We start from the raw sequence: 144,179 nt of genomic DNA on the forward strand, positions 1-144,179 counted from the left end.
GTCTGTTCAGACTTGCTGTTTCTCCCTGGTTCAGTTCGGTAGGTTGTATGATTCTAGGAAGTTAACCATTTCTTTTAGGTTATTAAATTTGTTGCTGTATAATTATTCATAATAATCTTCTACGATCCTATGTAATTCTGTAGTGTCAGTTATTATTTCTCTTCTTTCATTGAGTTTTCTCACATTTTTTCTTAGTCTAGCTAAAGGTTTTTCAATTTTGCTATCTCAGAAAACTCAGCTCTTAGTTTCATTATCTTTTCTATTGTTATTCTGAACTCTATTTTATTTATTTCTGCTCTTGATCTTATGTCCTTCCATCTGCTACTTTGGTTTAACTTGATTTTCTTTTCTAAACATGCAACTTTGGTTGTTTATTTGCAATCTTTCTAACTTCTTAGTATATGCATTTATTACTATAAGCTTCCCTCGCAGAACTGCTATAGCAGCTCTCAGGGGTTTGGTAAGTTGTGTTCTATTTTTTATTTCAAATATCCTTTGGTTTTTCATTTGATATTTTATTTGACACACTGGTTATTCAGGAGTGTGGTGTTTAATTTTTACAATTTTCCAGCTTTCCTCAAGTTGTTGATTTCTAATTTTATACCACTGTATAAAAAAAAGTCACTTGGTATTGTTACCAAAACAAACTTGGGTCCACTTGCATAATGCACTGTAAAACCAATCTACTAACACTGAGAGTGTAGTGAAGGAAAGTACACTGTTTATCACACCCAGTGTGGAGCCAAGCAAGGAGAATGGGCCGCTCAAGCTCAAAAGAGATTCAACTCTACCAGGCCTGGAATGAGCCTGAGTTGCTTTGCTAATATATTTGCATGAGAGTGAACTCTGAACAAGGAGGGAAACACACTAATTAAGAGTTTTGCTTTGGGTCTATAGAATTTAAGAGTGTATTGTACCAACCATAAACACTGTGTATTGAAAACAGGAGCATAGACAATTGCACATGGTATTAGAGAGACTCCTGAAAGCCTCTACCATTGAGGCTCAACATGTAGCAGTAATATGCCTCAATGATTAGCAAAATTTTAAAATAATACACCTCAACCAACATTCCATTTGAGGCTCGCTGATTTCAAGGGGTCATTGCATATGTTGGTGGCTTCTGGTCTAATACGAAGTATATTCCGTCACAGCACTTACAGAAGTAAGATAATTAGAGCCCAGATTTGGCCTCTGTAGACCCCTTGCTATGACACAGTTTTCAATGTGGTTCATATCATCAATTAGATGTGTAACTATGTTGTATACTTTTCGTTCACTAAACTGTAGATTTCTAAGTATAGTCATTGTGGGTCCTGTGAATCTTCTTTAGCAATTGAACCCCTGTTATCTGACATATTTCATGCCATTATGTTTCAAAGAAGAAAAAAAAAACAACAGAGTGAGAGAAGGAAAAGAGGGAGCAGTATTTTATACATAGTGGTAAACTTACCTTTTCTGGTGCTCTTCAATTTCTTCCCATAGATACAAGTTTGCATCTGATATGAATTCACTACAGCCTGAACAATTTATCATTTCTTCCAGGGCATATCCGCTGTAACAAAACATCTCAGTTGTCATTTTTCTGAAAATGTCTTTGTCAACCTCAGTTTTGAAATACAATTCCCTTGATATAGAATACTGGGTTACCTTTTTCTGATGAGAAGGATGTCATTCACAAGGTTGTTTCAAATGTGTAATATGTCTTTACATTCCCTCCAGAAGCTTTCTTACATTAAAAAATAATCTCTGTTGTAATATGCTGTATTGACTCAGCCTACTGATACCTTTGTTCTCTGCCAGGAATGCCTGGGCAAGTACATTTACTATATTGACTCAAAGTGAACCCCACAGACATTTCCCACCATCACCACTAGGAAAAATGTTATGACTAGGCCAGCCCTTGTGATTCTCATGATTACAGGATGCAGCTCAGCAAGAAAGCATCAGGGAAATTTGAAGAATAAGATTTATTACTCACAGGTCCTTGAGAGTACATGGCATACATGGGGCCACTCAGTGAAGTTGTGGGGAGAGAGGGAGGGAGGGACAGAGGGAGAAAGTATACACCTGGGGCTCTCTGTTTATTAGGATTAGATGGGTGGGGTGTCTATGGTTTCATGGGTTCACAATTTTGGGGTGAATTTAAAGCATAGGTGTGAGAATTAGGGTATGGGAAAGAAGAAGTGACCCAAGGGGTCGGTTATAAGGTTACCCAGAACTTTCTAGAAGGGAAATTTTATGAGTGAGGCAGTCTGGTTCCTTCTTTAGTACTTTTGCTAACAGCTGTGTCACACAGTTGGCAATACCTTTATTTGAGATGTATGTCTTTGAAATTGATGCCAGGGCAATCAAAAGCTTAATGTCAGGCACTTATACTACAAGGCATCAGATTTAACGGTGAGGACACTAATAGCCAGGGTAGCAGATACGTTAAAAGTCAGGGGTAGGTACCAAGAAAATATGCATCTGATTTCAGTTACGATAACAAATCCTATAATAATTATACAAACAATGGTTGGATATTCAGTCAGTAGCCTTTGTCCCAAACTTGAAAGGTCCAGCCATGAAAATACATCAGTGATCTTGGAGGCCCAGGGAATATGTTCAAAGATTTGGACAGTATTACTGAATGTTTTAACATCTTGGGCCATCTTATATCAGTAGGTTTTAACTTGTCCTGAGTTAGTGATGAACATGCAGCAAGTGGTCCCAGGGAGCGCATAAACTGCTCTTTCCTTGGCAAGAAGATAAACTAAGGCCAGGTGGTTTTCTGAAACCACTGGAGCAAGTGACTCATGACTGTTCACAAGGGACAGGGTGTCATGGAGGCTTTGTATATGTTGGGTTAAGATTGCCAATAATTATTTCTTGGCACTGAATACCCAATTTTGTGTGGCAAGGGCCAGTGCACTGGTGCCCAGTCTAGTAAGTCCTAGTAGAACTGAAATGCCCAGGACTAAAGCAATGAAAATGGCTTTTTGTCAGTAGAAGCCAAGCAGAGTAAGAAACTCAGTGATTTTTGTGTCCCGTGGTTTATACCTCCACAGGCAGGATGAGAGAAACAATGATGCACTTAGTATGTAGCCCAGGGAAAGTCAATCAGAGGGCTGGGAAAGAAAGTAATGTACTGGGTATCTTACACTGTCACATAGAGTAGAATCCAAAGTTGGCCGTTTTTACTGTAAAATATTCATTGGGATTGTCGGTGAGAAAAGCAGGAATTTGAGCCCATTCATGGTTGGTTATCTGTGCTATAGGAGTGGTGTGATTAACACGGTACGTGGACCAAGATTTGTTTGCTTCTGGGCACAAAATCACCAAGGTGGCTTGAAGGCTACCTCAAAATGACCCTTGGAGGAGCTGTTCGAGTAGAAAATGCATGAGGAATCTAATTGAAGGGAAGCCCAGGGCAAAGACATTATTGTTAAGCGGAGTCGACTGAAATTGAATATGTCAGCAGGGTAAGCACTTAAGGTAGAGTACAAGTGATTGGAGGCCAAACGATAGGCCTAGCAATTTCTGACTTCAAAGTATGGGCAGCCCTCTCAGCATATTGGCCAAAAAAATTGCTGGTGTTTGTGAAGCATCTTGCCAGTATAGGAGGAAGTGTAGTGGACGTGGTTATGGAAGTGTCAGGGGTAGTCCTGGTAGGGGATGGTGGCGGCCCGCAGAAGTCATGGCTGGGAATTCCTATGTAAGCACAGAAAATTGGAAGATCAAGGAGAGCAGGTAGGGCCAAGAGTCTATATGAGTAATATTTCTAGGCAGGGAAGCTATATGATGCTGAATGCATAGTTTTGACTGCCACAATAGGGAAGACAGGAGGCAAGGCTGCCGTGCACTTGACAGAGGATGTACTCACAGTCTGACAAGCCTGTTGGTATTAGGAAGGGTCAGCAGGCAAACACCAGGCAAATTCAGGAAAATAATATTCCAGTGTGTCCCCTGATTCTATTAAGGCAATATATTTAAACCAGTCTTCTCACAAACGCTTAGACCCTGTTGCAGTATTTCAGAGACGTCACAGTAAACTGGGGAGCAGAGCAATCTGGGCAAGTGTCAAGGTCTCTGATACAGTGATATGCCCCTGGTGTGTCCTCTCTACTGTATGGGGCATAGTCATCTCCAGCAGTGACCTCTTGGGCTGGGGCAAATCATCTGAGATGATGTCCTCTCCAATTCTGAGTTCACCTCACTCAGGGGTAAGGTCCTCTAGAATGGTGCCACCCAGGGGGCAAGTGACCCTCCAATGGGGCTATCCGGTTGGGATATCGGTCATGGGCTGGGACAGACTAGCCTGATACAGCTTGGAAGATTTCCTGAAGACTGACTTTCATATTTGGTGCCTCCAGCTACTGGAACAAATTATTAACACCTCCCTGGCGTCATCAGGGACACATTCCCCAGAGGAACAGGTGGCTGCCCTTTCATTCCATGTGCAGTGCATCCAAGGCACATAAAGATTCTGAGCACATTTACAACCCAGGCTAAAGAAGATCTTCTGGATACTATTTAGGCGTTCTTGGGACTGACCCACGAGGGTGATGGACAAATCATGGGAGCACAGTCCCTGTAACCAGATGGGTTTTGTGTATGGTCACTCACAGGGCCAATTAGTTTGTAACAATATTTGATATAAAGAATTGGTGGGTAAGTATCATTTGGACATCACCTCCAGAGAACCCATTTCCTGTGAACGGATTCAATCCCTCTGCTGCTCAGATTCGGTGTCATGCTAGCCTAAACCCTTCCAACACAGCTCTCCAACACCCTGTGGTGCAGTTGTGGACAGGAGAAGTATTATTCTAATATTGTCCCTGAGTGATGGTTAGGCCCCAGGGGATCTACCAGTAACTCAATTATCCAGACTGCATAGTACAGTAAGAATGGCTATAGTCATACAGAGCACGAATATTTGATGGGCTTCGATGGGATTCCTTCTGGATGAGCTACTTGAATATCGCTTAACAGCTGACTGCAGTTGCTTTTGACAAGAAAGCCATGGGATACCTCTTGCAGTGTGGGAAAGGTACATTCTCCTGCAATATGGAAAGGTTTTTGAGGTCAAGTTTAGCCCTTCCTGTAGGCCCAAAACCCAAAAGAAACTCAATAGACTCAGGTTTGGTGCAGAGACTCCAGGAAGCATAGTCAGGCGTGCCACAGACTATACTCAGAATGTGGAGTAGGTGGCACTGAAGGTAAGGTTTGTTGGACTTCCTGTTGGGCAGTTTCCAAAGCACACTGTTGGGCCTCACCCTAACAGAAGGTGGCAAATTTGCATGTGGTTGCATAGATGGGGCAAATAACCAGTGAGAGATAAGGAATGTGTTGCCTCCAGAACCTGAAAAGGCCTGAAGCCTGAATGTGTTGTGCCTGTCTGAGTGTAGTGGGTGATTTAATAGTGAGCAGTGGATATTTGGCAGTTGGGGGAATTTCTCAGCCCTTAAAGTCCCAGGTGATGCTCAGGAACGTAAAGATAACACTGGGCATTAGATGTCCTGAGGGGCATTTTCCCAGTCACACTGGTATAGGTGGTGTGTAAGGGTGTGCAACTCTGCCCATATCATTTCCTCAGACGGACAATTCAGCATAATGCCATCAAAATAATGCCTCAAAAATGCAATTTTCCGGGCTTCCCTGGTGGCACAGTGGTTGGGGGTACGCCTGCCGATGCAGGGGACGTGGGTTCTGTCCGGGAGGATCCCACGTGCCGTGGAGCGGCTGGGCTCATGAGCCACGGCCGCTGAGCCTGTGCGTCCGGAGCCTGTGCTCTTCAACGGGAGAGGCCACAGCAGTGAGAGGCCTGGGCACCGCAAAAAAAAAAAAAAAAAAAAAAGCAATTTTCCAATTGCAATTTATCTAAATCCCAGGAGCAGAGATCCGTGCAATTGCAGTATTGTTTAAATATGCCATTGGGAGCCATAGCAATGTGTTTAATCCATTCAAAAGTGAAAGCAAATTGGATCTGGGATTCCTTTGAGATGGGAACAGATATATTAGCTAGGTCAATGACGGCAAAGGACACTCCTTGGGTCGCTTGTATCTCCCCAATCTTTCTATAATACTAGAAATTGGTGTCTTAATTGGGAAACCCTGAGAACTGAGGCTTAGCTAGTCCATGGTGAGGCACCATTCATCAGTGGCTAGCTTAAGTACCAGATAAACACTGCTATTGAAAGGGGAGGTTGGGGGCTTAATGACTCCCATTTCTGTAATAACAGGGCACAGGACTTCAGTGCCCTGTTTAAGTCAGTATTGGCGGTGCTCACCATCTTGACCTGAGGAAGAAGAGTCATTGGCAGCCAGCTGGCCACTCCCAGCAGGAAGGCCAGCAAACTGCGCTTCCTCCATGTGGCATAGATTCATATAAGTGTATCCATGCCAAGAAATAAAGAACCAAGGGGGCCACCATAAGAGGAAGCCATTTGATGTGAGTGGTCCCAACAGTTACATCCGAATGGCTCTGACGGTTTTACCAGCAATTCCCTGTAAGTAGTAGGGCTCCCACACTGGGAATTTAGAAGGACTACCTGGAATAATAGTGACATTGTTTCCAATAGGGCCAAAAAAACCCTGCATATTTTTATTGTCCAAATTGTCCATCAGAATGGTAACAGGAGCGACTGTCCCCAGCGGATGGGAAAAGCCCTCAGGCGCCACCAATTTTCCAGGATAGGGGCTTAGGTGGCTGGAAGTCCTGGAGGTTAGGGAAGAACACAGAGGAAGCATTAAGGACTGAGGGGGTTTTGTGGCAAGAGGATGGATGGTAGAAAGGGGCTACAGTGTGAGAATGCTAGTTCTACAGACTGAAATTTTGAGACTGGCTGTTCAGAGATCAAGTGGCCATGACTCCCAGCAGAGGTCTGTTGTGTATTCCCTTGAGGAGCAAAATTAGGATGGGAATTCATCGGGGAGGAAATGGGGAGCCTTTTCAATTGAGGGAAATTTGCTTTAGGGCTGTCTCTCTAGGGCAGTGGGGCAGAGGGGCATAAGCCTCAAGTATTTGGGTGTCTGTCTGGGTGCAAATCTCTCCTCCATGTCTAACAACTGGGTTCATGTCCTTCGGTGTCTTTTGAATGGTTTCAAAAGTCTCAATAAAATGGAATAGTGCCACTGTGTATTTAGGGGGAGTGCCTTATAAAATTCCTCTGGACTCAGGGTCAAATGGGCCATCTTCAGGGTTAGAAACAGAGAGGCGTTCATTTGAGTCACTATAGTCATAGAAATGGTACACCCATTGGATCATGCCAATTTTGTGCAGCACAAGATGGGCCTCATCTAATGTTTTCTATTCACTGAGCTTAGCAGTAATCACCATGATGAAAGGTGGGCATGGTGCCAGGCAATAAACACCCAGGTGAGGAGAGGGAGGGCTGGTGCGGTATCAGTGGTTCTTGCCTTCTCTTGTCCTCCCCTCCCCGTCACTAGAGGCCTTAATAACCTTATCAGCTTTTTCCTTGGTGGCAGGGGTATCCCATGAGGTGTGTTTTTTGGTTCTGCCCTCATTCGGGGAAAGCCAAGAGGGCTTAGGTTGTGGTATCTCAGAGGAAATGAGCACACAGTCCAGATGGATCTTTAAGGTCTTTAAGAGGTACTGGCTAGTTGGTACATTTCAGCAGCTGAGAGTAACAATCCAGAGCCCATTCCAAAAACCCGCCACAGTCAATCAGCTCCCTTCTCTCCCCTCTGCTGCACCAAATTTTTAAGTTTTCAATTTAAGATATAATTTCAGATCTCAGTTTGACTTTGAGTTTTTCTCCTGTTACCTGAACCTTATGTGTTGGTATTGGAAATTTTGTGGAGGACTTCTTGTAAGCCCTCTTAGTAAGTGGCTGACTCCCCTTCCTGGGTGTCCCAGTGAAGCACCCAAGAATTAGGGTCTGCCTCCACTAGTGTCTTACACACAGGGTCTTTGGAAAAAGCCCCGAGGCCTCTGGAGAGTAATAACAAAGCCCTGGCCTGCTGGCCTGCTGTGCTCCCAAGCCACACCCAGGAAGTTCCTATAGGGATTTTACATTTATGGAGGAGTTACTGAATCTCCTCCGGAGTTTCAGAAGGCACTGGCACAAGATGTTCAGAACACTTGCAGTTGTCCATTAAGTTTTTCTGCAACACTGTGTTAGGGACTGGACCCACTGTTTTGTCACAGGGCCCAGCAGTAAGGCGAGGTAAGAATCATGGGATTGGAGATACATGAAACAAGTCGCTTGGTTTATTGCACACATCACAGATTAGTCAAAATAGTTAACGTTCAAAGGGGATAACGAACCACACCAAGGAGAAGTCTAAGAAAGAAATGTCCCAGCACCAGCAGCAATCTCTCTGGTCCAGCAACGGGTCTTGAGACAAGCAAGAGTGGGAAGTTGCCTTCTGCTCCCACAGAGGCTCCAGCAGCATCAGTCGGGAACAGCTCTCAGCAGGGTGGAGTCGGTCCTCCAGCAAAGTGCCTTCAAGTTGCTTAGTTCAGTGGTCTCATTTGAAGGAGTCTGCTGGTAGGCTATAGTGGTTACACCCCAGGGGGACTCCTCTCTCATTAGTCGCTCCTTCTGTTCTGGTGAAGTCTTTCCTTGGATGTCATCAAATACCTTATCTACACTTTTTTTAAAAATTCAAGTATAGTTGACTTACAGTGTTGTGTTTGTTTCTGGTGTACATCAGAGTGATTCAGTTGTACATATATACACATATTCCTTTCCATTATGGTTCGTTATAGGACAATGAATATAGTTCCCTGTGCTATACAGTAGGTCCTTGTTGTTTATCTATTCTATAGATAATAGTTTGCATCTGCTAATCCCAAACTCCCAATCCATCCCTACCCTTGGCAACCATGTCTGTTCTCTTTATCTATGAGTCTGCTTCTTTTGCTTATATGTCATATTTGTGTCATATTTTACATTCCATATGTAAGTAATATCATATGGTATTTGTCTTTCTCTTTTTGACTTACTTCACTTAGTATGATAATCTCCAGGTCCATCCATGTGGTTGTAAATGGCATTATTTCATTCTTTTTTTATGGCTGGGTAGTATCTGTTGTATATATGTACAACATCTTCTTTATCTATTCATCTATAGATGGACATTTATATAGGTTTTTTCCATGTCTTGGCTATTGTAAATAGTGCTGCTATGAACATAGGGGTGCATGTATCTTGTAGAATTAGTATTTTGTCTGGGTATATGTCCAGGAGTAGGACTGCTAGATGATACAGCAATTCTATTTTTAGCTTTTTTCCATACTGTCTTCCATTGTGGCTACACTAACGTACATGTCCACCAACAGTGTAGGAGGGTTACGTTTTCTCCATACTCCCTCCAACATTTGTTATTTGCAAACTTTTAATGATGGCCATTCTGACCAGTGTGAGGTGGTACCTCATTTTACTTTTGATTTGCATTTCTCTGATAATTAGGGATGATGAGCATCTTTTCGTGTGCTATTGGCCATCTGTATGTCTTCTTTGGAGAAGTTTCTATTTAGGTCTTCTGCCCACTTTTTGACTGGGTTGTTCGTGTTTTTGCTATTGAGTTGTATGAGCTGTTTGTATATTTTGGAAATTAAGCCCCTGTCAGTTGCATCATTTGCAAATATTTCCTCCCAGTCCATAGGTTGTCTTTTTGTTCTGTTTATGGTTTCCTTTGCTGTGCAAAAGCTTGTAAGTTTGATTAGGCCCCATTTGTTTGTTTTTTCTTTTATTTCTATTGCCTTGGTAGAGTGACCTAGGAAAACACTGTCACAATTTATGTCAGAGAATGTTTTGTCTATGTTCTGTTCTAGGAGTTTTATGGTGCCATGTCTTATAGTTAAGTCTTTAAGCCATCTTGAGTTTATTTTTGTGTATGGTGTAAGAGTGTGTTCTAACTTCACTGATTTACACGCAGCTGGCCAGCTTTCGCAGCACGACTTGCTAAAGAGACTCTTTCCTCCACTGTATATTCTTGCCTCCTTTGCTGAAGATTAATTGACCATATGTGAGTGGGTTTATTTCTAAGCTCTCTTTTCTGTTCCACTGATCCGTATGTCTGTCTTTATGCTTGAAGTAACACTCTTAATTCATCACACTAAGACATCCACAGTCATATACTGAACATTTCAAAACAACCAATATGTAGGTTCACACTTGCCACTATGACTCCATTTAAAATTAATTAATATACGTAAGTCCTATGATTTCACACAAGATGAATCATGACACAAAAGAAATCACATCCCGACACCCACAGTATCCCGTTAGGTTGGGGGACAAAGAGTTACAGCAGGAAGTGAGGCAGCCACTTAGAGAAGGCAAGTCTTGGTTGAATTTCCCCTTTCTTGGTGCCATGAGTTTCTGTTGCAGGGATATTTCACTCATCTAGGTTAGGACACAATAGTCCTGGCACGCTACTGCCTCAGTGGTTTCAGGGGTAAGCTTCCCTCCACCTTACCTATGGGAATACCCTTTCCTTGTGCCTTTGACCAGAGCTCCACCTTGGGCAGTGATAAGAGCCTTATGATTCAATCCCCCCTCCTTAGCTCTCCTTGGCGTGAGGTGTGGAAGATAGTTGATTATATTAACAGTTAATTAAGACCTTTATAATTAGTGGTCTAATCATTTTATTAGATCATATGGCCTTGACCATGCAGCTCTGGGAAAACTGGCAGTTGTGACACTTGGGGATGGGTACTGCTGACAACACATGGCAGAGGAATATGCAAAAACACAAAGCAGTGTCATGGACCTCCAGTAAGTGGTTGCTGCCTTCTCAAAGGGTGTTACCCAGCTGGGTTAGCCAGTCACTGATAAAGGGAACTCCCCTTGGTTACCTGCAAGTGCAATCATGCAATCCTGCTGGCTACGCCAGCAGGATATACTGGTCTCATTCTATTAATAGTGAGGTTACTGAGTAGGAATCCCTGAGGCACTCACCTAGGATGTACTACTGGTGGTGAGAAACCACAGACACCTCCGACCAGAGCCAATGTTGTGGCTGGACCAGCCTGTGGTTATCATAATCATAGAATGCACCTGAGCAAGAAATCATTAGCGAGCTCTGAAGAACAACAGGTCCTGGAGAGTACAGGGCATACCTGAGGGCCACACAGTGAGTTAGATATATAGGCATGGAGCACGGACCTGGGGTTCTGTCTTTATTAGGGTCTGGGGGTAGGGGTGTGTCTATGGTTCTGTGAGTTCACTCTTTCTTGGCAAAATTTTTTTTTTTTTTTTTTTTTTTTTTGCGGTACACGGGCCTCTCAGTGCTGTGGCCTCTCCTGTTGCGGAGCACAGGCTCCGGACGCACAACCTCAGCGGCCATGGCTCATGGGCCCAGCCGCTCCACGGCATGTGGGATCTTCCTGGACCGGGGCACAAACCCGTGTCCCCTGCATCGGCAGGTGGACTCTCAACCACTGCACCACCAGGGAAGCCCTTTCTTTGCAAATTTAAAGTATAAGAGCAGGAATTAGGGTGCAGAAGGGGAGAAGCAGGGTCATTCAAATGGAGAGTCATCTAGGTTACCCAAAACTTTCTAAAGGGAAACTTCATGGGTTTTTTTTTTGTACTTCTAATGTGTTTCAGTGAAATACCTATCTAGAACTGACTGTGCAAATCTTAATTCTATAATCCATATATTGTCTGCCTTTGTAATTTGTATGATGGAGTCCCAAATAGTATGCTCTGACTTATCCAGTGTTGGTACATGACACACCTTTGAGGGCATGGACTTGTTTCCAGACTCCATGTGCTCAAGTCTAAGGTCTCCTATGGGATATTGGGTAGGACACTTAACCTCACTTAAATCGTATGTTCATCTGAAAAATGTGTATAATATATTGACAGCCTCATGAGGCTATTATGAAGTGTGAAGACGTTAATCTATATAAAAGGAGTGGCAATGTGCCATTGCAAGTGTTTTACAAGTGTTAGGTGGTGGTGGTGTTACTATCATCAAATTTACATGGAAGATAAAATAGGAAGTTTTAACAGATTCAGTTCATTGGCTGTCCAGGACCCAATCCCTGCTTATTCTTCGGGGGCAGACAAACATCTGCCCCAGAAGATACAGAGTTAAGGCCTATTTGCTGGATTAACCTGAGGATACACATCAAACCTGTGGGCATCACAGTTTCTCTCCTGAGTTTATTCCAGCCACCTCCAAATGGTCCACTTGCCTCTAATGTTAGCATCTTTAATACATTTTCTGCAAAACAGCCACAATGATCTTTTAAAATATGCAATGTCTTGGGCTTCCCTGGTGGCGCAGTGGTTGAGCGTCTGCCTGCCGATGCAGGGGACACGGGTTCGTGCCCCGGTCCGGGAGGATCCCACATGTCGCGGAGCGGCTGGGCCCGTGAGCCATGGCCGCTGAGCCTGTGCGTCTGGAGCCTGTGCTCCGAAACGGGAGAAGCCACAACAGTGAGAGGCCCGCGTACCGCAAAAAAAAAAAAAAAACGCAATGTCTTTAGACTTCTGGGCTGCTAGTGACAGAGTACTTAGTACACAACTGGTACTAATTCAGTCAAAGACAAGTAATAATGAACAAAATATGTCATGCCAGTATTTTCAGTCATGCATAACCAGGCAATTGCTTTTTGTTATGGGGGCACATTCTTGATCCACAGAAATTATCTAAACTAAAGATCAGAAAGAGAAATAGGCTGAGAAACAAGTGAACACTGTATCAATGATCTGTGAGAAAATACTAGTGATCGAATGTGTGTGGTTAAGACATAGAGAAAAATGGTAAAATATCTGAAGAAATAATTCTTGAAAATTTCCAAAATTTGGTGACAAAATTACTTTTTGTATCCAAGAATCTCAAAATCAAAGCAACATAAATATGAAGAAAATATGTAGATACACAACAGAAAAACTTCAAAACCTAAACATGAGAAGAAAAATTTTAAAGCAGCCAAAGGGTTTTCTGAGGCTAACCACTGAGGTGTGGTGGATCATCTACTCACATAAAAAACAAACAAACAAAAAAAAACCCAACAACAACAGCAAAAAAGCCGATTTAACTGGAGAAAATTGTCTTTAAAATATTATTAAAAGTTTCTGGATATTGTCTGTAGTGCATATCGTAAAGGGAAAAACACAGATTTGAGAAAATCTAAATTTTACTAAGAACAGCCAGAGTCTGAAATATGAATGCATTTCTTTCCCCTTCTCCCACCCCACAGATCTTGGCTGTGGGCATGCTAATCTGAGCAGATTCAAACCAGCAAATGGGCTCCATTCCCCCATTTCAGAATTCTGCATTTTTACCTCAGGAGGGGCAGGACATGGAATTTCTCATTTCTGCCCGCCCGGGGCTGCAGAAGCTCTTTCTTGCAGACACAGCAGTGAATATCCCCACCCAGACAGTACACATGGGATGGAAGCTCTACTCCAGGTACAGTAAGTCAAAATTATTTGAGTCCTGATAAACCTCACAGTAGCTCATGGGGTGGAGTATCCACACAGGGAAGGGCAATCCAAGAAGACTAGCCATTACAGCCCCTATCCAGCATGTTTGCAGAGCATGCCTGTCATTCCAGGAGAAGCAGGATACTGCCTGAACCCAGTTCCAGAGCAGTGATGCAGAGGTTTTACCTGGGAAGGAGAGGCATTTGGAATAGCTCCTCAGTTTTGCCTTGAGGAAGTGCATCAGAGCAGGGATAATGCAAGCCTAGCAGCATTATCAAAAACCGTGGAGACGGTGTGTTCATGTTTCCACTCCAACATGCGAAGAGCCTTGAAATTGTCAGTCCCATCTTCACAACAATGAAGAAAATCTAACAAATAAAGTGAACAACTACACTTCTTGGATCTATCAGACAACTGAGGTTGTTAGGGGAAACAGTGATTAAAACTGCCCACCCTAGTCACGTACCACAGTAACCATTCACATGAGTTATTTTATGACAGGAGATCCTGGTAAGGAACATGGAGCTAACAAGCTACCAACCAGAAGAATTAGGGAAAGGTCAAAAGGAGAGAGGAGACTCCAGTCCATTATGTCCTACCAACCTCCCAGAATCCGCCTCACTGGAATCCATCTGGGCTGAGCGATGCACATGTCACCAGGAAGGGCCCTGAGTCAGAATGTTTGGCCAGAGACAACGCGGAAAATAATCCTATCGCCATAAAACCCGAGACTGCGAGCCACATGGCAGAGCAGTTCACCTGGGTTCCCTTACCCTCCTGCGCTTCACCCAGGTGCCCCTTCCCAATAAAGTCTCTTGCTTTGTCAGCACGTGTGTCTCCTCGGACAATTCATTTCCGAGTGCTAGACAAGAGCCCGTTCTCGGGCCCTGGAAGGGGTCCCCCTTGCTGCAACAAGGTCACTGGGAAAACAATTGCCCCAAAAGAGGTGAATACAGAGAAACACAGCTTGCCAAGGGAAGAAGCTGCTAAAGCCAGAAACTGGTAGGTAAAATATAATCAAACTGCTGGAGCTTGAGTATGGACTAGCTTGAGATTTAGAAACTCCTGTGAGCCTCTTCTTAGGGGAAATGCCAGACGTTCATGAGTTTTACCTCAAGGAGCCCCACCAAGTTCTCCTGATGACGGTCGGAGAAAAATCCCCTCGTGTTTCCAGCAGGAGGGGGAAAAAAGCCATTTTTAATATATACAGAGCATACTGTTCTGTGCCTGTTCTTAAGGAAAACTACTTTGAATTAATCTAACTCATGTAGGGGAAGGAAAACACTCAACTCCAAGCCTCCCTGTTTCTCACACCTACAGGAAACAAAAAGCTGAGAAGCACTTGAGAAGGATACATCCCAGGGGCACAGGTCAAGTAAAAGACTGATATGTAATCATAGAATGCTTCCCCTCCCCCCACACCTATCAACTCATTAACAGGATTCTTGCATAAAAGAGGATTACAGCTGAAAGAACTGCAAGATTTAGACTCTGAGGAGGAAATTCTAGGGAAACTCAAAGACAATCAAGAACAGAAAAACAAGCATATTAGAGGAAATTGATTTAGACACCTACAGGTATAGCAAACAGTGAACAGTGCAGTAAACATGCTAGCATAAGTCCTAGCAAGATAAACATAACCCTCTCACTGAAGTCCCAATAAATTATGTCTGGCTTTCAGCCAAAAATTACAATGTATTACAAGACAAGAAAAAATACAGTATGTAGAGACAAGGCAAGCAAGAAAACCAGACTTACATATGACAGATTTTGGAATTATCAGACTGGAATTTTAAAATATGATTAATAGGCTAAAGGCTCTATTGCAAAAAAAAAGGACGACACGCAAACACAAATGGACATTAGGAGAACAGAGATTAAAACTGTAGGAAAGGGACTTCCCTGGTGGTCCAGTGGTAAAGAATCCTCCTTCCAATCAGGGGACGAGGGGTTCGATCCTTGGTCAGGGAACTAAGATCCCACATGCCGCAGGGCAACTAAGCCTGTGTGCCACAACTACTGAGCTCATGCACCTCAACTACAGCCCACATGCCGAAAACTAGAGAGCCCACGCGTTATGGAACCCCCGCGCCACAACTACAGAGCCCATGCGCCCTGGAGCCTATGCTCCACAACTAGAGAAGAGAAAACCCACATGCCACAACTAGAGAGAAGCCCGCACACCACAACAAAGAGCCCATGCGCTGAAATGAAAGATCCCACGTGCCGCAACTGAGACCCGATGCAGCCAAAAATAAATAAATATTTATATATTTTTAAAAACCTCTAGGAAAGATCCTAAAGGAAAAGTTAGTAGTTAAAAACACTACAGCAGGGATTTCCCTGGTGGCTCAGTGGTTGGGAATCCGCCTGCCAAAGCAAGGGACACAGGCTCAATCCCTGGTCCAGGAAGATCCTACATGCCGCAGAGCAACTAAGCCAGTGTGCCACAACTACTGAGCCTGCGCTCTAGAGTCCACGAGCCACAACTACTGAAGCCCACATGCCTAGAGCCCGTGCTCTGCAACAAGAGAAGCTACCACGATGAGAAGCCCACACACTGCAACAAGGAGTAGCCCCTGCTCACCGCAACTAGAGAAAGCCCGTGCGCAGCAACAAAGACCCAATGCAGCCAAAAATAAATAAATAAAAAGCAAATTTATATATAAAAAAAAGAACACTACAGCAGAAATGAAAATACCTTTGATGGGCTCCCAAGTAGCCTGGACACAGCAGAGGAACAATCAATGAACTTCAAGATGGAAACAGCAAATTGAAGTACAAGAGGAATAAAAGGAAAAAAAACCAGACAGAACACCCAAGGGATGTGTGGACAATTACAAAGGAAGCAACATATGTATAATGAGGATACCAAAAGAAGAAGGCAAAAACAAATGAAATATTTTAAATAATAATGGCTGAGTTTTTCAAAATTAGTGACAGACTCCCACCACAGATCCAGGAAGCCATCGGATACCAAGCCATATATAAATAAAACTATCTAGGAATATGCTGTTCAAACTTCCAGCATATAGAGTATTATTTGAAAGCTACCTGAATTACCTTTAAGTGTATAGTGTACTCTGGGGCAACTACTAAAGCTTTAAAAATGATAATTGGTATATCAAGAGGAAAGAAAATGCAATCACATAAAATGCACAGTTAAAATTACACAAGGCAAGGCTTCCCTGGTGGCGCAGTGGTTGAGAGTCCGCCTGCTGATGCAGGGGACACTGGTTCATGCCCTGGTCCGGGAAGATGCCACATGCCACAGAGCGGCTGGGCCCGTGAACCATGGCTGCTGAGCCTGCGTGTCCGGAGCCTGTGCTCTGCAATGGGAGAGGCCACAACAGTGAGAGGCCCACGTACCGCAAAAAAAAAAAAAAATTTACACAAGGCAGAAAAAGAGAAGAATGAAAAAGTACAATGAATAAATATTTTAAAACAGGGCAGATATATGTGAATTATCTAAATATACCAATGAAAAAACAATCTCAGAGTGGATTAAAAAAAGACCCAAATATATGCTATCTATACAAAACCCCTTTGAATGTAAAAAGATATATTAAAAGTAAAGGGATGAAGGGAATTCCTGGTGGTCCAGTGGTTAAAATTCCACCTTCCAATGCAGGGCACATGGGTTCGATCCCTGGTTGGGGAACTACGATCTCACATGCCACAGGGCAACTAAGCCTGTGCACCGCAACTACTGAGCCCGCATACTCTGGAGCCTGTGTGCCACAACTAGAGAGAAGCCTGCGAGCCGCAACGAAGAGAACACGCACCGCAACAAAGGGTCTGGCAAGCCGCAACTAAGCCAAATAAATAAATAAAATTTTAAAAGCCATTAAAAAAAAACAAAACAAAAGTAAACTACAGTAGCTTTATTACTTTCAGACAAAGCTGAATTAACAAAAGGAAAATTATCAGGAATAAAGAGGAGCATTACATAATGATAAAGGGGTAGATTCAGCAGAAGACAGAACAAGCCTTAAGAGTATGTGTTTAAAAACATGAAAATAGGAGGCAAGAACTGGGACTTCCCTGGTGGCACAGTGGTTAAGAATCTGCCTGCCAGTGCAGAGGACATGGGTTTGAGCCCTGGTCCAGGAAGATCCCACATGCCGCAGAGTGACTAAGCCCATGCGCCACAACTACTAAGCCTGCTTCGCAACAAGAGAAGCCACAGCAATGAGAAGCCCGAGCACCGCAATGCTGAGTAGCCCCCGCTTGCCGCAACAAGAGAAAGTCCACGCGCAGCAATAAAGACCCAACGCAACCAAAAATAAATAATTTTTTTAAAAAAGAACTGAAAACAATTATAGTTTGAGATTTCAACAAACTTCCATTTGTACTTACTGGATTCATCAGTCGAAACAAGGACACAGTTGAACTGAGCAGCACCATCAGTCAATGGGATCTAATCAACATTTATAGAATACTTTATTCTACAACAGCAGAATACACATTTTTAAGCTCAGATGGCACTTTGATTGAGATAGACAATATTGTGGGTCACAATGCACAATTCAAAAGACAATGAAGCTAGAATTAATTAAAAAAACAGCCAGAAATATCAAAACATTTGCAGACTGAACAACACACTTCTAAATAACATTTAGATCAAAAGAGTCCCAGATAATTTTAAATTATTTTGAAAAGAGAATGGAAATACAACTTCTTTTTCCGTTTACAGGGTAAATAGTGAGTACCACTGTTCACAGCAACTCAGTTGAATCAGATTTGTTCTCCCAACGACTGTGCGTATGACTTTTGCAAAATGAATATAATGTTCACACTAAATGCACTGGTGACCCTGAGACAATAAAAGTCTTGCAGAAAACATTGTTTGGCTTCTTTCCTGAAGAGGCAATTCAGTAACAACTGTATATCTTTTATACACTGGCCAGAAGACAGTAAGAGAAAATAGGAACATGAGGTATTTTAACTATCCAAATGTATCCTCTAACATGTTTACATAATGATAGTTTTTACATAAAAAGTGCATAATTCCCACTACCCTCATGTTGGATTCCAGTACAATTAAATTGAAGGTGGTCTTTGGGGAGAAAAGTTTTCCTCATCCATTACCTTCACAGGATGTTTTTCGAACACCCACTGAGTAGTCTGGTGGAAAAACTGTTCATAAGTGATTAATTTCAAGGATTTACCTCTTGTGTGAGTCCTCTAATGTCCAATGAGGGCTGAAATCTGGTTGAAACACTATCCATACACAATGCACATGAGGGATTTCTCTGTGAGTTTTGTTGATTGATTTCTCGAAGAGAAAATTTCCAGGTTTATTATATTCATTGCTCTTCCCCTGAGTTCTCTGATGCTGCACTTACAGTCAAAGTTTCCCCATATCCATTACATTCATAGAGTTTCTCAGTCTGATGTGTCCTAAGACCTGACTTCTGGCTAAAAGCTTTCCCATATTCATCATGTTAATGGGATTTCCCCGTGTGACTTCTCTGATGTGTTCTTAGGCCTGGGTTGCTGCTTTAAGTTTTCTAAAGTTTACTGCGTTGATAAGGTTTCTCCCACGTGGGGACTGTCTGATGTACTCTGAGGTTCAGTTTATAGGGGAAAACTTTCTCACGTTCATTACTAATAGGATTTCTTCCCAGTGTGAGTTCTCTGAAACCTTTAGGACTGGCATCTAGTTAAAGCTTTCTCACATTCAACCCATTCATTGGGTTTCTCCTCCGTGAATTCGCTGATGCAGAGGTAGATGAGAATTTTCACAGAAGGATTTTCCACACTTACTACACTGTTAAGGTTTTTGTTCTGTGTGAATTTTGATGCCGAGTGAGGTGAGACTTCCTAGAGAGACATTTTCCACATGTATTACACTCATAGGGTTTCTCCCCTGTGTGATTTCTCTGATGTCTTTTTAGGGTTGACTTATGGCTAAAAGCTTTCCCACACTCACTACATTCATAAGGTTTCTCCCCTGTATGAGTTCTCTGATGTTCTCTGAGGTTTGACATGTGGGTAAAAGTTTTCTCACATTCATTACATGCATAAGGTCTCTCCCCACTATGAGTTCTCTGATGTCCAGTGAGGTATGACTTCCTATAGAAAAATATTCCACACTCATTACATTCATAGGGTTTCTCCCCTGTGTGAATTCTCTGATGCACAACGAGGTATGACTTCCTACAGATAGATTTTCCACACTCACTACATTCATAGCGTTTTGCCCCTGTGTGACTACTCTGATGCTCAGTGAGGTGAAACTTTGTATAGAAGACTTTTCCACATTTAGTACACTCATAGGGTTTCTCACCTGTGTGACTTCTCTGATGTCTTTTTATGGTTGACTTATGGCTAAAAGCTTTCCCGCACTCACTACATTCATACGGTTTCTCCCCTGTATGAGTTCTCTGATGATCTCTGAGGTGTGACGTGTGGGTAAAAGTTTTCTCACATTCATTACATGCATAAGGTCTCTCCCCAGTATGAGTTCTCTGATGTCCAATGAGGTAATACTTCCTAGAGAAGGATTTTCCACATTCTTTACATCCATAGGGTTTCACCCTTATTTGAGTTCTCTGATGTACACTAAAGGTAGACTGAGTGGGCGAGGTTTGCCAAAATATGGTATCATGACGGAAGCTCCCTTTTGTGTCACATTTCTGGGGAATGATAAGGGCTGCATCAGGGCTTAAGTTTCCTCCAATTTCAAAGGTCTTTATTTCTGAGTGAGTGCTCTGATGTTCTCTGCAGTGTAACTCCTGGCGGAAAGTCTTCTCAACTGTGTCTTTATTCTGAAGTTGAGCAAAAAAGTCTTCCTGCAAGTATTTTCCTTGATTTGCCAGACTTTTCTCTAAGAGGTTATCAAGTTTGCTGTCTTATAAAATAAAGAAAATTACAATGTCTTATGAACATTAAACACATTTCTTATAGGATGCAGCCTTTATATATATGTGCTATATTGTATTTAATTATTTGCTTTCTAGGCACCAAGTCTCCCTGAAATAAACATTCCAAATGTTTATACTATTCCTATACTCCTTGAGAAAAAAGGGCAACAAAATTATGATGATTATTACTATATAGTTGCCCATTTTAAAAATAAGGAAATGAATGGTAAATAGATAATAGGACTCTCAAAAGTGGTTCACTCAGGAAATCTGAAAATGAGAGACTGGGATGACTGATTATGAGCAGTAGGTAGACTTGTAAGAAAAATCAGTTAACAAGGGTTTTCAAATGATAGATCAAAGAAGGGATTGGACTGAGGAAGAATAACAACGTCCAGGTCCTTATACTTCCAACTAGAGATTACAGTGGGAAGTCTACAAGCTTCCGGCTGGAGTCCCCCCTTTTCTATTCTAAACACATCAACACTAAAATAAATTTATAATTGCACTAATTTTCTCCTGATTATAGAAACAATTCTATAGCTCAAGCTCAAATCCTCCTGGAGTTATTCACAGAAATACAAATGTACAAGAAGTGTAAAAGTGATGAGAGGTAAAACCATAATTTGACCTAGAATGAATTCACTTCTATATGCTGGCTCTAATGCCTTAGTTTACTATACCAGGGTTGTTCAACAACAAACCTCTCTTGAACATCAAATCATAAGTTTCCACTTTCACTATGATTACTCACTCTCTTGAAACTAGTCTTAACCATGACTAATCTCTATATAAGCATTCCACCTACTTCTCAACATACTTAGTTTCTATTAGCTGAGATCCTTAAATAGCATGTTTCAACCTGTTTCCAAAAGCCTATTTAGAAATACCCTTTTTATTCATTTCACATAAAAGTTTCTTTCATGTGTGTGACTCATCTTACCTAGGCTATTTTAACCTTTGATGTAAAATGCCAGCCCTATGCTAAAACCTAAGGTGGCACTGAACACACTACTCTAAATACAACAGAAAACAGGAGTTAAGTGGCATCATTCTGGAAAACAGCTTTTTTTTTTTAACAACTCCAGGCACATCAGATATTCTAGCTACCATTTTACAACTCCATATTTTCCAATCTAGCCTGGCCAGGCTATTTGTCTCCTATCAGTGGTTCCTTATCTACAATAATATTTTTCAGTTTCAACATTTATCTTCTACTCACAATCCTTTCTCTAAGTAACTCTATATCCCAATTTAAGGATTAAAGATTAATCTAGATATCTTTTGAGGCAATACTATTCTCTAAACTTGACCAAGAAAATACCTTCTTAGAGCTCCCCAACACTAGTTTACACTCTCACAATAAGTACTGCCTATACCATTCATCTTAACAATGAATAGATGGAGAGCACACGTGCACATTGAGGCACACACATTTTTAAGCAAATTATTATCACTTAAATCAGGATTCATCTTAAAATTAATGGCATGTTGACAGTTTTTTAGCTACCCCTAAAATAATGGTTCCTCTTTCAACTGATACCTTCTTAGAGCCTATAAAATATATTTCATGCAGCTTTGTGCTCCTAAATCTGAAACAGAACTCTCATTCTCTGATTATTTTTGCACTCCTCTGTGGTATGATATAAATTAGTAGTCCTTAAAAATGCACTATGGAACTTTGCTGGTGGTGCAGTGGTTAAGAATCTGCCTGCCAATGCAGGGGAAAAGGGTTTGAGCCCTGGTCCGGGAAGATCTCACATGCTGCAGAGCAACTAAGCCTGTGCGCCACAACTACTAAGCCTGCACTCTAGAGCCCGTGAGCCACAACTACTGAAGCCCATGTGCCTAGAGCCTGTGCTCTGCAACAAGAGAAGCCCGTGCACCACAATGAAGTGTAGCCCCCGCCCGCTGCAACTAGAGAAAGCCTGTGCACAGCAACAAAGACCCAATGCAGCCAAAAAAAAAAAATATACACGTACATATATATATATATATATATATATATATATATATATACATATTTTTTTAAATGCAGTATGTTTCAGAGCTACCCAGACCACTCTCAGTTACACTGGCTTAGTCAAAGAAATTTGACTGCTGCATCAATACGTATGAAATACCTCTCTCCAACCTTATGGTCAATCCAATGTAACTACACAATATTAATTATATATAATGTCCCAGAAGAGGCAGGAATAAAGTAGGGAATATTCTTTTCTGGTGCATTATAATACACCAAATAATTTACCCACACACATTCATTTTAAGTACATCTTAATTTTTGTATGTGTGTATGTTTTAACATTCTGTTCCAAATAACAAGATACTATTCAGTTTTTTGTTTCTGACCATTATTTATATGGCATTTTTCTACCAACAGACTTTTGCTGCTTGATTTCATATGCATAATTTTCATTTTAGCTTCATAGACCATGGTTGTCCTGCAGTGCGTAATATTCCATTGTATTATTATATCATGATTTAACTTTAAGTTCACATGTAAATTAGTATTGAGGTTCCTTCCAAAATTGGGCTTTTTACAAATGTTGTATGAAAAGTATCTTATTTTGTTTCCCAGTGAAAATGTATAGGAAACTCTAGAAGATAAACCTGGGAGTGAAACTACTGAGTCGTGGGGAACAGGTATGTTAAAATTTAAAGAAAATGCTAATCTGTTTTCCCAAATACCAATTAATACCGCTCCTGCCTTGTTGATGATTCCCTGCACATCATCATACTCTTGGAATCATAAAACTTCTCCATGTTTGAAAATTGAGTGGGAAGAACATCATACTACAGTGTGATCTGATCTGAATTTGTGCTTCCCAGAGTAAGCTTTTTTTTTTTTTTCATCTATGCCCTTCATCCCCTTCTTTGAGAAATGACTCTTTATGGACTTTGACTCTTTTTTAAATGGGTTGCTTACCTTTTTACTAACAATTTTAGTAGTTTAATATTTAACATACATTTGAATCCCAAGTTTTTGTCTCAGGTACTGAATCAGAAAATAAAATATTTTAAATATCTGCTCTCAGAGAGCTTATATTCCAGTGGAAAGAGACAGAGGGAAAAATTCATACTTCACAATAGTATATTAGGTGTTGAGTGGTTGGGAGAAAAATGAAACAGAAAAAAGGAGGAAGTAAGACTATTTGACACAGGAGTGACATTTAAAATACGATAGTCATGGAAGGCCATACTAAGGAGATATCTGTCTTAAGAGCTGAATTCCTTACGTATTATAGAAATAAATTCTTTCTGAGGTATATTTATAACAAATATCATTTCCCACTGTTTGATTTGTCTCCTCATGGCTATAAAAATATGAAACTTAGCATAAATATACATACAACTATTCTGTCCATGATAAGAAATAGTACAGAGTGACCACCCATGGAATTATCATTCTCATAAAGAAACAGAATATGACTGGATCAGAAAAACATCAGGTCTTTCTTAAGCACAAGTTTCTGCATCATTACACGTCACATCACTCATAAAATGTATAGTAATTAATTACTCTCATTTCTGTGCTGTTTTACAACTCTCTTTTAGAGGCCTTAAGAATTTGGACGTTTAGAAAAAATATATTCAATATCGGAAAAGTAAGATGTAACAAAAGTAATGAGATGTAATCCTGATGTTTTTCACATCTTGAAAAGCTAGGAAGCCAAATACATAACTTACAGCTGACAAATCAAGTAACGGTCACAATGATACTGAACAGGTAAAAACTAAGAGAGATTATAAAAGAAACTAAAGTTGGATGTTAAAAAATGGGAAGGAAGAGAAAGTAAGCATTTTAATTTCATAACCGTTTACACATCAGGTGATTACTAGACATTGTCTAAATAAATGGATCATTAAGCAATTGCATGAGATTATAAATTTTTATGGTCACACCTTAAGCCAAAGTACAACCTAACTATGTTATTAGGAGAAAAACACACTTATTCTAAAAAGAAAAGAAAGCAGGGCTATTACTGAAGAGCTTCTGTAACATTATACACAGAAACAGCATTTAGAAGTAACTGCCGATCAATATGAATGGGCTAATGTAAACTATTAAAAGAAAATGCTATTAGACTGTATTTGAGACATACCTAAAATTAATTTGGAAAATCAGAAATATAAAGTGGTAAATTAAGAAAACATATAAAAATAATTCAGGATTCACTAATCTCAGTCAAGGCTGAATTCAATTTTTCAAAGTTAAATTCAAGGTTTAATATAATGCCAAAAAAAATCTCATGAGTATTTTTTGAAATTTGATCAGCTCATTATTAAAACCTATCATAAAGGTGCTATAATCAATATGAAATGGTCTAGTGTAGAGATATTAAAGAGGCCACAGAAACAACAGAGAAACCAGGACCAAATACATGATTTACTGACTCTTGACTTCTAAAGTAACAATGCATAAAACTGAAGAAAATTCCCCATGTGAATGACTGCTAAATTGCATGTTTGAATGGAAATGTTTATATCATTTATATTTAGAATAATCATCTATGTATTTGGGTTTGTACTGTATCTTGAAGCTTACTATTTGCAAGATGAGAAAATCAATGTGCTAATATTCCATCCCTTTTCTTACACACTCATTTACATCATATTTGGTATACTCTTTACACACTTCAAGATATAAGTCCTCACAAAGAAAAGTGTTTAAACTATTTCACCTCTAACTGACCATTTTGGATCTAACTTCCCCTGGAGTTGTGTCTAAAGTACTCAACTCACCTGCATGGCTCTTGTTTAGAAATTCTTCCTCTAGTAACAATGGATCATCTTGCTCCAACTTGATGATTACATCTGGTTTTGTAAAATAATACCCTGTAAATGGGAAATAACATGGCATTTAGATCAGCTGAACTGGCTTTAATGCACATGAATGTGAAGGAAGGAATAGTTATAGGAGTAGCAAAGTGACGGTGCTCATTTGACCTTTCCTTTGGAGAGGAAACTACAATATAGTTTTTTTCTGAATCTAAAAAGGAATTGATCTCATTAAAGCCCTGAATCATAAGGGTACATAACACTGAGTCTACATGTACAGAGGTTTAAATAAGGCTCTGCACAGGAACTTCCAATCATGACCATCATGGTGTAAGAGGAATAATGGTACATGCCAATCAACTGGAAACCATACAAAATCAATAAAATAATGACCTTTAGGGATTACACATGAGACAATGGCACTGGAAAACAAGGACCTCTGAGAGAAGGGAAAGAAACAGAATTTCTAGGTTATGGTACAGAAAGAAGACACCAAATCACAGCCTGCTGAACTACAGAACGCAAAGTTCAGAGTTCAGGAAAGCCAAAACAATTAGAATTTCTGGAGTAAAATATTTCAGAGGAAAGAGGTACGCTGAGAGAGAGGCAGGAAGCTCTAACAGAAAGGTCACCTTGAGTAAAATTTGTATATTCATATAAGAAAGCTTCCAACAATGCAGGAAAAAGAACCCAAACACAATAGGTAGAAAAATTCCCAAGCATACACAGAGACAGGATGTTTGGAAAGAGTGGAAAGATCTTCTACTATGTGAGGTATTAGATGCTCTGTATCCAAGAGTATTATTGTCCTACTACTGTGACCAAGTTAGTCTTAAAGAATGCTCTAGACCTGAAATAACAAGCAAATACTGAGTTAATTTAAATGATTTACTTGAATTAAATTACATTAGGGGCTTCCCTGGTGGCGCAGTGGTTGAGAGCCCACCTGCCGATGCAGGGGACACGGGTTTGTGCCCCGGTCCGGGAAGATCCCACATGCCGCGGAGCGGTTAGGCCCGTGAGCCACGGCCACTGAGTCTGCGCGTCCGGAGCCTGTACTCCGCAACGGGAGAGGCCACAACAGTGAGAGGCCCGCGTACCGCAAAAAAAAAAAAAAAAAAATTACATTAGAAGCAAGCACTGAAAAGATTAAAATTATTCTCAACTAATTTACTACTCCCCCAAAAAATGCCCCAAAGAATTTAAACAAATATCACAAAATCTAGCAGCCAACAATGCAAAAATCACAATATGTAGCACACTATCAAAAATGACTAAGTATGGGGTGGGGAGCAGGAGACAAGATGGCGGAGTGGAAGAACTTGAGCTCACTTCCTCTCAAGAAAACATCAAAATCACAACTGCAATCAACCATTGACAAAAAAGACTTGAACCTACCAAACAAGATATTCTACACCCAAAGACAAAGAAGAAGCCAAAACGAGACGGTAGGAGGGGAGCTTCTGTGATATAATCAAATCCCATGCTCACTGGGTAGGTGGCCTACAAACTGGAAAATAATTATATCGCAGAGGTTTTCCCACAGGAGTGAGAATTCTGAGCCCCATGTCAGGCTCCCAAGCCTGTGGGTCTGGCATCAGGAGGAGGCACTGCCAGAGCATTTGGCTTTGAACACTAGTGGGGCTTGAGTTTAGGAGCTCCAAAGGACTGGAGGAAACAGAGATTCCATTCTTGGAGGACACACACAAGGTTTCATGTGCACTAGGAACCAGGGCAAAGCAGTGACTCCATAGGAGCCTGTGCCAGACATAGCTGTGGGTCTTGGAGGGTTTCTTGGAGAAACGGGGGTTGGCCGTGCCTGTCTGTGGGGGCAAGTACACTGCTGGCGGAGGCCTCAAGAAATAATCATCACCATGAGCTCTTCGGGAGATCGTCATCTTGGCACCAACAGCTGGCCCCAACCAACAGCCTACAGGCTCCAGTGCAGGGATGCCTCGGGCCAAACAACCAACAAGGTGGGAACACAGCCTCACCCACCAGCAGACAGGCTGCCTAAAGTCTTCCTAACCCCACAGCTGCCTCTAAACAAACCCCCTGACAAGGCCCTGACCACCAGAGGGACAAGACCCAGCTCCACCCACCAGTGGGCAGGCACCAGTCTCTCCAACCAGGAAGCCTACACAAGTCTCTGGACCAACCTCACCGACCAGGGGGCAGACACCAGAAGCAAAAGGAACTATAGTCCTTCAAACTGAGGAATGGAGACCACAAACACAGAAAGTTAGATAAAATAAGATAGCAGAGAAGTATGGCCCAGACGAAGGAACAAGATAAAACCACAGAATAACAACTAAGTGAAATAGAGATAGCCAACGTAACTGAAAAAGAACACAGAATAATGATAATAAAGATGATCCAAGATCTTGGGAAAAGAATGAGGCACAGATGAAGAAGATAGAAGAAATCTTTAATAATGCACTAGAAGCTTTGAGAAGGGAGTTGAACAATACAATAACTGAAATATAAATACATGAGAAGGAATCAATAGCAGGAAAAATGAGGCAGACTTACAAATAAGTGAGCTGGAAGACAGATTGTTGGAAATCACTGCTGCAGAACAGATAAAGAAAAAAGAATGCAAAGAAATGAGAACAGTCTAAGAGACCTCTGGGACAACATTATATGCACCAATATTCGCATTATAGGGGTTCCAGAAGAAGAGAGAGAGAAAGGGCCTGAGAAAGTATTTGAAGAGATAATAACTGAAGATTTCCCTAACATGGGAAAGGAAACAGTCACCCAAGTCCAGGAACTGCAGAGGCCCAGTCAGGATAAATCCAAGGAGGAACACACTGAGACACACATTAATCAAATTGACAAAAATTAAAGACAATGAGAAAGTATTAACAGCAACAAGGATAAGCAACAAATAACATACAACAAAATTCCCATAAAGTTATGAGCTGATTTTTCAGCAGAAACTCTGCAGGCCAGAAGGGAGTGGTATGATATACTGAAAGCGATGAAAGGGAAGAATCTACAACCAAGAATCCTCTACCCAGCAAGGCTCTCGTTCAGATTCAATGGAGAAATCAAAAGCTTTACAGACAAGCAAAACCTGAGAGAATTCAGCACCGCCAAACTACCTTTACAACAAATGCTAAAGGAACTTCTCCAGATGGAAAGAAAAAGTCACAACTAGAAACAAGAAAATTATTAATGGAAAAGTTCACTGGTAAAGGCAAACAGAGTAAAGGTAGGAAATCACCTACACAGAAATGATATCAAAGCCAGCAACTGTGAGAAGAGGATGGTACAAATGTAGGATATTGGAAATGCATTTGAAATTAAAAGACCAGCAGCTTAAAACAATCTTGTTTATATACAGACTTCTATATCAAAACCTCATGGTAACCATAAACTGAAAATCTACAATAGAGACACACACACAAAAGAAGACAAAGCAAGGCAAACACAACTCTAAAGATAGTCATCAAATCACCAAAGAGAAAAGAGGAAGGGAAGAAAAAAGCCCCACAAACACAAATTCAAAACAATTAACAAAATGGCAATAAGAACATACATATAGATATGCTCCACCCAAAAGACTTATAGGCTGGCTGAACGGATACAAAAACAAGACCCATATATATGCTGTCTACAAAAAACCCACTTCAGACCTAGGGACACATACAGACTGAAAGTGAAGGAATGGAAAAAGATATTCCAAGCAAATGGAAATCAAAAGAAAGCTGGAGTACCAATCTTCTTATCAGACAAAATAGACTTTAAAATAAAGACTGTTACAAAAGACAAATAAGGACACTGAATAATGATCAAGGGATTAATCCAAGAAGATATAAAAATTATAAATATATATGCCCTAACATAGGAGCAACTTGATATATAAGGCAAATACTAACAGCCATAAAAGGAGAAATCAACAGTAACACATAATAGTGGGAGATTTCAATGCCACTGTTATTAAACCCCACCTTCAAAGGACAGATCAACCACACAGAAAATCACTAAGGAAACACAAGTCTTAAATGACTTAGTTGATATTTATAAGACATTTCCATCTCACAGCAGAATACACATTCTCCTCAAGGGCACACAGACAACCTCCAGGATAGATCACATCTGGGGTCACAAATCAAGCCTCTGTAAATTTAAGAAGATTTACATCATAGCAAGCATCTCCTCCAACCACAGTGCTAAGAGATTAGAAATCCACTACAAGGAAAAAAACTGTAAAAAACACAAACACATGGAGGATAAACAATATATTACTAAACAACCAATGGATCACTGAAGAAATCAAAGAGGAAATAAAAAAATACTTAGACACAAATGAAAATGAAAACATGACGATCTGAAAAGTGGGAGGCAGCAAAAGCAGTTCTAAGGGGGAAGTTCATAGCAATACAACCTTACCACAGGAAAGAAGAAAAATCTCAAATATTAACAACCTAATATTACACCAAAAGCAACTAGAGAAAGAACAAACAAATTCCAAAGGTAGCATAAGGAAAGAAATAGTAAAGATTAGAGCAGAAATAAATGAAACAGAGACTGAGAAAACAATAGAAAAGGTCAATGAAACTAAAAGCTGGTTCTTTGAAAAGATAAAAAATTGGTAAACCTTTAGCCAGACTCATCAAGAAAAAAAGGGAGAGGGCTCAAATCAATAAAATTAGAAAAGAAGAAGGAGTTACAACTCACACCATAGAAACACAAAGGATCTATAAGAGACTACTACAAGCAACTATATGCCAATAAAATGGACAAACTAGAAGTAATGGACATATTCTTAGAAAGGTACAATCTCCCAAGACTGAACCAGGAAGAAATAGAAAATATAAACAGACCAATCACAAGTACTGAAATCGAAACTGTGATTAAAAAATTTCCAAGAAACAAAAGTCCAGGACCAGATGGCTTCACAGGCGAATTCCATCAACATTTAGAGAAGAGGTAACACCTATCCTTCTGGAACTCTTCCAAAAATTGCAGAGGAGGGAATACTCCCAAACTTGTTCTATGAGGCCACCATCACCCTGATACCAAAATGAGACAGAGACACCACAAAAAAAGAAAATTACAGGCCAATATCACTGATGAACATAGATGCAAAAATACTCAACAAAATACTAAAAAAATGAATTCAACAATACATTAAAAGGATCATACACAATGACCAAGTGGGATTTATCCCAGGGATGCAAGAATTCTTCAATATGCACAAATCAATCAGTATGACACACCACATTAACAAACGGAAGAATAAAAACTGTATCATCATCTCAACAGAAGCAGAAAAAGCTTTCGACAAAATGCAGCACCCATTTATTATAAAAACTCTCCAAATGTGGGCATAGAGGAAACCTACCTCAACATAATAAAGGCCATATATGACAAGCCCACAGCTAACATCATTCTCAACCATGAAAAGTTGAAAGCATTTCCTCTAAGATCATGAACAAGACAAGGATCTCCAGTCTTGCCACTTTTATTCACTTTTATAGTTTTGGAAGTCCTAGCCATTGCAATCAGAGAAGAAAAAGAAACAAAAGGAATCCAAATTGGAAAAGAAGAAGTAAAACTGTCACTGTTCACAAATGACATGATATTATACATAGAAAATCCTAAAGATGCTAAAAGAAAACTACCAGAGCTAATCAGTGAATTTGGAAAGGTTGCAGGATACAAAATTGATGCACAGAAATCTCTTGCATTCCTACACACTAACAATGAAAGATCAGAAAGAGAAGTTAAGGAAACAATCCCATTTACCATCACATCAAAAAGAATAAAATACCTAGGAATAAACCTACCTAAGGAAGCAAAAGACCTGTACTCTGAAAACTGTAAGACACTGATGAAAGAAACTGAAGATGACACAAACAGATGGGAATATATACCATGCTGTTGAATTGGAAGAAACAATATCATCAAAATGGCTATTCTACCCAATGCAATCTACAGATCCAATGCAATCAGTATCAAATTATCAATGGCATTTTTCACAGAACTAGAAGAAAAAAATTGAAAATTTGTGTGGAGACAAAAAAGACCCTGAATAGCCAAAGCAATTCTGAGAAAGAAAAACAGAGCTGGAGGAATCAGGCTCCCTGACTTAAGACTATCCTACAAAGCTACAGTCATCAAAACAGTATGGTACTGGCACAGAAACAGAAATATAGATAAATGGAACAGGATAGAAAGCCCAGAAATAAACCCACACAACTATGGTCAATTAATCTACAACAATGGAGGCCAGAACATACAATGGACAAAAGACAACCTCTTCAATAAATGGTGCTGGGAAAACTGGACAGCAACATGTAAAAAGAATGACACTAGAACATTCTCTACCACCACAGACAAAAATAAACTCAAAACGGATTAAAGACCTAAATGTAAGGCCAGATACTATAAAACTCTTAGAGGAAAACACAGGCAGACACTCTTTGGCATAAATTGCAGCAACATCTATTTAGATCCACCTCCTAGAGTAATAAAAATAAAAAGAGAAATAAACAAATGGGACCTAATTAAACTTAAAACTTTTTGCACAGCACAGGAAACCATAAACAAAACAAAAAGACAACCTACAGAATGAGATAAAATATTTGCAAAGAAAGCAACTGACAAAGGATTAATCTCCAAAATATACAAACAGCTCATGCAGCTCAATATCAAAAAAACCCACAAAACAGATCAATAAATGGGCAAAAGATGTAAATAGACATTTCTCCAAAGAAGACATACAGATGGCCAAAAAGCACAGGAAAAGATGCTCAACATCTCTAATTATTAGAGAAATGCAAATCAAAACTACAATGATGTATCACCTCACACCAGTCAGACTGGCCATCATCAAAAAGTCTACAAATAACAAATGCTGGAGAGGGTGTGGAGAAAAGGGAACCCTCCTCCATTGTCGGTGGTAATGTAATTTGGTACAAGCACTATGGAGAACAGTGTGGAGGTTTCTTGAAAACCTAAAAATACAACTACCATAGGACCCAGCAATCCTACTCTTGGGCACATAACCGGAGAAAACCATAATTTAAAAAGATACATGCATCCCAATGTTCATTGCAGCACTATTTACAGTAGCCAAGACAAGGAAGCAACCTAAGTGTCCATCAACAGAGGAATGGATAAAGATGTGGTGTATATCTACTGTGGAATATTACTCAGCCATAAAAAAGAATAAAATAATGCCATTTGCAGATGGACCTAGAGATTATCACACTAAGTGAAGTCAGACAGAGAAAGATAAATATTACATGATATCCTTACATGTGGAATCTAAAAAAATGATGTAAGTGAACTTATTTACAAAACAGAAACAGACTCATAAGTTTGAAAACAAATTTATGGTTACCAAAGGGGAAAGGCGGGGGAGGGACTAGTTAGGAGTTTGGAATTAACATATACACACTACTATATATCAAATAAACAAGGATATACTTTATAGTACAGGGAACTCTACTCAATATTCTATAATAATCTATATGGAAAAAATCTGAAAAAGAATGCTTATATGAATATTTAAAACTAAATCACTCTGCTGTACCTTGAAACTACAACATTATAAATCAACTATACCCCAGTATAAAATTAAAATTAAATTAAAAAAAAATGACCAAGTATGAAAAGAAGGAAAACATGATTCATGACCAGGAAACAAGTCAATCAATGGAACAGAAGAAAAAATGTCATCTGAGATTAAATTTGCTTCCAAGGACCTCAAAGCTGCTATTCTAATACACTCTATAGGTTAAAGAAGATAGAGAAAAACATGAACATGTTGAGAAAACAGTGTTAAAACAAAAGTCCAGAACTGAACTTCAAGGCAGGACAATATACTCCCCGGAGGGGAGAAAAACACTAAAAAACTCCAAAGGGTTTTGTTATAAGGATTACCAATATTTACATCAGATATAAAAACTGACATAGATCTCTTTAATAAGACATGTAGGTTCTCATGTGCTTTTGCACTCATTTTGTTATGTTCCAATCATATACTTATTTGGAAACTGCATTGTTTGCTTGTGAATGGTGCAAAAGGCTAATACCTTAGTGTCGTTATGGCAGCTTTTGACCTCAAAGGCACTCTGAAAAGGTCACTGGGACTCCCAAGTCAAAGGGCCATACGGTCCTAATAGACCTGCCATATTCAGTGCCTTCAGGAATTCCTCATTAATTTCAAAGGGCACCCAGCCAACCGAGCACTCTATTACTCTAGTGGTTCTTAAGTTGTGGTTCTGGGGTGACATATGAGAATCTGCATTTCTAACAAATTTTCCCAGATGATTCAAAAGTCTAATATTAGAGTTTAATATTAGAATGTCTAATGTTCTGGGGTGACATATGAGAATCTGCATTTCTAACAAATTTTCCCAGATGATTCAAAAGTCTAATATTAAAGTCTAATATTAATATTAGAATGGCAAACATTTCTGTTCCCCTGTGACTTATTCTAAATGGCAGCTTTTAAAAAAAAGTCAGTATGCCCAAATATGAGATTTTCAAACTGTTCATGCTTATCTTACAAATTCAGTACATTATTCTTACTAACTTTCTCTGCTAAATAAAGGACCTAAAATTAAGTATTAACTTTCACCTGCCCCAATCAAGTTAGGTTCCTCTTGTCTCCCCAAACCAGTGTCTGGAATCCTGAGCAAACTCAAAGTGCTAGTACTTATCCAAAAATATAATGACACTTTTAGACAAATGAATAAATAAAACCTATTGCCAGCTGATCAGATCTAAAAGAAAAGTTAAGTCATCTGGATTTTAAAAAATTATACCAAGTGTAAATATGAATCTACACAAAAGAAATAAAGAGAAAAGTAAATGGATAATATATAAATAAAACACACTGTTCTTGTTTTAAAAATATATTAAAGTACAAATAACATTTTATAAGAAGAAAACAATGTATTATGTGGATTATAAGATATGTAGAAGCAAAATAAATGACAACAAGAACACAAAGGATGAAAGACAGAAAAGGAAAATATTCTGTAATAACAAAGTTGAAGTAACAAGATATTTGAAGGCAGACTGACACTTTAGAGATGTATATTTAGAAACCACTAAAAATACAAACAAGTATATCTCAGAAGCCAAAAGTGGTTAAAGGAGATTCATTAAAAATAAGTAGTTAAGGGAATTCCCTGGTGGTCCAGTGCTTAGGACTTGTGCTTTCACTGCTGAGGGCCCAGGTTCAATCCCTGGTCAGGGAACTGAGATCCTGCATGCCACACAGTGCAGCCAAAGAAAAAAAAAAAAGGTGGGGGTGGGGGGGGAACGAGTTAATCACAGAGAAGGTAGGAAAGAGGGGGGGAAAAAAAGACAAAAAAGCAAGAAGGTTTCAAATTCAACCACAAAGATAGCATTAAATATAAGTGATATGAACATTTTGCTAAAACACAAAAATTGTCAGAGCTAATAAAAAGTAAAACAAACACACTCTCTCTTAGAAACTGACTGTGAATGTAAAGACACAGGTTAGAAATAAAAGGACAGAAAAACTATATATCACACGAAGCACACAATAAGCACATGATAGTCTGACTGACTATACAGTACCAAACAAAATTCAGGAAAAGAAATATTACCAGGAATAAAAATAAACAATGCAAAATGCTAAAAGGGAAAATTCATCAGGAGGATGTAACAATCCTAAGTGCTTTGCCACTTAAAAACAGAGCTTCAAAATGCCTGAAGCAAATCTTGTTGAAAAAGATAACACACAAATTATACTTAGATACTCACATTCCTTTCTCAATATTTAATAAAACAAGTAGATAAGATATTAAAAGGATATAGAAGCCTTCAGCAATATGATCAGCCCACTGGAACTAATCCCCATCAAGAAAAAGTACTCTTTTCAGTCACATATGGAACATTCCCCAGGATCATATGCTAGGCCCTAAGACAAATTTCAATACATTCAATAAGACTGAACCATGCATGAAATATTACCCAGAGTGACATACAAACAAAGGATATAAAAATTATAACAATAAATTATGAAACAAATAGTTGGAAAGTAAACAAATTCTACAAAACCAATGGATCAAACAAGAAATCACTGGACATTTTAAAAAATATCTTGGATTAAATGAAAATAAAAACACAACATCAAAACTTGTGTGATGCAGCTAAAGCAGTTTTCAAAGGAAAACAGAGAGCTTTATGCTTACATTAAAAAAGCAAAACCGGGTGGCGCAGTGGTTAAGAATTCGCCTGTCAATGCAGGGGACACGGGTTCGAGCCCTGATCCAGGCAGATCCCACACACTGCAGAGCAACTAAGCCCATGTGCCACAACTACTGAGCCTGCGATCCACAACTACTGGGCCCACACGCCGCAACTACTGAAGCCTGCACGCCTAGAGCCCGTGCTCCGCAACAAGAGAAGCCACGGCAATGAGAAGCCCGCGCACCACAACGAGAAGCCCACACAACACAACAAAGAGTAGGCCCCGCTTACTGCAACTGGAGAAAGGCTGCATGTGGCAACGAAGACCCAACGCAGCCAAAAATAATTAATTAAAAAGAAAGAAATAAATAAAAATAATAAAGCAAAACCAAGTCTCAATTCATGAGCTTAAATTTTATCATAAAACAGCAAAGAAAGGAAGGGCAAGGTAAACCAAATCAGTATAGAAAATCCTAAGGTATCCAGAAATAAATAAATAAACTTCTGAAAGTTAATAACCAGGTTCATCAAAGTTGCAGAATACAAGATAAATATGCAAAACTCAGCTGTATTTCTATGTACTAGCAATGAGCAATCCAAATATGAAATAAAGAAAACAATTCCATTTACAATAGCATCAAACAGAATAAAATACTTAGAATAGCTTTAACAAAAGTATAAACCTTGCCCATTTAAAGCAACAAAATATCATTGCAATAAATTTTAAAAGGCCTAAATAAATGGAAAGACAGATAATCTCAATGTTCATGGATCAGAAGAATTAAAGTTGTCAAGATGGCAATACTCCAGGAGTTGAGCTACAGTCAAACCCTCTCAAAATCTCAGCTCTACTCTTTTACAGAAATTGACAAACCAATCCTAAAATTATGGAAATGCAAGTTACGCAGAATAGCTAAAACAACCTTGATAAAAAAGAACTTGGAGGGCTCACACTATTCAATTTCAATTACTCTGTTATAGAAAACACTCCTGTTTCTCATCTATATTACTGTCTCTACTCACAAAATACTTCTGTATTCTCAGTACTACTTCACTGCTGGTCACTGAATGTGTAGAGGTTTTTCCCACTACCAGGCAACTCTGCAATACGAACAAGGTGTCCTACATTCAATTCAGTTCTGACATATCTACTTGGAGTTTGCATCAGATCCCATAGGCTAGGGGTTCAGTCCGGCAAGATTGCCTCTCCTCACACTTTAGATGTCAATTACAAGTCCAGGTTGCTACCTGTGCTTCTGACCAGCTAGCTATAAATGGGAGGTTCCCACATCCTGGTGCTCAGGTTTAATTTGCTAGAATGGCTTACAGAACTCAGGAAAACAGTTTGCTTGCTATTAATAGATTGCCAGGTTTATTACAAAGCATACAACTCAGAAACAGCCAGACAAAAAAGCTGCATAGGGCAAAGCTTCCATGCCCTGTCCAGGAGCATCAACCTCCCACCACCTACAAGTGCTCAGCAACAACAAGGCTCTCTGAACCCTAGAGTTCAGAAATTTTTATGGAGATTTCATTATGTAGGAATAACTGTTGTTAGTAATTAAGTCAAGCCCTGGAGGTCTGGGGGTGGGCCTGAATGTCCCAACCCTCAAATCACTTGATTGGTATTCCTGGCAACAAGCCTACATCCTCAGGGGGTTTCCAAATGCTACCTCATTAACATGAACTACGGCATGGTTGAAAGGGGCTTGTTATGAATAACAAAAGACATCTCAATCTCTCTTACATTTAGGAAATCCCAAGGGATTTAGAACTCTGTGCCAGGAACAGGGATGAAGACCAAATCTTCTTTCTTATTATAAATCACAATATCATACTGTACTATTAAGGTAGTACTGGTGTGAGAATAAACATTATAAAAATAAAAATAGAGACTAATGGAATAGAAGTGAGAGGACAGAAATAAACCCTTACATCTATGGACAATTGAATTTCAACAAGGGGGCTACAATTCAATCAGAAAAATATAGTCTTTTCAACAAATGATGTTGGAAAACACTTCACTATTCACATGCAAAAGAATGAAGTTGTAACACATACCATCTATAAAAATTAACTCAAAATGAATAACAGACCTGAATGTAGAGAAAAAAGTTATAAAATATACAGAAAAAAAATAGGAGTAAATGTTTTTGACTTTGAGTTAGGCAAAGTTTTCTGAGATTTGACAAAGAGGAAAAGAGAAAATAGGCCAGCTGGATATTATCAAAATGAAAAACTTTTGCGATTCAAAGAGCTCCATGTAGAAAGTGAAAAGACAACTCACAGAATGGAAGAAAATATTTACAAAACATATAACTGATAAAGAGACTTGTATCCAGATTATATTAAAAAATCTTAAAAGTCAACAATGAAGACAACCCAACTTATAAATGGAGAATGGGATGTGAACAGACATTTCTCCAAGGAATATACACAAACAGCTAATAAGCAATTAACACATTAAAATGCTCAAAATTAGAGAGATACAACTCATAACTATAATGAAATCCCACTTCACACTCCACTTTTTTAGGAGGGCTAAAAAAAAAAAAAACAGACACTAACAATTATTCAGGTACATGTGGAAAAACAGGAACCCTCATTCATTGCTGGTGGGGTGGTAAAAGAAGTACCACTGCTTTGAGACGTTCTTTTGGCAGTTCCTAAAATTGTTAAAACAGAGTTACCATATCACCCAGTAATTCTACGCTAAGTATATACAAAGTAGAATGGCAAACTATGTGCACACAAAAACACAACTGGTCTAGCAGCATTATTCATTAACAGTCAAAATGGAAACAACCCAAAGCCCACCAACGGAAAAAAAAAAATGTGATATATCCATAAAATCAAATATTACTTAACCAGAAACTGAATTTGATTACGGATACATATTATAACACTGATGAACCTTAAAAAGATCATGCTGGGCTTCCCTGGTGGCGCAGTGGTTGAGAGTCCGCCTGCCGATGCAGGGGACACGGGTTCGTGCCCCGGTCTGGGAGGATCCCACATGCCGCGGAGCGGCTGGGCCCGTGAGCCATGGCCGCTGGGCCTGCGTGTCTGGAGCCTGTGCTCCACAACGGGAGAGGCCACAGCAGTGAGAGGCCCGCGTACCGCAAAAAAAAAAAAAAAAAGATCATGCTAAGTAGAAGAAGCCGCTCAGAAAAAGCTATATATTTTGTGATTCTACTTATAGGAAACCTCCAAAATAGGCAAATCTCTATAGACACAGAGTAGATTAGGGTTTCTTCTTGGGGTGATGAAAATATACTAAAACTAAATAGTGGTGATAGTTCCGTATCTCTGTGAACATATTAAAAAATACTGAATTGTGGGGCTTCCCTGGTGGAGCAGTGGTTGACAGTCCGCCTGCCGATGCAGGGGACACGGGTTCCTGCCTCGGTCTGGGAAGATCCCACATGCCGTGGAGCGGCTAGGCCCGTGAGCCATGGCTGCTGAGCCTGTGCGTCTGGAGCCTGTGCTCTGCAACGGGAGCAGTGAGAGGCCCGCGTACCACACACACACACACACACACACACACACACTCTCTCTCTCTCTCTCTCTCCCTCTCTTTCTCTCTCTCTCTCTCTATATATATAAATATACTGAATTGTGTAAATTAAAAGGGTGAACTTTTGGTACATGAATTCTACATCAAGTTGTTATTAAAAAATAAATTCCAACAAAGAAAATTCCAGGTCCAGATTGCTTCTGTAATGAATTCTAGTATGAACTTTTAAGGAAGAAATGATTATTAATTTTACAGCACTAGGAATAGAAAGAAAAGAAATAGGTGACAATAAGCAACTATTTAAGGCCTATGACTAACATCATACTTAGTTGTAAATAATAAATAAATTCTTCACATTAAATCCTGGCCTGTTCAAAAAAGAAATTAAAACACATAGAGATTAGAAAAATATAAAAATATCTTTATTTACAAATCATATTATTTAATATATAAAATAGTCTAAGGAATCTTCAAGACATCTAGTAGAAGTAACAAGTGAAGTTAGCAAAACAGAGATAAACATCAATGAACATGAATTATATTTCTACTTAAATCCAAAAAAAATTGGAAATTGAAGTTTTTAAAAGTATCATTACAGATAGCATCAAAAGATTTAAGGATACATCTCACAAAAAAGGCTGAAGACACGTAAGTGAAAACTGTAACACACTGCAAAGGAACATTAAAAGCTAAGGAAAAGTAAGGACATTGTTCACACATCAGAAAATTCAATATTATTAGATGTAAAATTTCCCCCAAATCTTCTAAACATTCAACACAATCCTTATAAAACGCCACTAGGGTTTCCAGAAAAAATAAAATCTTTAAAAATTTATAGGGAAAGGAAAACAAACTGTAATAGCCAAAAGAAAAAGTTAAGAGGACTTATTCCTTCTGATGTAAAAACTTACTGCATAGACAGATTAATCAAAATAGTGCATGACTAGTGCACTAGTCAAATAGTGCATACCTATTAAGATAGGTATTTAGATCAATAAACCAGAATGATATTGAGAGAAGCCTATGCATATGTGTACAATTTATTTCAAAAGGTGCCAAGGCAACTGAATAGGAAAAGGATAACCAGTGAGCCAAGCAGACCTTTAGCTGCAAAAATGAATCACAATCTATATTTCACACCATTTACACAGATTAACCGGAAAAAGTCAAAGACTTAAATGTAAAATCTAAACCAAGGATATTTCTAGAAAAAAACAGAGGAGAAAATCTGAATGACCTTTGTTAGGCAAATTATGAAACAGGGGGTGGGGGGAATAGAATAGGAAAGTAAAGGAAATGATAGATTGGACTTCATCAACATGAAAACCTTTTGCCCAACTGTTTCACAACTAAAAAGATCAACCACAGATTAGGAGAAAAAAATTGTCAACATGTGTATCTTATAAAAGTCTTCCATTGAGATTGTATAAAGAACTCTTTCAACTGAATTATAAGCTGAAAAACTCAACAAAACAAATGGGCTAAGGATCTGAACTTACTTTTTTAAAAGCTATGTGAATGAACAAATAGCATACAAAAGTTGTTCATCGTTATTAGTCAAAGAGAAATGATAAATGAAACCCCAATAGATACAACAGACCCCCACTAAAAGGATAAAAACTCATCGGGTTTACAACACAAAATGATGGTGACTATTTGGAGCAACTAGAATTACTATAAGTTACTAATGCCCACGTAAATGACACATGCACTTTAAAAACATTTGGCAGTTATTGTTTTCTTCTTCATATACAGGCATATGTCAGACACTGCAGGTATGGTTGCAGATCAGAGCAATACAGTGACTATCACAATAAAGTGAGTCGCACAAATTGTTTGGTTTCCCAATACATAGAAAATCTGTGTTTACATACAGAGTAGACTAGTAAGTTTGCAACAGCATTATGTCTTAAAAAACAATGTACATATCTTAATTTAAAATAACACTTTATTGCTAAAGAATGGTAACCATCACTGAGCCTTCAGTGCATGGTAATCTTGCTGGTGGAGGGTTTGCCTCAGTGTTGATGCTGCTGACTATTAATGGTGGTGGTTACTGAAGGCTGAGGTGGCTGTGGCAGTTTCTTAAAACAAGACAACAATGAAGTTTGTCACATCAATTGACTCTTCCTTTCATGAATTATTTCTCCGTAATATGCAAAGCGAATTGACAGCATTTTACAGACAGTAAAACTTCTTTCAAAACTAGTCAATCCTCTCAAACCCTGCTACTACTTTATTAACTAAATGTGTAATATTCTAAATCCTTTGTTGTCCTTTGAAGGATCTTCAGAGTGTCTTCACCAGTAGATTCCATCTCAAGAAACCACTTCCTTTGCTCCTTCAAGAAGCAACTCCTCATCCATTAAATTTTTATCATGGGATTGCAGTAGCTCAGTCACATCTTCAGGATCTGCTTCTAATTCTGATTCTTCTGCTTCTTCCACCCATCTGCAGTCACTTCCTACACTCAAGTTTGGAACCCCTCAAAGTCATCCATAATGACTGGAATCAACTTCTTCCAAACTCCTGTTCAGGCTGATATTGTAAACTCCTCCCATGAATCACAAATGTTCTTAATGGCATCTAGAATGGTCAGTCCTTTCCAGAAGGTTCTCAATTGACTCTGCCCAGACCCAGAGAGGAATCATTATCTATGGCAGCCATAGCTTTACAAAATATATTTTTTAAATAATAAGACTTGAAAGTCAAAACAACTCAACACATGGGCTGCAGAATGGATGTTGTGTCAGCAAGCATAAATATACTAATCACATTGTACATCTCCATCAGAGCTCTTGAGTGACCAGGTGCATAACCAATGAGCATGTTTTGAAAGAAATCTTTTTTCTGAGCAGCAGGTCTAACAATAGGCTTAAAATACTCAGTAAATCATGTTGTCAACATATGTGCTGTCATCCAGGCTTCGTTGTTCCATTTCCAGAGCACAGGCAAAGTAAATTCAGCATAATTCCTAAGGCCCCTAGAATTTCTGGAATGGTAAATGAGCCCTGGATTTAAATTAAAGTCACCAGCTGCATTAGCTCGCAACAAGAGAGTCCATGAAGCTTTGAAGCCAGGCATTGACTTCTCTCTACGTATGAAAGTCCTAGATGGCATCTTTTCCAATAGAAAAGTATTTCATCTACATTAAAACTCTGTTGTGTCATGTAGCCACCTTCATTAACCATCTTAACTAGGTCTTCTGGATAACTTCCTGCAGCTTTTCCATCAGCACTTGCTGCTCCCCCTTGCACATTCATCTTATAGAGATGGCTTCTTTCCTTAACCCTCATGAACCAACCTATAATAGATTCAAACTCTTCCTCAGGTTGCTTGCCTCTCTCAGCCTTTACAGAATTGAAGAGAGTTAGGACCTTGCCCTGGATTACACTTTGGCTTAAGGGAATGTTGTCTGACCTTTTATCCAAGACATTAAAATATTCTCCATATCAGTAATCAGGCTGTTTCACTTTCTTATCATTCATGTGTTCACTCGAGTTATCACTTTAATTTTCCTTCAAGAACTTTTCTTTTGCATTCACAATTTGGCTAACTGGTGCGATCAGCCTAGCTTTCACAATATGTCGGCTTTCAACATGCCTTCCTTACTAATAATTTCTATTTTTTAATTTAAAGTAAGTGGCATGTAACTCTTCCTTTCATTTGAACACTTACAAGCCATTGCAGGGTTATTCATTGGCCTAATTTCAATATTATTATGTCTCAGGAAATAGGAGGCCTGAAGAGAAAGAGAGGTGGGGGAATGGCCAGTCAGCGGAGCAGTCAAAACACACACATATTTATCAATCAAGTTCGCCATCTCATACGGGTGCAATTCATGGTGCCCCAAAACAATTATAACAGATCACCATAACAAGTATAATAATGAAAGAGTTTGAAATGTTGTGAGAATTACCAAAACATGACACAGAGACACAAAGTGAGCAAATGCTGTTTGAAAACTGGCAGCAATAGATGTGGTCGGACCCAAGGGGCTGCCACAAACTTTCCATTTGTAACAAAAAGTAACAGCTGAGAAGCCTAATAAAGTAAAGCACGATAAAACCAGGTTTTCCTGTAGGTATACATAAGATCCAGGAAACAACAACTAGGGTCTTTACACAAAGGTATGAAAACATAGCCACACATAGACTTGGACTTAAATATTCATAGCAACTTTGCTTATGATAGCACCAAAGCAAAGAGGACCTCATGTCTTATCAACAACTGAAAATACACGCCAAAGAACAAAACATTACTCATCACTATAAAGAATAAATACAGACACACACAACAATATCCATGAATCTCCAAAGAAATGCTAAGGGAAAGAAGCCATACAGACAGTATATAAAGTATGATTCCATTTATATGAACTTTCAAAAAAGGCAAAAGTATTGAAATAGAAAGAGGATCAGTGATTATCATAAAATGGGTGGGAAGAGAGGACTGAATGAGAAAGGCCATAAGGAAAATTTTCACATGATAGAAATAGCTGTATGATTTTGGTGGTATAGCCGTACACATTTTTCAAAAGTCACTGAATTATACATAGAAACTTGTTGAATTTTATTTTCTGTTAATTATACCTCAATATAGATGATTTTTTAAAAAAACAGGAGAAGAAACAGAAAATCAAATACACTGTAGGCAGTCGCATGATAAAGTAGGCTCACCCAATGAGACAAGGTGGCTGTAGTTCTCCAGCATCACATCTCTGTACAGGGTCCTCTGAGCAGAGCTCATACACTGCCACTCCTCCAGGGTAAACTCCACAGTCACGTCCTTGAATGACACTGATGTCTGTGAAAGCACATTTCTCATCAATCTGAAGAATTCAAAATTAGGTGACATGGATAATACCTTTGGAATGTAAGATGAAAACTGAAATTTTTTCACATTATGAAAAATCAAAAGTATCTGACAGTATACACATTATCTGTGGTGTCCTAGGGAAGCAGGCATTTTCAGAGTTTTGGCTCTGCCTTTAAATTCCATCCAAAATTTGATCACTTCAAAGTACAACTGCTAACATCACCATTTCTTGAAAGGATTACTGAAAGTCCTGCTGCATCATTTATTTCCACCACTATCTCACTAGAGCCCACTCTCAGAGTTATTATTAAATTATAAGTCAGGTCATGTCTTTTCTCAGCTCAAAATTCTCTAAACAACCTAGTAAACAGAGATAAATATTGAATTCATAGATTAGGAGATTCAGTATGATGGAGATTGTCAGTTCTCCACAAAGAAATCTATAGATTCAATGAAATCATAATCAAAAGCTTACCAGGATTTTTAGAATCACAAGTTAATTCTAATATTTACATAGAAAGCAAACAACCTAGAATATGAAAACAGTTTTGAAAAAGAACAAAGTCAGAGGACTGATATTACTTGATTTCAAGACATACCATAGAGCTTAAGACAAAGAAAGTGTGTGATATTAATGAAAATGAAACACAGAGATCAAAAGAAAAAGTATAAAAATGATATATACAAACATAATGCACACACACATTTCTTTAATTTAGGTGTCTGGGCAATTCAACGGAGAAAGTATATTCTGACACAAATCATGTTAGACTAAAAAACTCCACTAGCAAAATAATAACAATAACCTTGATTCATACTTTGCACCACAAAAAATAATTAATTCAAACTGATCAAGACCTCAATGAATATGCTTTCTGTTAGATTTTAGAGTCTCGTGAATATATCACCTATCTAAAAAAGAAATTGACAACTGGTGTACTGAAGTTGGAACCAGCAACATGGTTGAGTGCATGCTCCCTCAACTCAGTATTTAGAATATACTAACAGTACAAATTTCCAAGCCCAACAGCAGGCTCTGAAATTCTAGATTTATGACAGGGCCGACCTGTTAACACATTTGGTTGTTTTCCAATCAGCATTCCCTGTGTTAAGTAGAAAGTTTAAATATATGAAAACAGAAATGATTGATGTAACAACAAATATAAGAGAAAACTATCAACAAGGTCATGAAAATACACTGCAAAAACAGACAAAAATGTACAATTTTCTCCGAAAATAATTAAAAAAATAGAAAACCAGACTAGATCCATGACTGTTTAAATAAAGTGACTCAGTAATCTACATCAACACACAAAAAGCAGATGTACTCACAAAGTCCAGTTTTAGAGGTGAGTTTCAGGAAGTCTATAACAGATGATTTTCTCATATGAAATAGACACACAGAGAAAGAGAGAGAGAGAGAGAGAGAGAGAAAGGATAAAAGAAGGAAGGGGGAAGGGAAAGGAGAGAAGAGGAGAAAAAAGCAGAAAGAGCCCCAAAGACTAATATAACCAAGATACCACAGTTAGTCAGGGACATAAGAAAACAAAATTATAGGCTAATGTAGTGTGTGAATACAGAATAAAAGTTCAAATATGATAATAGCAAAAAGATGTCAGTTACAAATTTGAAACAAAAAACAAAAAAGGCTCACACCCATTATCAAGTAGGGTCTATACAAGAATTCAAGAGTAAGTTAACATTCTAAAATCCATTTAAGCTACCTGCTACCTCTAATATTTGGAGATTAAAAAAAATAAGCTGTAGCTTTACTCCAATAGATACAAAAAGGTATTCGATATAATTCAGGGTACATTCATGACCCAAGTAAAACTGATTATAAAAGGGAAATAACTTACACTGATAAAAGATGTGTAACAGAATCTGAGAGCAATCTGAAATCAAGAGTTGAATCTATCATACCACTAACAGGGGGATGAATAAAGAGCTCACCTCAGATATGTTCATTTTCAGTAGGTCTTGGGAGAGTGTAGAGGACGGTGAAGATTCAGCTGGGGGGGACAGAAAGAGGAAAAGGTCAGAACACCTGGCCTGCCTTATAGTTCCTACATTCACCTCCCAATCACCTCAGCAGCCCAGCTGAGGGGCAGCCTCCCTAAGGACTCACTTTGGCCCTTGAAAAGGCAAGGGAAGTACCCTGTGGAAGCACCACTTGTCCATCTTCCAGTTTGAAATGATCATGGGGCTTAAACCTACCACTTCTCAGTTGGTAAAAATAATTTTTTTTACTAATTTAGACAATACAAACAAAAAACTGACATACTAAAATACACCAAAGAACGACACGTTTCATTAAAATTAACAGTAGAAGAAAAGACAATGCCTGCATCCTTACTTTGTTTTCCTAGCAATATTGTTTACCCCTGGAGTTAGAAAAGCCACAGGAAGCCCAGTAAAAAGGATGGCAAGCTTTAAGACAATTTTTAGAAACATTATTGAAGTGGGCTGCAGTTTCTCAAAAGGGACTCTTGATAAGTTTCTTCTGATGACTGAACGGTATGAACGACTGTTCGACTCCTGGCTCTGTCACATTCCGGGTGAGGCTGGAGAAGTCACAGGCGCTCTCAAACTCAGGACCACCTCACCACCCTGAGACGCAGATCTGCTTTCTGCTTAACGTGTGTTTAATGCAGATGCTCATACCGCTATCACGAGATAATTGGGAGGCTTATGTAAACCACCCAAGGAAAACAACAAAGTGTCTTCTGAACAACAACATCTACTATCACTTCTTCGGCGGTCAGTACCTGGCACTTGCCTCTTTTTCCAAAAGACACCACATCGAATTCTCAGAACAACGCCATGAAGCAGGCATTATTCATAGCCTCCTTTGCAGACCTGACTCGTTCCCAGGTTACTTCTCCCGCCCACAGTACCGGTGACACGGCTGTAACTGACCGGGTCTCTCCCGCTCCAGAGCAGGGATGCCCAGCACACCCTCCGCCCACGCTTTCTGGCCCGCTCACGGCCAGCGTGACCACCGCGCTTTCCCTCCCACTGTCCGCCCCGGCGTCCCCCCGTCAGATGCAGGCCGGGCCGGGCTTTCCATCCCCACACGCACCGTCCCCGCTCCTAACGGGTCTCAGCGCCACCTGCCCCCGAGACCACAAGGCCCGAACCGGGATCGCCCCACCCACCTTCCCAGGGCCGACGTCCAGGCCAGACCCGGGCACTGCAGTCCCGCCTGGACCAGAAGGCGGCCCGAGACGTACCACTTCCGCCCCCGCCACGAGAACGCCGCTCTCAGCAAAGCTCCGGGCCACGCGAAGTTCCCGTTCCCACCGTGCAGATGCCGCACCTGCGAGGGCCGAAGCTCCAGGATCTTCACACCACGAGGCCTGTGAGAGCGGAAGAGATGAGGCGGGACCTATGTTGCACAGGCGCAGAGGAAGCCCCAGAAACCAGGAGGGCTGTGGAGGGAGAAAGACTACATTTCCCGTCGCTCCCCGCGCCCTGGGGTGTCTTGAACAGAGCAATCCATTTATTGCAGCAGAGTAGAAATACGGGGGAAATGCTTGTTCCGTGGTCCTGGGTTCTCCGAGACCCCGGATTGGGTGTTTCTCCGCACTGTGGTTCTTGGACTATCTCCATACCTGGCCTATGTGGGTGTACCAAGGCAAGCAGGTAAAGGTCATGACTGATATCAGATTCTCCAGATTGGTAGATCCTGATAGTCCCGAGAAAATATCCTCCTAATGGAATAGAATTTTCCGTCTCTGCATTAATTAACCTACTTGGCATCAAGGGGGCGTCCTTTGTGAAAGACAAATGGCGTATTTTCTCAAAAGTGAGTTCACTGGTTTAGTCATAATGGGACAGACTTCTTTTTCATTTACTGCAATTTTGAAACCAAGCAGGACGCTACAGGGCTGTTCTGGATACAAAAGCCTTTCCCTGTCCCTTGCGTCTTTGTAGGAAAAAGGTTTCAGCTCCTAGACCATCGCTGAGTTCCAAAGGACGGATTCAAACAGTTACTAACCAGGGAACGGAGGGAGTGCAGAAGCAAAGAGAAGCAGTCAAGAAACAATACTGCAGCTATAAAACAGGGACCTGGGGCTTCCCTGGTGGCGCAGGGGTTGGGAGTCCGCCTGCCGATGCAGGGGACACGGGTTCGATCTCTGGTCTGGGAGGATCCCACATGCCGCGGAGCTGCTGGGCCCGTGGGCCACAACTACTAGAGCCCACGCAACGAGAGCCCATGCTCCGCAACGGGAGAGGCCACCGCAGTGAGAAGCCTGCGTACCGCAGCGAGGAGTAGCCCCCGCTCTCCGCAACTAGAGAAAGACCGCAAGCAGCAACGAAGACCCAATGCAGCCATAAATAAATAAATAAATAATTTAAAAAAAAAAAAAAAACAGGGACCTGGTTCCTCCTCAAGGGATCATACATAAAATATCTTTGAGTTTTGCTTGCAGGATCTAAAGCCCCCTCTCTGCAGGAGGATGGTAACTTCAGGTTGAGCACAATATTCCTGAAGAGCACCCAGTCACCTCATCACCAACCAAAGTAGATACCTTGCAGGCTCCGACCCCAAATATGCCTATAAAACTCTTTCCTAAAAATCATCTAGGAGTTCAGGTCTTTTGAGCATAAGCCTCCCGTTCATTCTCCTTGCTTGACCACTGCAGTAAATCTTTACCTGCTCCAAACATCAATGTTTTGGTCTGTTTGGCCTTACTGTGCATCAGGTACATGAACTTGCATTTGGCAATGATTTTCTACGTAAAAATGCCTGACCTTCTAACACTAAATCTAAATATGACAGTATAATGCACTGATAGCCCAACCATGTTTGTTTTATGCAAACTAGATGGCCCTCCTCATGACACAGGCCTAGCAAAATACTCAATATACTTTGCAAGTATTTTTTTCATACACCACCAATTCTGACCTGAGCGAGGCTGTTGAAAAATCATTACTCTTTCAACATTTTATGGAGTATTTCCTGTGTTCTTTAATGTATACAAATATATTTCAACATTTTGTTTTAAATTATACAAAAACACAAGATCAGTTTCATCAAAAGAGTAGTGCTTGATGGGATAATTGGAGGAAGTTCCCACTCTCCATCTCCTTCCCAAACATAACCAATGTTAATTAGCCTCAACTTTATTCAGTGCAGTACACCACACAAATACATTTTTCAGATACAAGCTTTCCTTTTTTCTACTTATTTACAGCTTATTTTGACCCTTAATTAAAATGTAATCATATCATCAGGTCAAACTATTTAGAACTACATTGCTGGGCTGCACCCTGCATGCCTGCAAGAAAAGATATCTTTACAAAAGTGAAATAGTGACATTATCCTGTCTGCCACTAATATAATCCTGCCCACTATATATCCTCTCTCTTCTTTAAATCTCTTATGCAGGTTAATATTTTCTTCATATAGACTTACATATAGGTAAACATTTATTAAGTTCTTTCAATTTGAATCCTATTACAGTAAATAAAACACTCTCACATATGGTATAACAAGTATTTATTTGCACATAGGAGAGATGCTTGTTTTGATATATTAACAATATTTTCTCCTTCATCCTCTAATTTATTTTTTAACTAATTTTAATATTAATGGTCTTGGATTTTCATGCACAAAATGACAAGTTACTCATTTTCAATTTTATCATAATTTGTCCTCTATTATGGGCTGAATTGTGCCCATCTTCCAAATTAATATGTTGAAGCCCTAAGCCTGAGTACCCTACTATGTAACTATATTCAGAGTTAGGGCCTTCAGAGAAGTAATTAAGTTAAAATGAGGCTGTTAAGATAAGCTCTAATCCAATCCAACTGGTGTCCTTATAAGAAGCTTTGGATACACAAGGAGACACAAGGAATGCATACCTACAGAAGAAAGACCATATGAAGACACAATAAGAGGGCAACACTAAAAAAGTCCCAGAGATCTAAAGCACAATATAGTGAATACAAACAACATTGTATTATAATCATCAAACTTGCTAAGAGACTAGATCTTAATTATTCCAATCACCAAAAAAAAAAAAAAAAAAAAGATAATCATGTAACATGATCAAGGTGCTGATTGTCCCTAAAACAGCAATCATACTACAATACATAAACCTATCAAATCAACACGTTTTACAACTTAAATTTACATAATGTTATATGTCAAATATATTTCAGTTTAAAAAAGGAGACAACCGGGCTTCCCTGGTGGCGCAGTGGTTGAGAGTCCGCCTGCTGATGCAGGGGACCCGGGTTCGTGCCCCGGTCCGGGAAGATCCCACGTGCTGTGGAGCGGCTGGGCCCGTGAGCCATGGCCGCTGAGCCTGCGCGTCCGGAGCCTGTGCTCCGCAATGGGAGAGGCCACAACAGTGAGAGGCCTGCGTACCACAAAAAAAAAAAAAAAAAAAAAAAAAAAGGAGACAACCACCTGCAAGCCAAGGAGAGATTCCACAGAAGACACCAAAATTAAGGACACCTTGATTATGAACTTCTAGACTCTCTAACTGTAAGAAAATATATTTCTGTTGCTTAAGCCCTTAGTCTGCACCATTTTGTTATGGCAGACCTAGCAAACTAATACACCTCTCTAATGAATTAAAAGTAATAAGGACAAAAAGGCTGGTGGAGCTTTATTAAATAAGTCATAATTGAATTTAAGTAAAGATTACTAATGGAGATAAAGTATATATACATCTCATCTCATATATTATATATGAAATATCTTTTCTGTGTATTCATAAAACCTGCTGTGTGACACCTATTATTCTAGATGCTGTGTTGACAGTAGGGAAAAAGAAATAAAAATCCCTTTACTCTGCTCTTGGTTTTCTGTTCAGGATTAGTCTATTAGTTGGAGTCACAGCAAGCGAGCAAGAGAGTATGGCACTAACCTGGGAGAAAGTCCTGACCAAATTGGTGCTGCTCTCTTATGTTGAGGTGCTTGGTCATGGCTGGCCCTTTGTTCAGGACAAGATAGTCCAAAGAAGAGCCTTGCTCTCATCTCACTTAACAAACCTTAATGGCAAAACACAAAAAGATCAAACCGTTTACAAATAACATAAATACATCTCAGAACCAAGCTCAAGAATATTTTTTTGACTACAAAATATCCACCACCCAACGAGTCCCTAATCCAATTAAAAATGATCAGATTTGTAAAGATTCAAGAAAATGGGATCCATGCGGAGCAAAATAAACCAATTAAAATTGCTGCTAATCATATACGGGTGTTAGAATTAGGAGAAGGGTTTTAAAACAGTTGTTGTCACTGTATTCTGTACATTCAAGAAGTTAAGTAGAGGCATGGGAGAGAAAAGATTCAAACTGAACTTCTAGATGTAGATGAAAACTACAATGCTTGATATAAAAAATACAATTGATGGGATCAACAGCACATTATGTATTTCTAGGGAAAAGACATAAGAAAAAAAACAGAGAAAATAATTAACAATGAAGAGCAAATGGTAGAAAAACTTCAAGTGGCCAGGTAAATATGCAATTGGAGTTCCTATAGGAGTGTGAGGGATATGGGAGAGAAAATTTAGAGAAATAATGCTTGAAAATTTTCAAACTGTAAATCCATACATCCATGAAGTTTATGTCAAGCATAAGAAACATAAAGCTACACCAAAGTATATCATAATCAAATTGCTCAAAACCAGTGATAAATATAAAATATTAAAAGCAGCTGGAGGCTTCCCTGGTGGCACAGCAGTTAAGAATCCGCCTGCCAATGCAGGGGACATGGGCTTGATCCCCGGTCCGGGAAGATCCCACATCTTCCCACAGCTGTGGCTCCTTGCCACAGCTAGAGAAAGTCCGTGCACAGCCACAAAGACCCAACGCAGCCAAAAATAAATAAAATAAAATAAATTAATTTTTTTAAAAAGCTTTAAAAAAAGCAGCTGGACAAAAAAAATCTGTACAAGGAAGCTAAGATAAAGATGACAAGTTTCTTGTCAGAAACAAAGCAAGAAGAAAAAAGAAAAGAAAGAAAGAAAGGGACTAAAAAAAAAACTGTCAACTTGGCAGTTGGGGAGAACAGCAAAATCTTTCAAACTGATGAAAAAATAAAGTTTTTAAAAAATACCTCTTGGGGCTTCCCTGGTGGCGCAGTGGTTGAGAATCTGCCTGCCAATGCAGGGGACAGGGGTTCGAGCCCTGGTCTGGGAGGATCCCACATGCCGCAGAGCAACTAGGCCCGTGAGCCACAACTACTGAGCCTGCGCGTCTGGAGCCTGTGCTCCTCAACAAGAGAGGCCGTGATAGTGAGAGGCCCGCGCACCGCGATGAAGAGTGGTCCCTGCTTGCCGCAACTAGAGAAAGCCCTCACACAGAAACGAAGACCCAACACAGCCATAAATAAATAAATAAAAATTTAAAAAAATACCTCTTGATTTTATTTTTTAAAGAATTTGTGCTTCATTTGTATTTGCTTTTTGAATTTAATCACAACTACTCTCAGGGGCCCTTTTTCCTGAGAATTATTAGTTAGAAAGTAGGGTGAAACCAAATCACAGATTAGACATCCCTCTGTAAAAAACAACAATTAAAATAATCATTTTATCTGAGTATTCTGACAAACTTCAGGGAAAGAACCTGACATAGGATTTACTCACCTCCATATATCTGTACAACCACTCAAGACTATAAGAGTGTTGCACCCTCAGGGAGCTTTCAAGGAAAAGAAGGGGGTAACCTAAACTAGAATTATCAGGGCAGAACCTAAATTTCAAAATAGGTCCATATAACCCCATATTCTTTTTATCCTGATCATCATGCAGGAGGTGCGTGGAGGAAATTAATCCTTTCTGAAGAGAGCTGAATTCAGCGACCAAACTGCTTTACTAAGGTTAATTTTTTAAGACCTGCAGATCTTAGATTTGCATTCTCTGGAGAACTAGATTATTGGTGGACCCATATAATAAATTACATAGCTCCAAGGAGAAGCTAGAGTGAGACTCATTAAAAAATTAGTTATTTAAAACATCAAGTTATTTAAAACATCAAGTGTACCTATGTATGCATTATGTGAGTCCCAGATGAAGAAGAGAGAAAAGAGCAGAGAGATTACTTGAAGGATGAGGGCCAAAAATCTCCCAGAAGAGAAAAGGAGGTATGTACAAATACAAGAAACTCAATCATCTACCAAGAGGATAAACCCAAAGAGGCCCACACTGAGATACATTAAAATTAAACTGTTGAAAGACAAAGAAAAAGAATCTTGAAAGTAGTAGGAAAAAAGTGACTTGTCACGAACAAGGTATCCATCCTCATTAAGATTATCAACCGGGCTTCCCTGGTGGCGCAGTGGTTGAGAGTCCGCCTGCCGATGCAGGGGACACGGGTTCGTGTCCCGGTCCGGGAAGATCCCACATGCCGCGGAGCGGCTGGGCCCGTGAGCCATGGCCGCTGAGCCTGCGCATCCGGAGCCTGTGCTCTGCAATGGGAGAGGCCACAACAGTGAGAGGCCTGCGTACCACACACAAAAAAAAATGATTATCAACCAATTTCTCAGCAGAAATCTTGGAGGCCAGAAGGCATTGGATGCTATATAGAAAGTATTGAAAGGGGAAAAAAGTCTTATCAACTGATAATTTTATATCTAATTGAGAGTTTTATATCCAGAAAAAAATGTCTTTATAAATGTGTAAGATATTAACATATTCCCTGTTAAACAAAAGCTGAGGGAATTCATGATCACTAGTCTACCCTAAAAAATGCTGATGGGACTCCTCCAGATTATAATGAAAGGACACTAGGGAGTAATTTGAAACTATATGAACATATAACAATCTCCAGTAAAGGTATACCCATGAGAAAATTTTAAAAAATTATAATTTTGTTTATAACTTTACTTTTTTTTTCTACAGGATTTAAAAGAAAAATGCATGAATGTCATTATAAAACTGTGCTAATGAGTACAGAAAATATAAAGATGTAACTTATGACATCAGTAGCATAAAGTGCAGGGAGATGGAATTATAAAGGGGTAGTTTTGTGTGCAGTTACATTTATATTGTTTCAATTCAAAATAGAGTACTATAACTTTAGGATGTTATACGTAACCCTTATGGTAGCCACAAAGAAAATATCTGTAAAAGGAGTTAGAAGGCAGCTGACACATGTGACTACAAATAATTAACTAAACACAAGGGAAGGTAGTCATAGACAAAATGAGTTACCACAAAAAGCCATAAGAATTACAGAAAACAAATAATTACTTTATTTATGGAAAAATAACAAAAGAATTATTTCTTAACAGTAATTAAATATAAGTGGATTAAAATTCTGAAGCACAAGGCATAGTTTTGCGCAGCTGATGTTTACAAAAAGGATATACTATATACAGCAGACTCACTTTAGATCTAAGGACACACACAAGTTAAAAGTGAAAGGATGGAAAAGATATCCTATGCAAATAGTAACCAAAAGAGCTGCATGGCTATATATTAATATCAGACAAAATAGACGTTAAATCTAAAACTGGTAAAAGAGGAAAAATAAGAATATTATGTACCGGTAAAAGAAATATTTCACTGAGAATATATAATAACTATAGATATGTACACAACAAACCTCAGAGCTCCAAAGTATACAAGGCAAGTGTCGACAAAATTGAAGGGAGATATAGACACGTCCACAGTTAGAGAGCAAGATTTCAATATCCCATATTCAATAGTAGAACAACCAGCCCGAGGATCAATAAGAAAATAGAAAATTTGAACAACAATATAAAACAATTAGACCTAAAAGATATATACAGAACACTCCACCCAGAAAGCCCAGACACACACTTTTCTTCAAGTGCATATTGAACATTTTGTATGATACATCATATGTTAGCTTACAAAAAGAACCCCCCCAAAAAGCGAAGAAAGCCTTTGTGAACTATAGGAAACCATTACAAGTAATAATCTATGCATAACTGTGGTCCCAGAGGATGAGACAAAGAAAGGGGTAGAAAGTATATTTAAGGAAATAATGGCTGAGAACTTTCCATCTCTGCAGAGAGATTTGGACATCCAAGTTTACAAAGCTCATAAGTCCCCAAACAGATCCAACCCAGAAGGATCTTCTCCAACAAGCATTGTGATAAAACTGCCTAAAATCAAAGGCAAAGAGAAAGTTTTAAAAGCAACAAGGGAAAAAAAAGCATCACATGCAGTGGAAACCACCCCCCCATAAAACTATCAGCAGATACCTCAAAATAAACTTTGCAGGGTATGAGAGAGTGGGATGATAAATTCAACATGCTGAAAGAAAAAAAAAATCAACCAAAAATAGTTTACCTGAAAAGTTGTCTTTCAGAAATGGAGTGATAAAGACTCTCAGACAAGGAAAATCTAATGGAGTACACAACTGGCAGACCTACACTGCTTACATTGCCAAAGGGTGCTCCTCAAGGTTAAAGGAAAAAACACTAAGAACATTAAAACAAAAAATACAAAACACATTGGTAAGGCAAGTATATAGTGAAATAGGATTACAACAATGCATAAATATGATGGTGTGTTAATTAATCATACAAATGTTAAAGGACAGAAGCATTAAAAATAACTACACTTACACACTAATTTGCTATAGATAAACAATATAAAAATACATAAACTGTGACCTCAAATCATAAACTGTTGGGGGGAGTGAGTAAAAGGGTAGAATTTTGTATGTGAATAGTTAGGTTGTTGCAGCCTAAAATAGACTGTTATATGTATAAGATGTTCACGGCTTATCAGCTTCACAGTAACCACAAAGCAAAGACCTACAGTAGATACACAAGAGAAAAAGGAAAGAAAACCAAACATTCCTCTACAGGAAATCATCAGTTCACAAAGAAAGACATCAAGAGACAAAGAAAGGAACAGGAAGACTACAAAACAGCCAGAAAAAATTGACAAGATGTCATTAGTAAGTTCTTACATATAAATAAATACTCTAAATGTAAATAGATTAACATTTCCAATTAAAGGACAGAGTGATTGAACGAACTTTTTAAAAGACTAACTGTATTCCACCTAAAGAGATTTTTTTTCAGCTTTCATGACAAATAAAAATGAGGAGATGGAAAAAATATATTCCATAAAAATGAAAACCAAAAATGAGCAAGGGTAGGCAGTCGCGGGCAGCCATCTCCCTTCGATGGCGGCGGAGCAGGGCCGTCTGCTGCCGCAGCCAGAAAGACGGCAGTGGTGGAGATAGTGGTAGGTGTAGCGGGGGCCTGTGACCGGGAGCCATCCTCGGGCCCAGTCACCATGAGCCAAGGCTCACCCCCCGCCAAACGGGAGAGCAGCGAGCCCGCGAAGCAAAGGTCCCCAACACTAAGCAGCTTTATCCGGGCTGTGGTAAAGGCTGTGCATCGACTTGACCTCATCCTTTGCAATAAAACCGCTTATCAAGAAGTGTTCAAACCAGAGAACATTAGCCCGAGGAGCAAGCTGCGTGATCTCTGCGTCAAGCACCCGGTGGGCTATGGGAGGAAGGCTAAGGAGCTGCTGTGGAGAAAGGTATGCTGCGAAGTTATCCAGCTCATCAAGTCTAACAAAAAGCATATCCACAGCTGGAGCACCTTAGAATGTGCCTACAGGACACACCTGGTCGCTGGCACTGGCTTCTACCAGCATCTCCTTCTCTATATCCAGTCCCACTACCAGCTAGAACTGCAATGCTGCATCGACTGGACCCATGTCACCAACCCCCTCACAGGATGCAGAAAGCCAGTGTCTGCCTCAGGGAAGTAGATGGATTGAGCACAGACGGCATGCCACCAATGGCTAGTGTACCTGGGGGATTTGTCATGATATCAGAATGAATTAGCTGGCATAAACTCTGAGCTGCTAGCTGAGAGATTTTACTACCAAGCCCTGTCAGTGGCTCCCCAGATTGGAATGCCTTCAACCAGCTGGGCACCCTTGCAGGCAGCAAGTACTATAATGTGGAAGCCTATTGCCTTCACCCTGGCCCTCTTCTTCCACCTCGTCAGTCACGTCCACATAGGGCGGCAAGCTGAGCTGGAAGAGGGCGAGACTCCTGTCCTGGCATTCCAGAGCGATGGCACAGATGAACCAGAGTCCAAGGGACACTTGGAGAAGGAGGGTCTTGAGCCTCTTCCTGCAGCACCTCAAGAGGGTGAAGCCAGAAAGAACCAGAAGTTCTCCCACCTCTCCTGCCTCTGCCGCCCACCCACAGCTGGTGATGACAGTGACATGAGTGAAGGCTTTGACTAGGACTTGAGCCATGACTCAGCCCAGGCCAGCGAGGGCTCAGACAGTGGCTCTGACAAGAGTCTTGAAGGTGGGGGAACGGCCTTTGATGCTAAGACAGATTCAGAAATGAAGAGCTAAGAGTCCAGATCAGACCTGGAAGATAAGGAGGATGAGGAAGGGACATGGTCCCCAGCCCTGGAGCCACCTTGGGCCAGGTCAGAGGCTCCTGAATCCTTCAATGGCCCACTGGACCCCAGCGAGGCCAGCATTGCCAGCAATCTACAAGCGATGTCCACCCAGATGTTGCAGACTAAACGCTGCTTCCAACTGGCCCCCACCTTCAGCAACCTGCTCCTCCAGCCCACAACCGAAGCTCCCACCTTGGCCAGCCCCAGGCCCTGTGTCAGAGGGGATGTGGACAAGCCCTCAGAGCCAGCCTCTGAAGAGGGCTCTGAGTCGGAGGGAAGTGAGTCCAACAGTGGGCGCACCTGTTGGAATGAGCGCAGCATCCAGGAGAAGCTGCAAGTCCTCATGGCCGAAGGCCAGCTTCCTGCTGTGAAAGTCCTCCTGGACTGGCTGTGAACCAACCGCAGCCTCATCATTGTATGTGCGCAGAGCTCTCTAAGTCTGTGGAACTGCCTGTCTGTGTTGCTGAATCTGTTGCCAGCTGCTGGAGAACTCCAAGAGTCTGGCCTGGTCCTGTGTCCCAAGGTCCAGGATCTTCTTGAAGGTTGTGAACTGCCTGACCTCCCATCTAGCCTGCTGCTCCCAGAGGACATGGCACTTCACAATCTGCCTCCCGTCCAGGCTGCCCACAGATGCTTTAACTTTGACATAGATCAGCTCTTGCTCAGCAGCTTAGACAGTCGTGCACATCTGCTGCATCCACAGCTTTGGCCACTTCATTGCCTGCCTGCATGGCAGCATCCTACTGTTCAACCCAGAGGTCAGCATCTTTGTCAGCATCTCCCAGTCTGAGCAAGAGAGCCTGCTGCAGCAGGCCCAGGCCCAGTTCCTCATGGCACAGGAGGAAGCTCAGCGGAATGGGCTAATGAGAGACATGGCCCAGCTATGACTTCAGCTTGAGGTCTCTCAGCTGGAAGGGAGCCTGCAGCAGCCCAAGGCCTGGTCAGCAATGTCTCCCTACCTTGTCCCCAACACCCAAGCCCTCTGCCACCACCACCCTACCATCTGCCAGCTGGCCACCAGTGGCCTCTTCATTGTCATCATCCCAATGACAGTGATCGATGGCCTAGATTTGCTGAAGAAGGAACACCCAGAGGCCCAGGATGGAATCCAATACCTGGAGGCAGAGTTTAAAAAAGGGTTGGCTGCCAGAAAGAGGTGGGGAAGAGCTTCAAGTGGCATAAGCTGAAGAGGCAGGATGCAGATGCCTGGATGCTCTATAAGATCCTGGACAGCTGCAAACAGCTGACTCTGGCCCAGAGGACAGGTGAGGAGGACCCGAGTGGCATGGTGACCATCATCACAGGGCTTCCACTGGACAACCCCAGCATGCTCTCAGGCCCTATGCAGGCAGCCTTGCAGGCCACTGCACATGCCAGTGTGGACATTAAGAATGTTCTGGACTTCTACAAGCAGTGGAAGGAGATTGGCTGAGACCGACCCCCAGGCCCTGCAGCAGGCTGACTCCACATCTCTCCCACCTTCCCTGGCAGCCAGGACCACCACCTGTAGTCACCCCACCACACGCAGACTCACGCATGTACACAGGAAGGAAGCCCAGCTGCACACAGGCTGCAGGAAGGGCCCAGGAGCCAGCTGGGAGAGTGGGGGTCCCCCTGTTTCCAAGATAACGTCAGGAAAGCAAGGAAAGTGCTTGGAGCAGGAGAGGCCTGTGGGCCCCTAGCCAGCCTTCCTGCCTCAGCCCCCCTGCTTTCCCCAGGGGCAGGTGGTAGGCACGGGTGTCTTCGTTTCATTGGAGTAGTTGCCAGACTGCTGGGGGGAAAGGACAGCAGAAGGGGCCCTTCTTCCTCACCCAAGGCATAGGGTGGTTGGTGCCAGGAGTCTGGGCCCTCTGGCCTTGTGGGTAGAGTTGGGTAACACCAGATGTCTGGATGGTTCTCTGCAGACCCTTCCTCTCCTCGAGGCCCACCCATCCCCCTCTCATCTCCCTTTGCAAAAGCTGGGCAGCTCTGGAGCCTTGGGGACTCTTAAGAAAGAGGGGCCTGGAGCTGCCTGCACCAATAGCAGGGCAGAGTTTAGATCCATCTTGCTGCAGGGGCTGCACACCCACTACCCCACTTCTCGTTTCTGTCTCCCTTCATCTGGCTTCCAGTGCAGGGAGCAGGCCCATGACGGCTTCAGGCAGTCAGGCCTGTATGCCAGTGAGGGCTCCTGTGCCCACCAGCCCCATGGTCACTGCGCTTTGTGCTCTGGGCTGCTGTGCTGGGACAGAGTGGGATGCCAGTAAGGGGGGGGGGGGGCGATGTTTGAGGCCATCACCTCCCTTACTCTCTAGGGAGGGGCCTATGTTCCGATGGGCAGCAGAAAGGAGACATCCCTTGAAGCTGCCCGGCCAGGGGCCCTCTGCCCTGATAGGCTTCCCTACTTTTGTCCTTCCCCAGGACTAAAGGCCTGGAGGAGCTGAACACGGGTCTAGCTTTTGGAGTGTCGAGGTGAATGTGGGAGCAGAGATCATGAGTGGAACAGCAAGAGCAGGGCTGTGTGTGGGAGGCTTTGGCCAGGATTCCCTCAGCCCCTCCCCCTCAGGCTGCACATATAGCTCGGACTGGGGGTTGAAGGTGGGGATCTCAGCTCTGCTGTTCCCCCCAGCCCCAGTGCTAGCCTAGCTTCCCAGGCTGTTCTCAGAGGACAGCAGGCATCCTGCCTCCTTCCTCTAAGACGGTAAGTCTGGGACAACCTGGGGGCAGTGTGATGATCACCCCCATTTCCAGTCCCTGGCAGAGACTGAGACTAAAGCATCACTGAATAAAGACCCACCTCCACCTGAAACCTAAAACAAAAACAAAACCACAAAAACAAAAATGAGCAAGGGTAGCTATACTTATAACAGAAAAAATAGACTTGCCTAAAATTTAACATGAGACACAGAAAGTCATTATATAATATTGAAGGGTCAATTCAGCAAGGGATTTAACACTTGTAAATTTTATACAACTGACATTGGCACACCTAAATATATTAAGTCAATACTAACAGATCTGAAGGGAGAAATTGGACAGCAATACAATAATAGTATGAATTTCATTACCGCATTTTCGACAACAGATATATGATCCATACAGAAAATCAATAAAGAAAGAGCACACTTATTCTCTACTTAGACTAAATGGACCTAACAGATATACACAGAGCATTCAGTCCAGCACCAACAGAATAGACATTTTCTCAAGGATACATGAAATGTTCTCCAGGAAAAAGCATATGATAGGTTACAAAGCAAGTCTTAGCAAAATTAAAATATTTAAATCACGTTAAGTACTATTTTTTTTTACCACAATGATAGGAAACTAGAGATCAATAATAGGAGGAAACCTGGAAATGTGCACATATGTATAAATTTTTAAAACACATACTCCTGAATAACCAATGGATCAAAAAATAATAAAAAGAGATGTAAAAAACACTCTGACATACATAAAAATAGAAATACAACATGGCAAAACTAATGAAATTCAGCAAAAGTGCTCCTAACAGAGAAGTTTATAGTGAAAAATGCCTACATTAAGGATAGAAAGAGATCTCAAGTAAACAATGTAACTTTTTACCTCAAGGAATTAGAAAAAAGAAAACACGCAAACCCAAGTTTAGCAGAAGAAAATTACGAAGATCAGAGCAAAAATAAGTGAAAATCAGATAAACAATAGACAAATCAACAAATGAAGAGCTAGTTTAAAAAAAATAAGGAAAATCAACAAAACTTCAGCTAAACTAACACCAGGAATAAGAGCAGACTTTGTAACTAATACCACAGAACTACAAAGGATTATAGGAGACTACTATAGGCATTTAAATGCTAATAGATAGGATTACCTAGAAGAAATGGATAAATTCCAAGAAACATACAAGCTGCCAAGACTGAATTAGGATGAAAGAGAAAATTTGACCAGACCTATAATGAGTAATGAGATTGACTCACTATTCAAAAACCTCCCGGGCTTCCCTGGTGGCACGGTGGTTGGGAGTCCGCCTGTCAATGCAGGGGACACGGTTTCGTACCCCGGTCCGGGAAGATCCCACATGCTGCAGAGCGGCTGGGCCCGTGAGCCATGGCCGCTGGGCCTGCGCGTCCGGAGCCTGTGCTCCGCAACGGGAGAGGCCACAGCAGTGAGAGGCCCACATACCGCAAAAAAAAAAAAACAAAACCTCCCAACAAGAAAAGCCCAGGAGCAGATGGCTTTCCAGGTGAATTCTACCAAGCATTTAAAGAAGAAGTAGTGCCAATCTTTCCAAATTCTTCCAAAATATTGTAGAGGAGAAAACATTCCCAAACTCATTTTTTTTGAGGTCAGAATTACCCTGCTTCCAAAACCTGATAAGGACATGGCTAGAAACAAAAATCACAAACCAATATTCTTGATGAATATAGATGCAAATCATCAACAAAATACTAGTAATCCAAATCAGTCACACAATAAAAGGAACACGCACCCTGATAAAGTGGAATTTGTCCCTGGATGCAAGGAAGGTACAAAATATACAAATTAATAAATGTGATACACCACTTTAATGGAAAGTTAAAAATCATATTATCATCTCAATAAATTCAGAAAAAGAATTGGACAAAATTAAAAATTATTTCATGATAAAAACTCTCAACAAGTGGACATAGAAGGAATATCCCACAAAATAATAAAGGTCATATATGACAAACCCACTGCTAACATCTTACTCCACAGAAAACGTTTGAAATCTTTTCCTCTGGAAAAGAGGAGGATGCCACTTTCACCTGTCCTCTCAACAATGTATTGGTAGTTCTGGCCAGAGCAATTAGAAGAGAAAAAGAAGGAACAGGCATCCAAACTGGAAGGAAAGAAGTAAAATTGGCTTTTGCAGATGACATATTATTATATATGTAGAATATCCTAAATACTCCTATGCAAAAAAACATTTAGAACTAATAAACAAATTTAATGAAGTAACAAGATACAGAATATAGAAAACAATGTAGCTGCATTTCATTACACTAGGAAAAAACTATCTGAAAAAGAAATAAAGAAAATAATCCCATTACAGTAGCATCAAAAATAATAATATACTTAGGAATAAACTTAACCAAGGTGGCAAAAATCTGTACACTGAGAACTGTAAGACTTTGATGAAAGAAACTGAAGAAGTCATAAATAAACAGAAAGATACATTCATGTATTGGAAGAATTGGTTTTTTAACATCTTTATTGGAGTATAATTGCTTTACAATGGTGTGTTAGTTTCTGCTTTATAACAAAGTGAATCAGCTATACATATACATATATCCCCATATCTCCTCCCTCTTGTGTCTCCCCCCCACCCTCCCTATCCCACCCCTCTAGATGGTCACAAATCACCGAGCTGATCTCCCTGAGCTATGCATCTGCTTCCCACTAGCTATCTATTTTACATTTGGTAGTATTTATAAGTCCATGCCACTCTCTCACTTCGTCCCAACTTACCCATCCCCCTCCCAATGTCCTCAAGTCCATGCTCTACGCCTGCGTCTTTATTCCTATACTGCCCCAAGTTTCTTCAGAACCTTTTTTTTTTTTTTTTAGATTCCATATATATGTGTTAGCATACAGTATTTGTTTTTCTCTTTCTGACTTACTTCACCGTGTATGTCAGACTCTAGGTCCATCCACCTCACTACAAATAACTCAATTTCATTTTTTTTATGGCTGAGTAATATTCCATTGTATATATGTGCCCCATCTTCTTTATCCATTCCTAAGAATTGTTATTGTTATACTGTCCCTACAATACAAAGGCATCTATAGATTCAGTGCAACCCCTATCAAAGAGTCAATTACATTTTTCACAGAAATATAAAATTGCTAAAATTAATCTGGAACCACAACAGACCCCCAATAGACAAAGTAATCCAGAGAAATAATTTTTAAAAAGCTGGAGGCTTCACACTTTCTGATTTCAAACTCTATTAAAATGCAATACTAATCAAAACAGAATGGTACTGGCATAAAAATGCACATGTAGATAATGAAACAGAATTGAGAGCACAGGAAAAAATCTCATGTGTATATGGCTTACTAATATTTGAGAAGGGAACTGTGAATATATAATGGGGAAAAGATAGTCTCTTCAGTACATAGTATTTGAAAAAGTGGATATTCGCATGCAAAATAATGACACTGGATCCTTTTCTTAAATCACTCAAAAATTAACTTCAAATGTATTAAGACTTAAGTGTAAGACCTGAAACCATAAAACTCCTCAGAGGAAATATAGGGAAAAGCTTCTTGACATTGGTCTTGGCCATGATTTTATGTGTACAACACCAAAGCACAAAGACAATAGCCAAGATAAACAAGTGGAACTACATCAAACTTCTGCACAGCTTCCACACACAACAAAGGAAATAAGAAAATGAAAGGCAACTGACAGAATGGGTGCAAATATTTGCAAGCCACATCTAATAAGGGGTTAATTCCAATATATATAAGAAACTCATACAACTCAATATCAAATAATAATAGTGATAATGATAATAAATAATCTGGTTAAAAAAAGGATAAAAGACCTGGATAGACATTTTTTTCACAAAGAAGACATACAAATGGCCAACAGATACATGAAAAGTTGCTCAATGTCAGTAATCATCACTGAAATGAAAATCAAAACCTCAAAGAAATATCACCTCACACCTGGTTAGAATGGCTATTATAAAAATGACAGGAGGTAACAAGTGTTGGCAATGATGTGGAGAAAAGGGAACTTTTGTACACTGCTGGTTGGAAAGTAAATTGGTGCACCCACTGGAAAACAGTATTAAGTTTCCCCTAAAAATTAAAAATAGAATTACCATATGATCTAGCAGTTCCTCTCTGGGTGTCCATTCTTAACAAATGAAGTCACTCTCTCAAAGAGATGTCTGCTCCTCCATGTTCTTTAAGCATTATTTACAGTAGTCAAATTATGAAAATAACCTAAGTGTCCACTGATCAATAAATGAATAAAGAAAATTGTGTGTGTGTGTGTGTGTGTGTGTGTGTGTATATATATATATATGTATGTAATGGAATATATTTCAACCATATAAATGTCTGCCATTTGCAACAACATTGATGTACCTTGAGGGCATTATGCTAAGTGAAATAAGTCAGACAGAGAAAGATGCATATTGTAGCACCTAACTTATGCACGAAATCTAAGAAACCCTAAGTCATAGAAACAGAGAGTAGGTGGTATTTGGCAGGGAAAGGTAAGGAATATAGGTGGGAGAGGCTAAGATGGTCAAAGGGAACAAACTTCCAAATTTTAGATGAATAAGTTCTAGGGTGTAATATACAGCAATGTGACTATAGTTAACAATACTATATACTTGAAATATGCTAAGAGGGTAGATGTTACAAGTTATCATCATGGAAAACAGAGATAACTATACAGAGATAACTATGTGAGGTGATAGATATGTTAACTAAACTTATTGTGGTAATCATTTCACAATATATACATGTATCAAATCTCCACATTGTACACCTTAAAGTACACAATGTTATTTGGCAATTAAATCTCAATAATCTGCAAAAAATAGTGAACAATGTTTTCTCAGTGAAGTAATTGTTCACCACATTGTTCTATATGGAAAGAAGGGGGTTTTTTTGTTTGTTTGTTTCCAGAGTTTGGCTTTATTTTGCAGTATAGAGATTATTGGAGCCACTGTGAGACAGACATCATTGAAGCAGAGGCTCTGTCAAATCAATACTGTGTTGCAGCTTGGTCCATTGAAGAAGCCACACCTGGGTTGGAAAGAAGCTTTGTATATATATATATATATATATATATATATATATATATATATATATATATTTTAACATGACATAGCATTTTAAAAAAATTTTATTTATTTAATCTTTGGCTGCACTGGGTCTTCGTTGCTGCGTGCAGGCTTCTCATTGTGCAGCACGGGCTCTAGGCACGTGGGCTTCAGTAGTTGTGGCACGCGGGCTCTAGAGCTCAGGATCAGTAATTGTGGCGCACGGGCTTAGTTGCTCCACTGTATGTGGGATCTTCCTGGACCAGGGATCGAATCTGTGTCCCCTGCATTGGCAGACGGATTCTTAACCACTGCACCACCAGGGAAGCCCTGTAGATACATTTAAACAAATATTTCTAACAAAGCTCATATGAGCCCCTATGAGGACTGTATTATTTTAAAGAATAAATGTGTTCATCAGCTCACTCCATATACAAATAGCTGTTTAAATACACATATATATAAATGTTTCACAGTACTACTTTCATGTGAATTTGAAAAAATATTTCAGTGAATGATTGTCCATCCAATTGCCTGCATTTAAATCACTGTTAAAGACGTGTGAAAAAATTTCACGTAACATTACTAGTGTGCAAATTTTAGAACAGCATTATTTCAATGAATATTTGCCACATCGGTCTGCATGGTAAACATTAGAGACAAATGTTATAAACATGTTTCTAAAAGGGCCACTTTGTCGAGAAGGTGTGAGAAAGGTTATTTCAGTGAATGAATGTGTTTGCCACACTGGACTGCCTATATGTGCATTGTTTAAGTGCACATCTACAAAAGATGCTTCTTACAGTATTTCCTCTGTGAGAAGTTGAGAATAATGTTACTTCAGTGAATGAATGTGCTCCCCATTTGTAATGATTATAAAAGAGTGTGTGTAAAGAGCCACGTATAAAAGATGTATCTAAGAGTGCTATTTCACCTCTAGTTGATAGAGTTATTTCAAGAAATAGATGTATTTACCACGTGTAATAGATGTAAAATGGTTTTATAGACACAGGTATAAAAGATGTTTCTAAGATTGCCCCTTACTTGTGAAGTTGAGGACAGTGTTCTATCAAGGGATAGATATGTTCACTACAGTGTATTGCTTGCAAAGCAGTGTTTAAAGATACATGTATAAAAGATGTTTCTAAAAGTATTATTTGCATGGGAAGTTGAAAACAGTGTTATCTAGGTATAAATGCATTCACAACAATGCTATCCATGTAAATCATGTTTTAAAACAAGTGTAAGAATTTTATATAATAGTGCTACTTGCATGGAAAATTGAGATGAGTCTTATTTTAGGAAGAGATGTGTTCATCATACTGTACTACATAAAAACAAAGCTAAAAAAAGTTTAAAAGAGGTTCGAGAATGCTATTTGGTGTCCATATTTGAAAACAGTGTTATTTCAAGGACAGATGAGTTCACCTCACTGTAATGCTTGTAAACTGTGTTGAGAGAGAAATTATAAAAGACGTTTCTAAGAGTGCTACTTGCACGCAGATTTGAGATCAGTGTTCCTTCAAGGAGTAGCTGTGTTAAGAACATTGTTCTCACATGGATGGACCTAGATATTGTCATACTGTGCGAAGTAAGTTAGACAGAGAAAAAGACAAACATCATATGGTATCGCTTACATATGGAATCTAAAAAAAAGGTAAAAATAAACTTATCGATAAAACAAAAATAGAGTTATAGATGTAGAAAACAAACTTATGGTTACCGGGGGTAAGGGGGGGAGGGGTAAATTTGGGAGATTGGGATTGACATATACGCACTACTATACAGAAAATAGATGACTAATAACGACCTACTGTATAGCACAGGAAGCTCTACTCAGTACTCTGTAATGACCTATATGGGAAGAGAATCTAAAACAGAGTGGATATATGTATAGGTATAACAGATTCTCTTTGCCATACATCAGAAACTAACACAACATTGTAAATCAACTGTATTCCAATAAAAATTTAAAAAAACAACAACACTGTTCTCCATTTAAATCACTGTTTATGCACATTTAAAAAGTTGTTAGGAAGAAGTTTACCTTCATGAGAAATTGAGAGGTGTGGTGGTTTATCATTGTGGTTTTTATTTGCCCTTCCCTGATTAATGGTGTACAAAAGGTATTGCTAGAGTGCTTTTTGCATGCAATGTTAAGAAGTGTTATTTCAAAAAAAGGATGTAATGCATGTAAAACAGTGATTCTAGGCAAATGTACAGATTTTTAACAGTGCTAATTGCATTGAAATTTTATTATATTATTTCATGAAATAGATGCATGGCAGATCATGTAAAACAGTGATTAAAGACACATGTAAACAATATGTTTCTAAGAGTGCTTCTTGCATTCAAATTTGATAAGTTATTTCAAAGAACGGATATGGTCAACACAGTAAATTATGTAAAACTTGTAAATATACATGTAAAAAAGGTTTCTAAGAGTTATATATGCATGAGAACTTTGGAACAGTATTTCTTCAAGAAATGTATGTGTTCACTAAGCTAATATGCTTGTAAAATAGTATTAAAGATAAATGTATAATAGCTGTTCCTAATAGAGCTACTTGAATGTGAATTTGAGACCAGTATTATTGCAAGTTCCCCACACTCTATTAAATGTAAATCAGTGTTTACAGACACATGTAAAATATATTTCTAAGAGTACTGGTTAAATGCAATTTTGAAAAAAGTATTATTTCAAGGAATGTATTTTTTGACCACACTGCTGTCCATTTAAGGCACTGTTAAAGACACATCTATAAAAGTTGTGGACAGCTAAATGCAAAAGAAACAAACTGGTCTACTTTCTCACATCATGTAGAAAACTAAAGTCAAAATGGATTACAAACTTAAATATAAGACCAGAAACCATAAAACTTCTCCAAGAAAATATAGGCATTATGCACTTTGACATCGGTCTTAGCAATTGTTTTGGATATATCTTGTCAGGCAAGGGAAACAAAAGCAAAAATAAACAAATAGAACCACATCCAAGTAAAAAGCTTTTGAACAGTGAAGAAAACTATCAACAAAATGAACAGGCCTCCTACTGAATGGGAGAAGATATTTGCAAATGAAATACCTGGTAAGGGGTTAGTATCCAAGGTATATGAAGAACTCATATGACTCAACCTCAAAAACAAACAAACAAACAGATAACCTGATGATAAAAATGGGCAAAGGATCTGAATAGATATTTTCCCAAGAAAACATACAGATGGCCAATAGGCACATGAAGAGATGCTCAACATCACTAAATATCAGGGAAATGCAAATAAAAACCACAATGAGATATCACTTCACACGTTAGAAAGGCTATTGTAAAAAACAAAACAAAACAAAAACAAAAACAGATAACAAGTATTGACAAGGATGTAGAGAAGAGGGAAACCTCATGCACTGTTGGTGAGAATATAAATCGATGCAGACACTATGGAAAACACTACGGAGATCCCTCAAAAACTTAAAAACAGAATTTCCATACTATCCAGCATTTCCACTTCTGGGTATTTATCAGAAAGAAATGAAAACACTAATTTGAAATGATATATGAACTCCTATGTTAATTGCAGCATTATTTATAAGAGCCAAAATATGGAATCAACCCAAGTGTCCATCAATAGATGAACGGGGGGCTTCCCTGGTGGCGCAGTGGTTGAGAGTCCGCCTGCCGATGCAGGGGACACGGGTTCGTGCCCCAGTCCGGGAAGATCCCACCTGCTGTGGAGTGGCTAGGCCCTTGAGCCATGGCCGCTGAGGCTGCACATCCGGAGCCTGTGCTCTGCAACAGGAGAGGCCACAACAGTAAGAGGCCCGTGTACCGAAAAAAAAAAAAAAAAAAAAAAGATGAATGGGAAAAAAATATGTATGTATATGATTCCTGGACTATTACTCATCCATAAAAAAGAATGAAATATTGCTATTTGTAATACCCAATGGATCTAGAAGGTGTCAAGCTAAGTGAAAGACGTCATCTCTGACATCCCACACTTGTCCACAATGCCAGGTTGCCAGGTCAACCATCCATCCATCCGTGGATCATGGGTCTCCTAGAATTGGTCTTGGTGTCAGGCTTCCTGGTCAACCAGCTCACCATCTTGGGTGTCTGGGCACCTTGGACTTCCTCTCAGGTGCTGGGATTCCAGGTCAACCAGATATCTTTCAGGGGTGTCTAGGACTTGGCCTCTGGCACCACGCTACCAGTTTGACCAGTTGTCATTTCTGGACATCCCAGACTTGGATGTTGATGCTGGGCTGCCAGGATGACCAGGTGTTTGCCCGGGAGTCCAGATTTTGCCTTCTGAACTTGGCTGCTGGATCTACCAGCTGTCCATTCCAAGGTGTCCTGAATTTGCACTGGACTGCCAGTGTGTCCAGCTGTTTATCTTAGGCATCTCTGACTTAGTCTCCAGCATCAGGCTACTGGATTGACCAGCCGTCCATCATGGGCATCCCAGATTTGTCCACTGTTGTCAAGATGCCTGGTCAATCAACTGTCTGTCCTGGATGTCCCAGGTATCCTAGACTTGGCTTGAGTGCCAGGCTGCTGGGTTGACCATCTGAATATCCCAGGCATCCTGGATTTTCCTTGATGCCAGATTATTGGTTTGACCATTTGTACATCGAGGCTTCATGGATGTCCCTGATGTGGCCTCAGCCATCAGGCTGTCAGGTCAACCAGCTTTCATCTGGGGTGTCCTGGACTTAGCCTTGAATGCCAAGCTGTCAATGAAGTCAGGTGTCCCAGAATTGGCCAATGGTGTCAAGTTGCCAGGTCAACCAGCTATTTGTCCCAAGCATCTCCAGCTTCTTTGCCTTGGCCTTGAGTGCCAGGCTGCAGAGTTAACCAGCTGGCCATCCAGGGCATCACGGGCATCCTGAACCTGGCCTTCATTCTCAGGATGCTAATTCAACCAGCTTTTCACCTGGAGTGCCCCAGTCTTGGCTTCTAGTGCCAGGCTGCTAAATTGATCAGCTATCTGTCCTGGGCATTCCAGACTTGGCTTCAGTGCTGAGCTACTGGCTTCAAAAGAACAGCACATTTAAAGAAGTTTCAAGTGGCTTGTTACAAACATACTCATTAAAAATCATTCTAAAACCTTCATTTTATGCCTTACAAAATGGGTATCACTTAGCTTGAATGAACACAAACTTTGGTGAATGCAGCTTGCAAGTACTTTATTGGAAACATGTGTATTACAAGTCTTCTTAGATACTTCATGCATTAAAGAATGGGTAATACTTCCAAACGAGGAAACACATTGGGCTGAATACATCTTGATAGTATCTTGCTAGAAACATCTTTACTAAAACTCTTATTATACACTACATGCATCATAAAATGAGTATCATTTGCAATCACTGAAAGAACTCTGGGTGGAACACTACTTGCAAGGAGCTGCATAGAAACATTTTAGTTATGTCTTCCTTAGCACTTCACTACAGGCATTCCAGAATAGTGATAATTTCCATTCATGGAAGAACACTGTGTTGAATCCAGCTTGTAAGTAGCTTGAAATGTTTCACTGCATGTAAATATTACAGGATGGGTATCACTTCCATTCAACGAGAGAACACTATGCTGAACAAAGTTTGAAAGAAGCTTGTTAGAACTTCTTTATTACAAGTCTTGTTAAACAAGTGACTATATGCATTAGAGAATGAGCATCATTTCCATTCTCTGAAAGAATATTGTGCTGAACACAGCTTACAAGTAGATTGCTAGAGTGTACTTTACTGCAAATACTGTGAAACCCTTCACTGCATGCATTACAGAATGTCTATCACTTCCATTTGATGAAAGAACACTCTCCTGAGCAAAGGGTACAAGTAGCTTTTAAGGAGCACCTTTATTACATGTGCTCCTTGTTACACAATTTCCTACATGGATTACAATATGGGTATCACTTCCATTCACTGAAATAACACTGTGTTGAATGCAGCTTGCAAATGGATTTTTATAATCAATTTTATAAAAAGTGCTCTTAGGGCTTCCCTGGTGGAGCAGTGGTTGAGAGTCCGCCTGCCGATGCAGGGGACATAGGTTCGTGCCCCGGTCCGGGAAGATCCCACATGTTGCAGAGCGGCTGGGCCCGTGAGCCATGGCCGCTGAGCCTGTGCGTCCAGAGCCTGTGCTCCGCAACGGGAGAGGCCACAACAGTGAGAGGTCCGCGTACCACAAAAAAAAAAAAAAAAAAAAGTGCTCCTAAAATCTTTACACCATATATTAGAGTGTGTGTCACTTCTATTCATTGAAATAACATTGCTGAAGGCAGCTTGCAATAGCTTTCAGAAACATCTTAGTGCAAGTGTTCTTAAACACTTCACCACATACATTAAAGAATGGATATCACTTCCACTGTCTATAATGAAAGTGTAGTAAACACAGCTTGCAAACAAGTTTCTTAGAATCCTCCTTGTAAAAAATGCTTTTAAACACTTCTCTACATCCACAGGAGAATGTGCATCACTTCCATTCACTAAAATGACACTATGCTTAATGCAGTATGAAATTAGCTAAAAATAAAATTTTAATGAAAGTTTTCTTAAATTTTTCACTACATGAGTTACATATCCAGTATAAGTACACTCCCTGAAACGACACTGTATTAAACCCACTTGCAAGTAGGTACTTAAAAAAATCTTTATAGGAATATTCTTAAGCACTTTAATATGAACATTACAGAATGGGTATCACTTCCATTCACTGAAATAACACTGTCGAACACAGCATGCAGGTAGCTTGTTAGAATCACCTTTATTAAAGTGTCCTTAAACATATCACGTCATGCATTAAACTTGGGAATCTCTCTCCTTTCACTGAAATGACACAATTCTGAATTCAGCTTGCCTGTAGTTTCTTAGGAACCCTTCATATCAAGTGTTCTTAAACACTGTGCTAAAGGTAGCTTATAATACTTCATTACAGGCATTACAGAATGGGTATCACTTTTATTCACTAAAATAACTCTGTGATCAATGTAACTTATAAGCACTTGTTTGAAATATCTTTACTCCAAATGTTCTTAAACACTTCACTACATGCATTTCAGAAAGTGTATCACTTCCATTACTTGAGAGATCACAGACAAGTGTGCAGTTTGTAATTGGCTTGTTAGAAACATTTTTATTGCAAGTGTTTTGAATTCTTTTACATACATTACAACATGGGCATTATTTCCATTTATTGAAATAACACAGAAACACAGCTTTTAAGTTGCTTATTAGAACATCTTCATTACAAATGTTCTTAAGCACTTAAATACATGCATTGCAGAATGGGTATCACTTCCATTCACAGAAATAACACTGTGCTGAACACATCCTGCAAGAAGGTGTTTAGAAACATCTTTGGTATATGATTATAGTCACATTGCTATGTGTATTAGATAACAGATATCAGTTCCCTTCACTGAAATACCACTGTTCTGAAAAATATCAAGTAGCTTGTAAGAAACATCTTTATAAGATGTGTTCTTAAAATTTCACTACATGCATCACAGAATGATAGCATTTCCATTCACTAAAATAACTGTGTTAAGAGCTTGTTAAATATGCATTAATAGAATAATATTTACAAGTGTCCTATAGTAACCACAATGCATTGCTGAATGTCATCACATTTATTCACTCATATACACTGAGCTAAATGCATCCTGAAAGTAGTTGTTTAGGGAATTCCCTGGTGGTCCAGTGGTTAGGACTCTGCGCTTCCACTGCACAGGGCCCAGGTTCGATCCCTGGTTGGGGAACTGAGATCCCACAAGCCCCATGGAACAGCCAAAAAAAAAAAGGTAGTTGTTTAAAACATCATTATTAAAGCTTTTGACAAAATTCAACATCCGTTTATGATAAAAACTCTCCAGAAAGTGGGCATAGAGAGAAACTACCTCAACATAATAAAATCCATATACGACAAACCCACAGCAAACAATATTCTCAATGGTGAAAAACTGAAAGCATTTCCTCTAAGATCAGGAACAAGACAAGGATGTCCACTATTATTCAACATAATATTGGAAGTCCTAGCTACAGCAATCAGAGAAGAAAAAGAAATAAAAGGAATACAAATTGGAAAAGAAGTAAAACTGTCACTGTTTGCCGATGACATGATACGATACATAGAAAATCCTAAAGATGCCACCAGAAAACTACTAGAACTAATCAATGGATTTTGTAAGGTTTCAGGATACAAAATTAATGCACAGAAATCTCTTGCATTCCTATACACCGATGATGAAAAATCTGAATGAGAAATTAAGGATACACTCACATTTACCACTGCAACAAAAAGAATAAACTACCTGGGAATAAACCTACCTAAGGAGACAGAAGACCCGTATGCAGAAAACAATAAGACACTGATGACAGAAATTAAAGATGATACAAACAGATGGAGAGATATACCGTGTTCTTTTATTGGAAGAACCAACATCATGAAAATGACTACACTACCCAAAGCAATCTACAGAGTCAATGCAATCCCTATCAAACTACCAATGGCATTTTTCACAGAACTAGAACAAAAAAATTCACAATTTGTATGGAAGCACAAAAGACCCCAAAGAGCCAAAGCAATCTTGAGAAAGAAAAACGGAGCTGGAGGAATCAGGCTCCCTGACGTCAGACTATACTACAAAGCTACAGTAATCAAGACAGTATGGTACTGGCACAAAAACAGAAATATAGATCAATGGAACAGGATAGAAAGCCCAGAGGTAAACCCACACACATATGGTCACCTTATCTTTGATAAAGTAGGCAAGAATATACAATGGAGAAAAGACAGCCTCTTAATAAGTGGTGCTGGGAAAACTGGACAGCCACATGGAAAAGAATGAAATTAGAACACTCTCTACCACCATACATAAAAATAAACTCAAAATGGATTAAAGATCTAAATGTAAAGCCAGACACTATAAACCTCTTACAGGAAAACATAGGCAGAACACTCTGACATAAATCACAGCAAGATCCTTTTTGACCCACCTCCTAGAGAAATGGAAATAAAAACAAAAATAAACAAATGGGACCTAATGAAACTTCAAAGCTTTTGCACAGCAAAGGAAACCATAAACAAGACCAAAAGACAACCCTCAGAATGGGAGAAAATATTTGCACATTGAAGAAACTGACAGAGGATTAATCTCCAAAATATACAAGCAGCTCACGCAGCTCAGTATCAAAAAAAACAAACAACCCAATCCAAAAATGGGCAGAAGACTTAAATAGACATTTCTCCAAAGATATACAGATTGCCAACAAACATATGAAAGGATGCTCAACATCACTAAACATTAGAGAAATGCAAATCAAAGGTACAATGAAGTATCACCTCACACTGGTCAGAATGGCCATCATCAAAAAATCTACAAACAGTAAGTGCTGGAGAGGGTGTGGAGAAAAGGGAACCCTCTTGCACTGTTGGTGGGAATGTAAATTGATACAGCCACTAGAGAGAACAGTATGGAGGTTCCTTAAAAAACTAAAAATAAAACTACCATATGACCCAGCAGTCCCACTACTGGGCATATACCCTGAGAAAACCATAATTCAAAAAGAGTCATATATCATCTCACACCAGTCAGAATGGCCATCATCAAAAAATCTAGAAACAATAAATGCTGGAGAGGGTGTGGAGAAAAGGGGACACTCTTGCACTGCTGGTGGGAATGTGAATTGGTTCAGCCACTGTGGAGAACAGTATGGAGGTTCCTTAAAAAACTACAAATAGAATTACCATATGACCCAGCAATCCCACTACTTGGCATATACCCTGAGAAAACCAAAATTCAAAAAGAGTCATGTACCAAAATGTTCATTGCAGCTCTATTTACAATAGCCAGGACATGGAAACAACCTAAGCGCCCATCATCGGATGAATGGATAAAGAAGATGTGGCACATATACACAATGGAATATTACTCAGCCTTAAAAAGAAATGAAATTGAGCTATTTGTAATGAGATGGATAGACCTAGAGTCTGTCATACAGAGTGAAGTAAGTCAGAAAGAAAAAGACAAATACCGTATGCTAACACATATATATGGAATTTAAGGGAAAAAAATGTCATGAAGAACCTAGGGGTAAGATAGGAATAAAGACGCAGACCTACCGGAGAACGGACTTGAGGATATGGGGAGGGGGAAGGGTGAGTTTTGACAGGGCGAGAGAGAGTCATGGACATATACACACTAACAAACGTAGTAAGGTAGATAGCTGGGGGGAAGCAGCCGCAAGGCACAGGGATATTAGTTCGGTGCTTTGTGACAGCCTGGAAGGGTGGGATGGGGAGAGTGGGAGGGAGGGAGACGCAAGAGGGAAGACATATGGGAACATATGTATATGTATAGCTGATTCACTTTGTTATAAAGCAGAAACTAACACACCATTGTAAAGCAATTATACCCCAATAAAGATGTTTAAAAAAAAAAAAAAAAAAAAAAGAGTCATGTACTACAATGTTTATTGCAGCTCTATTTGTACTAGCCAGGACATGGAAACAACCTAAGTGTCCATTGACAGATGAATCGATAAAGAAGATGTGGCACATATATACAATGGAATATTACTCAGCCATAAAAAGAAATGAAATTGAGTTATTTGTAGTGAGGTGGATGTATGGACCTAGAGACTGTCGTACAGAGTGAAGTAAGTCAGAAAGAGAAAAACAAATACCATATGCTATCACATATATGTGGAATCTAAAAAAAAAAAAGGTTCTGAAGAACCTAGGGGCAGGACAGGAATAAAGATGCAGATGTAGAGAATGGACTTGAGGACACGGGGAGGGGGAAGGGTAAGTTGGGACAAAGTGAGAGAGTGGCATTGACATATATACACTACCAAATGTAAAATAGATAGCTAGTGGGAAGCAGCCACATAGCACAGGGAGATTAGCTTAGTGTTTTGTGTCCACCTAGAGGGGTGGGATAGGGAGGGTGGGAGGGAGAGGCAAGAGGTAGCAGACATGGGGATATATGTATAACTGATTCACTTTGTTATAAAGCAGAAACTAATACACAATTGTAAAGCAATTATATTCCAATAAAGTTGTTAAAAAAAAGAAAACAATACCATTCAAATGGATCAAAAATAATAAAATAATTTGGAATAAATGTATCCAAGGAGGGGAAATACTGAAAACTATAAGAGATTGATTAAAAAATCGAAGAAGACACAAATAAGGGAAAGGTGTTTCATGGTCATGGATTGGAAGAATTAATACTGTTAATAGATACAGACTCTCCAAAGAAATCTACAGATTCAATGTAATCCATATCAAAATTCCAATGGCATTCTTCACAGAACTAGAATCCTAAAATTTGCATGGACCACAAAAGACCCCAAATAGCCAAAGCAATCTTGAGAAACAACAAAGCTGGAGTCTTCACATTTCCTAAATTGGAACTATATCAGAAAAGCTATAGAAAAAAAAAAAAGAATGCTGTTGACAACAAAACAGACACATGGATCAATGCAACTGAAGAGAGAGTCCAAAAATAAACTCACAAATGTAAGGTCAATTAATTCACAACAAAGGTGCCAAGAATATACAAGGGAGAAAGAACTGTCTCTTTAATGAATAGTGTTGAGAAATGTGGTCAGCCATATGCCAAATAATGAAACTGGACCCCTAATTTATACCATACACAAAAATTAACTGAGTGGAATAAAGACTTGAAAATAAGACCTGAGACTGTGTAACTCTGAGAAGAAATATAAGAGTGTAAACTCCATGATATTAGTTCTGGAATAAGTTTTTTTTTTGGATTTGACACCCAAAGCAAAGGCAACAAAAGCAAAAATAAACAACTGGGACCAAATCGAACTAAGAAGCTTCTTGACAGTAAAGGAAACCATCAATATATTGAAAAGGTAACCTATAGAATGTGAGAAAATCTTTGAAATCATATATGTGATAGGGCTAATTATGAAAATATACAGAGAACTCATATAACAATAGAAAAAACATTTTGATTAAAAAGTTAGCAGAGGATATGAATAGAGATTTTTCCAAAGAAGACATTCAAATGGCCAACAGACACATGAAAAAGTGCTCAAGATCACTAATTGTAGGAGAAATGCAAATCAAATTCCCAATAAGATATCACCTCATGCATATTAGAATGTATATAAAAAAGACAAGAGAGAACAAGAGTTGGTGAGGATGTGGAGAAAAGTGAACCCTTGTGCACTGTTGTTTGGAAAGTAAAATGGTGCAACTACTAAAGAAAACAGTATGGACATTTCTCAATAAATTAAAAATAGAACTACCTAATGATCCAGCATTCCATTATGGATATTCATCAGAAGGAAACAAAATCAGTATCTCAAATAGAAACCTGTACACACGCACACCCCCATGTTCACTGAAGCATTATATTCTAGATGCACCACAATGATTTAATCTCACTAGTAGTTGGTCTGTTCATATTTTCTATTTTTCATGATTCATAATTGGTAGGTTGTAAGCTTATAGGTATTTAGTTTTCCTATATTGTCTAATTTCTTGGCAAATAATTCGTTCATAGTAGTTTCTTATGACCCCTAGTGTTTCTAATAGATCAGTATTTGGAACTAATTTTCATGGTAATACACTGCTCTTTTTCCCATATACAACTGGTTTCATGAGGAACATCTTTGATACGCTTCTTTAAATAATGTATTCCATGCACTAGAATTTGGTGAATACATTATGTCAGTGAAATGTCACTCTGCTCTTTCATATGTATAAATCACTTTCTGAGAAACATCTCTTATACCTGTGTGTTTACATAGTGTATAGCAAATATCAAAGCGTGGTGAAAATATCTTTAGTGAGTTAATATTCTTTTATATATGCAGCTAGCAGTCTTTGAAATTTATTTTACACAGGTAATTTTACATAGCGCATTCCAACAACAGTGTGTTGAACACGTTTTCACTGGAAAAAACCCTATCATTTTATACATTCACATGTAAAACTAGCCTTTTAGAATAATCTTTTATACATGTGGTTTTCAAAATGTATTCCATGCCCGTTCTTCCAGTGATCACATTCTTCCACTTAACACTGACTCATTCAGGAGTACAACCACAGTAAGTAGAAGCAACCTTTATATATGTGTCTTTTTTTGGCTGCACTGGGTCTTCGTTGCCGCGTGAGGGCTTTCTCTAGTTGTGGCGAGCGGAGGCTACTCTTCGTTGCAGTGTGTGGGCTTCTCATTGCGGTGGCTTCTCTTGTTGTGGAGCACAGGCTCTATGTGCACAGGCTTCAGTAGCTGTAGCACGTGGGATCAGCAGTTGTGACTCGTGGGCTCTAGAGCACAGGCTTATTAGTTGTAGCTCACGTGCTTAGTTGCTCCATGGCGTCTTCCCGGACCAGGGCTCGAACCCGTGTCCCCTGCTTTGGCAGGCAGATTCTTTTTTTTTTTTTTTTTTTTTTTTGCGGTACGCGGGCCTCTCACTGTTGTGGCCTCTCCCGTTGCGGAGCACAGGCTCTGGATGCACAGGCTCAGCGGCCATGGCTCACGGGCCCAGCCACTCTGAGGCATGCGGGATCTTCCCAGACCGGGGCACGAACCCGTGTCCCCTGCATTGGCAGGTGGACTGTCAACCACTGCGTCACCAGGGAAGCCCTGGCAGGCATATTCTTAACCACTGCACCACCAGGAAAGCCCTATATATGTGTCTTAATTAGAGTAACCTTAGCACCACAGTGTGGTCATTCTTTCCTTCACTGAAATAACTCTGCCATATTTATATATACAACGAGCATTCTTTGAAACAATTTTATATGTGAGTTTTATCATAATATATTACATTAATAATAGTGGTAAACACTTTCTATCACTCAATTTATATCACCTTTATACACATAAACACTAGTATTCAAAGAAGCATGGTTAAGGGTTGACATGGGGGACCTTGAAGATGGCGGAAGAGTAAGACGCGGAGATCGCCTTCCTCCCCACGGATACACCAGAAATACATCCACACGTGGAACAACTCCTACAGAACTCCTACTGAAGGCTGGCAGAAGACCTCAGACCTCCCAAAAGGCAAGAAACTCCCCACGTAACTGGGTAGGGCAAAAGAAAAAACAGAGACAAAAGAATAAGGACGGCACCTGCACCAGTGGGAGGGAGCTGTGAAGGAGGAAAAGTTTCCACACACTAGGAAGCCCCTCCGCGGGCGGAGACTGCGGGAGGCAGAGGGGGGAGTTTCGGGACCGCGGAGTAGTGCACAGCGACGGGTGCGGAGGGCAAAGCGGGGAGATTCCTGCACAGACGATCGGTGCCGACCAGCACTCACCAACCCGAGAGGCTTGTCTGCTCACCCGCCGGGGCGGGCGGGGCTGCGAGCTGAGGCTCGGGTTTTGGTTTTGGACGGAGCTCAGGGAGAGGACTGGGGTTGGCGGCTTGAACATAGCCTGAAGGGGTTAGTGCACCACGACTAGCCGGGAGGGAGTTCGGGGAAAAGCCTGCACCAGCCGAAGAGGCAAGAGACTTTTTCTTCCCTCTTTGTTTCCTGGTGCGCGAGGAGAGGGGTTTAAGAGCGCTGCTTGGGGGAACTCCGGAGACGGGCGCGAGCCGCGGCTAAAGGCGCGAACCCCAGAGACGGGCGCGAGCCGCGGCTGAGGGCGCGAGCCCCCGAGACGGGCGCGAGCCGCGGCTGAAAGCGCAAACCCCAGAGACGGGCGCGAGCCGCGGCTAAAACCGCGGACCCAAGAGCCGGGCGGGAGACGCTAAGGCTGCTGCTGCCGCCACCGGGGGGCCTCTGTGCGGGCACGGGTCACTCTCCACACCCCTCTTCCGCGGAGCCTGTGCAGCCCGCCACTGCCAGGTTCCCGGGATCCAGGGACAACTTCCCCGGGACAACGCACGGCGGGCCTCAGGCTGGTGCAACGTCACGCCGGCCTCTGCCGCAACGTCACGCTGCCTCTGCCGCCGCAGGCCCGCCCCGCACGCAGTGCCCCTCCTTCCCCCATCCCCCAACCCCCGGCCTGAGTGAGCCGGAGGCCCCGAATCAGCGGCTCCTTTAACCCCGTCCTGTCTGAGCGAAAAAACAGACGCCCTCCAGCGACCTACACGCAGAGGCAGGGCCAAATCCAAAGCTGAGCTCCTGTGAGCTGTGAGAACAAAGAAGAGAAAGGGAAATCTCTCCCAGCAGCCACAGAAGCAGCGGATTAAAGCTCCACAATCAACTTGATATACCCTGCATCTGTGGAATACCTGAATAGACAAGGAATGATCCCAAATTGAAGAGGTGGAATTTAGGAGCGAGATCTATGATTTTTTTCCCTTTTCCTCTTTTTGTGAATGTGTACGTGTATGCTTCTGTGTGAGATCTTGTCTGTATACACTTGCTTCCACCATTTGTCCTAGGGCTCTATCCGTCCATGACTTTTTTTTAAAAATTCTTTTTCTTAATAATTAAGTTTAATTGTAATAACTTTATTATACTTTACCTTCGTTCTTTCTTTCTTTCCTTCCTTCCTTCCCTCCTTTAGACAACGAATCACCCCAAATTGAGGAGGTGGTCTCAGGGAGCAGTATTTATGATTTTTCCCCCTTTACCTCTTTTTGTGAAGGTGTATGTGTATGCTTCTGTGTAAGATTTTCTCTGTATAGCTTTGCTTCCAACATTTGTCCTAAGGTTCTATCCGTCCCTTTTTTTTTTCTAAATATTTTTTAATTCAATAACTATATTATACTTTATTTTATTTTTACTGTATCATCTTTCTTTCTGTCTTTTTTCCTTCTTTCCCTCCTTCCTTCCTTCCTCCCTCCTCCCTCCCTCCCTCCTTTCTTTCCTTCTTTGCTTCTTTCTTCCTTCCTTCCTTTCCTCCTTTCCTTCTTTCTTTACTCATACTTCTACTAATTCTCCCTACTTTTTCTCCCTTTTATTCTGAGCTGTGTGGATGAAAGGCTCTTGGTGCTCCAGCCAGGAGTCAGGGCTCTGCCTCTGAGGTAGGAGAGCCAACTTCAGGACACTGGTCAACAAGAGACCTCCCAGCTCCACATAATATTAAACGGTGGAAATATCCCAGAGACCTCCATCTTAACACCAGCACCCAGCTTCACTCAACGACCAGCAAGCCACAGTGCTGGACAACCTATGCCAAACAACTAGCAAAACAGGAACACAACCCCACCCATTAGCAGAGAGGCTGCCTAAAATCATAATAAGGCCACAGACACCCCAAAACACACCACCAGACGTGAACCTGCCCACTAGAGAGACAAGATCCAGCCTCATCCAGCACAACACAGGCACTAGTCCCCTCCACCAGGAAGCCTACACAACCCACTGAAACAACCTTAGCCACTGGAGACAGACATCAAAAACAACGGGAACTACGAAAGTGCAGCCTGCAAAAAGGAGACCCCAAACACAGTAAGATAAGCAAAATGAGAAGACAGAAAAACACACAGCAGATGAAGGAGCAAGACAAAAACCCACCAGACCTAACAAATGAAGAGGAAATAGGCAATCTACCTGAAAAAGAATTCAGAATAATGATAGTAAGGATGATCCGAAATCTTGGAAGTAGAATGGACAAAATGCAAGAAACAGTTAACAAGGACCTACAAGAACTAAAGATGAAACAAGCAACGATGAACAATGCAATAAATGAAATTAAAATCACTCTAGATAGGATCAATAGCAGAATAACTGAGGCAGAAGAACGGATAAGTGACCTGGAAGATAAAGTAGTGGAAATAACTACTGTAGAGCAGAATAAAGAAAAAAGAATGAAAAGAACTGAGGACAGTCTCAGAGACCTCTGCGACAACATGAAACGCACCAACATTCGAATTATAGGGGTTCCAGAAGAAGAAGAAAGAAAGAAAGGGACTGAGAAAATATTTGAAGAGATTATAGTTGAAAACTTCCCTAATATGGGAAAGGAAATAGTTAATCAAGTCCAGGAAGCACAGAGGGTCCCATACAGGATAAATACAAGGAGAAACACGCCAAGACACATATTAATCAAACTGTCAAAAATTAAATACAAAGAAAGCATATTAAAAGCAGCAAGGGAAAAACAACAAATAACACACAAGGGAATCCCCATAAGGTTAACAGCTGATCTCTCAGCAGAAACCCTACAAGCCAGAAGGGAGTGGCAGGACATACTGAAAGTGATGAAGGAGAATAGCCTGCAACCAAGACTACTCTACCCAGCAAGGATCTCATTCACATTTGATGGAGAAATTAAAACCTTTACAGACAAGCAAAAGCTGAGAGAGTTCAGAACCACCAAACCAGCTTTACAACAAATGCTAAAGGAACTTCTCTAGACACGAAACACAAGAGAAGGAAATGACCTATAGTAGCGAACCCAAAACAATATATAAAATGGAAATAGGAACATACATATCGATAATTACCTTAAATGTAAATGGACTAAATGCTCCCACCAAAAGACACAGATTGGCTGAATGGATACAAAAACAAGACCCTTATATATGCTGTCTACAAGAGACCCACTTCAGAACTAGAGACACATACAGACTGAAAGTAAGGGGATGGAAAAAGATATTCCATGCAAATGGAAACCAAAAGAAAGCTGGAGTAGCAATTCTCATATCAGACAAAATAGACTTTAAAATAAGGACTATTAAAAGGGACAAAGAAGGACACTACATAATGATCAAGGGATCGATCCAAGAAGAAGATATAACAATTGTAAATATTTATGCACCCAACATAGGAGCACCTCAATACATAAGGCAAATACTAACAACCATAAAAGGGGAGATCAACAGTAACACATTCATAGTAGGGGACTTTAACACCCCACTTTCACCCATGGACAGATCATCCAAAATGAAAATAAATAAGGAAACACAAGCTTTAAATGATACATTAAACAAGATGGACTTAATTGATATTTATAGGACACTCCATCCAAAAACAACAGAATACACATTTTTCTCAAGTGCTCATGGAACATTCTCCAGGATAGATCATATCTTGGGTCACAAATCAAGCCTTGGTAAATTTAAGAAAACTGAAATTGTATCAAGTATCTTTTCCGACCACAACGCCATGAGACTAGATATCAATTACAGGAAAAGATCTGTAAAAAATACAAACACATGGAGGCTAAACAATACACTACTTAATAATGAAGTGATCACTGAAGAAATCAAAGAGGAAATTAAAAAATACCTAGAAACAAATGACAATGGAGACACAACGATCCAAAACCTATGGGATGCAGCAAAAGCAGTTCTAAGGGGGAAGTTTATAGCAATACAAGCCCACCTTAAGAAGCAGGAAACATCTCGAATAAACAAGCCTAACCTCGCACCTCAAGCAATTAGAGAAAGAAGAACAAAAAACCCCAAAGCTAGCAGAAGGAAAGAAATCATAAAAATCAGATCAGAAATAAATGAAAAAGAAATGAAGGAAACAATAGCAAAGATCAATAAAACTAAAAGCTGGTTCTTTGAGAAGATAAACAAAATAGATAAACCACTAGCCAGACTCATCAAGAAAAAAAGGGAGAAGACTCAAATCAATAGAATTAGAAATGAAAAAGGAGAAGTAACAACTGACACTGCAGAAATAAAAAAAATCATGAGAGATTACTACAAGCAACTCTATGCCAATAAAATGGACAATCTGGAAGAAATGGACAAATTCTTAGAAATGCACAACCTGCCAAGACTGAATCAGGAAGAAATAGAAAATATGAACAGACCAATCACAAGCACTGAAATTGAAACTGTGATTAAAAACCTTCCAACAAACAAAAGCCCAGGACCAGATGGCTTCACAGGTGAATTCTATCAAACGTTTAGAGAAGAGCTAACACCTGTCCTTCTCAAACTCTTCCAAAATATAGCAGAGGGAGGAACACTCCCAAATTCCTTCTACGAAGCCACCATCACCTTGATACCAAAACCAGACAAGGATGTCACAAAGAAAGAAAACTACAGGCCAATATCACTGATGAACATAGATGCAAAAATCCTCAACAAAATACTAGCAAACAGAATCCAAAAGCACATTAAAAGGATCATACACCATGATCAAGTGGGATTTATTCCAGGAATGCAAGGATTCTTCAATATACGCAAATCTATCAATGTGATAAACCATATTAACAAATTGAAGGAGAAAAACCATATGATCATCTCAATAGATGCAGAGAAAGCTTTCGACAAAATTCAACACCCATTTATGATAAAAACCCTCCAGAAAGTAGGCATAGAGGGAACTTTCCTCAGCATAATAAAGGCCATATATGACAAGCCCACAGCAAACATCATCCTCAATGGTGAAAAACTGAAAGCATTTCCACTAAGATCAGGAACAAGACAAGGTTGCCCACTCTCACCACTCTTATTCAACATAGTTTTGGAAGTTTTAGCCACAGCAATCAGAGAAGAAAAGGAAATAAAAGGAATCCAAATCGGAAAAGAAGAAGTAAAGCTGTCACTGTTTGCAGATGACATGATACTATACAGAGAGAATCCTAAAGATGCTACCAGAAAACTACTAGAGCTAATCAATGAATTTGGTAAAGTAGCAGGATACAAAATTAATGCACAGAAATCTCTGGCATTCCTATATACTAATGATGAAAAATCTGAAAGTGAAATCAAGAAAACACTCCCATTTACCATTGCAACAAAAAGAATAAAATATCTAGGAATAAACCTACATAAGGATACGAAAGACCTGTATGCAGAAAATTATAAGACACTGATGAAAGAAATTAAAGATGATACAAATAGATGGAGAGATATACCATGTTCTTGGATGGGAAGAATCAACATTGTGAAAATGACTCTACTACCCAAAGCAATCTACAGATTCAATGCAATCCCTATCAAACTACCACTGGCATTTTTCACAGAACTAGAACAAAAAATTTCGCAATTTGTATGGAAACACAAAAGACCCCGAATAGCCAAAGCAATCTTGAGAACGAAAAAAGGAGCTGGAGGAATAAGGCTCCCTGACTTTAGACTATATTACAAAGCAACAGTAATCAAGACAGTATGGTACTGGCACAAAAACAGAAAGATAGATCAGTGGAACAGGATAGAAAGCCCAGAGATAAACCCACGCACATATGGACACCTTATCTTTGATAAAGGAGGCAGGAATGTACAGTGGAGAAAGGACAGCCTCTTCAATAAATGGTGCTGGGAAATCTGGACAGGTACATGTAAAAGTATGAGATTAGATCACTCCCTAACACCATACACAAAAATAAGCTCAAAATGGATTAAAGACCTAAATGTAAGGCCAGAAACTATCAAACTCTTAGAAGAAAACATAGGAAGAACACTCTATGACATAAATCACAGCAAGATCCTTTCTGACCCACCTCCTAGAGTAATGGAAATAAAAACAAAAATAAACAAATGGGACCTAATGAAACTTCAAAGCTTTTGCACAGCAAAGGAAACCATAACCAAGACCAAAAGACAACCCTCAGAATGGGAGAAAACATTTGCAAATGAAGCAACTGACAAAGGATTAATCTCCAAAATTTACAAGCAGCTCATGCAGCTCAATAACAAAAAAACAAACAACCCCATCCAAAAATGGGCAGAAGACCTAAATAGACATTTCTCCAAAGAAGATATACAGAATGCCAACAAACACATGAAAGAATGCTCAACATCATTAATCATTAGAGAAATGCAAATCAAAACTACAATGAGATATCATCTCACACCAGTCAGAATGGCCATCATCAAAAAATCTAGAAACAATAAATGCTGGAGAGGGTGTGGAGAAAAGGGGACACTCTTGCACTGCTGGTGGGAATGTGAATTGGTTCAGCCACTGTGGAGAACAGTATGGAGGTTCCTTAAAAAACTACAAATAGAATTACCATATGACCCAGCAATCCCACTACTTGGCATATACCCTGAGAAAACCAAAATTCAAAAAGAGTCATGTACCAAAATGTTCATTGCAGCTCTATTTACAATAGCCAGGACATGGAAACAACCTAAGCGCCCATCATCAGATGAATGGATAAAGAAGATGTGGCACATATACACAATGGAATATTATTCAGCCTTAAAAAGAAATGAAATTGAGCTATTTGTAATGAGATGGATAGACCTAGAGTCTGTCATACAGAGTGAAGTAAGTCAGAAAGAAAAAGACAAATACCGTATGCTAACACATATATATGGAATTTAAGGGAAAAAAATGTCATGAAGAACCTAGGGGTAAGATAGGAATAAAGACGCAGACCTACTGGAGAACGGACTTGAGGATATGGGGAGGGGGAAGGGTGAGTTTGGACAGGGCGAGAGAGAGTCATGGACATATACACACTAACAAACGTAGTAAGGTAGATAGCTGGGGGGAAGCAGCCGCAAGGCACAGGGATATTAGCTCGGTGCTTTGTGACAGCCTGGAAGTGTGGGATGGGGAGAGTGGGAGGGAGGGAGACGCAAGAGGGAAGACATATGGGAACATATGTATATGTATAGCTGATTCACTTTGTTATAAAGCAGAAACTAACACACCATTGTAAAGCAATTATACCCCAATAAAGATGTTTAAAAAAAAAAAAAAAAAAAAAGAAGCATGGTTTTCAAACCTACCTTTACATAATGTTTTCCATGTAGCACCTTGTGGTGAATTATTCGTTCAGTAAAATAACACTATCCTTATTCACATACAGAATTAACGTTCTGTAAAACATGTACATTTTTCTTTATAGTGAATTCCATGCATCACAGATTACTGAACACAGTCTGTCATTCAAATAACTACAGAAATGCAACAAAATTCTAACTCTTAGGAATGTCTTTTATACATGTTCCTTTACAGGGTATATGATATATATTGTACTTGGTGAACACATTCTTTCACTGAAATTACACTGTCCTTTATTTACATATACAACTAGCATTCTTGAAACATTTTTTATACATGTGACTTTTCATAGTGTATTCAATGCATCACAGTATTGTAATCATATTCTCTCACTAAAATAACAGAAATCTTTTTCATGTATACAACAAGCATTCTATATGTTTCATGAACTTTTTTACATACATTATGCTATGCACTCCAGTATGGTGATTACAATTTTTCACTCTAGTAACACTGTCCTTATTTCAATTACACAACAGCTTTATTAGGAAAAACGCTATACAACTAACTTCACAAAGTTTTTTCATGCTCCACAGAATGTTGAACTCAGTCTTGTACTAGAATTACACTGTCATTTTTACAAGTACAACTGGCTTATTTATAATCATCTTCTATACGTGTGTCTTAGAAATTTTTTTTCCACGTGCCACAGTGTGGTGAACTAATTAATTCATTGAGAGAAGGTAATATTTATTTGCACATACCACTGGCATTCTATTTAACATATTTTATATATGTGCCTTTACACAGTGTGCTGTGTCTGGTCTGGGATTTTCCGTTGGGAGGCATTGGGAGACATTTGATTACTAATTCAATCCCCTTACTCTTTCTTGGTCTGTTCAGACTTGCTATTTCTCCCTGGTTCCATTTGGTAGGTTCCATGACTGTAGGAAATTATCTTTTAGGTTATCTAATTTGTGTTGTATAATTATTGATAGTAGTCTCTTATAATCCTATGTATCCTGTAGTGTTAGTTATGATTTCTCTTCTTTCATTTCTATTTTTTTTTTTTTTAAGATTTTGGGGGTAGGAGTTTAGTAATTTATTTATTTATTTTTGCTGTGTTGGGTCTTCCTTTCTGTGCGAGGGCTTTCTCTAGTTGTGGCAAGCGGGGGTCACTCTTCATCGTGGTGCACGAGCCTCTCACTATCGTGGACTCTCTTGTTGAGGAGCACAGGCTCCAGACGCACAGGCTCAGTAGTTGTGGCTCACGGGCTTAGTTGCTCTGCGGCATGTGGGATTCTCCCAGACCAGGGCTCGAACCCGTGTCCCCTGCATTGGCAGGCCAATTCTCAACCACTGCGCTACCAGGGAAGTCCTCTTCTTTCATTTCTTTAAGAGGGAAGCCCTCTTCTTTCATTTCTTTAAGTCTTCTTTCCTTTTTTCTTAGCCAAGCTAACATTTTTTCTATTTTTAAAATCTCTAAAAAAATCAGCTCTTAGTTTCATTGATATTTTCTATTGTTCTCCTGAAGTCTATTTTATTTATTTTTGCTCTGACCTTGATTATGTCCTTCCTTCCGCTACTTTGGTTTAAGTTGTTTTTCTTTTCTTAACATGTAAAGTTTGGTTGTTTACTTGCAGTCTTTCTAACTTCTTAATGTATGCATTTATTGCTAAAAACTTCCCTCTCAGAACTGCTATAGTAGCTCCCACAAGATTTGGTAAGTTGTGTTCTATTTTTTATTTCAAATATTCTTGGATTTTTCTTTTGATATATATATATTTTTTTTTTTGGTTATTCAGGAGTGTGGTGTTTAATTTTTACAATATGTAGATTCTCCAGCTTTCCTCAAGTTGTTGATTTCTAATTTCATATCACTGTGGTCAGAAAAATATTACTTGGTATTGTTACCGATCCAAACATGGGTCCACTTGCACAAGGCACAGTAAAGGCAATCTACTAACACTGAGAGCGTGGTGAAGGAAAGTACACTGTTCACTGCATGGTGCCCAATATGGGGCCAAGCAAGGAGAACGGGCAGTTCATGATCAATAGAGATTCAACTCTACGAGGCCTGGAATGAGCCTGAATTGTTTTGCTAATATATCTGCATGGCAGTGAACTCTGAACAAGTAGTGAAAAATACTAATTAATAGTTTTGCTTGGGGTCCATGCAATATCAGGGTATATTGTACCAACTCATAAACACTGTGTATTGAAAACAGTAGGACAGATAATTGCACTTGGTTTTGGTGAGACCCCTGAAGGCCTCTGCTGTTGAGGCTCAATATGTAGCAGTAATATGCCTCAATGATTAGCAAAATATTAAAATAATATATCTCAGCCAACATTCCATTTGGGGCTCCCTGATTTCAAGGAGTCTTTGCAAATGTTGGTGGTTTCTGATCTAAGACAAAGTACATTCTGCCCACAGCACTTACAGAGGTAGGATAATTAGAGCCAAAATTTGACCTCTACAAACCCCTTGCTATGACACAGGTTTCAATGTGATTCATATCATTACTTAGATGTGTCACTACATTGTATACTTTTCCTTCAATAAACTGTAGATCTGTAAGTATAGTCATTGTGTGTCCTGTGTAACTTCTTTAGCAATTGAACCCATGTTACATGACACATTTAGTGCAGTTACTTATCAGAAACAAAACACAAAACACACACACACAAGGAGAAGAAAAAGAAAGATCAGTCTTTTACATATGATGATAAATTTACCCTCTCTGCTGCTCTTCAATTTCCTCTTGTGGATACAGGTATGCATCTGTTATGACATTACTACAGCCTGAACAAGTATCTTTCTCATTTTTTATCTGGCATATCTGCTGTAACAAAATATCTCAGTTGTCATTTTTCTAAAAATGTTATTTTATTTCAAACTCATTTTTGCAATATAATTCCCCTGATATAGAATTCTGGGTTATCTTTCTGTGATGAGAAGGATGTCATCCACATGGCTATTTCCAATGTATAATATGTCTTTATATTCCCTCTGAAAACTTCCTTACATTAAAAAATAATCTCTGTTGTAATATGTTGTGTCGACTCAGCCTACTGATACCTTTGTTCTCTGCCAGGAATGCCTGGGCAAGTGCATTTACTGTACTGACTCAAAGTGAACCCCACAGACATTTCCCACCATCACCACTAGGAAAAATGTTATGACTGGGCCAGCCCTTGTGGTTCTTATTATGATTATAGGACACAACTCAACAAGAAACCATCAGGGAATTTTGAAGAACAAGAGTTATTACTCACAGGTCCTTGAGAGTACATGGCACACATGGGGCCACTCAGTGAAGTTGTGGGAAGAGAGGGGGGGAGGGACAGAGGGAGAGAGTACACACCTGGGGCTCTCTGTTTATTAGGATTAGATGGGTGGGGTGTCTATGGTTTCATGGGTTCACAATTTTGGGGTGAATTTAAAGCATAGGTGTGAGAATTAGGGTATGGAAAAGAAGAAGTGACCCAAGGGGTTAGTTCTAAGGTTACCCAGAACTTTCTAGAAGGGAAATTTTATGAGTGGGGCAGTCTGGTTCCTTCTTTAGTACTTTTGCTAATAGCTGTGTCACACAGTTGGCAATACCTTTATTTGAAATGTATGCCTTTGAAATTGATGCCAGGGCAATCAAAAGCTTAATGTCAGGCACTTACACTACAATCCACCCTAATATACCTAGGCATCAGATTTAATGGTGAGGACATTAACAGCCTGGGTAGCAGATGTATTAAAACTCAGGGGTAGGTACTAAGAAAGTATGTATTTGATTTTGGTTATGATAACAAATCCTATAATTACACAAAAAATGGTCTGAAATACAGTCAGTAGCCATTGTCCCAAACTTGAAATGTCCAGCCATGAAAATACGTCAGTGATCTTGGAGGCCTAGGGAATCTGTTCAAAGATTTTGGTAATATTACAAAACATTTTAACATCTTGGGCCATCTGATGTAAGTCTGAACTTGTCCTGAGCTAGTGATGAACATGAAGCACGTGGTCCCTGGGAGGGCACAGGTCCTTGGCCAGAAGATAGTCTAGGGCCAGGAGGTTATCTGAAACCACTGGAGCAAGAGACTCATGGGATCGCTGCACAAGGTATAGTGTTTAATGGAGGCTTTGTATTTGTAAAGACGGCCAATAGTTGTATTTTGGCCCCAATTACCCAATTTTGGGTGGCCAGGGCCACTGCACTGGTGCCTAGTTTAGTCAGTTCCAGCAGAACGGACATGCCCAGGACTAAAGAAATGAAAATGGCTTTTTGTCGGTGGTAGGCAAACAGATTAGGAAACTGAGGGATTTTGCACCCCAAGGTTTATACCTCCAGAGGCAGGACAAGGTCTGAGAAAATGGTGCACTTAGTATGTAGCCCAGGGGAAGTTGATCAGAGGGCTGGGGAAGAGAGTAATATACTAGGTGAGATTCTTACACTGTGGGCCTACAGTGGAATCAAAAGGTGGCCATTCGTACTGTAAAATATTCATTGGGGCCTTCAGTGAGAAAACCAGGAACTTGTGCCCATTCATGTCTATCTGTGCTATATGAGTCCCAGTGGTATGGTTAAAGGAGTATGTTGACCAAGATTTGTTTGTGTCTGGGCACAGAATCACCAAGGAGGCTTAAAGCCTACCTCAAAATGATCCTTTGAGGAGCTACTGGAGTAGAAAATGGGTGAGGCATGTAACTGAAGGGTGGCCAGGGAAAGGACATCATTTTTTAAGTGGAGTTGACTGAAATTGAATATGTCAGCAGAGTAAGCATTTAAGGTAGAGTACAAATGATTGGAGGACAAACGACAGGCCTAGCAATTTCTGACTTCAAAGTATGGGCAGCCCTCTCAGCCTATTGGATATAAATGTTGGTGGTGTTTGCTAAGCATCTTGCCAGTGTTGTGGAAAGTATAGGAGGAAGTGTAGTGGACGAGGTTATGCGAGTGTCAGCGGTAGGGGATGGTGGTGGTCCACAGACATCATCGTTGGGAATTCCCATGTAAGCACAGAAAACTGGAAGGTCAAGGGGAGCAAGTGAAGGCAAGGAGTCTAAATGGGTAGTTTTCTTGGCAGGAAAACTGTCTGCTTCTGAATGCACATTTTCAGCTACCACAATAGGAAAGATAGGAGGCAAAGCTGCCCTGCAGTTGACAGAGGATGTACTCACAGTCTGACAGTCATCTTGGTATAAGGAAGGGTGAGCAGGCAAACACCAGGCAAATTCAGGAAAATAATATTCCAGTGGGTCCCCTGATTCTATTAAGGCAATACAAACACTTAGATTCAATTGCAGTGTTTCAGAGACTTTAGAGCGAGCTCAGGAGTGCAGCAATCTGGGCAGATGTCAAGGTCTCTGACATGGTAATATGCCCCTGGTGTGTCCTCTCTACTGTATGGGGCACAGTCATCTCCAGCAATGAACTCTTGGGCTGGGGCAGTCATCTGATGTGATGTACTCTCCAAATCTTTGACCCTCCCATGTGGCTATCTGGTTGGGTCTGGTCAGGGGCTGGGGATAGACTAGCCTGTTACAGGAGGCTTTCCTGATGTCTGACCTTCATATTTGGTGCCTCCTATAGTGGAACAAATTATTAACGGCTCTCTGGCGTCAATGGGGACACATTTAGGAAACAACAGGTGGCTGCCCTTTCAACCCCAGCAGAGCTCATCCAAGGCACATAAAGATTCTGAGCACATTCATATCCCAGGCTAAGGAAAATCCGGATGTTATTTAGGCATTCTTGGGACTGACACATGAGGGTGATGGACAAATCATGGGAGCACAGTCCCTGTAACTAGATGAGTTTTGTGTATGGTCACTCACAGGGCCAATTAGTTTGTGACAGTACTTGATATATAGAATTGGTGGGTGAGTATCACTTAGACATCACCTCCAGAGGGCCCATTTCCTGTGAAGGGATTCAATCCCTTTGCTCCCAGATTTGGTGTCATGCTAGCCTAGGCCCTTCCAACACAGCTATCCAACATTTCCCATGTTTCCACCTTGTGGTGCAGTTGTGGGCTGGAGCAGTATTATTCCAACATTGCCGTTGTGTGATGGGTAGTCCCAAGGGGATCTACCAGTAACTCAATTATCAGGACTGCACAAAGCAGTAAGAATAGCTACAGCCATACAGAGTACCAACATTTGATGAGCTTCGATAGGGTTCCTTCTGGCTGAACTACTTGAATATTGATTAACAGTCGACAAGAAAGCCTTGGGTTACCTCTTGTAGCGTGGGAAAGTTACATTCTTCTGTAACTTGGAAAAGCTTTTGATGCCAAGCTTAGACCTTCCTGAAGATACCATTTCCATTTTGCCAAGGATGCCTCAGTGGCTCTGCTGAGCTTCTGCTGGCAGGCATCTCTAACCCAGGGCATTAGAGAAACTTGGGTATGGAGTAGTCCTGGGTGTGGGCCATTTAGGGCCTCGGTTTCTAAAAGAGTCCAGTAGAATGCCAAGAGTTGGCACTCAAGGGCAATGTATCAGGATGCCACTGATATACTAGGTTTTAACTTTTACGCCAAAAACCCAGAAGAAACCAGGTACACTTAGGTTTGGTGCAGAGGCTCCAGGAGGAATAGTCAGGCATAGCCATGAACTATACTCAGAATGAGGAGTAGGTGGCACTGAAGGTAAGGCTTGTTGGACTTCCTGTTGGGCAGTTTCCAAAACACAGTATTGGGCCTCATCCTAATGGAAGGTGGCAAATTTACACGTGGTTGCATAGATGGGGCAAATAACTAGTGGAGAGATGAGGGATGTGCTGCCGCCAGAACCTGAAAACGTCTATTATTTGTTGTGCCTGTCTGAGCGTAGTGGCTAATTCAACAGTGAGCAATGGATATTTGGCATTTGGGGGAATTTCTCAGCCCTTAAAGTCCCAGGTGATGCTCAGAAACGTAAAGATAACACTGGGCATTAGATCTCCTGAGGGGCATTTGCCCAGCCACATTGGTTTAGGTGGTGTGTAAGGGTGTGCAACTCTGCCCATATCATTCCCTCAGAGGGACACCTCAGCATAAGGCCACCAAAATAATGCCTCAAAAATACAATTTTCCAATTGTAATTTATCTAAATCCCAGGAGCAGAGGTCTGTGGGACTGCAGGGCTGTTTAAATATGCCATTGGGAGGCACATCAATGAATGTTTAACTCCTTCAAAAGTAAAAGCAAATTGGATCTGGGATTCCTTTGAGATGGGAACAGATATATTAGCTAGGTCAGTGACGGCAAAGGACACTCCTTGGGTCGCTTGTATCTCCCCAATCTTTCTATACTAGAAATTGGGAAAACTGAGAACTGAGGTTTAGCTAGTCCATGGTGAGGCACCACTCATCAGTGGCTAGCTTAAGTACCAGATAAACACTGCTATTGAAAGGGGAGGTTGGGGGCTTAATGACTCCCATTTCTGTAATAACAGGGCACAGGACTTCAGTGCCCTGTTTAAGTCAGTACTGGGGTGCTCACCATCTTGACCTGAAGAAGAAGAGTCATTGGCAGCCAGCTGGCCACTCCCAGCAGGAAGGCCAACAAACTGCGCTTCCTCAATGTGGCATAGATTCATATAAGTGCATCCATGCCAAGAAATAAAGAACCAAGGGGGCCACCATAAGAGGAAGCCATTTGATGTGAGTGGTCCCAACAGTTACATCCGAATGGCTCTGACGGTTTTACCAGCAATTCCCTGTAAGTAGTAGGGCTCCCACACTGGGAATTTAGAGGGACTGCCTGGAATGACAGTGATATTGGTTCTAACAGGGCCAAAAGAAACCCCTGTATATTTTTATTGTCCCAATTGTCCACCAGAATGGTGTAAGACTGATTGTCCCCAGGAGGTGGAAAAAGCTCTCAGGAGCCACCAGTTTTCCAGGATAGGGGCTTAGGTGGCTGGAAGTCCTGGAGGTTAGGGAAGAACACAGAGGGAGCATTAAGGACTGAGGGGGCTTTGTGGCAAGAGGGTGGATGGTAGAAAGGGGCTACAGTGGGAGAATGCTAGTTTTATAAACTGAAATTTAGAGACTGGTTGTTCAGAGATCAAGTGGCCATGATTTCTGAGGTTTCATAACACCCAGTAAAGGTTTGCTGTGTATTCCCTTGAGGGATAAAATTAGGATGGGAATTTATTGGGGAGGAAATGGGGAGCCTTTCTCATTGAGGGAAGTTTGCTTGAGGGAGGCCCCTCCAGGACAGTAGGGGCAGAGGGGCATAAGCCTGAAGTATTTGGGTGTCTGGGTGCAAATCTCTCCTCCATGGCTAAAAACCAGGTTCATGTCCTCCGATGCCTTTTGAATGGTTTTATCAGTCCTAATAAAATGGAATAGTGCCACTGTGTAATTAGGGGGAGTGCCTTGTAAAATTCCTCTGGACTCAGGGTCAAATGGGCCATCTTCAGGGTTAGAAACAGAGAGGCGTTCATTTGAGTCACTATAGTCATAGAAATGGTACACCCATCGGATCATGCCAATTTTGTGCAGCACAAGATGGGCCTCATCTAATGTTTTCTATTCACTGAGCTTAGCAGTAATCACCATGATGAAAGGTGGGCATGGTGCCAGGCAATAAACACCCAGGTGAGGAGAGGGAGGGCTGGTGCAGTATCAGTGGTTCTTGCCTTCTCTTGTCCTCCCCTCCCCATCACTAGAGGCCTTAATAACCTTATCAGCTTTTTCCTTGGTGGCAGGGGTATCTCATGAGGTGTGTTTTTTGGTTCTGCCCTCATTCGGGGAAAGCCAAGAGGGCTTAGGTTGTGGTATCTCAGAGGAAATGAGCACAGCCCAGATGGATCTTTAAGGTCTTTAAGAGGTACAGGCTAGTTGGTACATTTCAGCAGCTGAGAGTAACAATCCAGAGCCCATTCCAAAAACCCGCCACAGTCAATCAGCTCCCTTCTCTCCCCTCTGCTGCACCAAATTTTTAAGTTTTCAATTTAAGATATAATTTCAGATCTCAGTTTGACTTTGAGTTTTTCTCCTGTTACCTGAACCTTATGTGTTGGTATTGGAAATTTTGTGGAGGACTTCTTGTAAGCCCTCTTAGTAAGTGGCTGACTCCCCTTCCTGGGTGTCCCAGTGAAGCACCCAAGAATTAGGGTCTGCCTCCACTAGTGTCTTACACACAGGGTCTTTGGAAAAAGCCCCGAGGCCTCTGGAGAGTAATAACAAAGCCCTGGCCTGCTGGCCTGCTGTGCTCCCAAGCCACACCCAGGAAGTTCCTATAGGGATTTTACATTTATGGAGGAGTTACTGAATCTCCTCCGGAGTTTCAGAAGGCACTGGCACAAGATGTTCAGAACACTTGCAGTTGTCCATTAAGTTTTTCTGCAACACTGTGTTAGGGACTGGACCCGCTGTTTTGTCACAAGGCCCAGCAGGAAGGCGAGGTAAGAATCATGGGATTGGAGATACATGAAACAAGTCACTTGGTTTATTGCACACGTCACAGATTAGTCAAAATAGTTAACGTTCAAAGGGGATAACGAACCACACCAAGGAGAAGTCTAAGAAAGAAATGTCTCAGCACCAGCAGCAATCTCTCTGGTCCAGCAACGGGTCTTGAGACAAGCAAGAGTGGGAGGTTGCCTTCTGCTCCCACAGAGGCTCCAGCAGCATCAGTCGGGAACAGCTCTCAGCAGGGTGGAGTCGGTCCTCCAGCAAAGTGCCTTCAAGTTGCTGAGTTCAGAGGTCTCACTTGAAGGAGCCTTGCCGGTAGGGTAGAGTAGTTACACCCAGGGGGTTGTGTATCTTATGAGTTGCTCCTTCTGTTTCAGTGAAGTCTTTCCTTGGATGTCATCAAATTCCCTATCTAAACTTTTTTTTTTTAATTCAAGTATAGTTGATTTACAATGTTATATTAGTTTCTGGTGTACAGTGAAGTGATTCAGTTATACATATATATACACATACATGTTCTTTTCCATTATGGTTTATTACAGGGTAATGAATATAGTTCCCTGTGCTATACAGTAGGACCTTGTTGTTTATCCATTCTATAGATAATAGTTTGCATCTGCTAACCCCAAACTCCCAATCCATCCCTCCCCCACAACAACCACATGCCTGTTCTCTATATCTGAGTCAGTGTCTTTTTCATAGATATGTTCATTTGTGTGTATTTTACATTCTATATAGAAGTGATATCACATGGTATTTGTCTTCCTCTTTCTGACTTCACTTAGTATGATAATCTCCAGGTCCATCCATGTGGTTGCAAATGGCATTATTTCATTCTTCTTTATGGCTGAGTAGTATTCATTGTGTAATATATATATACTACATCTTCTGTATCTATTCATCTGTCAATGGATATTTAGGTTGTTTCCATGTCCTAGCTATTATAAATAGTGCTGCTATGAATACAGGGGTACATATAACTTTTCAAATTAGTTTCATTCCGATATATGCCCTCTAGTGGGATTGCTGGCTCATATGGCAAATCTATATTTAGTTTTCCGAGGAACCTCCGTACTGTTTTCCATAGTGGCTGTACCAATTTTCACCCACTGTCTAGGAGGGTTGCACTTTCTCCACACTCCCTCCAGCATTTGTTACTTGCAGACTTTTTCAATGATGGCCATTCTGAGCAGTGTGAGGTGGTATCTCATTGACTTTTAATTTGCATTTCTCTAATAATTAGAGATGATGAGCATCTTTTCATGTGCTTCCTGGCCATCTGTATGTCTTCTTTAGAGAAATGTCTATTTAGGCCTTCTGTCCACTTTTCAATTGGTTTTTTTTTTTTTGTTATTGAGTTGTATGAGCTGTTCGTATATTTTGGAAATTAAACCCCTATCAGTTGCATCATTTGCAAATATTTCCTCCCAGTCCGTATGTTGTCTTTTTGTTTTGTTTATGGTTTCCTTTGTTGTGCAAAAGCTTGTAACTTTGATTAGGTCCCATTTGTTTATTTTTCCTTTTATTTCTCTTGCCTTGGTAGACTGACCTAGGAAAACATTGTCATGATTTACATCAGAGAACCTTTTGCCTATGTTCTCTTCCAGGAGTTTTATGGTGTCAAATCTTACAGTTAAGTCTTTAAGCCATTTTGAGTTTATTTTTGTGTATGGTGTAAGGGTGTGTTCTAACTTCACTGATTTACATGCAGCTGGCCAGCTCTCCCAGCACGACTTGCTAAAGAGACTGTCTTTCCTCCACTGCATATTCTTGCCTCCGTTGTTGAAGATTAATTGACCATATGTGTGTGGGTTTATTTCTAGGCTCTCTTTTCTGTTCCACTGATCCATGTCTGTTTCTGTGCCTAAAGTAACACTCAATTTATCATACCAAGACATCTACAGTCACATACCAAACATTTCAAAACAACTAATATGTAAGTTCACGTTAGCCACTGTGACTCCATTTAAAATTATTTAACGTAGCTTAAGTCCTATAATTTCACACAAGATGGATCATGATACAAAAGAAATCAAATCGTAACACATGATACCCCATCAGGCTGGGGTACAAAGAGTGATGGCAGGGGTGGGGCAGCCACTGAGAGAAAGCAAGTCTTGGTAGAATTTCCCTTTTCTTGGTGCTGTTAGTTTCTGTTGCAAGAATATTTCACTCATCTAGGTTAGGACACAATAGTCCTTGCACCACCTACTGCCTCAGTGGATGCAGGGACAAGTTTCCCTCCACCTTACCTATGGGAATATCCTTTCCTTGTGCCTTTGACCAGAAGCTCCACCTTGTGCAGTGATAACAGCCTTATGATTCAATCCACCTTCCTCAGCTCTCTTGGCGTGAGGTGTGGAGGACTCTTGAGTATATGAACCGTTAATTAGGCCTTTATAATTACTGGTCTAATTGTTTTATTAGATCATACAGCCTTGATCATGCAGCTCTGGGAAAACTGTTGAATTATGGCAGTTGTGATACTTGCGGATGGGTACTGCTGGCAACACATGGTACAGATAATACACAAAAACAGATAGCAGTGTCATGGACCTCCAGCAAGTGGCTGCTTCCTTTCCAAAGGGTGTTACCCAGCTAGGTTAGCTAGTCTCTAAGCCAGTCACAGCTAAAGGGCATTCCCCTCGGTTACCTGCAAGTGCAATCATGCAATCCTGCTGGCTACACCAGCAGGATGTATTGGTCTCATTCTATTGATAGTGAGGTTACTGAGTAGGAATCCCTGAGGCACTCACCTAGGATGTACTATTGGTACCACAGACATTTCTCCTACCAGAGCCAATGCTATGGCTAGACCAATGCTTGTGGTTATTATGATCACAGGATGCACCTGCGCAAGAAATCATCAGGAAGTTCAGAAGAACAAGAGGTCCTGGAGGGTACAGGGCACACCTGAGGGCCACAGAGTGAGTTAGATATACAGGCAGGGAGCGTGGACATGGAGCTCTGCCTTTATTAGGGTCTGGGGTTGGCTGCATGTCTATGCTTTTGTGGGTTCACTTTTTCTTGGCAAATTTAAAGTATAAGAGCAGGAATTAGGGTGCAGAAAGGGAGAAGCAGGGTCATTCAAAAGGATAGTTACCTAGGTTACGCAGGGCTTTCTAAAAGGGGAACTTCATGGGTTGAGGTTGCCTGGTCCCTCATCTACTTAATTTGCTAATATCTGTGTTACACAGCTGGCAATATGTTTATTTGAAATGGATGTCTCTGAATGGATCCCTCACCAATCAAAAAGTTTTTCCACTCTGTTCTACAAGTTTATTAATTTTGATCCAATTTCTTTATAATATATGGGCATAATCACATCCTTGGGTGAGTTTTGGTAGACTGTCTTATGTGAAGTTATATTTCGTGAAACTGGTTCTTTTCACCTAAGGTATACAAATTGGGGGCATATAGTTGTTCATAATATTCCTTCATTTTCCTTTTAATTTATATGGGTTTAGTAGTGATGGTCCCTCTTTGACTTCTGGTACTAGTAATTTGTGTCTTCTCTCTTTCCTTGCTTAGCCTGGCTCAAGGTTTATTGATTGTCTTATCTCTTCAAACAACCAGCTTTTGGTTTTGTTGATTTTTCTCTACAGTCGTTCTCTACTCAATTTAATTGATATCTGCTCTATTTTTTAATTTCTTTTATCCAGCTTGATTTAGGTCTGAATTGTTGTTCTAGGTCTAGTTTCGTAAGGTAAAAACACATACCTATTCTTCATACTCCTGATGTGTTTTCAATGAAATACCTACCTAGAACTGACTGTGCAAATCTTAACTCTGGAATCCATATATTGTCTGACTTTTTAATTAGTATGATGGAGTCCCACATAGTGTACTCTGACTTTTCCAGGTTTGGTAAATGACACAACGTTTGAAAACATGGACTTGTTACCAGACTGCACATGCAGTCCTGATGCCTGATGTCTCAGGTCTCCTGTGGGACACTGGGTAGGACACAAACTCTGTAGCACTGCATGTTTATCTGAAAAACGTGTATAATATATTATCAACCTCATAGGGCTATGATGAAGTGTGAAGACGTTAATCTATTGGATTGGCCAACAGGTTCTTTCAGCTTTTCCTGTAAGATGGCTCCAGTAGAACTTAACTGTCTTTAACTTCATTTGAAACAATTTTGTTAGACTGTATGTGACAGCTGTCATATCACCTTGCATTTAAAAAAAGATTTATCAAAGTTGGTGAATTTTTGTGCAGCCATTTTAATACTGAAAATGGGTTTTAAAAAAGCAACATTTTCAGCATGTTATGCTTTATTATTTTGAGAAAGGTAAAAATGCAACTGAAATGCAAAACAAGATTTGTGCACTGTATGGAGAAGGTGCTGTGACTGATCGACCATATCCAAAGTGGTTTGCGAAGTTTCGTGCTGCAGATTTCTTGCAGGAGGATGCTCCACGGTTGGGTAGACCAATTGAGGTTGACAGCGATCAAATAGAGACATTAACTGAGAACAATCAACATTATACCACATGGGAGATAGCTGACATACTCAAAATATCCAAATCAAGCACTGAAAATCATTTGCACCAGCTTGGTATGTTCATTGCTTTTCTGTTTGGGTTCCACATAAGTTAAGCGAGAAAAACCTTCTTGACCATATTTCCACACGCGATTCTCTACTTAAACGTAATGAGAACGTTCTGTTTTTAAAACAAATTGTGATGGACAGGTGATGAAAAGTTGATACTGTACAATAATGTGGAACGGAAGAGATCGTGGGGCAAGAGAAATAAACCATCACCAACCACACCAAAGGCCAGTCTTCATCCAAAGAAGTTGATGTGTATTTGGTGGGATTGGAAGGGAGTCCTCTATTATGAGCTCCATCTGGAAAACCAAATGATTAATTCCAACAAGTACTGCTCCCAATTAGGCCAACTGAAAGCAGCACTCAACGAAAAGCATCCAGAATTAGCCAACAGAAAACACATAATCTTCCATCAGGATGATGCAAGACCACATGTTTCTTTGATGCCCAGTCAAAAGCTGTTACAGCTTGGCTGGGAAGTTCTGATTCATCTTCCGTATTCACCAGACATTGCACCTTTGGATTTCCATTTATTTTAGTCTTTACAAAATTCTCTTAATGGAAAAATTTCAATTCCCTGGAAGACTGTAAAAGGTACCTGGAACAGTTCTCTGCTCAAAAAGATAAAAAGTTTTGAGAAGATGAAATTATGAAGTTGCCTGAAAAATGGCAAAATATAGTGGAACAAAAGGGTGAATACGTTGTTCAATAAAGTTCTTGGTGAAATGAAAAATGTGTCTTTTACTTTAACTTAAAACCGAAGGCACTTTTTGGCCAACCCAATATATAAAGGGAGTGGAAATACACCATTGTAAGTGTTTTACAAGTGTTAGGTGGTGTTACTATCATCAAATATACACGGAAGATAAGATAGGAAGTTTTAACAGATTCAGTTCATTGGCTGTCCAGGATCCAATTCCTGCTTATTAGTCGTGGTGGGGGTGGGCGGACAAACATCTGCCCCAGAAGATATAGAGTTAAGGCCTATTAGCTGGATGAACCTGGGAATACACATCAAGCCTGTGGGCATCATAGTTTCTCTCCTGGGTTTACTCCAGCCACCTCCAGATGGTCCACTTGCCTCTAATCTTAGCATGTTTAATCCATTTTCTGCAAAACAGTCACAATGACCTTTTAAAAAATGCAGTGTCTTTAGACTTCTTGGCTGCTAGTGACAGAGTACTTAGTACCCAACTGGTACTAATTCAGCCAAAAACAACTGTATAAACAAACAAAATAGGTCACACAAGTATTTTCAGTCATGCACAACTAGGCAATTGTTTTCTGTTATGGGGGCACATTCTTGATCCGTAGAAATTACCTTAACTAAAGATCAGATAGAGAAATAGGCTGAGAAACAAGTGAACACTTTGTCAGCGATCTGTGAGAAAATACTAGTGATCAAATGTGCGTGGTTAAGACACAGAAAAATGATAAAATATTTGAAGAAATAATTATTGAAAATTTCCAAAATTTGGTGACAAAATTACGTTTTGTATCCAAGAATCTCAAAATCAAAGCAACATAAATGTGAAGAAAATATGTAGGTACACAACAGAAAAACGTCAAAACCTAAACATAAAGAGAAAAATTTTAAAGCAGCCAGAAGGTTTTCTGAGGCTAACCACTGAGGTGTGGTGGATTATCTACTCATATTAAAAAAGAGAAAACAAAACAACAGCAAAATAACTGATTTAACTGGATAAAGTTGTCTTTAAAATATTATTAAGTTTCTGGATATTGCCTGAAGGGCATATCACAAAGTGAAAAACATACATTCAAGAAAATCTAAACTAAGAATGGCCAGAGTCTGAAATAGGAATGCACTACTTTCCCCTTCCCTCACCCCACAGATCTTTGCTGTGGGCATGGTAATCTGAGCAGATTCAAACCAGCAAATGGGCTCCATTCCCCCATTTCAGAATTCTGCATTTTTACCTCAGGAGGGGCAGGACACTGAAATTTCTCATTTCTGCCCGCCCGGGGTTGCAGAAGCTACTTCTTACAGACATGACAATGAATATCCCCACCAGACACATGGGATGAAAGCTGTACTCCTGGTACACTGTGTTAAGATTATTTGAGTCCAAGCCTAGCAGTATTATCAAAAACTGTGAAGACTGCTCTGGTTTCTACTCCAACATGTAAAAATGTCAGAAACTGTCAGTCCCATCTATACAACAATGAAGAAAATCTAACAAAGTGAACAACACTTCTAAGACAACAGAGGTCACTGGGAAAACAAATGCCCCAAGAAAGGTGAATACAGAGAAACACAGCTTGCCAAGAGAAGAAACTGCTAGAGCCAGAAACTGGTAGGTAAATATAATCAAACTGCTGGAGGTTGACTATGGACTAGCTTGAGATTTAGAAACTCCTGTGAGCCTCTTCTTAGGGGAAATGCCACACATTCATGAGTTTTACCTCAAGGAGCCCCACCAAGTTCTCCTGATGATGGTCAGAGAAAAATCCCCTCGTGTTTCCAGCAGGGAGGGGGAAAAGGAGCCATTTTTAATATATACAGAGCATACTGTTCTGTGCCTGTTCTTAAGGAAAACTACTTTGAATTAATCTAACTCAAGTAGGGGAAGGAAAACACTCAACTCCAAGCCTCCCTGTTTCTCACACCTACAGGAAACAAAAAGCTGAGAAGCACTTGAGAAGGATACATCCCAGGGGCACAGGTCAAGTAAAAGACTGATATGTAATCATAGAATGCTTCCCCTCCCCCCACACCTATCAACTCATTAACAGGATTCTTGCATAAAAGAGGATTACAGCTGAAAGAACTGCAAGATTTAGACTCTGAGGAGGAAATTCTAGGGAAACTCAAAGACAATCAAGAACAGAAAAACAAGCATATTAGAGGAAATTGATTTAGACACCTACAGGTATAGCAAACAGTGAACATGCAGTGAACATGCCAGCATAAATCTTACCAAGATAAACATTAACCCTCCCACTGAAGTCCTATTTATCTTAGTTTCTGTACCCAATAAATCATGTCTGCTTTTCAACAAAAAATTACAATGTATCACAAGAGAAGAAAAAAACACAGTATGAAGATACAAAGCAAGCAAGAGGACAAGACTTAGATATGACAGATTTTGGAATTATCAGATGGAATTTAAAAATATGATTAATATGCTAAAACCTCTCTTGCAAAAATGGACAACATGCAAGAACAAATGGACATTAGAAGAACAGAGATTAAAATTCTAGGAGAGAACCTAAGGGAAAAACTAGTAATTAAAAACAGTGCAGCAGAAATGAAGATACCTTTGATGGGCTCCCAAGTAGCCTGGACACAGTAGAGGAACAATAAATGAACTTCAAGACGGAAACATCAGAAATTGAAATGCAAGAGGAAAAAATGGAAGAAAAAAAAAAAGGACAAAACACCTATGGAATGTGAGAACAATTACAAAGGAAGGAACGTACATATAATTAGGATTCCAGAAGCAGAAAAAAGAAACAAATTAGGGGAGTTCCCTGGTGGTCCAGTATTAGGACTCAGCACTTTCTGCCGTGGCCTGGGTTCAATCCCTGGTCAGGGAATTAAGATCCCGCAAGCCGCGTGGATCTTAACAAAAAATAAACAACAAAAAACAATGGCTGAGTTTTTCAAAATTAGTGACACACTCCCACCACAGATCCAGGAAGCCAGAGAATACCAGGCCATATATAAATAAAAATATCTAGATATATCCTGTTCAAGCATCCAGCATACGGAGTATTATTTGAAGGCTACTTGAATTACTTTTAAGTGTGTACTGTACTCTGGGGCAACCACTAAAGCTTTAAAAATTATAACTGATATGCCAAGAAGAAAGAAAATGCAATCATATAAAATACACAGTTAAAATTATATAAGGAAGAAAAAGAGAAGAATGAAAAAGTACAATGAATAGACAATATTTTAAAACATGACAGATATATGTGAATTATCTAAATGTGCTAATGAAAAAACAATCTCAGAGTGGATTTAAAAAAGACCCAAATATGCTACCTGTACAAAACCCCTATGAATATAAAAAGAAATATATTAAAGTAAAGGGATGAAGAAAAAAATGTCATACTAACACAAACCAAAAGAAAACTAGAGTAGCTTTATTACTTTCAGACAAAGCCAACTTTAAGAAAGGAAAGTTATCAGGAATAAAGAGGAGTATTACATAACGATAAAGGGGTAGAGACAAGAAGGAGATATAACAGTCCTTAAGAGTGTGTGCCTAAAAACAGATCATCCGGGGCTTCCCTGGTGGCGCAGTGGTTGAGAGTCCTCCTGCCGAGGCAGGGGACACGGGTTCGTGCCCCGGTCTGGGAAGATCCCACATGCCGCGGAGCGGCTAGGCCCGTGAGCCGTGACTGCGCGTCCGGAGCCTGTGCTCCGCAACGGGAGAGGCCACAACAGTGAGAGGCCCACGTACCGCCAAAAAAAAAAAAAACAGATCATCCATATTGGTGAGGCAAGAACTGATAACAATTATAGTCTGAGATTTCAACAAACTTCCATTTGTACTTCATGGATTCATCAGTCAAAACAAGCACATAGCAGAACTGAGCAGTACCATCAGTCAATGGGATCTAATCAACACTTATAGAATACTTTATTCTACAACAGCAGAATACACATTTTTAAGCTCAGATAGCACTTTGAGATAGGAAACAGTCTGGGTCAGAAAGCACAATTCAACAAATTTAAGAGCAGAAATCATACAAAACATTTTCTCATATGACAAGACAATGAAGCTAGTCATTAATAAATCATGGCTATAAATATCAGAATATTTGCAGATTGAACAACACATTTCTAAATAACGTGTGGGTCAAAAAATTCCCAGATAATTTTAAAATATTTTGAACTAAAAGAGACGGAAAATACTTCTTTTTCTGTTTACAGTGTAAATATTGAGTACCACTGTTCACAGCAACTCCTCGATTGAATCAGATTTGTTCTCCAAACAACTGTGCTTATGACTTTTGCATAGTGAATCTAATGTTCACACTAAATGCACTGCTGACCTTGAGACAATAAAGTCTTGCAGAAAACACTGTTTGGCTTCTTTCTTGAAGAGGCAATTCAGTAACAATAGCCTTCCTTATATACGCTGACCAGAAGACAGTAAGAAAAAATAGGAACATACGTTTTTTTTTTTTTTCTTGTGATAAGCGGGCCTCTCACTGTTGTGGCCTCTCCCGTTGCGGAGCACAGGCTCTGGACGCGCAGGCTCAGCGGCCATGGCTCACAGGCGCAGCTGCTCCGCGGCATGTGGGATCTTCCTGGACCAGGGCACGAACCCGTGTCCCCTGCATCGGCAGGCGGACTCTCAACCACTGCGCCACCAGGGAAGCCCGGAACATACGTATTTTAATTAATCAAATGTATCCGCTAACATATTTACATGATGATGGTTTTTGCATAAAGAGTGCATAATTCCCACAACCCTCATGTTGGATTCCAGTACAATTAAATTGAAGGTAGTCTTTGGGGAGAGAAGTTTTCCTCATCCATTACCTTTACAGGAATTTTTTTCTGTGTAAATTTCTAACACCCATTGAGTAGTCTGGTGGAAAGACTGTTCATAAGTGATTAATTTCAAGGATTTACCACTTGTGTGAGTCCTCTAATGTCCAATGAGGGCTGAAATCTGGTTGAAACACTATCCATACACAATACACATGAGAGATTTCTCTGTGAGTTTTGTTGATTGATTTCTCAAAGGGAAAATTTCCAGGTTTATTACATTCATTGATCTTCCCCTGAGTCCTCTGATGTTGCACTTCCAGTCAAAGTTTCCCCATATCCATTACATTCATAGGGCTTCTCCCACATGGGGACTGTCTGACATACTCTGAGGTTGTTTGTAGATGAAAACGTTCCCACATTCATTAATAATAGGATTTCTCCCCAGTGTGAGTTCTCTGAAGTGTTTAGGACTGGCATTTGGCTAAAAGCTTTTTCACATTCAACCCATTCACAGGGTTTCTCCCGTGTGAATTCTACAATGCAGAGGTAGATGAGAATTTCTCTTGAAGGATTTTCCACCCTTGTTACGCTCCTAAGGTTTCTGTCCTGTGTGAATTCTCTGATGCCGAGTGAAGTGAAACTTCCTAGAGAGAGATATTTCACACGTATTACATTCATAGGGTTTCTCTCATGTGTGGACCCTCTGATGTAACCTGAGGTTGACTTTATAGGTGAAAACTTTCTGACATTCATTACATCCATAGGGTTTCTCCCCAGTGTGAATTCTCTGATGTCTACTTAGTAATGACTTCCAGTTAAAAGCCTTCCCACATTGAATACATACATAGGGTTTCTCCCCTGTATGATTTCTCTGATGCTCAATGAGGTTAGACTTTCTATAGAAGGACTTTCCACATTTGTTACACTCATAGGGTTTCTCCCCTGTGTGACTTCTCTGATGCTCAGTGAGGTTAGTCTTTCTATAGAAGGACTTTCCACATTTGTTACACTCATAGGGTTTCTCCCCTGTGTGACTTCTCTGATGCTCAGTGAGGTAAGACTTTGTATAGAAGGATTTTCCACATTTGTTACACTCATAGGGTTTCTCCCCTGTGTGACTTCTCTGATGCAGAATGAGGTAAGACTTTCTATAGAAGGATTTTCTACATCTGTTACACTCATAGGGTTTCTCCCCAGTGTGAATTCTGTGATGCTCAGTGAGGTAACTCTTTCTATGGAAGGATTTTCCACATTTATTACAATTATAGGGTTTCTCCCCTGTGTGACTTCTCTGATGATCACTAAGGTAACTTTTTCTATTGAAGGATTTTCCACATTTATTACACTCGTAGGGTTTCTCTCCCGTGTGAGTACGCTGATGTATTTTTAGGGATGACTTATGTCTAAAAGTTTTCCGACATTTATTACAGTCATAGGCTTTCTCCCCTGTGTGAATTCTCTGATGCACAATGAGGTATGACTTCCTACAGACAGATTTTCCACACTCACCACATTCATAGCGTTTCGCCCCTGTGTGACGTCTCTGATGTTTTCTGAGGTATGATATGTGGGTAAAAGCTTTCCCACATTCAGTACATTCATGGCGTTTCTCCCCTGTGTGACTTTTCTGATGCTCGGTGAGGTGAGAATTTCTATAGAAGGCTTTTCCACATTTACTACACTCATAGGGTTTCTCCCCTGTGTGAGTTCTCTGATGTCTTTTTAGGGTTGATTTATGGCCATAAGCTTTCCCACATTCAATACATTCATAGGGTTTCTCCCCTATGCAACTTCTCTGATGTTCTCTGAGGTATGACATGTGGGTAAAAGTTTTCTCACATTCATTGCATGCATAAGGTCTCTCCCCACTATGAGTTCTCTGATGTCCAATGAGGTATGACTTCCTAGAGAAGGATTTTCCACATTCTTCATAGGGTTTCACACTCATTTGAGTTCTCTGATGTACAGTAAAGGTAGTCTGAGGGTATAAGGTTTGCCAAAATATGGTATCATCACAGAAGCTCCTCTTTGTGTCAAGTTTCTGGGATATGGTAAGGGCTGCATTAGGGCTTAAGTTACTTCCAATTTCAAAGGGCTTTATTTCTGAGTGAGTGCTCTGATGTTCTCTGCAGTGTGACTTCTGGCTGAAAGTTTTCTCACCTGTGTCTGTATTCTGAAGTTGAGTAAAAAAGTCTTGCTGCAAATATTTTCCTTGATTTGCCAGGCTTTTCTCTAAGAGGTTATCAAGTTTGCAGTCTTATAAAATAAAGAAAATAAAAATGCCTTATAAGCCTTAAAACACATTTCTTATAGGATGCAGCCTTTATATATATGCCCTATATTGTATTTGACTCTTTGGTTTCTAGCCACCACATCTTCCCAAAATAAATAAATTCCAAATGTATGTTTCCTATACTCCTTGAGAAAAAAGGACACCAAAATTATGATGATTATCTCTATATAGCTGGCATTTTAAAAATAAGGAAATGAACAGTAAATAGCTAATAGAGGACTCTCAAAAGTGATTCACTCAGGCAACTGGAAAATGAGACACTGGGATGACTGATTATTAGCAGTAAGTAGAACTACAAGAAAAATCAGTCAGTAAGGGTTTTCAAACAATATATCAGAGAAGGGATTGGACTGAGGAAGAATATCAATGTCTAGGTCTTTATACTTCCAACTAAAGATTATGATGGTAGGAACTTATTAGTCTACAAGCTTCCAGCTGGAGTTCCCTCTGTTCTATTCTACACATCAACACTGAAATAAATTCATAATTGAACTGATTTTCTTCTGATTAAAGAAACAATTCTATAGCTCAAGCTCAAATCCTCCTGGAGTTATTCACAGAATTACAAATGTATAAGAAGTGTAAAACTGATGAGAGGTAAAACCATATATTGACCTGGAATGAATTCACTTCTATATGCTGGCTCTGATGCCTTAGTTTATTATATCAGTGCTGGTAAACAACAAACTTCTCTTGAATATCAAATCACAAGTTTCCCTTTTCATTATGATCACTCACTCACCTGAAACTAGTTTTTTTGTTTTGTTTTTGTTTTTTGCCACACTGCACTACATGCAGGATCTTAGTTCCCTGACCAGGGATCAAACCTGTGCCCCCTGCAGTCTTAACCACTGGACCACCAGGGAATTCCCCCTAAAACTAGTCTTAACCAGGACTAATCTCTATGTAAGCATTCCATCTACTTCTGAACATACAGCTTCTATTAACTGAGATCCTTTAATATCACGTTTCAACCTGTTTCCAAAAGCCTATTTAGAAATGTACAGTTTATTCATTTCTCATAAAAGTTTCTTTCATATATTTGACTGCTCTTACCTAGGTTATTTTCACTTTCTACATAAAATGCCAGCCCTATGCTAAAACCTAAGATGGCACTGAACACACTGCTCTAAATACCACAGATAAAAAGAGTTAAGTGGCATCATTTTGGAAAATAACCTTTTTTACCAACTTCAGGCACATGAGATATTCTAGCTATCATTCCACAACTCCACGATATTTTCCAATCTAACCTGGCCAGGCTATTTGTCTCCCATCAGTGGTTCCTTAACAACAATAATATTTTTCATTTTCAACAATTATCTTCTACCCACATCCTTTCTCTACATAACCCTACATCCCAACTTAAGGACTAACAATTAATCTAGATATTTTTTGAGGCAATGCTATTCTCTAAACTTGACCAAGAAAATACCTTCTAAGAGGTTCCCACCAGTAATTTACACTCTCACAATACGTGCTGCCTATACCATTTATCTTAACAATGAATACCTGGAGAGCACACATGCACATTGAGGCACACACTTTTAAGTAAATTACCATCATTCAATCAGGATGCATCTTAAAATTTATGGCATGTCCACAGTTTTTTAGCTATCCCTAAAATAATGGTTTGTCTCTCAGCTGATACCAGTTTAGATCCTATAAAATATATTTCATGCAACTTTGTGCTCCTAAATCTGGAACAGAACTCTCATTCTGTGATTATTTTTGCACCCCTCTGTGATATAAAATAAATCAGTTGTCTTTAAAAGTGCAGTATGCTTCAGAGCTACCCAGACCACTCTTGGTTACACTGGCTCAGGTTCAATGCCAATATACAGGATGATTCAGAAGTCAAAGAAATTTGACTGGTGCATCGATAAACATGAAATACCTCTCACCTACCTGGCTCTATTGTCAACCCTAATATAACTGTACAATATTAATTATATATTACATCCTAGAGGAGGGAGGAATAGGGAATATTCTTTTTTGGTGCATTACAATACACCAAATTATTTATACACACACATTAGTTTTACGTATATCTTAATTTGTGTATGTGTGTGTTTTAACACTCTTATTCCAAATAATGAGGCACTATTCAGTTTATTATGTTTCTGACCATTATTTGTATGGCATTTTTCTACCTATAAACATCTTCTGCTTGATTTCATATGCACAATTTTCATTTTAGATTCATAGACCATGATTGCCCTACAGTGTACAATGTTCCATTTTATTGCTACATCATGATTTAGTTTTAAGTTCACTTGTGAATAAGTATTGAGGTTCTTTGCAGATTTGAGCTTTTTATAAATGTTGTATGAAGAAAGTCTCATTTTTGTCTCCCAGTGAAAAAGTGTAGGAAACTCTAGAAGATAAATCTGGGAGTGAAACTGCTGAGTCATGGGGAACAGGTATGTTAAACTTTTTTTTTTTTTTTAATATTTATTTATTTGGCTGTGCCAGGTCTTAGTTGCAGCATGCAAGATCTTTGTTGCGGCATGTGGGATCTTCAGTTGTGGCATGTGAACTCTTTAGTTGTGGCATGTGGGACCTAGCTCCCCGATCAGGGATTGAACCCAGGTCCCCCGCATTGGGAGCACGAGTCTTAGCCACTAGACCACCAGGGAAGTCCCAGGCATGTTAAACTTTAAAGAAAATGCTAATCTGTTTTCCCAAATACTTACACCAATTAATTCTGCTACCTGTCTTGTAGATGCTTCCCTACATGATATTCTCATACTCTTGGAATCATAAGACCTCTTCATGTTTGAGAATTGAGTGGGTATAAAATCATGCTATATGAGATCCAATCTGAATTTGTACTTCCCACATTACCCAAATTGAGCACTTTTTCTCATAAATTCCATTTATTCCCTTCTTTGAGAAATAACTGTTTATGGACTTTAACTTTTTTTTTTAATGGGTTGCTTGACTTTTTACTCACAATTTCAGTAGTTTAACACTTAACATATATTTGAGTCCCAAGTTTTTGTCTCAGGTGCCGAATCAGTGAATGAAATATTTTAAATATCTGTTCTCAGAGAGCTTATATTCCAGTGGAAAGAGACAGACAGAAAACAAAATACCTGACAATTGTATATTAGGTGATGAGTGGTTGGGAGAAAAATAAAACAGAAGAAAGGACAGGGGTGACATTTTAAATATAATAGTCACAGAAGGCCATACTAAGAAGATACTTGTCTTGAGATCTGAATTCTTTATCTATTATAGAAACAAATCCTTTCTGAAGTACATTTGTAACAAATATCATCTCTCACTGTATGATCTGTCTCCTCACATTTATAAAAATATGAAATTTAGCATAAATATATACAACTATTCTGTCCATTATAATAATACCACAGAGTGACCAGCCACGGAACTATCATCCTCATCAAGAAATAGAATATGACTGTATCAGGGAAACTTCAGGACTTTCTTAAGCACAAGTTTCTGCAGGTCACATCACTCATAAAATTTAGAGTAATTGTTTGCTCTCATTTCTGTACTGTTTTACAACTCTCTTTTAGAAGCCTTAAGAATTTGGACGTTTAGAAAAAATATATCCAATATGTGGAGGAGGAAGATGTAACGAAAGCGATGAGATATAATCCTGATGTTTTTCTCATCGTGAAAAACTAGGAACCAAAATACATGTTTTTAAAATCAAGTAATAGTCATTTTTGATATTCAAAAGCTAAAAATTAAGAGATTTTAACAGAAACTAAAGTTGCGTGTTAAAATATGAGACAGAAGAGAAAATAAGCATTTTAGTCTCATAACTGGTTTCATATCAGGTGATTATCAGATACTGTCTAAATAAATAGATGATTAAGCCATTACATGAGATTATAATTTTTTTTTGTGGCCACACCACATTGCACGTGGGACCTTTGTTCCCTTGATGAGGGACCAAATCCATGCCCCCTACAGTGGAAGCACGGAGTCTTAACCACTAGACTGCCAGGGAAGTCCTGAGATTACAATTTTTAAGGTCACTACTTAAGCCAAAGTACAACTTAACTAAATTACTGGGAGAAAAATACACTTATTTTAAAAAATAAAGGAAACAGGCCTATTACCGAAAAGAGTTTCTGTAACATTATACATAAGTTTGCATTATAGAAGCAATGGACAGTCAATCAATATGAATGGGCTAAGGTCAACTATTAAAAGAAAATGCTATTAGACCGTATCAGAGACATACCTAAAATTAATTTGGAAAATTAGAAATAAAAAATTGTAAATGAAGTAAACATTTAAAAATAATTCAGGACTCATTGATCTTAGTTAAGGTTCAATTCAATTTTTCAAAGTTAAATTCAAGGTTTAGCATAATGCCAAACAAAGCCTCATGAGTATTATTTTGAAATTTGATCAGCTCATTATTAAAACATGTCATAAAGGTGCTATAATCAATATGAAATGGTACTAGGGTAGAGATAATTAAACAGGCTAGAGAAACAATAGAGAAACCAGGAGCAAACACATAATTTACTGACTCTTGATTTCTATCTAAGGTAGCAGTGCATAAAACTGAAGAAAATTACCCACATGAAAGATCAGTAAATTTTATGTTTGAATGGAAATGCTTATATCATTCATATTTAAAGTTACTATCTACGTAGGTGGATTTCTATCTTCCATTTTACTGTCTGCAAAGTGAGAACATCAATGTGCTTATATTTTATCCCTTTTCTTACACACTCCCTTACTACATCATATTAGGTCTACTCTTTCTAAACTTCAAGATATAAGTCCTCAAAAGGGGAAGCATTTAAACAATTTCCTGGTGTCCACCTCTAAGTGACCACTTTGGATCCTATTTCCCCTGGAGACCTGTCTACTGTACTCAATAACTCACCTGCATGGCTCTTGCTTAGAATCTCTTCCTCTAACAACAATGGATCGTCTTGCTCCAACTTGACGATTACATCTGGTTTTGTTAAACAATACCCTGCAAATGGGAAATAATTTAGGATTTGGATCAGCTGCATTGGCTTTAATGCATATGAATGTGAAGGAAGGAATAGTTCTAGGGAGTAGCATAGTTATGGTGCTCATTTGACCTTTCCTTTGGAGAGGAAACTACAATGTTGTTTTTTCTGAATCTAAAAAGAAATTGATCTCCTTAAACCCCTGAATCATAAGGATACATAACATTGAGTCTACAGGTACAGAGGTTTAAATAAGGTTCTGCATAGGAACTTCCAGTCATGGCCATGATGGTGTAAGAGGAATAATGGTACATGCCAAACAACCGGAAACCATACAAAATCAATGAAATAATGACCTTTAGGCATTACACACTGGACAATGGTACTGGAAGACAAGGATCTCTGAGAGAAGGGAAGAAATAGAATTTCTAGGTTATGGTACAGGAAGAAGACACCGAATCACAGCCTGCTGATCTCAGTAACTACAGAAGGCAATGTTGGGAGCTCAGGAAAGCCAAAACAATTAGAATTTCTGGAGTAAAATATTTCAGAGGAAAGAGGTACACTGAGAGAGAAGCGGGAAGCTCCAACAGAAAGGTCACCTTGAGTAAAATTTGTATATTCATATAAGAAAACTTCCAACAGTGGAGGAAAAGAACCCAAATGCAATAGGTGGAAAAATTCCCAAAGCGTAAACACAGACAGGATGTTTAGAAAGAGTGGAAAGATCTTCTAATACATGTGGAATACATGAGGTATTAGACACTGTTCACAAAAGGGTATTATTGTCCCACTACTGTGACCAAATTAGTCCTAAACAAGAATGCTCTAGACCTCAAATAACAAGCAAACATTGAATTAATTTAGTTAATTTGCTTAATTACAAGCCAGCACTTAATGGATTAAAGTTACTCCCAAGTCATTTACTACCGCCCCCCCAGGAATGCCCCAAAGTATTTAAACAAACACAAGACAATCTAGCAGCCAACAGTGTAAAATTCACAGTATGCATGCAGCACACTATCAAAAGAGACCAAGTATGAAAAGAAGGAAAACATGATTCACGACAAGGAGACAAGTCAATCAATGGGACAGAAGAAGAAATGTAACCTGAGATTAAATTAGCCTCCAAGGACGTTAAAACTGCTATTATTAATACACTCCACATGTTAATGAAGATAGAGAAAACAGGAACGTGGTGAGAAAACAAAGTTATAAAGAAAAGTCACAAATTGGAAGTAAAGGCAGGAAAATATATCACCTGGGGGAAAAAACACTGGAAGACTCCAAAAGATTTTGTGCTATGGATTACCAATATTTACATTAGAAATAAAAACTGACACATCTCTTTAATAAGACATCTAGGTTCTCCCGTGCTCCTGCTCTATTCGTTCTATCATGTCTGGCCACGCAGTTACTTGAAAACTCCATTGTTTACTTGTGAATGGTGAAAAAGGCTAATATCTTAGTGTCATCATCACAATTTTTGACCTCAAAGGCACTCTGAAACGTCACTGGCCTCCTAGGTCAAAGGACTATACGGTCTTAATAAACCTGCCACATTCAGTGCCTCCAAGAATTCCCCATAAATTTCAATGGGCACCCGGCCAACTGAGCACTCTATTAAGTTGTTGTTCTGGGATGATATATGAGAGATTGCACTTCTAACCAATTCCAAGATGATTCAAAAGTCTTTAATATTAGAATAGCAGACATTTCTGTTCCCCTTTGATTTATTCTAAATGGCAGCTTAAAAAAAAAGTCAATATGCCCAAACATAAGATTTTCAAACTGTTTATACTTATCTTACACATTCAGTGTATCATTCACCTTACCAACTTTCTCAGCTAAAAAAAGGATCCAAAATTAAATATTAAGTTTCAACAGCCCCCAAATCAAATGAGGCTCCTCTTCTCTCCCCAAACCAGTTATTTGGAATTTTGAGCGAACTCAAACAGAACTCAGAGCGCTAGTATATATCGAAAAATATAATGACTTTTTAAGACAAACAAATAAATAAATGAACCCACTGCCAGCTGACCTGATCTAAAAGAAAAGTTAAAATAAGTCATTTAGATTTAAACAAATGATACAAAGTGTAAATTTGAATCTACACAAAGAAATAAAGAGAACTGTAAATGGACGATATGTAAATAAAATATTGTTCTCATTTTAAAAACATATTGAAGTGAAAATAACACTATAAGAAGATAATGCATTATGGGGATTACAAGATATGTAGAAATAAAATCAATAACAACAATAACACAAAGGATGAAAGAAAGTGAAAATAGTCTGTTGTAATATTCTTATGACATAGTTGAAGTAACAAGTATTACTTGAAGGTAGACTGATACTTCAGAGATGTATATTTAGCAACCACTAGAAAACAAAAAGTACATTTCATAGAAGCCAAAAGTGGGTAAAAGAGATTCATTAAAAATAAGCACAAGAAATTCCCTGGCAGTCCAGTGGTTAAGACTCTGCGCTTCCACTGCAGAGGATGTGGCTTTGGTCCCCGGTAGGGGAACTAAGATCCCGCATGCCACATGGTGTGGCCAAAAATTAAAAAACAAAAAGCACAGAGAAGCCAGGGAAAAGGAAAGAAAAATAAAGACAGAAAAAAACAGAAGGTATCAACCACAAAGATAACATTAAATATAAGTGATGTGAACATTTCCCTAAAACACAAAAATTGTCAGAGTGAATAAAAATCAAGACAACCTTGCTGTCTCTTAGAAACCAACTGTGAATATAAAGACAAAGATAGGTTAGAAATAAAAGGACAGAGAAAAGTATATATCATACGAAGCACACAAGAAGCAAATGAAAGTCTGACTGACTATACAGTACAAAATTCAGAGAAAGAAATATTACCAGGGATATCAATAAAAACTTCAAAATGCTAAAAGGGAAAATCCACCAAGAGGATGTAATAACCCTAAGTGGTTTACTACTTAAAAACAGAGTTTCAAAATGCATGAAGCAAATCCTATTAAAAAGGAAAGACGATATAAATAAATTAGACTTGGATACTCACATTCCTTTCTCAATATTTAATAGAACAAATAGATAAGATATTAAAAGGATATAGAAGCTTTAAGCAATACAATCAGCCCACTGGAACTAATCCCTATCTAGAAAAAATACCATTTTCAGTCACATATGGAACATTCCCCAGGATCATATGTTAGGCCCTAAGACAAATTTCAATACATTTAATAAGACTGAATCATGCAAGAAATATTATCCAGAGTAACACACAAAAAAGGATATAAAAATTGTAACAGTAAGAAATTACGAAACAAATATTTAGAAAGTAAACAAATTCTACAAAACCAATGGATCAAACAGGAAATTACCAGGCATTTAAAAAAATATCTTGGATTAAATGAAAATAAAAACATAACATCAAAACTTGTGTGATGCAGCTAAAGCAGTTTTCAAAGAAAAATATAGCGCCTTATGCTTACATTAAAAAAGTAAAACCAAGTCTCAATTCATGAGCTTAAATTTTATCATAAAACAGCAAAGAAAGGAAGGGCAAGGTAAACCAAATCAGTATAGAAAACCCTGAGGATTCCAAAAATAAATAAAGCTCCGAAAGCTAATAACCAGGTTCAACAAGGTTGCAGAATACAAGGAAATATGCAAAACCCAGTTGTATTTCCATGCACTCGCAATGAACAAGCCTAAAATGAAAAATAAAAACAATTTCATTTAAAAGAGCATCATAAAGAATACTTAAAATAACTTTAACAAAAGTATAAAATTTGACCACTTAAATCTATAGAATATCATTATAATAAATTTTAAAAGTCCTAAATAAATAGAAAAAAAGTCCTAAATAAATAAAAGTCCTAAATAAATAGACCACTTAAATCTACAGAATATCATTATAATAAATTTTAAAAGTCCTAAATAAATAGAAAAAAACTGTCAAAGTCATCCATAAGGGTTGGAATCTCAATGTTCATGGATCAGAAGAGTTAATGTTGTCAAGATGGCAATACTCCAGAAATTGAGCTACAGATTCAATGGAACCACTAACAAAATCACAGCTCCTTTCTTTTACAGAAATTGACAAAGAAAAAAACTGGAGAGCTCACACTTTTCAATTACTCTGTTTACAGAAAACACTACTGTTTCTCATTTATATTATTGTCTCTACTCACAGAATACTTATGTATTCTCAATACTACTTCACTGCTGGTCACTGAGTGTGTAGAGGTTTTCCCCACTACCAAGCAACTCTGCAACACCAGCAAGGTGTTCTACATTCAATTCAGTTCTGACATATCCACTTGGAGTTTGCATCGGATCTCACAGGCTAGGGGTTGAGTCCACAAGACTGCCTCTCCTCACACTTCAGATGCCAATTACAAGCCCAGGTTACTACCTGTGCTACTGACCAACTAGCTATAAATGGGAGGTTCCCACATCCTGGCCCTGAGGTTTAATTTGCTAGAATGGCTCACAGAACTCAGGAAAACAGTTTGCTTACTATTAATAGATTGCCAGGTTTATTACAAAGCATACAACTCAGAAACAGCCAGACAAAAAAGCTGCATAAGGCAAAGCTTCCATGCCCTGTCCAGGAGCATCAGCCTCCCACCACCTACAAGTGTTCACCAACAACAAAGCTCTCTGAACCCCACAGTTCAGACATTTTTATGGAGACTTGATTATACAGGAATAATTATTATTAGTAATTAAGTCAATCTCCAGCCCTGCCCCCTCCCTCCCTGCAGGTCAGGGGATGGGCCTGAAAGTCCCAACTCTCTAGTCACTTGATTGGCATTCTCGGCAACAAGCCTATATCCTCAGGGGGTTTCCAAAAGTCACCTCAGTAACATGAACTCAGGCATGGTTGAAAGGGGCTTGTTATGAGTAAGACACCTCGATCTCTCGTATCACTTTGAAATTGCCAGGGTTTTAGAACTCTGTGCCAGGAACAGGGATGAAGACCAAATATATCTTTCTTATTGTAAATCACAATACTGTACTATACTATTAAGGTAGTACTGGTGTAAGAATAGACACATTAAGAATAAAAACAGAGAACAATGGAGAATTGAGAGGCCAGAAATAAACCCTTAAATTTATGGACAGTGGTTTCACCAGGAGTAGATTTCATCACAAGAAACCACTTTCTTTGCTTCTTCAAGAAGCAACTCCTCATCCATTAAATTTTTATCATGCGATTGAAGCAATTCAGACATATCTTCAGATTTTACTTCTAATTCTAATTGTTTCTGCCACCACATCTGCAGTTACTTCCTTCACTGAAAATTTGAAACTGTCAAAGTCATCCATAAGGGTTGGAATCGACTTCTTCCAAACTCCTGTTCCGGTGGATATTGTGACCTTTTCCCATGAATCACAAATGTTCTTAATGGCATCTAGAATGGTCAGTCCTTTCCAGAATGTTCTCAATTGACTTTGCCCAGATCTATAGAGGAATCACTATCTATGGCAGCTATGTTTACAAAATATATTTTTTAAATAATAAGACTTGAAAGTCAAAACAACTCAACACATGGGCTGCAGAATGGATGTTGTGTCAGCAAGCATAAATATACTAATCACATTGTACATCTCCATCAGAGCTCTTGAGTGACCAGGTGCATAACCAATGAGCATGTTTTGAAAGGAATCTTTTTTCTGAGCAGCAGGTCTAACAACAGGTTAGATACTCAGTAAAGTATTTTGTCAACAGATGTGCTGTCATCCAGGCTTTGCTGTTCCACTTACAGAGCACAGGCAAAAGAGATTCAGCATAATTTCTAAAGGCCCTAGAATTTCCAGAATGGTAAATGAGCATTGGCTTCAACTTAAAGTCACCAGCTGTACTAACCCCTAACAAGAGAGTCAGTCTGGGCTTTGAAGCTAGGCATTGACTTCTTCTCTCTACCTTTGAAAGTCCTAGATGGCATCTTCTTCCAATGGAAGAGTATTTCATCTACATTGAAACTCTGTTGTGTAGTGTAGCCACTTTCATTAATCATCTTAACTAGAACTTCTGGATAACTTGCTGCATCTTTTCCATCAGCACTTGGTGATACCCCTTGAACATTCATCTTAAGAGAGACGGCTTCTTTCCTTAACCCCCATGAACCAAACTATACTAGATTCAACCTCTTCTTCTGCAGCCTCCTCGCCTTCCTCAGCCTTCACAGAATTGAAGAGAGTTAGGGCTGTGCCCTGGATTAGTATTTGGCTTAAGGGAATGTTGTGGCTGGTTTGACTTTTTATCCAGGACACTAAAATGTTCTCCATATCAGCAATTGAGCTGTTTCACTTTTTTATCATTCATGCGTTCACTGGAGTTAGCACTTTTATTTTCCTTCAAGGACTTTTCCATTGCATTCACAACTTAGCTGACTGTTTGGTGCAAGGGGCCTAGCTTTCAGCTGATCTCGGCTTTCAAGGTGCCTTCTTCTCTAATAATTTCTAGCTTTTAATTTTAAGTAAGAGACATGCAACTCTTCCTTTCACTTGAACACCTACAGGCCCCTGTAGGGTTATTAATTGACCTAATTTCAATATTATTGTGTCTTAGGGAATAGGGAGGCCTGAAGAGAGGGAGAGAGATGGGGGAATGGCCAGTTAGTGGAGCAGTGTGAACACACACAATATTTATCAATTAAGTTTGCCATCTCATATGGGTGCAATTCATGATGCCCCAAAACAATTACAATATAACATCAAAAATCACAGATCACCATAACAAATAAAATAATGAAAGAGTTTGAAACGTTGTGAGAATTACCAAAACATGACACAGAGATAAAGGTGAGCAAATGCTGTTTGAAAACTGGGAGCAATACATGTGGTCAGACCCAAGGGGTTGCCACAGATTTTCTATTTGTAAAAAATGTAACATCTGGGAAGCCTAATAAAGTGAAGCACAGTAAAACCAGGTGTTCTTATAGGTACAAATACTTGCCGTGAGACCCAGAAAACCACAACTAGAGTCTTTACACAAGGGAATGAAAACATGGACTTAAATATCTATAACACCTTTACCTATGATAGCACCAAACTGATAAGGACCTCAGTGTCTTATGAACAACTGAAAATACATGGCATAGAACAAAACACTACTCGTCAATAAAAAGAATAAATACAGATACACACAACAAACATCCATGAATCTCAAAAGAATTAAGCTAAATGAAAGAAGCCATACAAAAAAATAGTACACAAACTTGTATGTGAAATTTCAAAAAAGGCAAATGTATTGAAATAGAAAGTGGATCAATAATTATCAGAAAATGGGTGGGAAGAGAGGACTGACTGAGAAAGGAAAATTTTCATGTAATAGAAATAATCTGTATCATGATTTTGCTGGTACAGCTGTACACATTTTTCAAAATTCACTCAATTATAAACAGAAACTTGCTGAATTTTCTTTTTTGTTAATTATACCTCAATATAGGTAATTTTTTTTAAAAAAAAGAAGCAGCAGAGGGGCTTCCCTGGTGGTGCAGTGGCTGAGAGTCCGCCTGCCGATGCAGGGGACACGGGTTCGTGCCCCGGTCCAGGAAGATCCCACATGCCGCGGAGCGGCTGGACCTGTGAGCCATGGCTGCTGGTCCGGAGCCTGTGCTCCGCAGCGGGAGGGGCCGTGATGGTGAGAGGCCCGCGTACCGCAAAAAAAAAAAAAAAAAAAGAAGCAGCAGAAAATCACATGCACTCTAGGCAGACTTGCATGATAAAGTAGGCTCACCTGATGAGACAAGGAGGCTGTAGTTCTCCAGCATCACATCTCTGTACAGGGTCTTCTGAGCAGAGCTCATACACTGCCACTCCTCCAGGGTAAACTCCACAGTCACGTCCCTGAATGACACTGATGTCTGTGAAAGCACATTTCTCATCAATCTGAAGAATTCAAAATTAGGTGACATGGAAAATACCTCTGGAAATAATTCCTATCAAGTTTATGGTTAAAAATGTAAGACAAAAACTGAAAATCTTTTCATATTATCAAAAATATCTGACAGTATACTCTTTATATGCAATGTCCTAGGGAAGCAGGCATTTTCATACATTTGGCTCTGCCTTCAAAATCCATTCAAAATTTGATCACTTCAAAGTACAGCTGCTAACATCATCATTTCTTGAAAGGATTACTGAAAGAGCCTGCTAACTCTTCTGTTTTCACCACTGTCTCACTAGAGTCCATTCTCAGAGTTATATTTTAAATTATAAGTCAGGTGATGCCCTTTCTCACCTCAAAATTCTCTAAAACACCTAGTAAACAGAGATAAATATTGAATTCATAGATTAGGAGGTTCAATATGGTGGAGGTATCAGTTCTCCACAAAGAGAGCTATAGATTCAATGAAATCATAATTAAAAGCTTACCAGGTTTTTTTAGATTCAGAACCTAATTCTAATATTTATGTAAAAAGGCAAACATCCTAGAATATGAAAACCATTTTGAAAAACAATAAAGCTGGAGAGCTGATATTACTTGATTTCAAGACATACCATACAGCCACCTCTAGATAGTGTGTGATGTTAACAAAAGTGAAACACACAGATCAAAAGAAGAGAAAGTCTAAAAATGATATATACAAACATATGTGCACACACACATTTCTTTAATTTAGGTGTCTGGGCAATTCAATGGAGAAAGTATATTCTGACAAAAAATCATGCAAGACTAAAAAACTCCACTAGAAAAAAGTAATAACAATAACCTTGATTCATTCTTTGAACAACAACAAAAAATTCAAAATGATCACAGACCTCAATGAGTCTGCTTTCTGCTTAGATTTTAGAGTCAGAGGAACGTATCACCTATCTAAAAAAAGAAACTGACAGCTGGTTTAATGAAGTGGGAACCAGCAAAATGGTTGAGTGTATGCTCCCTCAACTCAGTATTTAGAATACACTACCTGTACAAATTTCCAACCCATCCTCAGACTCTGAAATTCTAGATTTATGACAGGGCCAAACAGCAACACATTTGGTTGCTTTCTGATCAGCATTCCCTGTATTAAGTAAAAAATTTAAATATATGAAAACAGAAATTATAGATATAACAAAACAGATATAAGAGAATACAATCAACAAGGTTATGAAACACATTTAAAAACAGATAAAAATGTACAATTTTCTCTGAAAATGTAGTAATTAAAAAAATAGAAAACCAGACTAGATCTATGATTGTTTAAATAAAGTGATTCAATAATCTACATCTACACAAAAAAGCAGATGTACTCACAAAGCCCGATTTTAGAGGTAAGTTTAAGGAAATATATAGCAGGTGATTTTCTCATATGAAATAGAGAGAGAGAGAGAGAAAAAGAGAGGAAGGGGGATAGGAGAAAGGAAAGGGGAAGGGAGGGGAGGGGAGAAGAGAAAAGAGCAGGAAAGTGCCCTGAAAAGACTAGCACAACCGAGATACCACAGTTGGTCAGGTATACAAGAAAACAAAATTATAGGCTAATCTAGTTTGTCAATACAGGAATAAAAATTCAAATATGATATTAGCAAAAAGATGTCAGTTACAAATTTAAAAACAAAAACAAAAAAACACATCCATGAGCAAATAGGGTCTACACAGGAATTCAAGAGTAAGTTAACATTCTAAAACCCATTTCAGCTACATCTAATATTTGTAGATTAAAGAAAATAAGCTATACCTTTACTCCAAAAGATACAAAAAGGTGTTCAATATAATTCAGTGTAGATTCATGACTCAAGTAAAATCTTAAACCGATTATGAAAGAGAAATAACTTACACTGATAAAGGATGTGTAACACAAGCTGAGAGCAATCTGAAATCAAGTTAAATCTATCACAGCACAAAGTAGCTGATGAATAAAGAGCTCACCTTAGATATGTTCATTTTCGGTAGTTTTTGGGACAGTGTAGAGGACGGTGAAGATTCAGCTAGGGGGACAAAAAGAGCAAAGGGTCAGGACACCTGGCCTGCCTTACAGTTCCTACATTCACCTCCCAATCACATCAGCAGTCCAGCTGAGAAGCAGCCTCCCTACAGCATCCCTTTAGCCCTTGAAAAGGCAAAGGAAAGACCCTGTGGAAACACCATCTGTCCACCTACCAGTCTGAAATGATCACGGGGCTTAAACCTACCACTCTCATTTGGTAAAAATAATTTTGTCCATTGATGTAAATTGATTTAATTAAATACAAACAAAAAATGAACAACAGATGATTGAAGTGCAGCCAAGGATGACACTACTTCATTAAAATTAACAGTAAGAAAAAGAGACACAGGCTGCATCTTTTACCTATTTTTCTAGCAAAACTGTTTACCCCTTGAGTTAGAGAATCCACAGAATGCCCAAAAAAAAGGATGCGGTGCTTTATGGCAAAGTTTTAAAAATTACTACTTTCTAGTGGGCTGCAGTTGCTCAAAAGGGACTCTTGATAAGTTTCGTCTGATGACTGAACGGTATGAACGACCGTTCGACTCCTGGCTCTGTCACATTCCGGGTGAGGCTGGAGAAGTGACCAGCGCTCTCAAACTCAGGACCACCTCACTACCCTGAGACTCAGATCTGCTTTCTGCTTAACGTGTGTTTAAAGCAGATGCTCATACCGCTATCACGAGATAATTGCGAGGCTTATGTAAACCACCCAAGGAAAACAACAAAGTGTCTTCTGAACAACAACATCTATTATCACTTTTTCGGCGGTCAGTACCTGGCACTTGGCTCTTTTTCCAAATGACCCATATCGAATTCTCATAACAACGCCATGAAGCAGGCATTATTCATAGCTTCCTCTGCAGACCTGACTCGTCCCCAGGTTACTTCTTCCGCCCACAGTACCGGTGACACTGCTGTAAATGACCGGGTCTCTCCCGCTCCAGAGGAGGGCTGCCCAGCACACCCTCCTCCCGCGCTTTCTGGCCCGCTCACGGCCAGCGTGACCACCGCGCTTTCCCTCCCACTGTCCGCCCCGGCGTCCCCCCGTCAGATGCAGGCGGGGCCGGGCATTCCGTCCCCACACGCACCGTCTCCGCTCCTAACAGGTCTCAGCTCCACCTGCCCCCGAGACCACGAGGCCAGAACCGGGATCACCCCACCCACCTTCCCAGGGCCGAGATCCAGGCCAGACACGGGCACTGCGGCCCCGCCTGGGACGGAGGGCGGCCCGAGACGTACCACTTCCGCCCCCGCCACAAGAATGCGGCTCTCAGCAAAGCTCCAGGCCACGCGAAGTCCCCGTCCCGGCTGCGCAGTTCTCGCACATGACACCCCGACAGAAACGCTCCACAATCTTCCCCGCTCCAGACCTGTGAACTCAAAAGGGAAGAGGCGGGGCCTAAGTTGCACTTGCGCAGAGGGAGCCCCTAGAGACCAGGAGGAAGGTGGAGGGGAGAGACTACATTTCCCTTCGCTCTCTGCGCGCTCTCTAAACTGACTTTGAACAGAGCAATCGGTTTCCTGCTGCTGGGTAGAAATATGGGAGAAATGCTTGTCCAAGGGTCCACGGTGCCCAGAGACGCTGGATCGGGTGTGTCACACTGTGGGTCTTAGGCCATCTTCATACCTGGCGTATGTGGAGGTTCAAGGACAAAACTGGGAAAGCTCATGGCTGAAATCAGATTGTCCAAATTGCTAAATCCCTATAGTCTTGAGAAAATGTCCTCCTAATGGAATAGAATTTTCTGTCTGTGCATTAGTTAACCTACTTGCCATCATGTGGGCTTCCTTTGTAAAGGACAAATAGCGTATTTTTTCAAAAGTGAATTCACCAGTTTATTCATAATGGAACAGATATCTTTTTTCATTTTTTGCAATTTTGAAACCAAGCAGGACCCTGCAGGGCCCTGATAGGAACAAAAAGCTTTCCCTGTCCCCTGCTTTTTTGTAGGCAAAAGACTTCAGCCTCCCAGGCCATCCCTGAGTTCCAAAGGGCAGATTCAGACAGTTACTAATAGGGGAAAGAATGGAATGTAGAAGAAAGGTGGAGCCATCAAAAAACCAATAGTGCAACTATAAAGCAGGGACCTCGTTCCTCCTCAAGGGATATACATAACAACATATATTTCAGTTCCTCTGAAGGAACTAAGGCCACAAACCAGGGCTGCAACCCCGCTGGAGGATGGTAGCTTCAGGTGGAGCACAAGATTCCTGAACACCACCCTGTTAGCTCACCACCAACCACAGTAACACACCCTGTAGCTCTTGCCTGAAATTTTACCTATAAAAACTCTTACCCCCAAATCACGCAGGAGTTTGGGTCTTTTAAGCATGAGCCACCATTTCTCCTTCCTTAGCCTTTTCAATAAAACTTTATCTGCTCCAAACTTCCTTTTGGTTTCTTTGGCTTCACTATGCATCAGGCACACAAACTTGCTTTTGGCAGTGATTTTCTACAAAAAAAATCCTTGAACTCCAAGTGTTAAAGCTAAATATGACTATATAATAAACTGATAACCCAACCAAGTATGTTTTATGTAGACTAGATGGCCCTCCTTATGACATAGGCCTAGCAAAATACTCAATATACTTTGCAACTTTTCATACACCTGAAATTCTGGGCTGAGCAAAGCTGTTGAAAAAGTATTATTCCTTCACACTTTATGGAGCATTTCCTATTTTCTTTATCATATATAAATGTATTTCAACATTTTGTATTAAATTATACAAAAACACAGGATCCATTTAGTCAAAAGAGTAGTGCTTGATGGGATAACTGGATCAACTTCCTACTCTCCATCTCCTTCCCAAATGTAACCAGTGTTAACTGGTTAACTGGTGCTTAACTCTGACTTTATTCAGTGCAGACCACTAGAAGAATACATTTTTCAAAAAGGAATTATTCTTTTCTCTGACTTATTTACAACTTGTTTTGATCCTCAGTTAGGGTATAATCATGTTGGTAGGTCAAATTATTTAGAATTACATCATGCCATTTCTTGGCTGCATGATATTTATTGGACGGGTATATCTTTTTTTTTAAATAAAAATCTTTTTCATGGATGTTTAGTTTGTTCCAATTTTCACTACTGTAAATGTGCACTATATATTTGTGTCTATACTTCTTTTCATGTTTGCATTATTTCTGCAATACAAATTCTAAAATATAGAATTGCTAAATTAAAATAGATGTGTAAAAATTGGTAGATGTTAACAACAAGCCATCAAAGAGGCTATGCTGGGCTTCCCTGGTGGCGCAGTGGTTGAGAGTCCGCCTGCCGATGCAGGGGACACGGGTTCGTGCCCCGGTCCGGGAAGATCCCACATGCTGCGGAGTTGCTGGGCCCGTGAGCCATGGCTGCTGAGCCTGCGCGTCCGGAGCCTGTGCTCCGCAACGGGAGAGACCACAGCAGTGAGAGGCCCGCGTACCGCAAAAAAAAAAAAAAAAAAAAAAAAAAAAAAAAAAAAAAAGACGCTATGCTAGTTTATGCTCTCACTAGGATTTGTGAAAGAAAAAGCTGTTCTGACACTTAGTAAAACAGTAAGAAAGAATTTTTTCAAGCAGATTGCAGTAGGGGAGAGAGATCAGGCTCCAAATACAGCAAAGAAAGGTGGGGATTTATAGCTGATGAGCAAAGTGAGGGAATACATGGGTAGAAAATGACTAGAGGGAGATTTTAAAGGTAGAGGGATTCTTACTAAACCCGAACAGGACCTAACAGGATTCTTGCTAAAGAGAGTCCAAGGCCTTAGATGTCAAAGGTGAAGGATGAAGATCAAGGATGAGGATTCTCTCTAAATTGACTTAGCAGGATTCTTGCTAAAACTGGACTATGTACGCTTGTTAAGAATGGGATAGATACGGAATGCCAAGGTCAAGGCCTAGTGAAAAAGAGACCTTAGAGAAGCCTGACTAACGTTTGGTCAAGAAGGGAGTTTAGGTCTCATTACATGAGAGTCCCAGTTCCACCATCCTTATTCCAATGTTGGATTTTGTCATTCACTGATAAATAGTTATTACAGAGGCTAATCAAATTGACCATTCACATCTACATATTTCCATTGGACATTTTCTTACTGTATGTGTGAGTTACAAGTACCGATTTTTTTACAAATATGTTCTGAAACAACTGTCCTCTTTCTTATTCTGGAAACCAACTTCTATTACATATAAAATTCCATTCGGTACTTGGATCTATTGATAGACTTTTTGTTGTTGCTGTTGTTCTCTTGGTCTATATATTAATGCACCATTTACGCAATATGTTAATTATTTTAGCTTTCTTATAGATTTAACTACCATGTAGTACTAATCATATCTTTGGCTCAATTTTCAGAATTTCTGTAGCCATTCTCAGAAGCTATCATCAAGAGAAACATTAGTATAAGTTTCTAGGGCCAAATCCCTAAAATAATAACGTTGAGGTTCTGATTAGGATTATATTAATACTTATGAATTTAAGTGAGAAATGATATCTTTACAATAGTAAAATAATAACATTATCCGGTTTGTAATAATATAATTCTGGCCACTATATATACTCTCTCTTCTTTAAATCCCTTATGCAGCTTAATAGTTTTCTATACATGGAGGTATATATAGGTAAACATTTATTAAGTTCTTTCAATTTGAATCTTATAACAGTAAATAAAACACTCTCACATATGGTATAACAAGTAATTATTTGCACATAGAAGAGATGCTGGTTTCGATATATTAACAATGTTTTTCCTTCATTCTCTAATTTATTTTTAAACTAATTTTAATATTAATGATCTTGGACTTTCATGGACAAAATGACAAGTTACTCATTTTCAATATTTATCATTATTTGTCCTTCTATTATGGGCTGAGTTGTGCCCCATCCTTCAAATTAATATATTGAAGCCCTAACCCTGAGTACCTTAGTATGTAAGTATTGGGTTGGCCAAAATGTTTCTTGGGCTTTTTCCCCAGGATCTTATGGAAAAACCCAAACAGACTTTTTGGCCAACCAAATATATTCAGTTAGGGCCTTCAGGGAAGTAATTAAGTTAAAGCCAGGCTGTTAAGGTAAGCTCTAATCCAACCTGCCTGGTGTTCTTATAAGAAGCTTTGGATACACAAAGAATGCATACATACAGACAAAAGACCATATGAAGATACAATAAGAAGCCAACACTAAGAAAGTCCCGGAGACCTAAAGCACAGTATAGTGAATATAAACAACAGTACTGTATTACAGTCATCAAACTTGCTAAAAGACTAGATCTTGATTATTCCTACCACCAAAATGAAATAATAATTATGCGACATGATCAAGGTGCTAATTGTCACTACAATGGCAATCATACTACAATACATAAACCTATCAGATCAACATCTTTTACATCTTAAATTTACATTATGTTAAATGTCAAATATATTTCAATTCAAATTAGGAGGTGAACATTTGCAAGCCAAGGAGAGAAGCCACAGAAGAAACTAAAATTACTGACACAATGATTATGAATTTCTAGCCCCTCAGACTGTAAGAAAATAAATTTCTGCTGCTTAAACATCCAGTCTACACTATTTTGTTAAGGCAGATATAGCTCATAACTAATACAATTTCTCTAATGAATTAAAAATAATTAGCGCAAAAGTGCTGGTGGAGCTATATTAAATAAGCCATAATAGACCATAATGTAAAGATTACCAATAGAGATAAAGTAGAGATAAAGTGTATGTGTATATATATACACACAAATACATATATATTTCCTATATTATACATATTATACGTAAAATATCTTTTATGTCTATTGATAACCTGCTGTGTGACAGCTATTATTCTAGATGCTGGATTGGCAGTAGGGAAAAAGAAATTAAAATCCCTCTACTCTGCTCTTGGGTTTGTGTTCAGGATTGGTGTGGGGAACCTATTAGTTGGAGTCACAGCAAGAGAGCAAGGGAGTATGACAATAACTTGACAGAAGTGGCTACCAATTTGGTGCTGCTCCCTTAAGTTAAAATGTTTGGTCACAGCCGGCCCTTCATTCAGGACGAGATAGTCCAAAGATGAGTCTTGCTGTCATCTCACTTAACAAATCTTAATGGCAAAACACAAAGAGATCAAACCATTTACAAACAACATATATACATCTCAGAACCAAGCTGAAGAATAGTTATATGACTGCAAAATATCCACCACCGAACGAGTCTAAAATCTAATTAAAAATGAAGAGATTGGGGCTTCCCTGGTGGTGCAGTGGTTAAGAATCTGCCTGCCAATGCAGGGAACATGGGTTTGAGCCCTGGTTCAGGAAGATCCCACATGCTGCAGAGCAACTAAGGCTGTGTGCCACAACTACTGAGCCTGTGCTCTAGAGCCCGTGAGCCACAACTACTGAGTCTGTCTGCCACAACTGCTGAAGCCCATGCGCCTAGAGTCCATGCTCCACAAGAAAAGCCACCTCAATGAGAAGCCCGGGCACCACATCAAAAAGTAACCCCTGCTCGCTGCAACTACAGAAAGCCCATGCACAGCAACGAAGACCCAATGCAGCCAAAAATAAATGAATAAATAAAATTTATATTAAAAAAAAATCACCAGATTAGTAAAGACTCAAGAAAATGGGACCCATGAGGAGCAAGATAAATCAATTAAGATTGTTGCTAATCATACACAGGTGTTAGAATTAGGAGAAAGGTTTTAAAACAGTTATTGTCACTGTATTCTGTACATTCACAAAGTTAAGTAAAGGCATGGGAGATAAAAGATTCAAATTGAACTTCTAGATATAGATGAAAACTACAGTGCTTGATGTAAAATATATAATGAATGGGATTAACAGCACATTATGAATTTCTAGAGAAAGGACATAAGGGAATGAAACAGAGAGGAAAAAATTAACAATGAACAGCAAATGGTAGAAAAACTTCAAGTGACCAGATAAATATGTAACTGGAGTCCTTGCAGGAGTGTGAGGGACATGGGAGAGAAAATTTACAGAAATAATGCATGAAAAAATTTCAAACTGTAAATCTATATATCCATGAAGCTTAATGAATCTCAATCATAAGAAACATAAAGCTTCACCAAGGTATATCATAATCAAATTGCTCAAAATCAGTGATAAATATAAAATATTAAAAGCAGCTGGTAAAAACAATTTTTACAAGGAAGGCAAGATAAAGATGACAAATTTCTTGTCAGAATCAACATAAGAAAAAAAAAGGAAAAAGACTAAAATAAAAAGGAATACAAAGAAACAGGAAATACAGGCCATTCAAAGGAAGAAAATAAGGCAGGAGAAAGGATCCCTGAAGAAACACAGGCATTAAAATTAGTAGGCAGTCTTTAAACAACTGTTTCTACTATGCTCTAAGAGCCAAAGGGAAACCCAAAAGAGAACTAAAGAAAATCAAGAAAACTATAAACAAAATGAAAATATTAGGAAAGAGATGAAAATTACAAAACACAAAGAACCAAATAGAAATTCTGGAACTGAAGAATTCAATAGCTGAATTGAAAATCCACCAGAAAAGAATGATAGCAGACTTGAGCCAGCAGAAGAATCAGAGAACTTGAAGACAGGTTATTTGATATTATCCTGCCTGAGTGGTAGAAACTAAAAAGAAAAAAGAAAATAAAAAAGTAGAGGGATTAAGGGAACAATGGAGTACCATCAAGTGTACCTATGTATGCATTATATGAGTCCCAGATGAAGAAGAGAGAAAAGAGCAGAGAGATTATTTGAAGGATGAGGGCCAAAAATTCCCAAATTTGAGAAAACATAAGTATGTACAAATTCAAGAAACTCAATCATCTACAAAGAAGGTAAAACCAAAGAAGCCCACACTGAGATACGTTAAAATTAGACTGCTGAGAGACAAAGACAAAGAGAGAACTTTGAAAGTAGTAGGAAAAAGTGACTTCTAATGTAAAAGGCATCCATCCTCGTTAAGATTATCAACCAGTTTCTCAGCAGAAATCTTGGAGGCCAGAAGGCAGTGGATGCTATATAGAAAGTGTTGAAAGGAAGGAAAAATTAAACCTTGTCAACTGAGAATTTTATATCCAACTGAGAATTTTATACCCAGAAAAAATATCTTTATAAATGAAGATAAGAAGATATTAACATATTCCCTGTTAAACAAAACCTGAGGGAATTCATGATCACTAGACCATCCTAAAAAATGCTGAAGGGACTCCTCCAGATTATAATGAAAGGACACTAGTTTGAAGCCATATGAAAGTAAAACGATCTCCAGTAAAGGTACACACATGGGGAAATATTTAAAAATTATGATTTTGGTTGTAAGTTTACTCTTTATTTTCTACAGGATTTAAAAGAAAAATGCATAAATGTCATTATGAAACTGTGCTGGGCTTCCGTGGTGGCTCAATGGTTGAGAGTCCACCTGCTGATGCAGGGGACACAGGTTTGTGCCCTGGTCCAGGAAGACCCCACATGCTGCGGAGTGGCTGGGCCCGTGAGCCATGGCCGCTGAGCCTGCGGGTCCGGAGCCTGTGCTCCGCAACGAGAGGCCACAACAGTGAGAGGCCCATGTATCGCAAAAAACAAACAAACAAAAAACTGTGTTAATGAGTACAGAGTTTAGAAAGATGTAACTTGTGACATCAGCAACACAAAGTGGAGGGAGATGGAACTGTAAAGGAGTAGTTTTGCGTGCAATTACATTTATATTGTTTCAACTCAAAATACAGTACTATAACTTTAGGAAGCTATATGTAACCCTTATGGTAACCACAAAGAAAATATCTGTAAAAAGATTTAGAAGGCATTCAACACACGTGACTACAAAAAATTAAGTAAACACAAAGAAGGTAGTTATAGACAAAATGAGTTACCACAAAAAGCCATAAGAATTACAGAAGACAATTTATTTATGGAAAAGTAACAAAAGAATCATTTCTTAACTGTAATTAAATATAAGTGGTTTAAAATTCTGAAGCATAAGACATAGTTTTGCACAATCGATGTTTACAAAAAGGATATACTATATACAGCAGACTCACTTTCGTTCTAAGGACACGCATAAGTTAAAAGTGAAAGGATAGAAAAGATATCCTATGCAAATAGTAACCAAAAGAGCTGCATGGCTACATATTAATATCAGAAAAAATTGACATTAAATCTAAAACTGGTAAAAGAGAAAAATAATGACATTATGTACTGATAAAAGGAATAGGGCTTCCCTGGTGGCACAGTGGTTGAGAGTCCGCCTGCCGATGCAGGGGACACGGGTTCGTGCCCCGGTCCGGGAAGATCCCAAATGCCATGGAGCGGCTGGACCCGTGAGCCATGGCTGCTGAGCCTGCGCGTCCGGAGCCTGTGCTCCACAACGGGAGAGGCCACAACAGTGAGAGGCCCGCGTACTGCAAAAAAAAAAAAAAAAAAAAAAAAGGAATCTTTCACCAAGAAGATATAACAATTACAAATATGTACATGCCAAACCTCAGAGCTCCAAACTAAGAGATGCAAATGTTGATAAAATTAAAAGGAGAATTAGACATGTCCACAATTACAGCATGAGATATCAATACCCCACATTCAATAATAGAACAACCAGACAGAGGATCAATAAGGAAACAGAAAACTTGAACAACCCTATAAAACAATTAGACATATATAGAACACTAAAAGACATATATAGAACACGCCACCCTGAAAGTGCAGAGCACACACTTTTTTTCCAGTGTACATTGAACGTTTTGTGTAATACACCATAAGTTACCTTACAAAAAGAACAGAATAAAAAAGGAAGAAAGTCTATGTGAACTACAGGATACCATTAAGTGAAATAATCTACACATAATTGTGGTCCCAGAAGGATGAGACAAAGAAAAGGATATAAAGTATAGTTAAGGAAATAATGGCTGAGAACTTTTCATCTCTGCAGAGAGATTTGGACATCCAAGTTGATGAAGCTCATAAGTCCACAAACAGATTCAACCAGAGACATCTTCTCCAATGAACATTGTGGTAAAACTGCCTAAAATCAAAGACAAAGAGAGAGTTTTAAAAGCAATAAGAAATAAAAAAGCATTACATGCAGGGGAAACTTTTTTTTTTTTGAGGTCAGAATTATCCTCTTTCCAAAGCCTGATAAGGACATGACTAGAAACAAAAACCACAGACCAATACTCCTGATGAATATAGATGCAAATCCTCAACAAAATACTAGCAATCCAAAATCAGTCACAATAAAAGGAACATATGCCCTGATAAAGTGGGATTTATCCCTGGAGTGCAAGGAAGGTACAAAATATGCAAAGTAATAAATGGGATATACCACATTAATTAATCAAAAGTTAAAAATCGTATCATCTCAGTAGATGCAGAAAAAGAACTGTACAAAATTCAAAATTCTTTCATGATTAAAAACTCTCAACAATTGGGCGTAAAAGGAATATCCCACAAAACAATAAAGGTTGTATATGACAAACCCACTGCTAACCTCATACTCCACAGAGAAAGTTTTAAACATTTTCCTCTGGAATCAGAAACAAGACAAGGGGCCCACTTTCACCCATCCTTTCAACAATGTATTGGTAGTTCTGGCCAGAGCAATTAGGAGAGAAGAAGAAGCAATAGGCATCCAAATTGGAGGGGAAGAAGCAAAATTGCCTTTTGTAGATGACATATTATATGTAGAAAATCCTAAATACTCCTGTGCAAAAACTGTTTAGAACTAATAAACAAATTTAATGAAGTAACAAGATACAGAATAAATATACAAAGAAATGCAGTATCGTTTCATTATGCTAGGAAACAACTATCTGGAAAAAAAATCCCATTAAAATAGCACCAAAAATAATAATACTTAGGAATGACTTTAACCAAGGAGGTGAAATTCTGTACACTGAAAATTATCAGACTTTGACAAAAGAAACTGAAGAAGTCATAAATAAACTTAAAGATATATTTCTGGATTGGAAGAATTGTTATTGTTATAATATCCATACTACACAAAGCCATCTATAGATTCAACGCAACCCTATCAAAGAGTCAATGACATTTTTCACAGAAATATAAAATTGCTAAAATTAATCTGGACCCACAACAGACCCCAAATAGCCGAATAAATCCAGAGAATTTTTTTAAGTTGCAGACATGACACTTTCTGATATCAAACTATACTAAACTACTATATTAATCAAAATAGAATGGTACTGGCACAAAAATGGACATACAGATAATGAAACAGAATTGAGAGTCCAGGAAAAAACTCATGTATGTATGGCCAACTAATATCTGAGAAGGGAACTATGAATATACAACAGTGAGAAGATAGTCTCTTCAATACATAGTATTTGAAAAGGTGGATATTCACATGCAAAATAAGGACACTGGACCATTTTCTTAAACCACTCACAAAAATTAACTTGAAATGTATTAAGACTTAAATATAAAACCTGAAATCATAAAACTCCTTAAAGAAAATGTAGAGAAAAGCCTCTTGATTTTGGTCTTGGCCATGATTTTATGTGTACAACACCAAAGCACAAACAACAATAGCCAAAACAAACAAGTGGAACCACATCAAACTTCTGCACAGCTTCTGAACACAGCAAAGGAAATAACAAGAAAATGAAAGGCAACTGACAGAATGGGAGCAAATATTTGCAAACCACATGTGATAAGGGGTTAATTCCAATATATATAAGAAATTCATACAGCTCAATATAAAATAATAATAATAAAAATAATAAATAAATAATCTGGTTAAAACATGGACAAAAGACCTCAAGAGACATTTGTTTCCACAAAGAAAACATACAAATGGCCGATAGAAACATGAGAAGTTGCTCAATGTCAGTAATCATCATTGTCAATCATCATCAAATGAAAATCGAAACCTCAAAGAGATATCACCTCACACCTGTTAGAATGGCTATTATAAAAATGACATAAATCACAGCAAGATCCTTTTTGACCCACCTCCTAGAGAAATGGAAATAAAAACAAAAATAAACAAATGGGACCTAATGAAACTTCAAAGCTTTTGCACAGCAAAGGAAACCATAAATAAGACCAAAAGACACCCCTGAGAATGGGAGAAAATATTTGCAAATGAAGCAACTGACAAAGGATTAATCTCCAAAATTTACAAGCAGCTAATGCAGCTCAATAACAAAAAAACAAACAACCCAATCCAAAAATGGGCAGAAGACCTAAATAGACATTTCTCCAAAGAAGATATACAGATTGCCAACAAACACATGAAAGAATGCTCAACATCATTAATCATTAGAGAAATGCAAATCAAAACTACAATGAGATATCATCTCACACCAGTCAGAATGGCCATCATCAAAAAATCAGGAAACAATAAATGCTGGAGAGGGTGTGGAGAAAAGAGAACACTTGCACTGCTGGTGGGAATGTAAATTGATACAGCTACTATGGAGAGCAGTATGGAGGTTCCTTAAAAAACTACAAATAGAACTACCATACAACCCAGCAATCCCACTACTGGGCATATACACTGAGAAAACCATAATGCAAAAAGAGTCATGCACCAAAATGTTCATTGCAGCTCTATTTACAATAGCCAGGAGATGGAAGCAACCTAAGTGTCCATCATTGGATGAATGGACAAAGAAGATGTGGCACATATATACAATGGAATATTACTCAGCCATAAAAAGAAACGAAATTAAGTTATTTGTAGTGAGGTGGATGGACCTAGAGTGTGTCATACAGAGTGAAGTAAGTCAGAAAGAGAAAAACAAATACCATATGTTAACACATATATATGGAATCTAAGGAAAAAAAAAAAGGTCATGAAGAACCTAAGGGTAAGATGGGAATGGAGATGCAGACCTACTAGAGAATGGACTTGAGGATGTGGGGAGGGGGAAGGGTAGGCTGTGACAAAATGAGAGAGTGGCATGGACATATATACACTACCAAACATAGAATAGATAGCTAGTGGGAAGCAGCCGCATAGCACAGGGAGATCAGCTCAGTGCTTTATGACCACCTAGAGGGGTGGGATAGGGAGGGTGGGAGGGAGGGGGATGCAAGAGGGAAGAGATATGGAAACATGTGTGTATGTATAACTGATTCACTTTGTTATAAAGCAGAAACTAACACACCATTGTAAAGCAATTTTACTCCAATAAAGATGTTAAAAAAATGACAGGAGATCACAAGTATTGGCAAGAATGTGGAGAAAAGGGAATTTTTGTACACTGCTGGTTGGAAAGTTAAATTTGTGCAGCCACTGGAAAACAGTATGAAGGTTCTTCTAAAAATTAAAAATAGAATTACCATATGATCTAGCAGTTCCTCTTCTGGGTATCCATTCTTAACGGTAGAATTACTCTCTCAAAGAGATATCTGCTCCTCCATATTCTTTAAGTATTATTTACAATAGTCAAATCATGGAAATAACCTATGTGTTCATTGATTGATAAATGAAAAAAGGCAATTATATATATATAATACATAGCTATATAATTTATACATATATATAAAACTGAATATTTTCCAACCATATAAATACGTGCCATTTGTGACAACATGGATGGGCCTTGAAGGCATTACGCTAAGTGAAATAAGTCAGACAGAGAAGATGCATACTGTAGGACCTAACTTTGTAAAATCTAAAAATCCCTAACTCATAGAAACAGAGAGTAGATGGTATTTGCCAGGGGCAGGTAGAGAAGGTGGGTGGGGTAGGTGAAGGTACAAACTTCCAGTTATTAGATGAATAAGTTCTAGGGGTATAATATACAGCAATGTGACTATTGTTAACAGTACTTTACTATATACTTGAAATTTGCTAAGAGAGTAGATCTTACAAGTTATCACCATGGAAAACAGTGATAACTATGTGAAGTGATAGATGTGTTAACTAAACTTATTGTGGTAATCATTTCACAATATATACATATATCAAATCACCACATTGTACACCTTAAAGTACATAATGTTATTTGGCAATTAAATCTCAAATAATCTGGAAAAAATAGTGAACAATCTTTTCTCAGTGAAGGAATTGTTCACCACACTGCTCTACATGGAAAGAAGATCTGTAAACATATTTATACAAATATTTCTAACAGAGCTCATGTAAGGACTGTATTATTTTAAAGAATAAATGTGTTCATCACCTCACTCAACATGTTGCTGTTTAAATGCATGTATATAAAAATGTTTCGGAGTACTACTTTCATGTGAATTTGAAAACAATATTTCAGTGAAAGATTATGTCCATCCACTTGCCTGCATTTAAATCACTATTAAAGACACGTTTGAACATTTTTCAACTAACTTTACTAGCGTGCAAATTTTAGAACAGTGTTATTTCAATGAATATTTGCCACATTGGTCTGCATGGTAAACATTAAACACCAATGATATAAACATGTTTCTAAAAGTGCCACTTTCTTGAGAAGGTGAGCAAAAGGGTATTTCAGTGAATGAATGTGTTCCCCATTTGAATGATTATAAAATAGTGTGTTTAAAGAGCCAAGTATAAAAGATGTATCTAAGAGTGCTATTTCACCTCTAGTTATTTCAAGTGATAGATGTATTCACCACATGTAATGGAGGTAAAATTATTTTACAGACACAGTATAGAAGATGTTTCTAAGAGTGCTTCTTGCTTGGGAAGTTGAGAACAGTATTTTATTAAGGAATAGATATGTTCATCACAATGTATTGCTTGCAAAACAGTGTTTAAAGATACAAATTTAAAAGAAATCCTATATTGGCCTCAATGCCAGAGTGCCAGGTCAACAAGTCATCCATTCTGTGCATCCTAGGCATCCTAGATTTGGGCTTGGTGTCAGGCTTCCTGGTCTTCCAGATGACCATCTTGGGTGTCCTGGGCATCTTGGACTTTGCCTCAGGTGCCAGGCTTTTGGTCAACCAGATATCCTTCAGGGTGTCCAGGATTTGGCCTCTGGCACCAGGCTGGCACGTTGACCAGCTGTCCATACTGGACATCCCAGACCTGGCCTGAACAACTAATGACCCAAAGAAGAAATCCAAAGGGAAATCTAAAACTATTTTGAGACAAGCAAAAATAGAAACACAGCATACAGAAACCTATGGTATCTAACAAAAGCAGTTCTAAGAGGGAAGTTTACAGTGATAAATACCTACATTAAGAAAAAAGATCTCAAAACAGAATCTAACCTTACACCCCAAAGAACCAGAAAAAGAAGAATAAATTAAGCCTACAGTTAGAAGAAGAAAGGAAACAACAAAGATGAGAACAAAATAAATATAATGAAAAGACCTCCCCACACACCAAAAAAAAAAAAAAGGAAATAGAAGAAAAGATCAACAAAACTAAGAGCTAGCTTTTTAACAAACTGTACAAAATTAACAAACCTTCAACTAAACTAAGAGAAAAAGAGAGAAGACACAAATAAAATCTTAAATGTAAGAGGAGACATTACAAATGATACCAAAGAAATACAAGGGATCATAAAAGATTACTATGAACAAACTGGCCAACAAATTGAATAACCTAGAAGAAATGGATAAATTCTTAGAAACATAGAAACTGAATACTAATACTGAAACTAATACTGAATCATGAATAAATAGAAAGTCTGAACAGACCAATAACAAGTAGAAGGTTCAGCAGTAATCAAAAACTGCTCATAAAGAAATGCCCATTACCAGATAGCTTTATTGATGAATTTGACCAAATCTTTAAAGAAGACTTAATACCAATCCTTTTCAAACTCTTTCAAAAAAGAGAGAGCACTTTCAAACTCATATTATGAGGCCAGTATTACCATGATATAAAAACCAGATAAGGACACTACAAGAAAAGAAATTACAGGCCAATGTCTCTACTGGACATCATTTCAAAAATCCTCCACAAAATACTAGCAAATCAAATTGAAATGCACTTTAAAAGTTTCACACACCATGATCAAACTGGATTTATCTCTGTAATGCAAAAATGATTTAAATACACAAATTAATCAATATGATAAACCACAAGAACAGATTGAAGGATAAAAAAATCATATCTCTATAAGTACAGAAAAAGCATTTGACAAAATTTAACATGATTTCATGATAAAAAAATAGCTGCCAACAAATTTGATATAGAAGGAATGTAGTACAATGTTATAAAAGCCACATCTAACATCATGCTCAGTGGTGAAAAGCTGAAATATTTTCTCCTAATTTCTGGAAGAAGAGAGTGGTGCCCACTTTCACTACTTCTATTCAGCACAGTACTGAAAGTCCCAGACAGAGCAATGAAACAAGAAAAAGAAATAAAAGGCTCCAAATCAGAAAGGAAGAAGTAAAATCATCTTTGTTTGCAGATGACATGATCTTATATGCTGAAAACCATAAAGACTTCATAGAAAAGCTGTTAGACCTAGTAAATAAAGTTAGTAAACTTGAAGGATACAAATCAACATACAGAAATAGTTGTGTTTCTATACACTAACAACAAACTATCAGAAAGAGAAATTAAGAAAATCATTCCATTTATAACAGCATCGAAAAGAATAAAATGCTTATGAATAAATTCAACCAAGTGAAATCATATGATATGTGTCTTTGTCTGACTTATTTCACTTAGCATAATGCCCTCAAGATCCATCCATGTTGTCACAAATGGAAAAATTTCATGTTTTATTTTTTTGTTAATTTATTTTATTTCTTTATTTTTGGCCACATTGGGTCTTCGTTGTTGCGCATGGGCATTCTCTAAGTTGTGGCAAGCAGGGGCTACTCTTCAATGTGGTGCATGGGCTTCTCATTGTGGTGATTTTTCTTGTTGTGGAGCATGGGATCTTAGGTGCATGGGCTTCAGTAGTTGTGGCATGCAGGCTCAGTAGCTGTGGCTTGTGGTCTCTAGAGCACAGGCTCAGTAGTTGTGGTGCACAGGCTTAGTCGCTCCGTGACATGTGAGATCTTCCCAGGCCAGGGCTTGAACCTGTGTCCCCTACATTGGCAGGTGGATTCTTAACCACTGTGCCACCAGGGAAGTCCCAACATTTCATGTTTTTAATGACTGAGTAATATTGCATATATATATATATTATATTTATCCATTCATCTATCAGTGGACACTTCATTTGCTCCCATATCTTGACTATTATAATAGTGCTGCAATGAACATAAGAGTGTACATATATTTTTTCAAATTAAAGCTTTTGTTTTCTTTGGGTAAATGCCCAGAATTGGAATTTGATGAAGTAGTCCAGTTTGATTTCTTTTATGTGTGGCTGTCCAGTTTCCCAAAACCATTTACTGAACAGGATGTCTTTTCCCCATTATATATTTTTGCCTCCTTTGTCATAGTTTACTTTACTATATCAGTGTGTGTTCATTTCTGAGCTCTCTATTCTGTTCCATTTATCTATGTGTCTGTTTTTGTGCCTGTACCATACCATTTTTATTGCTGTAGCTTTGTAGTATAGTTTGAAACCATCTTTTGTGCTGTGTTTGGATTCCTTTCTTTTTGTGTGTGTGTGTATGTTACTGATTTTTGGTTTGGGGTTACCATGAGGTTCATATATAACAAGCCATATATATATGTACGTATAGATTTATATATATATAATTATTTAATGTTGATAATCTCTTAAGTTCAAGTGCATTTTATCATCCCTGCATTTTACTACCTCCTCTCCAACATGTTTAATGTTTCTGACATCATATTTTACATCTTTTTGTTTTGTGCATCCCTTAACTTCTTCTTGGGGATACAGACGATTTTACTACCTTTGTCTTTTAACAGTTTTGCTTGGAAAAGTTCTTTTAACATTTCTTGTAAAGCCAGTTTAGTGTTACTGATCTCTTTTAGCTTTTGCTTGTCTGTGAATTTCTTTATCACTCCTTCAAATCTGAATGATAGCCATGCTGGGTAGAGAATTCTTGGTGGTAGGCATTTTTTCTTTCCTTACTTTGACTATTGTGCCATTCCCTTCTGGCCTGCCAAGTTACTGCTGAAAGTCAGTTGATGGTCTTATGGCAGTTTCCTTGTACATAACTAGTTGCTTTTCTCTTGCTGCTTTTCACACATTATTGACTGGGGGAGTTTTGCAGAAACTAATGTCTGTTGCTGGCGATTTGTTATGTCAATTAATATTGAAACATCTCTGGTCAATAACGTTTGGGTAACAAAAGTTATATTAACACATCTCTGGTTAATAATGAGTTAAGATTCTCTCTTTATCTTTAATTTTTGCCATTTTAGCTTTATGATGTCCTGATGTGGACCTCTTTGGTTTCATCTTGTTTGGTGCACTCTGTGCTTCTAGGACCCGGATATTTGTGACCTTTTCCAGGCTAGGGAACTTTTCAGCTGTTATTTCTTTAAATACTTTATCTGCCCCTTTTTCTCTCTCTTCTCCTTCTGGGATCCTTACAATGCAAATGTTAATAAGCTTGATGTTGTCCCAGAGGACTGCTAAACTATCCTCATTTTTTAAACTTATTATCTTCTAATTTTTTTCTGTTCAGTTTGGGTGATTTCCACCACTCTGTCTTCCAGTTTGCTGATCTGCTCCTCTGTACTAACTAATCTACTATTGATTCATTCTAGTGTATTATTATTATATAACAATATAATATATAATATTGTTTTTATATAAGTAATTATTATATAATATATAATATTATTGTTATATAATAATTATGATTATTTTATTTCAGTTATTGTTTTCTTCAGCTGTGTTTGTTTTTTCTTTACATTGTCTAACTCTTTGTTAAACTTCTCATTGGGTTCATCATTCTTCTCCTGAGTTCATTGAGTATCTTTATGATCGCTACCTTACACTCTTTATAGGTGGATCTCTTATCTGTTTCATTTAGTTCATCTTCTGGGGTTTTGTCTTGTTTCTTCATTCAAAAATAAATTCTCTTTCTCCTTATTTTGCCTAATTCTCTCTGTTTACTTCTATATATTACATAGGTAAGTTTCCAAATCTTGGAGTATTGGCCTTATGTAAAGATATGACTGATCCTTCACTGGTGTCACGTTTCCTTGATCTTTTGTTTCTTAGTTTTATATTGCTCTCTTCCAGTCTTTATGAAGTGCCTTGGGAGAGTAATACCTTTTATCTGTCCTGCTAGGTATTTTGAGACTTTCTCAGACTGTCTATGAATATACCTGCTCCACACTTCTTGCTATTTCTTATAATAGAGTTTCAGCACACATGACTTCTCTTGATCCTGCAATACACCAGGCAAATTGTTGACAACATTTTTGTTTTCCTAATGGTGGCACTAGAACTCAAGTTCATGGTCTCTGCCTTGCTGCAGATTCAGGCAGGCTTTCTGCACACGTTCACTAGCCATCTACCAAAGCTGGCTCTTGCCAACACCATGGGGAACACACACAGGGAATCAGCCACAGAGTGGGAGTATGTGTGGGTGAGGCACAATGAACACTGGGGGTGCCCATGGGTCAGTTGGGAAATCCATGTGTGAGGCATTCTCAGCAGTTCAAGGAAAGGCTTCTTGATGGAGTCCACAATGGGTTTGTACCTTCTGAGAGTCCTATCTGCTCTTCTTTTAGGCTGTTCCTGCGCCCCCCATTAATGCAGCTCACACATTAGTACTCTGGGTGGAATGAGAGAGAAATGAGCCTCTTTGGCTGTGTCCTGCCTTGTTGAGAAACCAGGTGCTCACTCACATGCTCTCACTTTCCCTCACAAGAGAAATCATGGGCCTAGAAGATTTCTCTTGGTCCTAAGCTGTGCCACCTTGGGAAAAGGGGATGAGAATAAAGTAATGTTGCTCCTCTTACCCTCTCAAATGCATCCAGACTCATATTCTCCCCTCTCTAATAGTGCATCCTCTAGACACCTGAACTTCCACAAAGGCTTTTTCACCTGTGGATGATTGTCTAACACAGTGTTTTCCAGGGGATCCTAGATTGTGACCAAGAAGAGCTGAAGCTGATTCATACACTGCTCTGTAAGGTCCACATCTAGGATTGAGTTTTGTGTTCTGATGCATGGGAGGGTGAGACTCCTTGGAGGTATCTTGGTATATGGTGTTGGATCCCACAGCTCCCCAAAGGCATTTTGTCCATGGATGGATGCCGAATTATTGTTGCTGAAGGAAGGGACAAAAACAAGGTATGTCTTATTCCACCATGATACTGACATCACTCCTCTGTACATGTTAAGTATATACAATTTTATTTGTTAATTATATCTCAATAATGCTGGGGGGGAGCAGAGAAAGAGAATGAGTTAAACCCTTAAAATTCTGGGGGGAATTTTTTTAAACAAATAATTGTATGTCCAGAAAAATATCAATCAAGTGTGATGGTGGAATAAGTACATACTTATGAGGACTCAAAAAATTCACACCTCATGCCCCTTTCTTAAAATGTTGTTAGACAGTACACTCCAAAGACAAGGAAAACATGGCTCAAAAGAAAGAGATGCCAATTTGAGCAGGCAGTGAGGATTCCCCAAGGGCCATGTCCAGGAAAGATAGAATTGATAAAATATCTGATCTGTGTAAACATTTAGAAATAAACTACTAACAGGAATTGGCATAACCAATGGAAAAAAGGGAAACAAAGCTAACAGAAAATTATACAAATAAGAATAAAGAGGCAATCAAGGAAAAGCAAAGAGAATAAGAAAGGTGATAAAGTGCTATTATACCAGGAGACTCATAAGGAAACAGTAATGTAATACCGTAACATCATCATTTAACAATGTAAATCCTGACCTTATGTAACCAAAAATTGCAAAGTAAATATTTAGTATGATGGGAGTAGGGAAGAAGGAAAGCTAAATTGTCATTTATAATAAAATGAAAGCAACAGATAATATCTAAAATGAAGAAATCAAAAGGCACCAGTTTAAAACTATTATCAAAATGAAGTAAAGGGACCTCCCTGGTGGCACAGTGGTTAAGAATCCGCCTGTCAATGCAGGGGACATGGGTTCGATCCCTTGCCTGGGAAGATCCCACATGCCATGGAGCAACTAAGGCTGCGAGCCACAACTACTGAGCCCGTGCGCCGCACCCACTAAGCCCACGTGCCAGAACTACTGAAGACCGTGCACCTAGAGCTCATGCTCTGCAACAAGAGAAGCCACTGCAATGAGAAGCTTGCACACTGCAATGAAGAGTAGCCCCCTCTCACCGCAACTAGAGGAAGCCCAAGTGAAGCAAGGAAGACCCAGTACAGCCCCTTCCCCCAAAAAAATGTTGTTTAAAGATGAATACAAGAAAACACAGCTAAAAAGATTGAAAGTGCTTAGTTATCTCTGTGGAGCAGGGGGAGGGAAGGGGAGAGAAAGAGCAAGGCTGTAGACTGTGTTTTTTGTTGTGTTATTTAATTACACTGGATTTTAA

At 39.2% G+C, this 144,179-nt stretch overlaps 2 protein-coding genes, 1 non-coding gene and 1 pseudogene across 9 annotated transcripts; 2 read left to right on the forward strand and 2 right to left on the reverse strand.

The window, feature by feature from the left end:
* Positions 1-17,813: 17,813 nt before the first annotated feature.
* On the reverse strand, positions 17,814-46,960 carry LOC116755299 (zinc finger protein OZF-like). Of its 5 annotated transcripts, none has more exons than XM_032634541.1 (5): positions 46,799-46,960; positions 45,519-45,577; positions 43,427-43,578; positions 25,010-25,102; positions 17,814-20,250 (listed from the first exon to the last, which is right to left on the reverse strand). In XM_032634541.1, exons 3-5 carry the CDS (start codon positions 43,572-43,574, stop codon positions 19,163-19,165), a joined length of 1,329 nt encoding a protein of 442 aa, XP_032490432.1. In that variant the 5' UTR covers positions 43,575-43,578; positions 45,519-45,577; positions 46,799-46,960; the 3' UTR covers positions 17,814-19,162. The 5 variants fall into 5 exon arrangements, with proteins under 5 accessions (XP_032490432.1, XP_032490435.1, XP_032490436.1 ...); XM_032634544.1 differs by having other exon boundaries at positions 43,427-43,553; positions 46,799-46,934; XM_032634545.1 differs by having other exon boundaries at positions 43,427-43,553; positions 46,724-46,920.
* A 137-nt stretch (positions 46,961-47,097) lies between these two features.
* LOC116755045 lies at positions 47,098-58,381 on the forward strand (annotated as a pseudogene).
* A 14,015-nt stretch (positions 58,382-72,396) lies between these two features.
* TRNAG-UCC lies at positions 72,397-72,469 on the forward strand. Its single transcript has one exon. It is a non-coding gene; the product is annotated as a tRNA-Gly (tRNA).
* A 32,358-nt stretch (positions 72,470-104,827) lies between these two features.
* Positions 104,828-124,258, reverse strand: LOC116755297 (zinc finger protein 883-like). Of its 3 annotated transcripts, none has more exons than XM_032634539.1 (5): positions 124,110-124,258; positions 122,810-122,868; positions 120,695-120,821; positions 112,890-112,982; positions 104,828-107,976 (listed from the first exon to the last, which is right to left on the reverse strand). In XM_032634539.1, exons 2-5 carry the CDS (start codon positions 122,822-122,824, stop codon positions 106,409-106,411), a joined length of 1,803 nt encoding a protein of 600 aa, XP_032490430.1. In that variant the 5' UTR covers positions 122,825-122,868; positions 124,110-124,258; the 3' UTR covers positions 104,828-106,408. The 3 variants fall into 3 exon arrangements, with proteins under 3 accessions (XP_032490430.1, XP_032490429.1, XP_032490428.1); XM_032634538.1 differs by having other exon boundaries at positions 120,695-120,846; positions 124,110-124,224; XM_032634537.1 differs by lacking the exon at positions 124,110-124,258 and adding an exon at positions 123,646-123,785 and having other exon boundaries at positions 106,222-107,976.
* Positions 124,259-144,179: the final 19,921 nt, after the last annotated feature.

This window comes from Phocoena sinus, chromosome 6 (assembly GCF_008692025.1).
Source record: "Phocoena sinus isolate mPhoSin1 chromosome 6, mPhoSin1.pri, whole genome shotgun sequence".
Lineage (NCBI taxonomy): Eukaryota > Metazoa > Chordata > Mammalia > Artiodactyla > Phocoenidae > Phocoena > Phocoena sinus.

Coding starts and splice junctions, on each gene's coding strand:
- LOC116755299 (XM_032634540.1), bottom strand. CDS start 43,604: ATGTCACCTAATTTTGAATTCTTCAGATTGATGAGAAATGTGCTTTCA. Junction 25,103..43,426: donor CAGCCACCTTGTCTCATTGG/GTGAGCCTACTT, acceptor TCCCATTTACAG/GGTATTATTTTACAAAACCA. Junction 20,251..25,009: donor TCTAAACAAGAGCCATGCAG/GTGAGTTGAGTA, acceptor TTATTTTATAAG/ACAGCAAACTTGATAACCTC.
- LOC116755297 (XM_032634537.1), bottom strand. CDS start 123,712: ATGCCTGCTTCATGGCGTTGTTATGAGAATTCGATATGGGTCATTTGG. Junction 120,822..122,809: donor CGAAAATGAACATATCTAAG/GTGAGCTCTTTA, acceptor GTGCTTTCACAG/ACATCAGTGTCATTCAGGGA. Junction 112,983..120,694: donor CAGCCTCCTTGTCTCATCAG/GTGAGCCTACTT, acceptor TCCCATTTGCAG/GGTATTGTTTAACAAAACCA.